The 115,191-nt window shown below is 44.2% G+C and overlaps 2 protein-coding genes across 3 annotated transcripts; one reads left to right on the plus strand and one right to left on the minus strand.

Annotated features, from left to right (window-relative positions):
* Window positions 1-6,124: 6,124 nt before the first annotated feature.
* Window positions 6,125-36,854, minus strand: DTL (denticleless E3 ubiquitin protein ligase homolog). The gene is made up of 15 exons (XM_081186008.1): window positions 36,592-36,854; window positions 34,362-34,487; window positions 33,807-33,905; window positions 33,330-33,391; window positions 32,331-32,451; window positions 31,182-31,247; window positions 30,868-30,983; window positions 29,413-29,486; window positions 28,643-28,746; window positions 27,801-27,905; window positions 24,506-24,618; window positions 15,975-16,064; window positions 14,126-14,261; window positions 8,125-8,921; window positions 6,125-6,724 (listed from the first exon to the last, which is right to left on the minus strand). The coding sequence occupies exons 1-15, from the start codon at window positions 36,635-36,637 to the stop codon at window positions 6,656-6,658; spliced, it is 2,124 nt and encodes a 707-aa protein (XP_081042134.1). The 5' UTR covers window positions 36,638-36,854; the 3' UTR covers window positions 6,125-6,655.
* Window positions 36,855-37,041: 187 nt separating this feature from the next.
* On the plus strand, window positions 37,042-85,203 carry INTS7 (integrator complex subunit 7). 2 transcript variants are annotated; one of them, XM_081185981.1, is made up of 20 exons: window positions 37,042-37,242; window positions 38,541-38,670; window positions 39,066-39,212; window positions 39,611-39,748; window positions 40,333-40,379; window positions 41,168-41,367; window positions 42,122-42,244; window positions 55,017-55,134; window positions 56,672-56,806; window positions 57,439-57,536; window positions 58,421-58,660; window positions 63,703-63,840; window positions 64,460-64,666; window positions 67,398-67,592; window positions 74,024-74,127; window positions 74,891-74,959; window positions 76,957-77,089; window positions 79,122-79,220; window positions 82,101-82,286; window positions 82,929-85,203. In XM_081185981.1, exons 1-20 carry the CDS (start codon window positions 37,152-37,154, stop codon window positions 83,220-83,222), a joined length of 2,892 nt encoding a protein of 963 aa, XP_081042107.1. In that variant the 5' UTR covers window positions 37,042-37,151; the 3' UTR covers window positions 83,223-85,203. The 2 variants fall into 2 exon arrangements, with proteins under 2 accessions (XP_081042107.1, XP_081042108.1); XM_081185982.1 differs by lacking the exons at window positions 79,122-79,220; window positions 82,101-82,286; window positions 82,929-85,203 and adding an exon at window positions 78,452-79,086 and having other exon boundaries at window positions 76,957-77,107.
* Window positions 85,204-115,191: the final 29,988 nt, after the last annotated feature.

Genomic DNA, 115,191 nt, shown 5'->3' on the forward strand with positions numbered 1-115,191 from the left:
CCAGGAATTTGGTTAATTCTCTTTGAAAGCCATCCAAGTTGGTGTCCATCATGAAGGATAAGCCTATAAATAAGTCAGGATGGCTATGATGTACCTCCACGGTTGGAGGCAGTATGCCTGGAAAAACCAGTTTCTGGGAATTACAAGACTCAGCTCCTGAACCAGTTGGGCCTTTGGCCTGAGGCAGCAGGTCTTCTGTTCTTCCTAGTCTATGTTTCCAAGCTGTTCCACATAGGAATGATTCCCCCCCCTCCAAGTGTTGGGTTTCCTCACCTATGTACGTCTTGGCTTCTTCAGGTCTCTCCGTGAAAAGATAGAAATACACACTCTCAATTTCAGGCCACGGTTACCATTCAGCTGTTTCTTTTGTGTTTTACATTTTGTCACGTCATTCTGATTCGTGAGCCTACAGCCTGGCAGTTATACAAATTCCAGCCAGGAAACTTCTCTGTTTAAGTGACGGGAGAGGAGAACGGATGTACCACCAAGCGCCAGCGCTTCAAATAAGCCAACAGGCCCTCCGTGATCCTGGAACCTGATATGCGAAAGCCTCACAATTCAACCGCTTATGTGTTTTGATTCCATTTTAAAAATATCCCTGGGCTGGATGCGTTTTGTCCCGTCCGTCCCCCCCCCCCCCCCGGGTCGCCTGAAGAAAGGAAACATTCCATTTTTAGCCAAGGTGCATGTTCTCCTAATAAGAAAAGCAGAACTGTAGAGATTGTGTAACATTTGTTCGAATGGGGTTGCCTGGCAACCAGCAGGAACTGCGCTGGAGAATGAGGCAGGCCTCAGATAAAGGAAAGCCTCTTAGGGGTGGGGGAGAGAAAGAGAACGAGAACCCTGGCCACAAAATGCATTCCTCATGCCCATGTATGAAACTTTCTGCCTGCTCTATAGTCTCTCATTGCGGTGGGCAGGAGCTGGGCTTCCTGCTGAAGCTGCCTGCTTATCAGAGTGTCATTTTATGGAATGCATATCCAACATTTCTCCAATGTAAATAGGGACGTCCCATTCCATGATAATTTTACTATTTATACCCCTCCACATCTTACTGGGTTGCCCTAGTCACTCTGGGCAGCTTCCAACATATATAAAAGCAAAATAAAACATTAAACATTTAAAAAAAACCCTTCCCTATACATCTGATTGCCTTCAGGTGGTTCGCAGGTTGGATAACTCCAACATTTCTCCATTGAAAATAGGGACATGCTAAGGAAAAGTGGGACATTCTGGGATCACATCAGAAACCGGGATGGCTTCCCCAAATTTGAGACATCCCTAGAACATAGGGACACTTGGAGGGTCTTGGAATGTAGCAATTATAATTTATTTAGGGGAAAGGTTTTGGGGTGGAGAGAGTCCAAGCTTCCTATGATTTTGTAGGAGTTCCAACCACAGAGGCTTCTTTTGAATGCATAAAGGTAAAGGTAAAGGTACCCCTGCCCGTACGGGCCAGTCGTGTCCGACTCGGGTTGCGTGCTCATCTCGCTCTAGAGGCCGTGAGCCGGCGCCATCCGAAGACACTTCCGGGTCACGTGGCCAGCGTGACGAAGCTGCAGCTGGCGAGCCAGCACCAGCGCAGCGCACGGAAACGCCGTTTACCTTCCCGCTATAAAGCGGTACCTATTTATCTACTTGCACTTAGGGGTGCTTTCGAACTGCTAGGTGGGCAGGAGCTGGGACCGAACGACGGGAGCATAGAATGCATAGAAAATGAATTAAAAAGTTGTGAAACTCTGGCTTAAGCAAATCAGATCTTCAGCCAGACCTGCTAAACAGATTGGGAAGAGAGCAGCAGAGTGCCTGAATAGCACCTCAGATTCTATCCCTGGTATCTCCAGTTAAAAGGATCAAGTCATGGGGTCAATGATACAATCCTGGCCTAGATGGACAAAATAGTTTGATCTGATGTGAGGCAGCACCCTGTCCTCAGAGATCCAGCAAGTCCTAAACTCATCAAAATGAAGTTTACTTTAACCGCAACACCACTCACCTTCTTAGAAAACATAGCTTTCAAAATAACGTATGTGGGTTTACATACCCCTTAAGAAACAGTCCTTTCCTTCAGAAAATTTAAGCTACAGGCCAAAAGCAAATGTCTACAGGGCGGGTGCCACTACCGAGAAGGCCCTCTGCCTGGTTCCCTGTAACTTTGCTTCTCGCAGTGAGGGAACCACCAGAAGGCCCTTGGAGCTAGACCTCAGTGTCTGGGCAGAACGATAGGGGTGGAGACGCTCCTTCAGATCAGGGTGCTGTGGGTGAGCAGTTTCTGAGTGCAGATAATTGGTCAATTGCTTGCTTTGGATAGGGTTTTTTCCCCCTTGAAGGCACAGGCTCATAGTCTAGGCAGTGCTCCTGGATCTACCTGTCACTAGAGAGACAGCTACAGCCATGTCTGGACCAGGATTTAACCTGACAACCGTTGTCCATCCAGGATGGATTGTCATAATGTAGAATTGCCCCTTAGGTTGGTCTGGAAGCTGTGGCTAGTGCAAAATGCAGCAGCTTGAGTGCTACCGTGCAGGCCATTGCCACACGTTGTTACACAACTGCTGAAAGAAATACACTGGCAGGGAATGGGCTGCACTGAAGATACCAAATTATACAAGGTATACAAAGCCCTACACACTTTGGGAGCAGGGTGCCTTATTCCTTGTTTACTCAACCAATCACAATGCTGTGAAGCAGAGGGCCTCTTGTAGACACTATCTGTACAAGGCAGGACTCAGGCCTTTAGTGTGGAAACAGCCCCTCTTTGGAACTTCCTCCCTTCATATATCAGATATGTTGTCTTTTTAGACTGACGAATGTCTTCGTTTTCCAACAAGGCTTTTAATTAGAGATCTTTATCCCAGTTTGTACTGGATTTGAAACTGTGTTTATTTATGGAATGTTTCAGTTTTGTCGGTGAAGTCATTTTTCATATTGCCGTTTTATTGTTAACCACTTTGAGATCTTTCATAGGAAGTGATTCATAAATGGAACTGAATAAAGGATATTTTTTCCACTGTTGATATGGCATTGGTGCTATTAATTCCAGTCAGGTGTTCTTTTGTTTCACATATCTAAGCACTACAGCAGTTATTTGAATATAAGCCCCCGTGATGTGCTTTGTTCCTGCGGTGATATTGAGGAAAAACTTGACTTTAGCATTGTGTCCTCAAACCTTGCCAATGAAACAATTAGCATTAGGTGCAGTGTGTATTATTCCCTAGTCCCTATTCTTTCCAAGGTTTAGGAGTTTAATCTCAGTGAACTTGTACAATTAAAAAAGGTGCTGAAAACCACACTTCTACCTAAATAACAGGGCTTAAATCACTGTTGATGACACTTCACTTGAGGGGGGGAAATAGGGCATGATGAACTCACCTACTTTTCTGCTGCCTCATTGTGAAAGAAGGCTTGCTTCCAGGTAAACACAGATAGGACCTGGCTGCAAAGCCCGAAACTATAAAAAGCACCTTGCAGTGAAACTGGATTATGAGAAGTTCCAGAGAAGTGTCTGCATTAAGTGTGCCACAGCAAATACAAGAAGCCCACAGCACCTGGGAAGGCTCTAATAACTGCAGCATAAATGTTCATATAGTAGAGCCTATTTCATCAAATACACGAAGTCATGTCTTAAGTGGGTAGGTACATATACTCCAGAGAAGAAAAACAAACTCAAAAAGGTCTAGCGATGCAAAGCAGGAATAGGTGTGTCACGGTACTAGGCAGTGTGCCAGTGAATCGAGGCTCTGATCACAGGATATTGTAAACAAACACTCTAAAGGCGGGCAAATTACTTTCTGCGGTGATCCAGCCATTTGCAGGATTTGCTGAGATCAAGCTTCACTTTGCTAAATAATCCTTTGCATTGCTTGACCCTTTGGACTCCCTTTGCTCAAATAATAATCTCCCCCTTTGTTACTCAGGTGCCTGCTCTGGCTGACATCCCAGAGCAAGAGCTCTGAGTGTATGCTAATGCTCAACTCGGCACTTGATCCGTTTGCTAGGTGCTGGCTTCCAGCACAAGCATGCGCCTCCATTTGGCCATGAAATTTCCAGCTCTGGCTGGTTCAACCAACTGCAGCCACTCTTGTACTCCATGCTCTGGGAACTTCCAGACTGGATGATTGCAACATGCTCGATGCAGAGCTGTCCTTGAAGACAACTCAAAAACATCAATTGGTTTAAAATGCAGTGGCCAGATTATTGGCTGGGTTCCAGAGCTCACATAACCTGTCTGAAAACAGGTTCAGGGTGCTCATGTTAGTGTTTAAAGCCCTAAATCACTCAGCTTTGACTCAGGCTCCAAATAGCTGAAATGCTGCCTCCTTCCTTACAGACATCCTTGGGTGTTAAGATCGGCAGAAGGGGCCCTCTTGGTTGTTCTACTGCCCTCAGAAGCGGAGGGTGTGGTGGCCTGGAAAAAGGCCTTCTCTGTGGCAGCTCCAAAGTTGCAGAATTTCTTCCCCACAGAGGTGTGTCTGGCACCTTCACAAAAACATTTCACTGAATGCTGAAGACATACCTCTTTAGCCTGGCATTTGACACACCGGCTCCCTCGACCAGTAAAGCGAGATGAGCGCTGCAACCCCAGAGTCATTCTTGACTGGACCTAACGGTCAGGGGTCCCTTTACCTTTTATATGAGTGTAAGACACCAGAGATTTGCGTAAGTTGTTTTAAACGGATTTTAACATTGTGTCTTAGTTGTTGTAACCTGTCTTGGGACCTAAGGGTGACAGGCAGGTTACTGATATTAATAGCAGCCCTGACAAAAATACAGTCTTCCTCAATTAGTATTGTCCCTACCAGTCAGTAGTTGTTTGTATCACTTAAGGATGGATTTACACTCAAGGCCTCTTCTAGTCTCGGCCATTTGATTTGTGTCTCAGCTCTCAGGTGCCTTCTCCTTTCAGAAGCCCAAGTTATTTTAAGTGCTTGTCCATGGAGGACCATGCTGTTCAGCCTTCATGGGATCTCTCTCCTAAGACAGAAAGCTCCAATGTCACTAGTTTCCCTCCCCTACCTGTTCCCTTGCCTCCTATCTGTTTTTTCCCTCGTACTAGCCAGAGATGCTTGAGAGAATATGAAGGCATGCATTGTCCCCTTAAATCAATTTTCTATTCTAGGAACTGTACTTGGAAGGTTCTGAAAAGAACCATTCAGTGATTAAGATTACCAACAAAGGCATACTTACCTTTGGCCACTCACAACTGACATTTTCCTGGATAAACCAGACTGATTTTCAGTGCGTGCAGTCTATGGCTTGTGTTCAGCCACTATAATAGCCTTGGTATCCAGTCTTAGTCCTTGACCCCTTGATCACAGTGAAAGCTTCTCCTTCTATTATCCTTGGAACAGGAGTTTCGATCCTTCTGTTTTTGTCATTTCTTCCCTTGGGTGGTTCAATTCCCTACCATTTACATTTGAACTTTTTCTGGAATACATAGGCCTCATTATTACAGCCTGGGAGATTCCTCCCACCAGTTCCCATTCCTTATACAGCAACAGTAATATTCCTTATCTCTACCTAGATTTGTCCCTATCATAGAAACTAGTAGAGTAGAAGATGCTAGGTCCAGGAAGGGTGGAGCATTGAAGGCTGTGCACACATTTTACTTGAACTAACCATTTTAATCTCTGCAACTATGTCGCTCTAGCAATTGAACTACACAACTATTTCGTTCTTTGACCCCAATTTGGACATCTGTAACAAATGAATTTCTCTTGCATCTAACTGGGACTCAGGGGTTTTTGCTAATTCATCCTAGTAACTTTCTTACAGGACATGACTCTGAGCTCAGGTTCCTGAAGTTATTTTTGAGATGTCCACTCCATGTATTTTGTAAATATCTGCTGTTGTGCAACCAAGCAATCTATAAATCTATAAATTTTGTTAAAATAAAATAAAAACAGAGGGCTGAGAAAAGAAGTGAGTCTTTCACATGTCAGGGTGTTAGGCTTTCTGCCTCACTTCTCTGAACTATGGTGACAATAATGCTGTCACTTAGGCATTCCTTCAAATGACGCTTCAAGGCATGGGTGAAGTATTTCCCCCAGTACTGTATTAAATGTTTTTTCCTCCTCCCATTCATATGAACTCCATTAGAAAAGAAGGAAAAAGTAGCCAAGGATGTTAAGAAACTCTGCATTCATATAAAACAAGTCACATTTACACTGTTGCAACAATGGAAGAATGAGCAGCACAAAATATAGATGTTTCTTTCAATGGGAGTCAGAGGCTCAGCTAAGTATCTAATTTTACTATTAAAGGCAGGGTGCTAATGTTGTACTTGAAACCTCCTTCCATTGAAAGCAGTATGCCAGACATGGCAAAACATATTTCCAACAAAGAAATACAAAGGATTTGAGAAAAAGGTTGGTAGAAACATTACAATTAAAAACACACACACCACAGTTTATATTTTAAAATCTATCTGTTCCCATACATTAATTGAGCAGATATCCCCCCTTAGCTGGTGGATTAACTAATTAAATGCAATAAATGGATAACAGGTTTTATAAATCTTTTTAAAAAATAAATCAGGAAGTTAATTTTATTAAGGTCCAAAGACAACAGTGTCTTTCAATGGGTGGCACAAATCCACTCACAGTAATATCAAGTATGCTACAACATTACAGAAAGTCTAGAAGAATGTTACTCGTCAGTTTTTCTGCAATTTTCGCTCAAAGTATGTGCAAATCTTCCTCATGGGAACCAAAGTAGCTACGCCCTGCGAGGGGAAAAGAAAGGCAGAGTTATGTATCAGGTCAGACACACTTATACACATTGGATATGTATTTATTTTTTTAAAAAAAATTATCCTCTCTAAAGCCATTCTAGACCAGAAATTTGAATCCTAATAATGAACTTCCTCAGGATCCTCATGTACCCAAAACAGCGCCATTAATGCTGAGGTATCAGCAGTCTCTGGGGAACCCCAGGTTTTGCAGAAGTACCAAAAGTACCAAGTACCAGAAGTACCAAGTACTTATTTTATAATACTTTTTCTCATTCCTCTCCCCACCACAAAGTTCTCAAACTGGCACAATGTGGTTGTCCCCCAAAGCAGACAACATAGCTGTGCATGGATGTGAACCCAGACGCTATCAAGCATCATGTCAAGTCTTACACCTTGAGAAGACAACAAACCGCAGAATGCAAGCCTTGCAGTCCATAAGTATCAAATTGATTCTGCTGAGCAAGGGCAGAACCCCCTCCTTCTTCTCTCAAGGAAAGGGCAGCCTTGAGTTACCCACTCATCATCTGAGTGAGGTAGTGTCATCCTCACTGCAACTCTCAGAGTGCAGGATCTGCACTATGAAGTACCACTGCCTTCCAGAAAACATAATCAGAGAAATTAAGCAAGGCAAAGTTAGCTACCCATGGAGCAAGAGAGCCCCAGTTCTGTCCTGGTCTCCAAAAAATGGCAAATACGTTTCCCATAACCCCAAAGCAAAGTGTCCTTCCTATCACGGAATGGAATGCAGCAGTCCTGTTATAAATGTTTCCATCCCCATTACACAGCTAAGCTCCACTTCCTTGTATCTATTGCTGCAGCTTTGCCTGCTGTGACAGAGCAGGAAAGGAAACTCAGATAACAATGGATGATTTGCTTCCCGGTGCTGTTTCCCGCTGTCAGCAACAACCCTCATCAAAGCCTTTAAAATGGGATTGAAGGGAAGGCAGAAAACGCTTAAAAATGCTCAAGCCACTCTGAGCAATAGAACAGGGTGGGGTAAACATTCACATAAATGGGCTGCCCTACTTCATCTGTGCCTGGCATGTCCTAGTAAAAGGTAAAGGGACCCCTGACTATTAGGTCCAGTCGTGACCGACTATGGGGTTGCGGCGCTCATCTCGCTTTATTGGCCGAGGGAGCCGGCGTACAGCTTCCGGGTCATGTGGCCAGCATGACTAAGCCGCTTCTGGCGAACCAAAGCAGTGCCAAAATTTTTTGAAAGGGGGAAACCTCCAAAAATAGAACACACATACATAAATTAAACATTGGGAGTGGCATGTAACAAGTGGAGTATCTGAGGGACTGCAGGGTCTCCTCAGGCACCACACACTGGGAACCCCAGAAATAAACTCAAACATCAAAGATGTTGTAGCCACGTTAAATGTACTTACAGGCCCTGGTGACACAATTCCTGTCCCAGATTCCTGTCGCCTCATGCTCAGATTCCGCAACGGCTGGGAGCTGCAGCCAGACCCATTTGGACAAGTAGGCTTGTTATTCCGTAGCTTGTCCCCTAAAGCAGACAGCCAGTTTCTTTTGTCTGGAGAACCGTTCTCCTTGTCAGCCATTTTCCCACAAGGGGCCTTGAGAGGAAGCGAAAGGTTTGAGAAGCTTGCAGGGGAACAAGGATTTCCAGGTGGGGAAGGCCCTTCCAGGCTTTCAGCGGCCTGAGCTTGACCACTGAGGGTCAGGCAGCCTTCCCCTTCTAAGTCTGCTTCCAAAGTGTCCTGCTGTGGCCTGGATTTTTTAGGCACGGGGTGAAGATCAGTCACGCAGTTGCAGGTTCTTAGGCACTTGGCAGGTCCTTCCTTGCTGGAGTCTAGCCTCCTCTTGGCTCGCACCTCAAGCCTCAGATGTGGCAATTCAGAAGTGGCGAGGACCTGAGAAATCTCTGCTGCGGCTTTCACATGGGAAGATACATTTGGAGTCTTGGTAACCCATTGCCGAATGGACATAACTGAAGGAGGAGGTGGCTTGGGCATTGTGTCTGTAGCGGTTTCCTTCTGCCTTGTTGGAGTGTAGGCCGATGCGGCTGGAGGTTTGACCGATGACGATGTTGGTGTGCTGGAGGGACGAGGAAGATCTCCGGTGTAAGCTGGAGCGCACGCTGCAGGCTGCGGCGAAGAAATAGGGGGGCTGCCCGTCAGAGAGGCTTTAGCAGGAGTCCCTTGGCTGCTGCTTTGAGTTCCTGAAGGTAAAACACAAAGCCCAGATGAGGACAAAGCATCCCAAGTGTGAAGAAAGCAAGGGCACAATCAGGACATACTAGCATTTCACATAGTCAAAGGGTCTCTCACTGCAAACTTCTGAGGATTGCAGCCTAAAATTATGGACGTGTGTGCAAGTAAAACAAACACTGAAGCAAGACTCATCTTCTTGAAGGATTCAAATACTTGTACGGCGCCCTGCCTCCCAGCTTATAGCTCTGAAGTGAGAGGGAAGAAGAGCTTGCTCTGTATTGCTGTCAGTTTAATAGTCTCTGCACAGCCGCAGCTTGTGCCAATCACGAGCTGGATGCACGTTTTATTCAAATAAAATAGTACCTGGTTAAGGCAACAGTGAATCGGAGTGCAAATAACTATTGTGTGCACATAGCACATGTTTGGTGTTCAAAAAGCCAAAGTATGTAGGAAGTCTGCCTATGTCTGCACGATCCTTGCACTTCCTTTCCCATTCCTGAGCTGAATAAAGAATAAGGTATCACATTTTTTTCCTAACAAGAGCCAACTTTTTGACTGTAAATATCCAGCACGGACATCACTTGCAGTTTTCAAGCTGGGAGATTTAACAACTACTTCAGTATCAATAGGAAGTTGTTTTATTAAAAAGTAGGTTTCCTAAGAGGACAATGATGTATGCGTGTGTACACGAGATACACACAGCACGAAAGAACTGGCACATACCCTCCTATTGTTCTGCAAGTTTCCTGCGAGTTTTGTTGGCAAAACAATCCCTTTCTTCCATTTCTCTGGGTTGAAAGAAGCCATTTGTGAAGGTGAAAAAATCAGCCCTCGGTCAAAAGCAGTATCTGGGATACCCTCTCTTGTGGGTCTGGCACAGTGGTTCTTGCATACCTTTTGGGTTTGTTAGGTTTTTTTTAGACAAACTCATGGGATTTGGGATAGAATTGAAAAACGTCTGGTCCCCAAGATCAAGATATTAGGTCTGGTGCCAATAATTTGCTACACAGCTACAGACCCATACAAAATTGCTTTAGTACATCAATTGGATCTTCGCGAATCGTAGTGGTTATTAATAGTTTGAGGTTCTAGCTCATTTACTTGTAAAACTAAGCTGAGCAGAAAGGCAAGGAGTGGAAAGCCTCTCAATTCAGACAGAAACAGCAGCAACTGCAATTGTTCAGGGCAAATCCCTACAAGCTCCCTGCTCTTTTGCACATGCCACACCTCCAACTTGCTATTCTGAACCTAGGGCATGCTAATGTCCTCTTTTATCCTCTCCACTAATGCCCCCTTTTTCTGCAAATACAAGTAAGGAAGAAGAACACTGTCCTGAATAATTTGCCACACTATTTCTATTTGCTCTGAATGGACTGTAGGGCAGGAAAAGTCAAGTCATAATTTAGTGGCCTGGACTGAATGCATATCCTTCCTGTTACCTCCACAGAGTAGGGATCTGTCTTGCAATCACCCTGTTAAGTGTCAAGCACACTGACAACAGTACAATAAATAGCATAAACCCATCTGGTAATTCTGTTCACAGTAGGATTTCTGGATTTGAGATTACAGTTTAGCAACTAAAATTGTATCTGCCACTGCAGTCCCATGGATGGGCAGGATACAACCCAAGGAGGTGCTTAGGGCTGCGGACAAAGCCCAGAAGTACTGATTTTACTCAGGAAACTTTTGGGGTGGGGATGGAGGTTGTATAAACCTTAGCTCTGAAACACTAGTTCAGCACTACATAACTAGAATTCCTCTTAATCCAAATATTTGTATGCCCTACCCAGAGGATTTAGATAAAGATGGTTTTATTATTATTTATACAAGCCAGGTTGAACCAGGAAACTCCATTTGTTTACATTCCTTGTGCTGCATTGTCCTAGAACAGTAATAGACACATGCACACCCCTTCCCAAACATAGCTTGGCCAGGTAAATGAGCTTTAAAGATAACTGTAAACATACAGCTGCTGCTGCTGCCACCATGATTGCATCTCACAGCTGCCCAGAATTTGATGGCTTCCAGATGTTGGACTCCAATTCCCATCAATCCCAGCCAGCATGGCCAACGATCAGGGGTGATGTGAGTTCAGCAACATCTGGAGGGGCACAGGTTCCCCACCACTGCTGTGAAGAATAGCACTGCCATGAAGAATAGGAGCTCTTTAACTTTTAACCATTTCATTAATCTTGTAAACCGGTGGTTCCCAATTAGCTAAGTACTGCAGATCCCCTGTTTTTTCAAAAGACAAGCCATGGACTTCTGAAAAAGTTGAGAGCCAGTGTGGTGTAGTGGTTAAGAGCAGTGGACTTGTAATCTGGTGAGCTGGGTTTGATTCCCCGCTCCTCCACATGCAGCTGCTGGGTGACCTTGGGCCAGTCACACTTCTCTGAAGCCTCTCAGCCCCACTCACCTCACAGAGTGTTTGTTGTGGGGGAGGAAGGGAAAGGAGAATGTTAGCTGCTTTGAGACTCCTTAGGGTAGTGATAAAGCGGGATATCAAATCCAAACTCTTCTTCTTCTTCTTCTTGATATCTCTGTGGTAGTTTTTGTTATGTGAATTGTGCTACCATACCCTCCAATGTGTTCCAGCACACAACTGGCCTGCACTCCTGCACGTGACCCACACAAGAGCACAGTCCCCCCAAATGGGATGTCTCGGACAGCTGGTGGTTATGTGCCACGGACCCCCTGGGAGGATTACACAGATCCCCAATTGGGAACCACTGCTGTAAGACATTTGCACCCCAGCAGGGCATCTTTCCCACAATTCGGCAATGCATGCATGCATGCTTATTTATTTATTTAACTTTACTTTTTCATTGGGAAAAAAAACCAAACACTACTTTTCCTTCAGAGCAGGTACCTCTTTCAGGATTTTTTAAATTTATGAGTTGCTAAGAGGACTCTAGCCAGCTCCTTCTGTTTCCTTTCTGTAGATATCATCAATCTTTTTAGCAACTGGGAAAACTACTCCAAAAGCTTTTATTTTTATATGGTGGAATAGAGGGAAAGAGCTCTCCCTGCTCTCTGGGAAAGAATATAACACAAAAGCAGCCCAGCTGGATTAGACAAAGTGTCCACCTAGCCTGGCATTATTTCCCTCAGAGATACAGGTCCAAAGAAGACTTCACAGGGCATGAGCATGAGGTCCCACCCCCCACATCCCTATGTTCCCAGCATCTGACATTCCGAGGTATACTGCTTCCAGACATCAGGCTCCATTAAGGCTTATGGTTAATAGCTATGACCAAAGCTCCTCTATGTATTACTCCAGCCCATTTTAAAGTCCTCTAATCTAGTGGCCATTATGTTTTGTGGCAGTGAATTACACATGGTAATCATGCATTTCTAGTCTCCTGAGCCTATAGCCCATCAATTTCATCAGCTGACCTTGGAGTTCTCGTTTTATGGAGGCAGAAACTTTTCTCCTTATTGACTCATTCCATTCCTCATTATCCACATGCAGCTTCTAGGTCGCCTCCCCCACTCCAAACCCTAGCTTTTCCTCAAAGAAAATGTGCCTCATCCCTTTGGCAATCTGGGCTGCCCCTTTTTCAGTGATATCCACAGAGCGAGCATGCATGTGATAGGTGCACTTCACTCTACAGTATGCAGTTGAATTTCTGGTATTTTTGTTTATTGACATCTATTATACAATTCTTATGGAATTAGGGTGTGTGGCTATCTTAGCCACAAGATGGCTGCTAAGTCACTCCTCGGGATGAAAAGCTCTCTAACTACACATTGGGAACAGAGAAAGAATGATCCGAACACCATGAAGAGATCAGCAGCACAGGATGCTGCAACTACATCTGAACTGAAGGAAGGAGAATGTCTTGGCACATCTCAAGAGACCTGAACTTTTGCTTTTGTTTCAGTTTACTAACTTTACTTTCTTTGCTTAAAATAGACTGTGTGTGAATGGACTGTATGCTTCTACCTGTAAGTGTATGGTTGCAAATGAGACTATGGAGAACATATTATGAGAGAGGCTTTATGCCTCAAGCAGAAAGACAGCCTGTTTCCCTATTACTGTGAAATCCCAGGGCAGGGAGCATGATCCAGAGTATTGTTGTTTTAAACTGTACCATAGGATCAGTCTATCACCAATAATAAATGTTGTGCTAGCAAGTGGTCTATGCCACTGTCTTATGCCTTAGTGCATAAGTGTGAATCAATCACAATCCACTGAAACAGTTTTACCACGTTGGTGGTTCTTTTTCTTCTTTGTTATTGAGTTGTGGGAAGAAAGGGATAGGGGGAAGAGTGTTTCCATGGGTATGCTTCAACAATTGTGAAGTGACAGATTACTGAATTTTCCACATGATCACAAAACAATAAAACTGTATTTTTTGGAGGAATATTAAATAATCTAGAACCAATTGTTTGTGGGATAACATGCTGAAGTTTATAATTAAAGGTTAAAACCATAGAGCAGTGATGGCCAAACTTGGCCCTCCAGCTGTTTTGCAACTACAATTCCCATCATCCCTAACCACTCGCCTTGTTAGCTAGGTGGGAAGGAAGGCTGCCTGATTATGACTGATGAGCTTCAGTAATTTTCAGTTGTCTCAAGTGGGCCCTGGGAGCACAATGTCTGAGAACCTCTGGACTACGCAATACAACCAATTGTAACTTTTCTTTATTTGCATAATTCACAGAGAATCCTTAAAAGATAGATAAGAAAATTTTTTCTTGATTTCAGGGCCAACATAATCAGCTCCAGGTGACCAGCTTACTGCATTAACTTGCAGAGCTGTTTGAATGCTTCCACTTCTTACAAATCTGTGGCAAGATTGGGTTTTACCATGCCTTTAAATGCTTTTTTAAGCTGGTAATCACCGAGCCACAATTTTGCCACATGTCTGCAATGCTTTTTGACATTCAACCTGTTACCTTGAATACACACGTTCATATTCTGTGGCAGCTGTATTCTGTCAGCTGCACATCAAACTGATAACCTGAATTAGGCTTATGTACTTTTAATTACTAGTCTTCCATGAGCTATGCAGTGGGGTGGAAAAAATCATCTTCCGGCTACACAGGTATCTCACACACTGACAAGACACCAGTTTCATATAGCTGTTGCGAAAACCGTTCTTGAACCTAATTTATGCTATGCCTCTGCTTTATTAAAGAAATTGCCCCGAAGCTACAAATCTACTGCACAGGAGAGAACATTTGTCAGCGTCTTGGAAGTTCTTACCTGTTCCACTTTGTTCTCCGACTTTCTTCTGGCAGGCCCAACCCACCAAGCTGCTTTTGTCTAGACAGTTCTCTTCTTTGGTTCCTCGCTTTAAGCGCCAAATCTTGATGGTGTTGTCATCTGAACATGTGGAAATCTGCAAAAGAGCACAGGGAGCCACCTGAGAAATGCCACACTTCACAAACAAGGGAAGATATTGACTCTCTAACAAACAGTGGAAGAGTGGCGAGTTTTGGGAATGGTAAATGTGTCAGAAAAGGGACTTGCAGCTATCCTGCTACATTGAGAACCTCAGGCTCTCTCTTTATTAGAATGTAATGCTATGTCATTTCAGATTAGAGCCTAGTAGAATTATGAGTCAGTAATTTTTTTTTAAAACCACCTGTCTTATTAAGTTTAAATCAATAGATTTCTATACCGCCTCTTAAATAAATTTCAGAGCTGTTTATGGAATTAAAATATAATAAAACATAGCAAGAGAAAAAAATGTATGAAATGGGCCTTTAGGCTATAACATCTGGTTCCAATAATTGCCAAATAGGTCTCTATGTGCTACCAAGATGAGATGCTGGCTGTAGTTTTTGCATTTTCTGCTGCTGCTTTTTATAGATTATGTTTTATGCTGTTGTTTCATTCTGTAAATCCATTTTTAAAAATGTTTTATTGTTTTAACAGTGATGTTGTTAGCTGTCTTTGACAATCTATTGGAATGGTGAGGTGTTCAGTTTTGAAACCTGTAACTTTGTAAATGATGAAATATTAAAAACCTTATTGGGGAAAGAATTTCGCAAAGAGGTACTAGCTCTTCAGTTGACAGGATTTTTTAATCCACTCTTGAGCTTACAAATCAAACACACACACAAAACGAACAAGGGAGATAGCCCCTGTCTTTAGGCTTACAATCTTGACAAGACACATCACAAGAGGAAAAGGGATTGGGAGAAATGAAGAACTAAGCAAAAACGTGTTCCATGTACAAGAACATGTGAGAATAAAAAAAGGGTTTGCCTGGTTCAAAGATAGCCTTGCCAGACAAGGCCTTAAAAATAAATAAAATTATTGTTATTAAAAAATTTCTTAGTTTACAAAACTATGTGCATTGTCTCTTTTTTCAAGTTGTGTTTTCTACAGATCAATTACATTTGTTGTGAGACATTAGTGTTGTATATAGTAGAAGGCTGGGGAAGAAAAGAGGGGGTTGGGATGGTAAAACTTATATTCTTTTACTTAGTGCATGCGTGAGATTTTATGTCAGAGTCACTTGGGTAGGTTCTCTTTCTATTTGTTTATTACATTTCCTTGGTAGTGAGAGGGATGGGGGAGCTGGGGTATGGTTGGTTGTCTTCAGTTGGTTGTAGTGAGATTTTTTTTTGCTTGTGTGTGTGTGGTGGTGGAGGAATTATTGGGTCAAGCTAGCCATATTGATTCATATGCTATTGGTGGGTTCTTGTTGTTGTCTTGTTGGGCTGTGTATGTGATAAAGGGGAGTTATACCAAAGTGAAGGCGTACTCTTCTATTTGTCCCCATGTCAGTTTCAGTCTATTGATTAGCTTTTCTAGTAAGGCACATAGTTTGATACCAGTGGCCCATGTATACTCCTGACAGGTCTTTCCAGTGGTCCTTCTGAGCTCCACAAATGGTGCTCTACAACTGAAAAAAAGGTCCTTTCATCTGCCTCATCTCACAGTGGGAGAGTCAGTTGTATAGCCAAGGGCGTAAGGCTATCTGGGCAGGAGAAGCTACTTTTGCTTTGAAGCAAATGAAAAGAAATTATATTTAGGCTTTTGTTAGTGGAGTTTCTTTCAGAAGGCAGGCATAAGGAGAGACTTTGAAAACGTGGAAGCAAACCTTAGTGAAGTCAGATGGACACCAGGCAACAGAGGTGACCTCCTGCAAGTGGCCAATGAGCATCATGGGAGGAAGTTGGGGCTCAGATACCTATAGAAAGGAAGAATTGCAGAGAAAGTCAGAAAAGCGAAGACACCGGAACATCAAAACATCTAAGTATCAGAAGGGCAAACTTCAGTCTGGGATATTTTCCAGCCTGGTGCTCTCTGAATGTTTTGTTCTACAACTTCCGTCAGCCACAGCCAGCACAGCTGGGGTTGATGGGAGTTGTAGTACAAAACATGTGGAGGGCGCCAAGTTAGAAAAATCTGCTCTGTAATCCACCATTACCAAACAGTGCTGCCTTTCAAACAGTGCAAGTTTAAAAGGAAGTTGAGAAACCAGCAGCATGCCGAGGAAATGTGTGTGTGTGTGTGCACACACACATACAAATTGTTAAAAGCCATCCAAATTCTGCACCTAAAGAAGCTGTACAAATCATGCAGATTTGCAAGGCCTCACTTATTTTGCTCAGTTTGCACCAATTGTCTCACTTGTAGCGAGGGGGAAAGAACGATGCAGGACACAACCTTCACTTCCCAACCACTGGAAATGTAACTCAGCTGCCACATCAGTTCCTGGCTTCAGAGATATCAGCAGCTGTTGGCTGCACACTTTCAAGCATATCTTATATAGTATCATAGAATTGTAGAGTTGGAAGGGGTCATGAGGGTCATCTAGTCCAACCCCGCCCTCCACAATGCAGGAATCTTTCATGCAATGTGGGGTTCGAACCCACAACCCTGGGATTAAGAGTCTCATGCTCTACCGACTGAGATATCTTGTCAGCCATAAATCCCATGAGCTTCTTTTAAAAATTATATATATTCCCCACCCCACCCCACAACCTGTTCAGTGTTTTAAGTAACATGATTTTAAAACAAACAAATAAGGTTGTCAGAAGTCTAAATTCTGCAGTCAGAACCACCATTCCTGCTTTTTCCTTCCCCATCTTACCCTAGGACTGATATAGGGAAACCTGTGGCTTCCCGGATGTTGTTGGACTATGACTCCCTTATCCCCAACCTTTGGCCATTCTGGCAGAGGGGCTGGAGGGAGTTGGAGTCTGACAACATCTGGAGTGCCATAACTTCCACATCCTAGCTCTAGAATCACAGCACACACAAACCTTGCCACATACAGAACAGGCATCATAAACCCAGCTCACCAGCGGCGCTTACAAAATCTCCATTTCTTAACACCTTAGAGTTACAGTGGTACCTCGCAAGACGAATGCCTCGCAAGACAAAGAACTCGCTAGATGAAAGGGTTTTTTGTTTTTTGAGCTGCTTCGCAAGACGATTCTCCCTATGGGCTTGCTTTGCAAGACGGAAACGTCTTGCAAGTTTGTTTCCTTTTTCTTAACACCGTTAATACAGTTGCGACTTGACTTCGAGGAGCAACTCATAGAACGTGGTGTGGTAGCCTTTTTTGAGGTTTTAAAAGACTTTGGTGATTTTTGAAGCTTTTCCAAAACTTTCCCGACACCGTGCTTCGCAAGACGAAAAAAATCGCAAGATGACAAAACTCGCGGAACGAATTAATTTCGTCTTGCGAGGCACCACTGTATATTTTGCAGACAGCCTTGGTATGAATGACGTCTTTCCAAAAAAGACAAGCATTTTTAACCCAGGAAAAGTAATAGGGAATAAATTTAAGTGTGCAGGTACGGAAAGCTAGAAATCCATACATATGTTGGACACATCCTGTATTACATCAGCCTGGGTTGGGAAATCTGCGGTCCTCCAAATATTGCTGGACTCCCAACTCTTATCAGCTCCAACCAACATGAGAAATGCTCAGGGATGATGGGGGAGTTGGAGGCCAGCAATATTTGAAGGACCACAGCTTCTCTGACGCTGGCATAAAGCCAAAACCCTGTACCCTGTCAAGAACCTGCAAAATTAACAGCTATGTATGAGTCACTTCAAGTGCAATCTTTTCCATTCTCAAATAATGCAAAATATTTTGGAAAAGTATGGGGTGGCAACAAAGATTATGAGACAGGTGGTGTGGGGAGCAGGGGAGAGTAGAAAGAAGTACTGATTTTTTTCAGTCACCCTTGCACAGCCTGCTGTAACTCCAAAAAGCTCAGAGCAGCTTACCTCTGGTTCCCTGGCAGGCTCATACCCAGAGAGCTTATGGGGACAGATCTGCTTAGCTTCAGCAGCGTAGCATGTGCCTTCAGACTATCCTCTGCCCCATGTAGGGCACAGCACAAAAATCCCCACCACCTCCCAAACACACACAACTTCAGCATTCCTGCTTTTCCCTTTGAGACTCCTTGGTTGATTTACCAGGACACTTTCAAATGCTTCTGCAAATCCACAAGGCAAAGCAATTTGCTCTGATGAATTAGGCTGAAATCCTTTGGAAGCCCGATTCTGTGTTAGATTCCCTGTTGCAGTGTGCAGACAGAACGTCCATATAGGAAGCTATCTGTAAATCAGAATTCTTTTCTTGAAAGGTCAAGGCAACACCCTTCTGCTTCTCATACAGAAACAACCGGTTCTGTTTGACTGTGATGCATTCAGAAACCTCAGTAGGCCTTGTTGCTAGATTTGCTTGCTGTGAGTCAAAGGCGACTATGGGGTGTGGCCTTTATCCACTTTCAGGGGGGCTGTGCGCCACAGCCTACCCGGGGCCTCTTCACTTGCCTGGTCCACCTCTTAGCTATGCCATGGCCTTTTGACAGGACTAATGTCATGACCAGCAGCTCCTTGCACACTGTGTGGCAGAGGAGCTTGTGTGTGTGTGTGTGTGTGTGTGAGAGAGAGAGAGAGAGAGAGAGAGAGAGAGAGAGAGAGAGAGAGATGGAAGGCTCAGATGGGAAAGGGCCAGAGGAGATGTTGAAGAGTATCAGAAAGCAAGATAAAAGGTTAGTGTGTTATTTATTATTATATAAATAAAAAAACTGGGGATATGAAGGAAGGAGATAGGAAATAGGAAAGCTATTAAAAGGAGGAAGACGTAAACTTAAAGAGGCAAGGGAGTATGGATAAAAAGAAACCAGAAACTGGAGAGAGCTCAGTATGAAAGGAGAATGGGAGAAGTTAGAGGGATAAAAGGCATATGGGGGTGTGAAGGGAAAAAATATAAAAGAATGTCTTCTCTGGCGCAGCAAATACCGCCTAAAATGGGATACCTAAGTTGTACTTGGGTTGAGGAAAGCCAAGCTTTGGAACTCCTTGCCACACGGTGGTGTTCTAGCTGTTTGCAAAGATGGTACTTTCCAGCTGGTTATGACGAACTCTGCCTCCATCCGCTGTCATTTTGTGACTGGCATGGACCCCTGGTCACTGTTTTGCGACTGGTGGGACTCAGTAATTTCCAGCTGCCTCAACTGGTCCCTGGGGAGTGGACAGTTTGAGGACCCCTGTTCTACGGTTTCTTTCTGGAGAGACACTAAGAGGGACAGAAGCCCTGGGATCTCCACTTTCTGGACCTTGCATGCCCACCCCATCCTGAAAGTGCCTTAGGTGTAAAAAAATATTTCAGTACAGTCCTCTATGCATAACTCCTCCTGGCTATCTGTACTGACCGAGGCAGAAAACCTCCTAGCCATGCCGCAGGTGAGGAAGCAATTGGGAGAAAATGCCACGCCACCTACTCTGACTCATTAGGCCGCTAATGAATAAGGAGTAACCTAAGCTAACCTCAAGCTGCAGCAGATTCTCAGATGCTCAATTCTATTTTTCAGCCACTCTCCTTCCCAAAGCTGTGAGTCACCGTCAGCAATGTGATATTTGACGAGGATTTGCACTGATGACTAAGCGAACTTTATTAAATTCTTCACCATGTGGGTAAATGAAGCTTTGCAAGGATGTATGAAAAGCAAAAAAAGGATGCTCTACTTTTCCTGATCTAGTTCCTCTTTATTGTTCTGGCAGCTTGAAAAGCTATCCATAAAGTTCTTAAGTAGAATAGTGAGGATTGGGGTTAAGTCAGGTGGTGCATTTTAAAGAGGTTTTTGCCCCCTCTGAGTTTAGGTCAGCTTCTTGCCTATATATATTTAGAAAATGCCCTGTTCAAAACCCATTCTCTTTGCCAAAGGAGGCAACAACATGGAAACCAGAGCCCTTTTAAGGAGAACAGCTAAAGCTAAAGCTCTTGGTAGAGAGAGTATCTGTGTTTACATTTAGCCATTTCCCCCTTCCACAGTGTGTAGCAATATCTCACAATCCCTTATTAATGAGAGCAGGCCGAAAAAAGACATACTTCTTGCTGGGTCTGGATTCAACATTCATAAGGAATAATAATAAAAAGGCCCTAAGCAGCTGGTCCCAGTCCTAGGGATTGCATTGAGAGGTAACTGACACCTTTGAGCACATCCTTCCTTGCAAATGCTCATCTTTAGAGCAATAATCAATGCACGATGGAGCAATAAATGGATAAGCCCAGCTTTGGCTTAGCTCTACTATAGTTGGAAAACACTACCCACCCCCTGCCATAAAGCTTGTGAAATTGCAACTACCCAGACTTTCTGTGGCCCATAAGTTCAAAACCTGTTTTATGATTTTGAATTCCCTGAATAGCCATTTTATTTGTTTTTAATATGCTTTTATACTCCTGTTTCATGCTGCACTTCTGTTTTGATGAAAATGGTTATTTTATGTTGCGCAGCGCCAAGAGATTTACAAAACTTTAAGCAGCTTATAAATGCTCTTAAACCAAATAAACAAACAGACAATCCCAAATGTCAGCCTACAATTCAAGCCTGGCACGCTGGCAAGACGCTCCTGTCCAGAACAGCCAATCTCTGCATGGAAACAAATCTGCACTAATGGCGGAGCCAATTCATGTGCAGAAAAGGCAGAGTGGTGGAAGACCCCACAGCAAATACCCAGGCCCTGCAATAGACCTGGATAGGGAACATGCAGCCCTCCAGATCTGGACTGCAATTGCTCCCATCTCTGGCCACTAGCTGATGGGAGTTGGAATTCAACTTCTGGAGGGCCAAAGGTCCTTGTCCCTCGTCTAAGACATGACCAATGCTTTCACCTCCAATGGCTGCCTTCTTCCCTACCAGCTCCTGATAAGCACTCAGGCTTCTTAGAATTAATCACATTTGAAGCTGCGCTGCATGTGGGGTGCCTATAGTGGCCCATAAGGACAACGGATATTCCACAGCCTCCTCTTGCCATAGTTTTCAGCCACAACAAGTTGCGTACACAACAAAAGAAACTACCAGGATACTTTTTGTGGAGTACTGCCTTGAGGTATCCCAATTGCTGAGGTAACAATAAATCTTGCTCTTTATTACTAATGCACCTCCTTTCCTTACAGCATATTGATTACACTGCTTCCAGAGAAGGTTATGGCGATGAGGGAACTTTACCTCAGGACACTAGGTTGGAACTGGAAGCAATGATTTAACTCCAGTGTGCTCAATGAAGTGACAGACGTCTTAATAAATTTCCCTCCTATTGGACGGTCAGGTTGCAGGACAAGGAGTTGGAGGGTTGGGCCAGGTAGCCATGTAATACAAGGAGGATGGCAGGAACGTCTCTTGAGAAGTTAAGCCCATGGGTTCAGCATGCAGTGCAGACAAAAAGTGAGGCAAGTTCACCCAGGGAGTGATGGTTATTATCTCCATGCAGTCTTACACCTGATAGGCCACAATGAAGAATGACTTGTTAGTGTCGCGACTGGCTACTTTGCTTGTGTGAACCGGCCTCAACTCCAAGACTTAGCTCAGAGAAATGGCCAATGGCTCAGTGGTAGAATGCATGTTTTGTGTGCGCAAGATGCCAGACCTAATTCCTAGACTGTTCAGGTAGGTTTGGGGGGAAATCCCTACCCTAAAGAGCCACTGCCAGCCTGTGTTGACAGCTAATGAATAATGGTTTTTCAGTACCTAACAAGCAAGGCAATGTATAGTACATAACTTAAGATTAACAGAACACAAAACTGTATCTGCAAGATAATAATCTAAATAAACATATACTTGAGGTAAAGTAAGGAGGAGGAACATAAGGGAAGGACAATTAAAGGACACCAGTTCAAATCTCAGTGGAACAGAGAAGACTGGTAGATAACGGAGTATTTCAACTTTCAAAAAGGCTTTGACAGAAGTCTCTCAACCAAAGGTTCCTAAGGAAACTCTGCAATCATGGGATAAAAGGATAAATCCTCTTATGGGCCAGAAACTGGATAAAAAGCAGGAAGTGGAGAACAGAAATAAATTGACAACTCTCACAACGGAGGGATGCAAGAAGGGAGATTCCCCCGAGGATCTCTGTTGGAACTGCTGCTTTTTATCTTGCCAAGAGAGAGAGAGAGAGAAAAAGTATGAGACAAGAGATCTATTGTTTGGTCCAGCTAAGGATCTGGAATCAGGAGGCATATAAAGAGGGATTAAAGAAGACAGACAGGAGCAACAGAGCACAAACATTTTTTATACAACAACAACAATGGAACTTTACAGTGAACTGAAGAGAAAGGGAGCCAGAGCAGAGAGAAGACAAGGAGAAAGGTGGTCACATTTATGAAAAGCTGCAGAGTGGGTCTCTTCCAACTCAGAAGCTGACAACTTAAGGGCTGGACAGATTGTGTATTGAAAATACAGAAGATATACATGTTTCTGCTGTTGCTTTGCAGCAAAAGGCTTGGCTCTCTTGGGGGGGGGGCATCTCTTGAGCTACCCGCCTTTCTGTAGTGCACTTGATCTCTGCATATGGCACAGCGACTTGGAATGCAGTGGGGAAAGGGAGGCATTGGAAGGCAGAGGATCATTCTTTGGGGCAAGGGGGTGGGGGGATATATAGCCTTCTGTTCTTTCCAATGCTATGATTTTGGCTTCTCTGCTCAAAATAAGGAAAGGAATCAGGTAGATGGCAGTATGGCGTGATTCAATTTCATTCTTTGTTCCCCTCTCAGGATCTGACGTGTTCCTGGTGTGGAACAGTGTGGTGGGAAGGAACTTGTATCCAGTTTTTGGTAGCTGAGAGATGAATGAATCCAAGCGCTAACATTCCAGAATTTAGGACAGAAGTTTTAAGAATCACACATGAGGAAAGACCGCCCATTACGCAGTTTAAAAGTGCAACCACAGATTTGTACCTGCTGTGTCCAAAGTCAACCCAAGTTGACAGGGGAAGAAGTGGTCCCTCTAGATTCTTATTCTGGACAGGGACAGCCTAATTTATGTTGTCTATGCTGTGGTAATCTCTGGGTTAGATTACTGCAATGTGTTCTACACAGGGCTGTCTCTGAAGACTGTTCTGAAACTTCAGCTAGTGAAGAATTTGGTGGCCAGGTTGCTCACCAGGGCAAGATGGTTTGAGCATATAACACTGATCCAATGGCACTGGCTGCCAATTAGCTTCTGGGCCCAATTCAAAGTGCTGGTATTCACCTGTAAAGCCTTAAACAGCTGAAGACTGCAATACCTCAAGGACCACCTCTTTCCATATGAATCTACCTGGACCCTGAGATCATCATCCTAGGCCCTTCTTTGTGTGCCTACTCCATGAGAGGTGCGGAAGGTGGCAACAAAAGAATAGGCCCTTTCTGCAGTGGCTTCCCACTTGTGGAATGCTCTACCCAGGGAAGTTTACCTGGCACCTTTATTATACACCTTTAGGCGCCTGGCAAAAATGTTCCTCTTTAACCAGAACTTTGGCTGATTGACATCCAATGCCCTTTTAAATGTGTTGTGGGAGTGGGAGGTGGTGGTTATTGGCTTGTTCTTGTTCTTATTTTTATTATGTTTTTTTTTTTTTTTACTTTGCAATTTTACGTTGTGAACTGCCCCGAGATATATGGACAAATTGCAGTATTGAATATATAATAAGTAAAATTTAGCAGAAGACATCTCTTACTGAGTTTGTTTTACACTGGATGGGGTGGACAAAAAAAAAAAGCCTACATAAATAAGTGCCCTTGGGTGGAGAAATAATAATACAAAAGCCGTTTGCATTCCTCCTCACATCATCTCAGTGTGCCAGCTAAGCTTCTCAGCTGCTAGCCGGTGCTTGGGAATTTTGCTGAAAGCTCTGGCTCAGCCACCCTAATAATGCAAAGGCCTTAACTCCCGAATACTAAGCAGCTAGGAAGGTGAAAGGTGGAGCAGGAGGAGAGGAAGAAGAGAGACAAACCTGACGAAAGAGCTTGTGAAGTGGGTAAAGTGCGGGGGGGGGGAAGAATCAAAACAATTAAACCATTAGACTCTGTTAAATATGAAGCAAGAACTTTCAGCTTGTCATAGCTGGCTGAGTAAACAGGACCAAAAGAGATTTTTTAAAGGCCTATTAAAACCAGATTAAGATCAGCAACTTGAAATAAGCAGGAGCCAGGAGCCACAAGAGAAAGTAGAAGCAGGAAGTTAGCTGTTTTCTATCAGCGCTTGCATTTGGGCTTGACAGTTGTATACTCTTGGCACAGTAATGCTAGGAGCAGACCTCACCCCCCCCCAAATGATCCTGTCTCTGCCTCCTCTCCGTGTTCACTGGGTGTGGAAGAGACCAGCCACAGGGGATGGGGCTGCTTACCTTCCAGATGTAGGCATTCTGGTCACTTGAGCCGCTAATCAAGAACTGGTCATCTGGGCTGATGCTGGATTTGACATAGAAACTGGAATTTTGATGCCCACTGAAAATGGACCCTGAGATTCAACAAAGAAAACCAAACTTTCAGGATTAGTCAGTAGTTATAGACGCACAGACCAAAAGTGCATCCATTTCCTGCCAGGTCACATACACTGAGGATTAGGGCCCCTTCCGCACTACACATATAAAGCAGTATCATACCACTTTTAAACAGTCATGGCTTCCACAGAAGAATCCTATACTGCCGTTTGTTAAGGTTGCCAAGAGTTTTTAGGAGACGCCTATTCCCCTCCCAAAGCTACAGTTGGAAGAGTGGTTTAACAACCGGTCCTGCTTCCCAGGGAACTCTGGGGAATTGTAGCCCTGGATCTGAAGCTCTAGCCATCCCTGACTATTGGCAGTGCTGGCTGGGGCTGATCTGGAGGCCACCAGGTTGGGGAGGCTGCTAGATCCTCTTATCCGCTGAAGAAACATCCCTTTGCAATAAAATATGAGAGGTCAAATAATACTCCCAGCAGTCTTTCGTCAACCCTTCATAATACTTTGCACCATTTAGTAAAATTTGAGCAACCGACTTCAGAAGCGAAAGTATTAGAAACTGGGCTTGTTTGGAAACAGATGCGCTCAGTTAAGCAACAAGTGAAATGGTTGGGAAACTTGCTTCACTTGACACAAAGCCTACATGGAAGAAGAGCAAAGTGGAAGTTCAGTCCAAAGCTTTTCAGAAGTCATCTTCAAGAGGCTTTCGTTTCAGGCTGGGAGGGCCTTGGCTTACGGAGGGCAGGGGTGGACACACAATTAAGGGAAAGCTCACACAGTCAACAGAAGCACACTCTGCCCCAAGGAAACACTGCCAGTGCCTTATTAACATTTCAGGGCAAAGGCAAGCAACCACCACAATGCAGTTCCTAACTTTAACCCACAATGACTAAATGTTATTGTATAATGGTAACTCAATGTTTGTGTATATATGCTGGATTCTGCCTGTAAGTTCAGGCATCTCATCTTATGGTCTACACGCTGATCAAACAGGAATCATGCTGTAAAGTGAACGTGTGTCTGCATGGCAAAAGGTGGGCAAGTTTCAGACTTGTCAGATCCACTTTGACTTTTATTAGCAACCCCCCCCCCAACTTCTACCTTCTACCAAGTAGAAGAGCCAGGTGCAACAACAACAAAAGTCGCAAGAATTTTAAAAAGAGTGCCTCTGAGCACATTCTGAGTTTAGGGATTTATTTCCAAAACTGAAACTTTCACACAAAAGTCCCCATTTTTAGGAGGCTTATTTAGGTGGAAAAGGTTGTTTCATTATTGCTACTACTGCTGAGCAATCAGGAGTCAGAAACCTGGGCCTGTCTGCAGCTCATGACTCAGAGATTGACCATTAGATCCTGATCTGCCTTCTGCTCAACCCTGCTGTACAGCCCAGGAGGCTCTTACTGTAGTCTGGCATTCCAAAACTGACAAGGATTTCACCAGCAGTTTATGATAAAACAAAATTATTTTGGCAAATGATTTATACCCTGCTTTTCAAAAGGTTCCTGGTTTGGCTGACGAAAAGATCGCAATAAAACAAATCTGACCCGCTCTTCCCTTCGCCCCAGTCAGTTACCCTATGTACTCCTTGCAGTGCAGTTTTGCTCTGCTTCTCGGTCTTCAAAGCCCCCAGTTATGGCAGCTTCCTTAAACCTCTTAGCATTCAGCACTTCTTGGATAGAGAATGAAGCTCCAGCATGTGTCAGGGAAGCTGCTCCTCTCTCACTTCCTGCCTCTGGTATCCTATTTCTCAAGGAGGATATGCACCAGCTTGGTGACACGGGTCAGTGGGCTATTTTTAAGGGCTCCGTAACAGCTCACCTGATCGATTACACCTTGGAACTAGTGCCCCAAATAGCTGTGACTCTTGGCATGTCAAGAACTGGAAGTGGCTGTCACTAATGGGGAGAGTTACGTGCAGATGCCAAGAGCTCTGGGTTGACTGTGAAGGGGGAAAGGGCGCATTCCTAGCCTTAGCACAGAACGTTACCGAGGCCTCTTTCAGTCCTGAAAGAGAAGCTCATTGCAGCACCCATCATATAGACGGCAATACCATAACCTGCAGCGATAACTGACTTCAGAACAGTGAAAGTGGTAGGAGTTTCTTTGGTATGTGGATTTGACATATTGGGCTATTTGCTTCCTAACATTAAGGGAATACATACACTTGCTACCTTTGCAGTCTCCTTCCTTTAAGTACACCCAGCTGCCAGCAGCCTCTATGTTTTTCTTATACTGCTACCTCCCACCCCAGTTCCCTGCCAAGAAATAAATAAATAAAAATCCAGGTGCCACTAGAACAATGTTATTACTACAGCCAGAAATGTATACGTTTGCACAACTGCTTAATTAAAAAAATCAAGTATTTGACTATAAATGCAAGGCTCGGGATAAGGTGTTTAAAATTGCCTTTGGCGAAGTCACCCAGCACACCCAAACAAGTTCATTGGACCTAGCCAATTTTTATTAAAATTGTACAAAATTAAATTACAGGATATAGTATGAGCTCAGATGCTTGGAATGTAGACAGACGTCCATGAAAAGTTTGTCTCAGACCACATTTCCTCCAAAAGGGGATGGGTGGAGAAGAAAGTTTAAGTAATTATGCTCTATAAACTCTATAGCGAAGAGACTTGAATTAGAGGAAGTACAAAAGGGAAAGCGAGCAGCACCTGCTCTTTTCCAGGCTTTCAGTATTTGCTGCTCTCTGGTGGCCTAAGAACAGATTTTGAAGAGAAGCCACTGGCTAAAGTGGCAGAGTGGGGGAAAAAACCAAGAACTACTTCTCTCCATTATAATAGGATATGGAACTGAACATGGTAACAATTCACAACTATATTTCATGGGTATTTATTTAATCACTTATAACCCATTACAAGCAGATCTTCTATGAATGTGTATAGGGTGCATTACAGTAATCAAGCAAATATTTAGATTTTATGAATACAGTGGCCCTACTTCTCGGTAAATGTAGGTGGAGATAACCGCATAGCTTTGCCAACCTAGTGCCCCCAGATGCGTTAGACTAAAATTCCCATTAGCCCCAGTCAGCAAGGAGCAAGGCTCACTGAACACTGCAGAGGTTCTTTTACAGGAAATACACATAGGATTTGACGATGTACACACACATGCCATATTCACCTAAGCTTCATGAGCACCTAGGTTTAAGGATAATCTAGTGTGCGATATTAATCATTCTTACCTGGAGTGGTCCTTGTAGTCGACATACTGAACATGTATATATTGTCATCAGTGCAATTAGCGAATAGGCTGGTACCACTCGAGTCCAAAACAAGACTAGAATAACCTAGACGAGAAAAAGCTCTATGTCAAATGTACGATAAACAAGTAGCTGCTTAAGAAATCTATAGAGGGAATAAATAGAAACTGCAGCAAAATGGTGCAGTGTGGAATGCTCCCATCTGGAGTCCCACCCAGATAGCTCTCACTTTTCCATTCTAGGGTCATAGCAATACTGCAAACTTCTACTCAGCAGGCTGATCATTACCAACCCACACAAGCCACCCACCAGCAGTTCCACCACCTTCTCTGGATTGAGTGCCAGTTGTTTAGCATTCATCCAGCACTTCTAAACTGAATTATGTGTTAAAGGAGTGGAGTTTGTTGATATCATGCTCCGTATTCCCAGATGACCCCACACAGAGCCTTCATGCTGATGTTGAAAAGCACGGGGCGGTGGCAGTATAGATGCTACAGGGCCAAGCAGCAGTCCCCAGGCACCATCTACTGGAATCAGTCCTCCAGTAGGAACAGAACCACCAAAGTTCTGTGCCCTTAAACCCTAATCCATAAAGCCTATCCAGAAGGACACCATGGTCAATAGTATTGAAGGCAACTAGAAGATCCAGGAAAATTAGGACCGCACTCCCCACTCTTCTCCTGGAAAAGTTCATCGAAGCTGAAGCCAGATGGACAGATCTACATAATGTATCTCACCGTAAAGTGAAAAAGTAAAGGAAGACCTGTTTTGTTTTTAAGGGACTCTGGTTCCCTTCAGTTCTTCAGCACAATGCTAAGACATACCAAGCTTACGAGTGCTGGTCCCAGGGTAGCTGAAAGACCTGGATGGCACTGGATCCTGTCGATACGTGGTGTAGTTCTTGCGCAGGTCCCATATCTTGATTACGCTAAAATTCAAGAGACAGGCCCTCTCAGAACTCCACAGTTCTTTCTCATTTGTAACACACATACCAAGGGGAATGGAATGTTGCGGGAGGGCGCGAGATTGGAGGCCATGCCTTTTCCTTCAGAGCCCTGTGTCAAGATAAGGCATTCCACGCTCCATTGCCTCTGCCTCCCCCACCAATGACTGCATGGGTGGATATTTGCTTAAAAATGTGACCAGCTTATATGGGCACTCACAACTGAATACGGCAATATGCTGATCCATAGTTTGCTTTATGTATGTATGTATGTATGTATGCACCCATTCCAGGACAAGGGTAAGAATCAGCTCAACTGTATGCATGTAACCAAGAGCCACCACCTATTTCCTCCCCATCTCCTTTTATCTCATTAGGTAATTTTTTTCTTTCCTGGAAAAAAAATTAACTTGTGGTAAAGTGTATCCCTGCAGGGAAATGAGGGAGTTTTTCCTGAGCGAACTCAAAATTGAGGACACATATAGCAAAGGAGCAGTGTTTATTCCAAATTAGCTTTCCATCTTTGCCCTTCACCTGTAAAATACAGGTATATTTCTTACTTGTTTTTTGTTGTTTTAGTACCAGATGGGCTTGATGTGGGACAGGAGCTAAGGAGGGTTTATTAAAGAATTGCCGCAATTGCTTCCTTACCCATCAACTGCCCCAGCTGAGATTAAGGTGTGTTCATCTTGAAGTAGCACCACTGTCACACTCTGCTGAAAATCCTAGGGAGAAGGAAGAAATTCTGTCTGAAAACCACAGAAAAGTTATGTGAGGTAGTTTCAGCCTTGATTTACCCTAAGCATTCCCTGTAAACAGCATCACTAAGCAGCTTCTCCCTGCTCCCCAATTGCTGCCCTAATATTAACAGAAGGTGGAAACCAAGGCGATGAAGTGGCATAGATGGAATATGAGTTCATGCCCTGAAGCCAGTGATATTCATACTTATTAACTGCAAGGACTAAGTTTAAGATCGGCTGCAGAGAAGCAAGAGAAAAGGGAAGGAAGGGTATTACATCATCTCGGCTGAAAAACCAGCTGCCTTTGGCACTCCTCAATTGCCACTTAGCAGCAGCCATTCCATCAGGGTAGCTGAACTGTTCCAACCTAGCTGGTTGTTATAAGAACTGTAAGAACCTTATTGCCCCTCTGCATTCCTTTTTCCTTATGCATCGTATCATTTTGACTGCAAGCCACAGGGCAGTGACTGTATTACTACTTTTTGCTGGAAGCGTTTTCTGCTAAAGAGCAACGGAAAGGTAAGGTAAAAGCAGAATGGAAATTAATGTGTGGCAATGGACTGCAGCTCAGTGGTAGAGAATTTGCTTTAAATGCAGACTGTTCACTCCCTGGAATCGCCAGTTACGAAGGACCAGATAGCTGGTGATGTAAAAGACCCCTTTCCAACTGGAGATTCTGGAGAGCAATGCCAGTCTGGACAAACAAGTAGTCTGACCTGGCATAATGCATGTTCCTAGTAGGCACCAAGCAAAAACATTCCTCTTCCCCCAGAGCTTTGGCTGATTAAACAACCTTTTAAAACTGTGTCTGGGGGGGGGGGTATTGTTTTGCTTGTTATTTCTGTTTCGATATTGTAAACCGCCCTGCGATTCCCAGATGAAGGGTGGCAAAGAAATTTACTAAATAAATAAATAGCAAAGGGGAGAGCGCTACAAATTCAAGATATACGTATGCATATGTATACAAGTGGTGTGTGATGCTGCCTGCGGGTGAATGTTCTGTAAGGTATACATGTGTGAGAAAGCACTAATACACATGGGAAAAATGAAAGGAGAAAAGTTTGTGCACCAGACTGTGTGGGCACTAATTTGGAGAAAAGCCTAACAGAATAGTCTGGTGAAAACAGTGGATTTTTGTTTTTTTATCTCTTGCTGGAAGCAAGGCTAGCTATTGATAGAGGCTCATGCGGACCTATTTCATTCAATTTGCTCACTCCTCGCCCCCACTCTCCAGTATTTACAATGCCCACAGTTTATTTTCAAGCCAAGGCAAAGCTCAACCTTATGCAGCAGAACATTCTATAAAGCTAGTCTCTTTTCTTTGTACAAGCGGGTGCTGAATGGCCTTCAGCTTCCAAATCCTTACCACTGAGGGAGCGAGTCCTCTCACATTCTGCTTTTTCTTCTTTAGTTTGGATGGAGTCTGCTTGTCTACTATGTTGTGGGCCCCACTTATTTGCTTCACCTGCCTGTAAAATCCATCTGAAAGGCAATTTCAAGAAACAATATTAAAAGGACCTCCGCTGCATGGCAGTTCCACACAGAGAATGAGCTCGTAAATAAACTAAATTGGAAGGCTACTATCACACCAGTACAAAGGGGGGAAAAGTCAGCAATCATTATGAATGCTGCACTCAGCCCATATTAAGTGAACAGCACTGGAATTATAATAGGCTGTACCTTTCTTACTGCACCGTGTGTCCCAAACCATGATGTTTCCATCCCTTCCTCCAGTACAGAACACAGCTGTGGAATATACAGTGCAAAATTTATCATTAATAATTATATTTCTATTCTGCCCTTCATTCAAGGATCACAGGGCAGCTGTACATATACAAAAATATGTAACATAGTAACAAGTAAAAAACAATATCTCCCTCCCGCTGTTTAAAAGACCATTGATTGAGAAGAGAAATAGAAGAGAAACATTTTTACCAGGCACCTAAAGTTATGTAACAAAGGCATCAGGCAAGGCTCCCTGGCTAGGGCATTCTAGAAGTGAGGAGCCACTGCAGAAAAGGCCCATTCTCGTGTTGCCACCCACCAGACCTCTCACAGGCATACAAAGATGAGCCTCAAATGATGATTGTGGGGTCCAGGTTGGTTAATATGGAGAGACACAGTCCTTGAGGTATGACAGTCCTGAGCCATTTAATACTCTCAGAGTACAAAATAGTACTCTCAGTTTGAAATACTGAAACATTTTTCATATGCAATCCTGCAATTTAATTTAAACTCGGTAATTATTTAGGAGGTATTCTGCATAACAATTTGAGGTTTAAGAAACTTGCTTTACGAGGAATCTCTAATTCTTTTAACATCAGGTTTTGGCTCTGGACTCTATGACATCTCTATTTTCTATCTGTTTCTTCACTGCACCAAGCACGGGGGAGTAGGAGTCCTGTTTAGATGGCTGAGAAAGACTCAAAAAAACACCTTGAGGAGCTAAGCTGGAATCACTGCCTTTTCACCCACCAAAGCTCTGAAAAGGACACAATATCACCACAGAAGCAAAGGCATCAAAGGCTGCCAACATACCTAGATGTACCAACATGAGACTTCTACCCCATTTATGCAGGACTAGCCACGATCTCATCTATTCAAAGGAAAGCCAAGGATTTCCAAACTTTCCTAGTAACACTGGAGCAGCTTTTTAAAAACCTGTGATAAATCTATAGAAAGACTGTAACACAGTGGCAGAAAGCAAGCTTCTCAGGCTCAAGAAGCAAGTCTCAGGCTCATTTCCTGGCATTTCCAGTTAACAGGGTCAATTAGCAGATGACCTCAAAAGTGGCGAGATATACTGAAATATAAAATAGGAATATTTACCTCTTTCAAATTTAGAGAAAGCAACCGACTTGAGGCTGCACTGGTGCCCTTTGCAGACTCCCAGTAGCTCACTAGTCCGTATATCCCAGACTTTTGCAGTTTGGTCTCCTGAAGCGGTAACCTTAAAAGATAAAGAAGTTAGCTAATCATTGTAGTTAAAAAAAGAAAGAAAGAAAAAGGCAGAGTCCTGTTGCCCTCCAAGACTATAGCTTGTATTGGCATGAGCTTTTGAAGGTAAACCGTGTTTCCTTTCAGCATAAAAGACACTCTTGACACTCTCAGTGCAAACCTATGGGTGTTTACTCCAGCAAGTTCAAAGGGACTTACTCCCAAGTCTGCATATGATTGCAGCCCTCGAAGGTGGTAGCAACAATATGACTCAGATATGAGGGTGGAAGTTTCAAAGGTAACTGAACCACAAATAACCAGGCCCCAATTTTGCAATTACTAGACCTAAGTTATGTAAATTTCAGTGATTCTACTCTGAATGGTACTGAATGCATTGTGTAAAACATACATACATTATAAGTTGTAAATTTTATATGCAGCTGCTGGGTCAAAGCATGGGATCTAAACCATTACTGTAAAGGCATTCTGTAAACAGAGAATCAATCATGAATTTTAGACAAACCGCAAGATACAGAATTGGGTTCATTTATGGATACTGCCCCTTTACAATTTTTTTAAGAATGGCTAACAAGGTCAGCAGATATCCAAAAGGTTAAAAATGCCCCCTACTAATGGCCACCCTCGGTACATTTCCATCTTTAAGAATCCACTTGTGGACAATTCTTTAATAGATAGGTTGTCTCCTTTGGCCTATGAAACAACAGAACACAATGATTTACCTGCATATCAGGTAAACCAACTTTTGAAAGTATGAGTGAAGTTACTGGGTCTACTAGTGATCTTATCATAGAAGAGACGGAAAGAACACTGGAATTTTTGACGGCACATACAAAGGGCCAAACAAGGAAGGGATAGTTTTAGCTTACTCACAATTTTTTGTTCTCCAGGCACCCAAGCAAGATCAAAAACAGCGTTTGAGTGAGCCTGCCACTCTGTTGGGAAAATAAAAGCCTGTGTTAGTTCCAAACAAACAGCTGTTGAAAAGCACTGAAACAACTACAATTTACAGTATTGTGTGCACATAAATTTCATACAAACACAACTTTCTCTGTGGTAGAGCGGTTAGCAGGAAGAAACCCCAAGCACAGAGCAATGCATATAAGGTATGAAGGAGGTGGCAAGGAAATAACCATCCTCTGAAGTTTTGACTTGCCATCAACCAAGTAAGAAAGCAGTAATGGAAGCAGACATAAGAATTAAAATGAAAGGTATGCCATGCTACTTTTTAAACACTGAAGTTCTTGTTCCCAATAACTGCCAATTATTTAATCAGTCAATACACTTTTTTTGTTTACTGCCTTTATCAACTAATTCAGCTCATAGTTCCCATCAAGGTTTCCCTTTTACCTCTAAAAATCCCCTTGTTACTTTTTTGTGTATGGGTGTCGTAGAGCCTAACAAATCCTTCTTCATTTGCAACGGCAAGTACATGCTGCACATCTGGAGCTGGAAAACAAAGCAGTATTTGTACGTTTGAAAACATTTTTAAAAGTGCTTTGGATAACACGCCACTAAAGATGCAATTTAACAGCACAAAATGTCAGGATAAAAATGTTAAGTAATCACAGAACTAAAGTAATGTATCACAGCCCTGTTATTTTATTATATGGCAACATAGACATATAAATAAGCAGTCATAAAGATTGGTGTGCATCTGTACTGGAATTGTTATAAACATGTTTTTATTGCTAGTTGTTTTACCACCTTGGGTTCATATGGGAGGTAGAATGGGATATAAGTTTAATAATAAAAAATAATAAATATAGCCCCTGCAGGTTTATATGAAAGGCCCAAACATTACAGTATAGCCTTTCTTCACAGAGGAGTTGCTCCAGGCCCTTGATCATTTCAGTTGCCCTTTTCTGCCACACTGCAATGTTTACAGATAAAATTCCCCCATACCTGTTGAAAAGGTGCAGCCAAAAGGAGGAACTGGCATTCCTGTTTCTCCATAAGACGCATGTTCATCTCCTTTAGTACACTGATAGCACTCCAAAAGGTGGTTTAAGGAAAACCTTGGTGGGAGACCTGGGGAAAAATGATTTTTGGAAAGATAAGCAGTGTTCGAAACTCAGATATACAAGGTAGGAGCCAAATGGCTCCTTAAACCAGGGTTACAGTCGCCAAAACGGAATGCCTGGTTACCATTTTTTGGGCTAGGTAGCTTGAAAATTGTATTTTTCAATACAATTTTTTGGTTCCTGAAATTAATTCTGATTGTGCAGATAAAATACAATGAATAGAATTCTACTGCAAAGAATTGAAAACAGTCAAGATCCAAGGATCCCCAGGCATGCATCCCCAGATGGAGGAGATATCAGATGACATCCTGGCACCCGGGCATCTTCACTTGGTTGCAAGGGGCCGATTGTTGCTGTTTAGTAGAGTCTGACTCTTCGTGACCCCATGGACCAAAGCACACCAGGCACTCCTGTCTTCCACTGCCTCCCAGTTCAGTCAAACTCATGTTAGTAGCTTGTTAGTAAGTGTCTGATAGCCATGTGCAAAATGCTTGATGATTTTGAATGCTGAAGCTAAGTACCAAAAACTCTGCAAACAAGTTTATAAAACTGCAGCTGACATTTATGCTGTCCTCAAATCTACTATTTCACTGGTTCTGAGCATCATTCAAATGGTCCATGGCACGTCCACGTTAAATAAGTGTATTGATTATTAATTATATTTTATTGCTTCTTTTATTATTTAGTATCTCCACTGACTGATTTCTGATACTGGACACTCCAAGATAGGTTAAACTGTTGTCTGGAATGAAATAGTGGAGGGGGAGGGGAGATGAGGAATCAAGAGCACTGGATGTTAAGAGCAGATTCCCCTGCTTAGTTTTGAAGCTCACTGGGTGATCTTGTGGCAAGGCTTGCCCTGCATGGCATAAAGTATAAGAGTCATTTGGAGAAAATGTGGAATTAAAAAAGGATACAACTTATTTATTAGATCGATACACTGCCCTTCATCCAAAGATCACAGGGTGGTTTACAGCATAAAAATACATGAAAACACATAAAATGAACAAACAAACAACAAGCACATTTAAAAGGCCACTGATTGTTTAATTAGCCAAAGGCCTAGGAGAAAAGGAATGTTTTTGCCTGGTGCCTAAAGAAATGTAGTGAAGGCACCAGGTGAGCGTCCCTGGGGAGAGCATTCCACAAATGAGGAGCCACCACATAAAAAGCCCGTTCTTGTGTTGCCACCCTCAGATCCTCTCGCAGAGGAGGCACCCGAATGATTGTAGGATCCTGGTCGGTTCATATGGAGAGGGGCAGTTCTGAGGCTTCAGAGATCAAACCCGCACCTTGAACTGGGCCCCAAAACTGGCAGCTAGTTGCTGTCGGCACAGGCTTGGTGTACAGTGGTACCTCGGGTTACAGACGCTTCAGGTTACAGACTCTGCTAACCCAGAAATAGTACCTCAGGTTAAGAGCTTCAGGATGAGAACAGAAATCGTGCGGCAGCGGGAGGCCCCATTAGCTAAAGTGGTACCTCAGGTTAAGAACAGTTTCAGGTTAAGAACGGACCTCCAGAATGAATTAAGTTCTTAACCTGAGGTACCACTGTAATTTGCTCCAGTTGTCTTGCCCTGGTGAGCAACCTGGTACAGTGGTACCTCGGGTTAAGTACTTAATTCGTTCTGGAGGTCCGTTCTTAACCTGAAACTGTTCTTAACCTGAGGCACCACTTTAGCTAATGGGGCCTCCTGCTGCTGCCGCCACACCACAGGAGCACGATTTCTGTTCTCATCCTGAAGCAAAGTTCTTAACCTGAAGCACTATTTCTGGGTTAGCGGAGTCTGTAACCTGGAGCGTCTGTAACCTGAAGCGTATGTAACCCGAGGTAATTTGGTCCAGTTGTCTTGCCCTGGTGAGCAACCTGGCCGTTGAATTCTGCACCAACTGACGTTTCCCAACCGTCTTCAAGAGGCAGCCCCAATTAAAAGGGGGGCTCAAGGCAGAAAGGGCCTGACCCGCTTTCTGCAAAGGGGAAGCGCGTGGTTTGGCCAAAATTAGGGTGAGGGGTGAAGAAAAGGGCTGCATCTCCCTCCCCGCCCCCCCCCCCGCCATGACTGGAGCGCTGGTGAAGCGTCGCAGAGGGAGACGTTGCCTCGGATACTCACCCTGCGGCCCAGCCTGGCAGCGGCGAACGAGAGAACGGCACAGCATGGTAACGACGGCCGCAGCGCACAATCCTGCCCTTTCCCCGCGCAACGACCACCGGGAGCAAATGAGCAGCCGGCCCCCTGCTTCGCGACGCTATCTCCCGCCAGCCCGAAGTACGCGCCAAAGTCGCCTCGCGCTAGCCATTGGATAGCGCAAAGGAATAGACCCCGCCTCCTCCCCCCCATTGGCTTCTCCTTTCCCACCGGCAAGGGTGAGGCCACGCCTCTCGCCAGCTATGGAATTGTAAGAGGCCCGTCCCTTCCATCAACACGCATGCGCGACAGCGTCCCGCAAACTCTCATGTTCATTCGACCGCAAAGGGAACGCGACTACGACACGCGTGCGCACTAGAATAGCGGAGGGGAGGTTCCACCGCGCAGGCGCAGCTGACAGCCCGGCGTCTGCACATGCGCAGTGAATGGCCGTTAAAGACTGGAAGGAGGGAAGATAAGCGCGTGTGCGCGTCTGTGTGGTGGATAAGTGCTCTCCTCCCCGCCCCCTCCGGGCCTTGGCTGCCATGGCCTCTGCTTCCAAATCCTTCCTCGCCGATGCCGGCTACGGGGAGCAGGAGTTGGACGCCAACTCCGCCCTCATGGAGCTGGATAAAGGTAAGTCGAGGAGCGGCGGCACAGCCGCCGAGCGAGATGTGCGCATGCGCCGATAGCGTCGCGAGGAAGTCCCGCCCCTTTTGATGGACGGTGGGGAGTTTGAAGGCGGGTTTAGGTTGTGTTTAGATGGTGTCGCAAGCCATGCATGGGGGTCTGTGAGACGATAAAAGCAACAGAGGGTTGTCGCTCTCCGTTTAACGGTGTCATCCTAGGCACGCCTGTGCAGAAGTGAGGCCCGTGGAATTCAGTGGGTCAGGCTAGGGATGTGTGAGATTGCAGCTTTGTATTGTGGCACCTTAAGCTATAACAGCAACAGTTTTATTATATCGTAATTTATGATAGCCCATTACGTGTGGTGCAGTCAGCCTTGGTACACTCCATGGCAAAATCTTACACAGAATTAGATGTGTAGCGGATGTTTAAGCGGGGTTGCTGCCCGCATGCTAACAATCAAGATTTCAGCCACTTAGCCATCTACAGATAAGGCACCCAAAACGTAATTATCCCAACTGAATCTTGTATTTCTTCATCCCGCCTAATGCAATGTGTCCACATGCCATGAACAATATGCCTGCTTCTTCCATTGCTGCAGAGCTCCATTTCACAGATAACACAGTCACCCAGTGGAATTTGTTGTTGTACTGTAACAGCTGTTATGTCTGCACAGGCAAATGGAATGATACCTTCCTCCCCTTCTCTGTTTTGCAGGTTTCCTAACACACACACACACACACCGAGCCAATATGGGGAGAGGCAAGGGATGGTGGTGGGGAAAGCCCTGTTGCTTAAGTGGAAACCCTTGCTCAGGGCTCCCACTGACAATGTTCATTCAGTGAATCCTCCCCCCCCCCCGCCCCCGCCAGCCAAAGTACTTCACATGGTAGATTGTTAAGCTACAGGATTCACATCCACACAGTATGTTTATGGCCATCATCTTAGATGGCTTTAGAAGCAGATTAGACAAACTTATGGAGGGTACAGTTTTCAGTGGCTACTAGGCTCTGTTAGGAGGAAGGGTAGGATATAAATAATTAAGAAGCCATTTTTAATACGTACTTCTTCAAGCTTATGAGGCAATTGTGGAACATGAGCTTGGAGAGCAATATTGTGCCTGTTTCTTGCTAGTAGGCTTCCAATAGGTACCATATCTGGTTGGCCACTGTGGGAACACGATGCTGGACCAGGTGGGTACTTTGGTTCAGTCTAGGAAAGCTGCTTTTATATTGCATGTCAGTTTGCTTCAGTTTTTAAAAGTCCAGAGTTTTTAACTGCTATGGTGGTATTCTTATTTGTCACAGGTCTCCGATCTGGCAAACTGGGGGAGCAGTGTGAAGCAGTTGTACGTTTTCCCAGACTCTTTCAGAAATACCCATTCCCAATTCTAATTAACTCAGCATTTTTAAAGCTAGCTGATGTTTTCAGAGTGGGGTAAGTAAAATTAGTTTGTTCCCGATTCTTAGTGTTCAAGGAATTGGTGTTTTCAATTCAAAGTTCTGGCGATGACTCTTTAAAGCCCTTTTATGGTTTGGTGCTAAAATACCTGAATTACCACTATCTCCCATATGAATGTTGCTTGCTCAGTTGCATGTCTCAAAGATGCCCATAGTGGATTTGGTGTTCTTTTTCCCATTCTTTTTGATCTTCTTTCTTTCTGCATGTTTTATTTTGCTGCTTCTGGGCCTTTATCACTGCCTTTAAATATTATGTTGTAAATATTTGATATTGTTACATGGTTTGTATTTATGAACTGCTAACTGCCTTAGACATTTCTAAGAAAGGAAGGGTACAAATGTTGTAGGTAAATAAAATTTGTTTTAAAACAGAAACAACTTCCTGCGGCTGTGTGTTCTGAAAGTTACTCAGCAGAGTGAAAAGCATTTGGAAAAAATCCTGAATGTGGATGAGTTTGTGAAAAGAGTTTTCTCGGTTATTCACAGCAATGATCCAGTTGCTCGAGCGATCACACTCAGGTATGCATGTTTAATGAGCAAGAACCTGCCCAAATGCTATATTCTTCAGAGTACTGTCAATGCAGTAAATGCAGGACCAATGTACATAGGAAGTTGCCTTATACCGAGTGAGGATATTGGTTTGTGTAGCCCAGTACTATTTATTCTGGCTGCTAAAATATCTTTAGGGGTTTTTTTCCATTTCTGCTAGGGAGTGAACTAGGAAGTTCCTTCACAGATGTGTTCTTTCACTGAGTTCTATCTGCCCAAGTCTCAAATTTATCTTGTTTGTCATGCATAGAATGGAATGTTCACATTTTCTTTCATCTTTACAAAACACTACCTGGATGACTGCAGATTTATCTTGTAGGCATCCTCCTCCTTTATAGCAGGTTCAGTCCCTCTGTTTTATTTTCCAGGATGTTAGGCAGTATGGCATCCATAATTCCAGAAAGGAAGAATGCACATCACAGTATTCGTCAGAGCTTGGACTCACATGACAATGTAGAGGTTGAAGCTGCTATCTTTGCTGCAGCTAATTTTTCTGCCCAGTCCAAGTAAGTGGAACATCTGGTGTAATTCCATCTTTCCTGAATGTTCAGGCAGTACTTTTCAACTGCATAATTCTTTGTCTGCATTATCTTAGTAATCCTTAACAACAGTCCTGTCAGGTAGGTCAGTATTATTTTCCCCATCTTGTAGATGGGAGGGCAGCCGAGTCTGCCTCAGATCACCAATTTAGTGATTTATACATTTTCATGGTTTTAAAAGATTTTTATTTCACTGTCAATCACCCTGAGAGCTAAGATGATGAAGAGGGGTATATATTAAGAAAATTAATAAATAGTGAGTTCAGGAAGGGGCCAAGATATAAACTAGGGGCCTCCTGGTTTGTAGCTCAGACTGCAATTCTGTGCACATGTAGCTGGAAGCAATCCCTACTGAACTCAGTATAACTTATTTGTGCTGTATAGGTTTGTGCTGTTAGCTTTTCAGCCATTGTGCAACTCTAGCTTTCACCTGCAACTTCTCTGTATGTGTACATTTCACATTCATTTTGCTTACCCAGATGTGGGAGTTTGTTTCTGTAGTTCAGTTTCTTTGACTGATTTATCTTGCTTCCCCTTCTTGTTCTTGATAGAGATTTTGCTGGAGGGATTTGTAACAAAATCAGTGAAATGATTCAAGGTATGTACATTTTATCCAACAAATAATGAAAAGCAATAAAAAGATTTTGATTTTGTTAAAGGTTATTGTATCTTAAGCAACTATTCTTTTGAACTAACCGTTCTTTTCTTTTAAAAAAGTGAATCTTTTTAGTTGTTGGAAGTTGCCCCTGCATTCAGTTGCCCCTGAATTTGATGCTCAATTTCAATACTTGGTGTTAAGAATGCTTTTCTGTCTTCTTTCCATAGGATTGGATTTTATTTTGATCTGTCATGCAGTGTTTTTAATGTTGTCTGTTGAAAGCGTAGTACATTATTTTAGAAGGTGGTGCTTTACAATAGAAACTTTCTTTGACATTTTCATTTATTTTTCAAATGTTGGTTATATGATGTGGGTAGCTATGTGGGAAAGCAGCAAGATGCTGAGCTGATTTGGACTTGAATACAACTAGCATTGGATATTGTCTTTTTAAAATTGACTAGATGAGTCTAGTATTTAATTTCACTCTTAAGTATTTGTATTATTTGTTAGTGCTATATGAAGTGATATCTGTGTCCATGGTGTGTGGTAGAGTGCCATAAGCAAAAAGGTCTGCACTTTGAGGAGCTTATAATCTAAATTTCAAATGGAGTAGAAGGGATTTTTTTTAAATAATAATAATAATAATCCAGCTTGCATGGTCCTTGTTCTGTGACTCTAGTACTGAAATTAGTCATATTATTTTTATTTGCCCCAGAGCTCTCAATGTTCACATTTTATCATAGGCACACCACATCACTCTGAAAGGTATTTTTCTTTTCATGTACTAGGTTTAGCCACTCCTGTAGACTTGAAGCTGAAGTTGATCCCCATCCTGCAGCATATGCATCATGATGCCAGCCTGGCCTCCAGTGCCCGCCAGTTACTCCAGCAGCTGGTGACATCCTACCCTTCTACCAAGATGGTCATTGTTACATTACACACCTTTACCTTACTCGCTGCCTCCTCTTTGGTTGACATTCCCAAGCAGGTAACAGCTACAATTCTTCTGAGTATTTTCTTTGAAGTGCTTAGTGTACTCAAGTAAAATTGTCATGGTTCAGTTGAAGGGATCGTATTCAGCAAGACTTCATAGGCTTCATCAGGCCTTTCCCAAATATTTCAAGCCTGTCTTGGAAGTCGTAAGAACTGGCAAATTGTGCTTTTTAATTTTTAGGGGGGGAATATATAAACTAAGATTTTTAGGTAACCCAAGGTCTGTACCACATTTTGTGTCCATACTTCATTTGTGCAAGATTGCAAAATATCCAGGTCCTGTCTGTTTAGATGGTATCATGGTGAGTTTACAGAGCCATCAAAAGCTGTATGTAATTAAGAATTTTGATTGCTTGTTGAAGTTTCTGAAAGCTTTAAGGTTATCTCCAAATGTGCCCATGACAGAAAGCTATTTGATCCAGCGGAGGCTTCTGTTGGTGAAAAAGTGGAGATGATTTTCATTTATTTGCCCTTCTTTCTTTTGCTCTTCCTTGCTCATGCAAGGCATTCTTTTGGAACAATATGTTGGTGGTGCAACGAACTGCAAGAGAGAGGGAGAATTTATGAAAAATCTCTTCCTTTCGGTTAATTGAAGCCTCTGCTGAATCAAGGAGCTTTCCATCAGTGGAGAGACTCAGAATCAACCCTTCATGTTCAAGCTTCTCTTTTTATTTTTTTGTACTCGCATGCATGTTGAAAAATACAAGAAAGTAGTCAAAAGTAGTTTAATCTAAATCTGTTTCTTACAGATACAGCTGTTATTGCAATACTTGAAGAATGACCCAAGAGAGGCTGTGAAGAGGCTTGCTATTCAAGATCTAAAGTTACTTGCAAATAAAACCCCACATACATGGAGCAGAGACAATATTCAGGTATTGTAAACACTATCATGCTTGGGTTTTTTTGGTTTTTTTAATTAATATTTTATTAAGTTTTATCAATAAAATAATTCAGAAAAAAGTACAAAACAGAAAAATAAAAAATCACAAAATACAAAAATACAAACATTAAACACAAAAAGGGGAAAAAAAGAAAAAAAGAAACACATAAAAACAAAACTCCCTCTTTTTTAATTTCTCATCTTTAGTTAACTTATTTTCCTGACTTCCTCACGCCTCCCTTTTTTGTATCCCTTTTTTAAAATTTGGTTCAGCAAATTCATATCCAATTTAGCTTATCTATTATCAATCCCATCTTACATTTTACCTTGTTGCTAGAACCCCTTCAGTTCATTTCAACGTCATCAGCATTCAAAAATTTTACAATGTTTCTGTAAATAAATTTTAAATTTCCTCCAGTCTTCTTCCACGAGCTCTTCTCCCTGGTCTCGAATTCTGCCAGTCATTTCCGCCATTTCCATGTAGTCTATTAGTTGCATTTGCCATTCTTCCAGGGTGTGTAGATCTTGTGTCTTCCAGTGCTTTGCAATGAAAATTCTTGCTGCTGCTGTAGCATACATAAAGAAAGTTCTATCCTTCTTTAACACCGATTGGCCAACTATGCCCAGGAGAAAAGCCTCTGGTTTCTTCAGAAAGGTATATTTAAATACCTTTTTCATTTCATTATAGATCATTTCCCAGAACACTATCATGCTTGTTTTGGAACTGAACCACTAGGCCTTCTTTCAGATAAGACCTGTCGAACTCTTTGTTGTTGACTTCCAAGTAGATTTGCTTAGCATCACACTCCAGATGTAGGTCTCTGTTCATCATTTTAGAGATGTAACTTTTTGTTTAAGAGCTGATTTACTCGCCATGTTTAATAAATAATAGAAAAAGCTTCTAACATTCTGCTTGGATAAACCTCCCATCACTGCTCCTATACCCTGTAGCATCTCTCATAAAGTGGTGACTCTTCATCACACTCCTCAGGCACTAAGGTAGAAAAGCTCTGTGCGAGGATTGAGGAACAAGGTGTTGAGGTTTCCAAATGTTGCTGGCCTATGGCTCTCGTCACCCCTGAACATGTTGAGTGGGACTGTTTTGAACCCAAAATAAAAAAAATTCCTTCCAGTAGCACTTTAGAGACCAACTAAGTTTGTTATTGGTATGAGCTTTTGTGTGCATGCACACTTCTTCAGTTTTGAATCCAGTAACATCTGGAGGGCCACATTCACCAAGATCACTTCACTAAGGTCATTTTTCAAGCATGTAATAGGCCAATCTTCCGTAACAGTAAATTGAGTTTATGTTACGCTCCAGTTTTTTTAAATGTATGGTTTTTATTGTATTGTATTTTGGTATTTGCTTCTCTGTCCGTTGCTTTGTGAGTCATTCAGAGAGTTCCTGTTATGTGGCAGTTAGATAAAAGGGCCCAATAAATATTAAATAAAAATAATCATTAGCAATTGGAAGGCAGTCTAGAGTAAGGCATCTACAGATCACCACCCACTTGCCACTCAGTCAGCTGTACCCTTATAGCAGATTAAAAACAGCCTTTTAGCCTTAGCCAGCCATAACTGGTTTCAGGAGTACAAGTGTTTCCAGAAATGCACTTTGGCTTTGGTGTTAATTTGTGTCCCGCCTTTTGATGGGAGTCCCCACAAGCAGCCCACGGCAGTAGTAAAATACAAGTGGAAGGTGTGTGCTTTGGTGTCTTTGCCCTGCTTCTATCCCTCTTTGTATGTAGATTACCCGTACATGCCAAAAATATGAACAAGGATGGTCAGATAGCAGTAACAGAAAGAGTAGAGAGATAGAAAAACCTGCTAGGATGGAACCTTTTGGAAAACCATTTCTTCCGGGAAAGGTTTACTTGGAAGAAATGAAATGAGAATTTGTGAGGATTCTGGTGATTGGTTGCTTGGACTATAGGGGACTCCAAGCTTGCTTTGTCTTAGGAATCCAGGGCTCCTTTGTATTGTGTGTGTGAGGCAGGGGGCAGAGGCTCAAATCTCCAGGCAATTCATTCTTGTTCAGTTTTGCATTCTTGCCTGCTCCCTCGATCCCTGCCTTCCTTGATACCTTGCCCTTCCTAGAGCTGGAACCTAGGACATCAGTGTATTTTCCTGGAGTATTGTTCTATAAAGATTACAGTGGTACCCCGCAAGACGAACGCCTCGCAAGACGGAAAACCCGCTAGACGAAAGGGTTTTCCGTTTTGGAGGCGCTTCGCAAAACGAATTTCCCTATGGGCTTCCTTCGCAAGACGAAAGCCCATAGGGAAATCTCCGGGACAGCGGGGAAGCGCAGCGCTTCTTCCCCACTGTCCTTGGACCTCCTCCGAAGGCTGGCGGTGGGGCGGAAAGCCCTTCTCCCCGCGCCAGCCTTTGGAAGGCTCCTCCGAAGGCTGGCGGTGGGGAGAAAAGCCCTTCTCCCCGCGCCAGCCTTCGGAAGGCTCCTCCGAAGGCTGGCGGTGGGGCGGAAAGCCCTTCTCCCCGCGCCAGCCTTTGGAAGCCTCCTCCGAAGGCTGGCGGTGGGGCGGAAAGCCCTTCTCCCCGCGCCAGCCTTCGGAAGGCTGCTCCGAAGGCTGGCGGTGGGGCGGAAAGCCCTTCTCCCCGCACCAGCCTTCGGAAGGCTCCTCCGAAGGCTGGCGGTGGGGCGGAAAGCCCTTCTCCCCGCGCCAGCCTTCGGAAGGCTGCTCCGAAGGCTGGCGGTGGGGCGGAAAGCCCTTCTCCCCGCGCCAGCCTTCGGAAGGCTCCTCCGAAGGCTGGCGGTGGGGCGGAAAGCCCTTCTCCCCGCGCCAGCCTTCGGAAGGCTGCTCCGAAGGCTGGCGGTGGGGCGGAAAGCCCTTCTCCCCGCGCCAGCCTTCGGAAGGCTCCTCCGAAGGCTGGCGGTGGGGCGGAAAGCCCTTCTCCCCGCGCCAGCCTTCGGAAGGCTCCTCCGAAGGCTGGCGGTGGGGAGAAAAGCCCTTCTCCCCGCGCCAGCCTTCGGAAGGCTGCTCCGAAGGCTGGCGGTGGGGCGGAAAGCCCTTCTCCCCGCGCCAGCCTTCGGAAGGCTCCTCCGAAGGCTGGCGGTGGGGCGGAAAGCCCTTCTCCCCGCGCCAGCCTTCGGAAGGCTCCTCCGAAGGCTGGCGGTGGGGCGGAAAGCCCTTCTCCCCGCGCCAGCCTTCGGAAGGCTCCTCCGAAGGCTGGCGGTGGGGAGAAAAGCCCTTCTCCCCACGCCAGCCTTCGGATGGCTGTCCTGAAGACTTGCGGTGGGAGGAGGGTTTTCCTTCCCACCGCCAACATTCAGTATGCTGTTCTGAATGTTGGCGGTGGGGAGGAAAAACCCTCCTCCCACCGCAAGCCCCGGGAACAGAGGAGAAGCGCTGCGCCCCTTCCCCTCTGTTCCCGTACCTGTCCTGAAGGCTTGCGGTGGGGAGAAAAGCCCTTCTCCGCACCGCCAGCCTGGCAAGCGGTTTCCATAGGAACGCATTAATTGATTTTCAATGCATTCCTATGGGAAACCGTGCTTCGCAAGACAAAAAACTCGCAAGAAGAAAAAACTTGCGGAACGAATTAATTTCGTCTTGCGAGGCACCACTGTACAAGTTTTCCTTGGGAGCACCAGCCTGTTTGTGTTGTTTTGAGAAAACCTTTGATTCTAGGGCTGGGGCCTGCCAGCAAGCCCTTGACAGAACTGAATTCTGCAAGATAGAGAAGTGCTTTAAAAATGCTTCCCTGGGGCAGTGTCAGAGCATTCTGATGCCTATTGCTCACACTGAGTCATTAAAACGTTATGTTCCTTAACATTTGCAGGGCTTGTACAGAAAGTGGGCAGGGCAATATGATTTGTGGTGTGTCTGCGCTTGGATTCCTATGTGTGGCTCTGGCTGCCTCGCCTCAAAAAGTTGTACAATTGGGAAAGGTTCAGAAAAGGACAACCAAGATGATCAGGAGGATAACTCCTTTCTTAGGAAAGGTTGCAGCATTTAGAGAAATGACATGATAGAACTTTGAGCATGGCATGGAGGAAGTGGGCAGAGAAAAGTTTTGCTCCTACAAGAAGTAGTGACAGCTTTAGACAAATTCATGGAGGACAAGACATGGAGGCAGTATGCTTCTGAATACCAGTTGTTGGGAGTTGCATGTGGGGAGAGGGCATTTGCAGTTGTGTCCTTCTTGCAGGCTTCTCATGTGTATCTGGTAGGCAACTGTGAAAATTATGGGGTGGGTGGGCCCTTGACCTGATCCAACAGAGCTCCTCTTCATTTAGGTGCAGATTTGCTTTGCCCAGTGGTCTCCCATACTATATTCCGGAGTTGCATCATAGTGCAATGCAGCCAGCCACCTTCTCTTCCCTGGACTTATGCATTCATGGGTGCATCGTTGAATTTGTCACAGGAAAGCAATTGAGCCATTTATTTTTCTCAGAATGGAATTTTCACCCTGCTCTTAACAAATTCACCTTGTCAGTTTCTGTGTAAGTTCTGGTTCCGCCTTTATTCTGATCAGATCTTTAATAAAGAGTTTTGAGGGATTGCCTAGTTAACAAATGTATCAATTTTTTTTTTCAAATGCAGCTTTTGATTAAATTTTTACTCCAGATCGACTTTTTCTTATTTGGTAAATTAATGAAAAAATGCAGCGAGCCATGCAAAAACATGTCAGCAGCTTCAGATGGCTTGACGCATCATAAATGATAGTGGGGCTTAGGCAATTTGAAGAGAGTTTAGTTGTTGTCCAAATTATCCTTTACGTGCAGCCAGCTAGAAGTGGCTGTTTCCCACTTACTTGTCTGTGAGCTGCCCCCACCCCACCCCCAAACTACCGTATTTTTCGCCCTATAGGACGAACTTTTTCACCTCCAAAAATGAAGGGGAAATGTGTGTGCGTCCTATGGGGTGAATGCAGGCTTTTGCTGAAGCATGGAGAGCGAGAGGGGTCGGTGCGCACCGACCCCTCTTTCTCTCCAGGCTTCAGGAAGCTATCCCCCCAGCCCGCAAGCTCCCAGAGCGATGCCAAAGCTGCGCGCAGCTTCGCCATCGCTCTGGGACCCGTTCTGGGGGCTGGAGTCGGGGGAAGCTCCAGCTTCCCCCGCCCACAGCCTTGCAAGCTCCCAGAGCGATGGCGAACGTGTGCGCACCTTCGCCATCGCTCTCCGACCCGTTCTGGGGGCGGGGGAAGCTCGGGCTACCCCCAGCCCCGCAAGCTCCGGGAGCGATGGCGAAGGTGCGCTCACCTTCGCCAGTGCTCTCCGACCCGCTCTGGGGGCTATTAGGATATTTCCGTTCCACCTTAAAAAGGGAGCAGGTTGTTGTGTCACAGCCTGCGTATTTCCTGTTCACAGGAGGTTTATGCTTTTGTACAGTGGTGCCTCGCAAGACGAAATTAATTCGTTCCGCAAGTCTCTTCGTCTTGCGTTTTTTTCGTCTTGCGATGCATGGTTTCCCATAGGAATGCATTGAAAATCAATTAATGCGTTCCTAGGGAAACCGCCTTCAGACCAGGTCCGGGGACAGTCTGTCCCCGGACCTCTTCTGAAGGCTGGGGGGGGGGGGACAAGGGCTTTTCTTCCCACCCCCAGCATTTTAAAAAACCCTGGGACAGCGGAGGACTTCTCCGCTGTGCGGGGCTATCTTAAAATGCTGGCGGGCGGCATTTTAAAATCGCCCCGGACAGCGGAGGACTTCTCCGCTGTCCGGGGCGATTTAAAAGCCCCTGGGAAGGCAGGCAGGGGGGACAAAGACTTTCGCCCCCTGCCCGCCTTCAGAAGGTGTCCCCGCCCCCCGCCCCACTTCGGAACAGCTTTCCGAAGTGGGGCGGATGGGACAGGTGTCCCCGCCCCCCCGCCCCACTTCGGAAAGCTGTTCCGAAGTGGGGCGGCGGCGGCAGGTGTCCCCGCCCCCCCGCCCCACTTCGGAACAGCTTTCCGAAGTGGGGCGGCGGCGGCAGGTGTCCCCGCCCCCCCCGCCCCACTTCGGAACAGCTTTCCGAAGTGGGGCGGATGGGACAGGTGTCCCCGCCCCCCCCGCCCCACTTCGGAAAGCTGTTCCGAAGTGGGGCGGCGGCGGCAGGTGTCCCCGCCCCCCCGCCCCACTTCGGAAAGCTGTTCCGAAGTGGGGCGGCGGCGGCAGGTGTCCCCGCCCCCCCGCCCCACTTCGGAACAGCTTTCCGAAGTAGGGCGGATGGGACAGGTGTCCCCGCCCCCCCGCCCCACTTCGGAAAACTGTTCCGAAGTGGGGCGGCGGCGGCAGGTGTCCCCGCCCCCCGCCCCACTTCGGAAAGCTGTTCCGAAGTGGGGCGGCGGCGGCAGGTGTCCCCGCCCCTCGCCCCACTTCGGAACAGCTTTCCGAAGTGGGGCGGATGGGACAGGTGTCCCCGCCCCCCCGCCCCACTTCGGAAAGCTGTTCCGAAGTGGGGCGGCGGCGGCAGGTGTCCCCGCCCCCCCGCCCCACTTCGGAAAGCTGTTCCGAAGTGGGGCGGCGGCGGCAGGTGTCCCCGCCCCCCCCCGCCCCACTTCGGAAAGCTGTTCCGAAGTGGGGCGGCGGCGGCAGGTGTCCCCGCCCCCCCGCCCCACTTCGGAAAGCTGTTCCGAAGTGGGGCGGCGGCGGCAGGTGTCCCCGCCCCCCCGCCCCACTTCGGAAAGCTGTTCCGAAGTGGGGCGGCGGCGGCAGGTGTCCCCGCCCCCACGCCCCACTTCTGAAAGCTGTTCCGAAGTGGGGCGGCGGCGGCAGGTGTCCCCGCCCCCCCGCCCCACTTCGGAAAGCGAAGTGCGCTGCTTTGCCCAGAGTGCTTTTAAACGCGGGCGGCTGGGAAGGAATCCCTTGGCCCCCCGCCGGACTTAAAAAGAGCTTCGGGAAGTCCCGCGGGGGGCCAAGGGATTCCCTCCCAGCCGCCCGCATTTAAAAGCACTCTGGGCAAAGCAGCGAAGTGCGCTGCTTTGCCCAGAGTGCTTTTAAACGCGGGCGGCTGGGAAGGAATCCCTTGGCCCCCCGCCGGACTTAAAAAGAGCTTCGGGAAGTCCCGCGGGGGGCCAAGGGATTCCCTCCCAGCCGCCCGCATTTAAAAGCACTCTGGGCAAAGCAGCGAAGTGCGCTGCTTTGCCCAGAGTGCTTTTAAAAGCGGGCGGCTGGGAAGGAATCCCTTGGCCCCCCGCCGGACTTAAAAAGAGCTTCGGGAAGTCCCGCGGGGGGCCAAGGGATTCCCTCCCAGCCGCCCGCATTTAAAAGCACTCCGGGGAAAGCAGCGAAGTGCGCTGCTTTCCCCGAGCGCTTCTAAATGCGCTGCGCTTCCCCGCTGTCCCAGAGATTTCCCTATGGGCTTTCGTCTTGCGAAGCAAGCCCATAGGGAAATTCGTTTTGCGAAGCGCCTCCAAAACGGAAAACCCTTTCGTCTAGCGGGTTTTCCGTCTTGCGAGGCGTTCGTCTTGCGGGGCACCACTGTATATGCTTTCGTTTTCTCTCTGTGCCTGAGACATCGAAGCAGGCAGTCATGTTTTTTTCTTTGTTCTGACCAACGCTGAATAAAGTTGTAAATATGCTCTCCTGAGTGCATCTTTCGCTGTGCAAACTCTGCTGATAGAGCGTGCACGAGCTCTGGAATGTGGGAGCTGTTTCTGAGGCTCGTGTCGCTAACGGGAGATCGATGGATCGTCCAGAGACGACGTGGGGGCTTCATGATGGCCTTTGTCTCCCTGGCAGTATCCCAACAGGGGCTGGGGGCGGGGTAAGCTCGGGCTTTCCCCAGCCCCGCAAGCCCCGGGAGCGATGGCGAAAGTGCACTCACCTTCGCCATCGCTTTTGGACCCTTTCTGGGGGCTGGGGGCGCGCCTGGGGGGGAAATAATTTTCCCCCCTTTATTTCCCCCCCTCCCCAAATCTAGGTGCGTCCTATTGGGCGAAAAATACGGTATCTGCTGAGCTGCTGTATTGTCACAGCATGTTCACAACTATTCAGGAAAAAGCTGTAGCTTTGGAGGCCGCCCAGCGCGGGGCTCTCGCCGTCTGCCTGCCTGGCTGCCTGCGAGCTCGGCGGGCAGCGCCTCCGTCCGCAGCGCCCGCCTCGCGGCTCTCATTCCCTGCCAAAGCTCACCCAGCCAAGCCGCGCTCTCCTTCCTGCCTCGCTTTGCTGCCTCCTCCCCCCCACCCCCAAAGCTTGGAGGTTCCCCAGCAAGGGGGAGGGAAAAAATTGAAACTTACACTTTCGTGCGTCCCTCCCGGCGTGACGCTGCGCGCTGACGTCACGGGGCTGTAATGGTGGTGTGCCTCGAGATTTTTTTCATCAAACAAGTGTGCCTTTGCCCAAAAAAGGTTGGGAAACACTGACCTAGGAAGCTGCCTTATGCTGAGTGAGGTCATTGGTCCATCCAGCTCAGTATTGTCCACACTGACTGACAGCAACACTCCAGGGTTTCAAGACAGGGGTCTCTCTTAGCTGTACTTGGAAATGCCAAGCATTGAACTTGTGACCTTCTGCAACCCAAGCAGATGTTGTACTACTGAGCTACCACCCTTCTCCTTCAGCTGGAGGCAAACCTTACACAGGACCCAAGGACAAGGACAGCTTTGTGGTGTTTGCATAAAAGGAATTTGGAAACTGAGGGGGTCACGGCTAGGGATCTGCACACCAATTTCAAGAGCTGGAGTGTGCGTTTGAACTAACCGCCCAAGTCTCTAGCTGTAGGCCTCTCATCTTGTAAACATTAGAGCATTTGTTGGGACAGACTACCTGTTTAGATGAGCCCTGTTTTCATTTTGTTCTATTCTTCCGTGGCTAATGATGTGAAACAAAGGTACATGTCAGCTGCAGTGTTCTTTAATATGGTTTTCTTCCTTTCAGCCATGCTCAGTGATGCGTTGAAACGTTCTAGCAAGAGGTGTTGTGATACAGACAGATGGTGGTATTTTAAATCTCTGCTATTTTCAGTCTAAAGTCAAAGGCTGGAGAGAGAAATAATTGGTGGTGCACCTTCTGCTGACAACCCTGTTTTGCTCTCCCTCACTCCTCACAGTATTGAATTCTGTCAGGTGCTCCTGCTCTGTTCTGCAGAACATTTTGATGGCTCCTGATCCCATGATCAGGACACTGTATACTGTAGTGTGACTTGGCTCTTGTTTCAGTTGTCATTGATCAGAAGTATTCTGCTAATACTGTTTTGCATGTAAGCCATACTAATTCTACTCAAGATCTGTCCAGAAGAACGAGGTGGGGAACAACGTCAAAACATGTGGGCTTTTAGCACTTTGTAGAAACTGTATTTGTTTGTTTAAATTTACATCTTGTTCCTTGGCCTCTGTGGTAACTTCTGTCTCTTACATCATGGATGTTGGCAATTTGGTTTTTAAAAAAGCAAAATAATACAGTGGTGCCTCGCAAGACGAAAATAATCCGTTCCGCGAGTCTCTTCGCCGAGCGGTTTTTTCGTCTTGCGAAGCAACCCTATTAGCGGATTAGCGCTATTAGCGGTTTAGCGGATTAGCGGCTATTAAAGGCTTAGCGGATTAGAAAAGGGGGGGGAAGCAAAAAAAAATCGGAACACTCGCAAGACGTTTTCGTCTTGCAAAGCAAGCCCATAGGGAAAATCGTCATGCGAAGCAGCTCAAAAACGGAAAACCCTTTCGTCTAGCGGGTTTTCCGTCTTGCGAGGCATTCGTCTTGCGGGGCACCACTGTATTAGAATTGGAGCTATCAGCATGCACAAGGGAAACTGTTTTAGCACTCTGGAACTTGACAAAGTGTTTTATATTATGGATGGATGTTTTGTATTTTATTAATACTATTGCCTAATACGAGTTTGTCCTGGCCTTCGAGTAGAACAATAAGCTTAAGAAAGGAACTGAGTGCAAATACTGGTGCAAGTCTTGGAAAGCTGGATTTTCATTTTATTTTGGTTAATATGAAGAGTTAACAAGGAAAGGGTCATGAGAAAATGAAAACATACGGTCTGAATATATGGGCTTTGACATGCTTTATTATTTGAATGTGCTGCTGAGTCCTGAATTTGAGCTAGGGTTCAAAGCTGAGCAAATATAACCAGCTCCCATAAATCTGGGAAGAAGGTAGGGCCTGGGCAATTTGGTTTTGTATCTGTGACACGGAAAGAGGGATTCCTGCCTTTGGTCACTATTCTGAAGATTACTAAAGATTTATATCACTCTTGCAAAATGTCAATAATGTGGTTTCCTGATAAAAAACTAGAGGAAGTGGTGGGAAAATGTGAAAGATGACTGCAAGTCTTTAACTTTCCTATAAGGTGTATTCTGACTGCTGAGATCAATGTAATATGGTACTGTATTACCTATTTTAGAAGACAATGGCAAACTGAGTGATTTATTTAGTTTTAAACACTCTAGGGGCACAATCAAATTTCATTTTCATTTTCTCTGTAATTTGTGGTTGTGCATGAAAGGAACTCTTTTTCTTTGTGCATGGAAGTTCCAAAAGGCTAGCACAAAATTGGGTGTTTCTTCTGTCCAGCGTGTTGTGATGAAAGGAACAAATGTAATTTCTTTAGAGAGTTCTGTTAAGCACTGGAGCATCATATAGCAATGGCAAGGAAATTCATCAGTGAATTGGAGGGGTTCTATTGATGGGTGTAACATACACAGTTCCATTTAAAACATAAACAAATCTGGTCTTTCCCCCTTGCCTTAGTTGGACATTCGACACTTTCTTTGTTTTCTGCATATTGAAAATCTGACTGTCTTCAGAATTCTATTTTGTTCTTAAAGCTTTTCTTATCACCCACGGAGGTGGGTGAAACTTTGAAATACACAGGCGCTATCAGCTGAAAAGCCAAAATTAGAACAGATTTGTCTGTGACTTCTTTTGGCCTGCATAGTTTCTTCTCCTTCCCCACACACCTGTCAGTTCCATTAATCTTGCCACTTCCTCCTCCTGCCCTATTTTTCCTTTCTTCCACATCCAATCTCTCCTCAAGCATCATTAATTCTGTAAAAATCCAAAAATGACAGCTAGAATAGATTATTCTAATCTGATGCCGAAAAAGATGCTTTGCATGCTTTATTCCATGCAGATGCTGTCTTATCTAGCTTCCCCCCCCCCTTTTGTACGGAGGGGAGAAGGTCCTTCCACCAGGTCTTGCATCACCTTTTATTAGGCCACTAATAAAAAGACCACTTTTCAGAACAAATAAACAAGTCAGCACTTAGTAAGGACTGTTGCTCTAAAAGGAAACTATTTTTTCTATGCCTATGAAAGTTTGCCAACAGGAAAATAACTTTTGTTGCATATCAGCAGCTGCTGCTGATACTAGTTAAGGGCAGATAGAGATGCTCTGTGCTTATTTTTGAGGCTTCTGTATTCCTTAGGTTGTGTGGGCTACCAAGACATGTCTGAGACTTGCTCCCTCCTTTCACTTTTTTACCCCTGAAGGTGTGTTGCTTAAGTGAGAAGCATTTTGCCTAGAAGAGGGCAGGGGCTATAAATGCATTCAGTTGTACCTGACCTTTAAATGATGATGCCATGTTAGTGAATGTTGTGCATAGGATTTTATTCTGTCTCCTGCAGCAGCACAAAGGAAGCTACCAGTGTACTTCACAGTGACATTTACTCTTTCCCAGTTGAGAGACATATCCTTGCATGGAATGACACTTCCTTTCCTGGTGTGAATGAATGGGAAATACCAGGCTGGTAATTCAGCTCAAAAATAATTGACTTAGTGAAGTGCATAGCACACTGATTCTCATGACCGACCACAGCTTCTCTGACTGATTTCATACTGGCATGTTCATCACCCATGGCTCCAGTAACAAATGTTGACTTGCATGTTTGAGGCAGCCATCACATGTGAGAAAGACCACAGGTAAAGCTTACCTGTCACCTCACATAACCTCAAACAGGACCTGGCATGGTGTAGTGACTAAGAGCTATTGAGCTGTGAGCCTGGAAGCCTGAAATTCAAGGGTGTTATTCAGCACACTCACTCCATCAGCTCAAGGACTTTCGGCTGCACAGTGGGACAACCTCACTCCAGGCACCCCGTAAATTTGTTCTGGGTTTCCCCCCAATCTTCAAGAGTGGATTTGGAGAGGGTGGAGGCACATGCAGAGAGAGGAGACGGTTCTGTTGCGCAAAAAGAAATCCCTGAGCTAATGGAATGTGGGATACCTCCCCAAATCCCATAGTGTAGAATTATAGAATTTAGAGCTGAAATGGCCCTTGGTGGTTATCCCTTACAAGAGAAGACATTGTTCCTGTGCCTAAATTGCTCCAGAAAATGAGAGCTGGCTACCTCCTGAGGTGGTCTTTCCCACTATCAAACAGCTCTTTGCATTAAGACGTGTTTTTCCCCTCTGATGTTTAGGTGAAATTATGTTTCTTGCCATTTCAAAACTCATTAGTTTAGGTCCTGCCCACTGGAGCAACAGAGAACAAATCTGCCTTCTCCTCATTGGGCAGCCTTAGGCAAGATGCTTTCTCTCTTTCTCAGCTCCACAACCTACAATATGCGGATAATGTTGAACAGCTTTATAGGGTTATTATAAAGACTGCTGAGATAATGTTTGTGAAGAATTTTGAATACCCAGGCCTTATACAATTGCCAAGTATTTACGGTTACTAATAATCCCCCCCCAATGGAGGTACTTTGCATCCTCAATCAGGAATCATCAAGTTATTATTATTTACTATTATATATTTTATTACATTTCTGTTATGTAAATGTTATGTATGCGTGTGAATAAAGCGTGATGAACACATGTTAATAATTTTTAATTCATTTTCCTTCCTTGTACTAAAATTGTTCTATCTCCTGGCTTTTAGGCACTATGTGAATGTGCTCTTCAAACTCCTTATGACAGTATGAAACTAGGCATGCTATCTGTACTTTCCACACTGTCGGGGACAATAGCCATCAAACAGTACTTCAGCATTGCTCCGGGTATGAATAGATTAGATCAGCCAAATTTTGGCACACTTTCAATTTTTCCCTGGTGTTGTTGCAGATATTAGTATAAGTGGTGCTTTTCAGTCTTTTGAACACTGTAAATAATGTTGAAAAGTGTGTTTCCTTGGAAGGCACTGCAGCAGTTCAAAAACTGCAGAGCTAATTTTAATCACATTGTAAGACTCTGATAATGACCGAAATTATAAACCAAGAAACTAGTCTTGTGCTACAGTTGCCTTCCACATTAGTATTCTCTGACACCCTTCTTCTCTGCATATGATCATTTTAAAACCTGCACTTCCCTAGCATGAATTAATATGTTAGACAATAAGATAGAATACATTATTTACCTTTTAGTTGCCTGGGTTGCTGTTTTCGCTACACACAGCATTGCATGAACTGATTGGTACATCTGATTTAAACCATCCTCTGCTCTCCAGCTATGTCTCAGGATGGTCTCTAAGTTAATCAGATTGTTGATGCATTCTGTGTTTGGAGTCCTGATTTGGTTTATGTGAAGGTCTATTGATTTTGGAGGAGTTTAAACCCACTTATCTTTGGTAGCTCTTTGAATCTGAATGAATGATTTGTTGTCTTCATATTCCGCTCCTTCTCCAATGAACTTGGAACAGTCTTTCAACCTTGAAACAAGCCCCCTGAAGCAAGGTAGACTGAGAAACGATGAGGATCCCAAAGCCACCCTGCAGACAATTTTTCTGCAAGGGTGTGGAGTATCTACCATTTCACTTTAAAATAAATATATGGAGGGGCTGATGGAATCTAGGGTATATTGTAGTGATTGGAACTTGAATAAATTTGAGATAAGATGGATGTGGATAGTGGCCATCTGGCTGTTCTGTGTTTTGGAAAAGCAGTATAGTTCTGTGCAGGTTCTACAATGTTGGCTTAAGAGCCAACATTATTTGTAGTCATCTTTGGGCCCTCCCTACTCCTGTGCATGCTGTTTCTGAAAAAAATGCTCACGATAAAGCAAAAACTCAGCTCTTGGGCCCCCAACCCCCCAGGACTTCTGTCATGAACAAATCACTTGGGTGGGAGGGACAGAGTCATATTTCATTGAGGCATTGAAGAAGCTGAAAAATGACAGCAGCATCCCCTTCCCAAAGCCTCTAGAGGTACTGAGAAATAAGGAAATTTAGAGAGGGACTTGTGCTGCTGCTTCCCTTTCTGGAAGCTTTGCAACTTGCTCAGACGGATGCACTACACCAGTCTTACTTCTTATTAGAAGACATCTGAAGGCAGGCCTGTATAGGGAGTTTTTAATGTTTGATGTCTTACTGTGTTTTAATTTGTTGGAAGCTACCCAGAGTGGCTGGGATAACCCAGTCTGATGGGTGGCGTTATTGTTATTAAAATAAATACCCCTTTATAGCTTAGTTGGAGCTTAGGCAATGCTTATAACCAGACCATCTTCCTATTTTTCCCTTGCTCTTAAACTGTGGAAAAGAAAATACTGCATGTAATGAACAAGGCTTTGCTGTTTAGAAGTACCCTACTATTTCTCCCTTAGGAGCAACAGCTACGACAACAAGATCATCCGATATAGTCAAACTAGCACAGGAATGCTGTTACCATAATAACCAGGGTATTGCGGCTCATGGAGTCCGAGTTCTGACAAACATAGCTGCTTCATGCCAGGAAAAAGGTAATTCTAAAAGGATGGGTGGGTGGGTGTCACAGTATATCTCCCCATGTTTGATGTAATGTGCTGTGTTTTCCTTTGGAAACAAGTTGAACTCATGTGGACGTCTATCTTTGATGCTAAACTAGAGAGCTCAAGTAATTGCTGTTTACTTTCACTATTTTTCCATAGCTTATGCAGTATTTTGTTGGAATGAGAGCTAAGCATGGTCATCCTAATGTAAATCAGTGCACTGCTCTTGAGTTGACTGGGTGTGAACTGCAGACATTCTGCTCATTTCTCTGCCAATGTAATAAAAGAGAAAATTTAAGATGGTGTTGCTGCCTTCCAGTTTATAGCCAAATCTAATGGTCATGTGGTTTGGTTTGTTTTTCATTTCACCATTTTCTCCTCCCTAACACTAAGAAATGCGTGCAAGCTAGAACTGACAGCATTTCCGTTCTTGGTGTTTTAAAATTGATGGAATTTATTTGAAACTCATTTGGCTGTGCTGTATTACTGCATCAAGGCATTTCTAGATCCCAGATTTCCAAATTATGTTAAAGGGGAAATGTTTTGTTCTCTTTCATGGCCATGAGGACCACAGTGGCTAGTATTAAAACAGTCAGGAATTAAAGTTTAAATCTTTGTCCTAGATCTTTTGCCGTTGGAGCAGGATGCTGTCTTTGGCCTCGAATCCCTCCTTGTTCTTTGTAGTCAAGACAGCAGTCCAGGTACTCAAGCGACCTTAAAGGTAAATAATAAATCCACCCCCACCAACCCAGTTGTCTTCCATATTAATCTATGTAAGAGCAATGCAGGTTGTTTTAGTGGGGCTGGCTAACTACTTAAAATAGAAATAAATGCCCAAGCACTACAGAAGGCACGCAGATCAAGGGCAGGACTCATTAAGTTAGCAAGTCCGGAGTAGCCCAACATTTGCCTCACTGTGCTCTTGTGAACTGGCCACCCCATATAACCAAAGAGTGAGGACTGACATGCAAATGAGTTAACGGCCTTTGTGGAGCAGGTAGTCAGGAAAAATACTTGGGATAGGTGAATATGTAGTTTGTCTCATTGTCGTTCCATACAATAAGTAGTCATATTATATGTGTTGACTGTATATTGCATGAGTCTCATCTTTGTAAAAACAGAACGGAGATGGGACTAGAGTGCTATCCTACGTTTAAACCACATAAACCACAGTTCGATCCTGGCTTCTTCCAATGAATCATAGTTTAAGCTAAACACAGTTTATCCTTTTTAGGCAGGATATAATCAGCCCAGCTTAGTTTTAAGTTTAGAAGCAGCTGATGATTCCCTAAGCTGGAAGGGTCTGCTGTACAGAAGCTTAAGGGCAGTATCCAACAAAACATTTCCATTAATGCAAGGACTTCTGGCTCTGCAGCGTAACTTCCATTCCCTCTCCTCTCTCTGTGCACTTCCTAAATCTGAATCCTCCCTGCATGTTCTTTAGTTTAGAGGGTTTTGTGGTTTGGCAGAATGCCTTTGTGTTTTTTGGTTTATCCTTTATTTTGCACCTTCATGGTTACATGAATGTTGTGACCAAAAACGAGTAGCATTTGATAGATTTGCGATGAATGTTAAACAAGCGTTTTTTGTTTTTCCCAAATGCAGATAGCACTCACTTGCATGGTGAAGCTGGCCAAGTGTCGCCCCCACCTGAGCCAGTCCATTGTGGAGTCCTTGTTGACACAGCTGCACAGCGCTCAAGATGCTGCCAGGATTCTCATGTGCCACTGCTTGGCAGCCATTGCCATGCAGTTACCGGTCTTGGGAGACGGAATGCTGGGGGACCTGATGGATCTCTATAAAGTGATTGGACGATCTGCATCTGATAAACAGCAAGAGCTTTTAGTAAGCAACATTGATTCCAGATATAGCAAACTGGTCCTGGGTACCATTGGATTGAATAACCATTTTGTAAACATGTAGTATTAGTCAACTTGCCTCATTGCAGGGAAAACCATGATGCAGTTACAACATTGCTGTGTCTTTTGCTTTCTCTTCTCATCATGGGGTTTCTTTCTCTTTTTTTGTATCCTTGTATCCTTTGCCATGTTTCTTCTGTCTCATTCTTTCACAGCGTTAGCATTCACGTTTAAAAGACTTGTTACTTCTCTTTTCATTTTTGGTTATCAAACCTGTTGTAATAATAGTAATAATGATAATATTTTTTTATTTATACCCCGCCCTCCCCAGCCAAGGCTGGGCTCAGGGCGGCTAACAAGCAATAATAAAAACAAGTTGAATGAATACAACTTTAAAACAAGATTAAAATGCAACATTAGTGTTGTAGAGAAATGCATAGTGGTTTTGGATAACAATTTTACACGAAAGGATTTCATTGCTTCTCGTTTCCTGCCTGTGGTACTGGAGGAATGTGTCTATGAACTTGTGAGAGAGTGAAAGCACATTATGACAAACCACTGGTCCAACAAGTTTGAAAGCATATATCTGGGCAGACCTATCCTTCATCTAACCTATGATTGCCACTAGTCATGATGCTTTCAAATAACCCCATAATTTTCAAAGCCAAAATGCTTCTGTCTAACAAATATGAGGGATTAGCATCAGAGCACTGTTTTAGAGAGAAGCTTGTTTGGCTACTAGATGAGGTGCTAGATAGACAGTTGGCTTTTTTAATTAAATAATGATGTCACTGGACACCTTGGATTTCATGAAGTCAATGTGATTACTGAAAGAGGTGTGTGCGTGTGTGTGTGTGTGTGTGTGTGTAGAGAGAGAGAGGAAGAGAGCATTTTTAATACTGTAAATGAAAAAAAAACCCCATTGAACTTGATGGTACAGAGGAGTGGCATGTTAAATTGTTTAACTTCTATTAAGTAAGCATCAAACAGATGTTTGTATTTTTCAGCCAGTAAAGGAAACTGAAAAGTCTGCATCCCAAACCTGAAACACATCCATTTAGGAGTATATCTGCAGTCTTATTAATCTTAATCCTCCTTCAGTCCAGTAGGTGGCACTTGTTTTACATGGGTGGTCAGCTTGGCCTGGAAATGACAGCACCACTGGAAAAAGTCTTACCCATTTCCACCATGGCTGTAGACAGGACAACTCAAAGTGGATTTGATGCATCCCATGTCTGCATGGTTTTTGTATTGCCCACCTTATCCAAGTGGCAGCCCTTGTGCACACCCCATTTGATTTGAATCTTGCCCAATCCACGGATAATGTGGGTTGGGGAGCGACTTTACTCAGCTGTGGAGGTGTTGAAGCGCATTATGTGGGTGCGGTTTTTTATACCGTATTTTTCGGACTATTGGACGCACCGGTCCATAGGACGCACCTAGATTGGGGGGGGGGGGGAAATAAAGGCAAAAAAAATTTATCCCCCCCCCCCCAGGCGCGGGGCTGGGGCGGGGAAGCCCGAGCTTCCCCCTCCCCCAGAACGGGACCCAGAGCCATGCTTTGGCATCGCTCTGGGAACTTGCGGGGCTGGGGGAGGAGGAAGCCTTCCGCCAACCTCCAAACCATGTCGGGAGACAGCGGGATGGCGCGCTGCGCCTCTCCCGCTGTCCCCCGAGCTTGTGGGGCTGGCGGTGGGGCTCTCCTGAAGCCGGGAGGTTGTGGGGATGGTGGGGGGGGAGAAGCAGGCTTGCTTCTCCCTCCCCCAGCCTCCCGATCAGGTCGGGGAAAAGCGGGATAGCGGAGCGCCGCCATCCCGCTTTTCCACGACCTGATCTGGAGGTTGTGGGGCTGGTGGGGGGGAGAAGCAGGCTTGCTTCTCCCTCCCCCAGCCTCCCGATCAGGTCGGGGAAAAGCGGGATAGCGGAGCGCCGCCATCCCGCTTTTCCCCGACCTGATCTGGAGGTTGTGGGGCTGGTGGGGGGGAGAAGCAGGCTTGCTTCTCCCCCCGCCAGCCTCCAGATCAGGTCGGGGAAAAGCGGGATAGCGGAGCGCCGCCATCCCGCTTTTCCCCGACCTGATCTGGAGGTTGTGGGGCTGGTGGGGGGGAGAAGCAGGCTTGCTTCTCCCCCCGCCAGCCTCCAGATCAGGTCGGGGAAAAGCGGGATAGCGGAGCGCCGCCATCCCGCTTTTCCACGACCTGATCTGGAGGTTGTGGGGCTGGTGGGGGGGAGAAGCAGGCTTGCTTCTCCCTCCCCCAGCCTCCCGATCAGGTCGGGGAAAAGCGGGATAGCGGAGCGCCGCCATCCCGCTTTTCCACGACCTGATCTGGAGGTTGTGGGGCTGGTGGGGGGGAGAAGCAGGCTTGCTTCTCCCTCCCCCAGCCTCCCGATCAGGTCGGGGAAAAGCGGGATAGCGGAGCGCCGCCATCCCGCTTTTCCACGACCTGATCTGGAGGTTGTGGGGCTGGTGGGGGGGAGAAGCAGGCTTGCTTCTCCCCCCGCCAGCCTCCCGATCAGGTCGGGGAAAAGCGGGATAGCGGAGCGCCGCCATCCCGCTTTTCCACGACCTGATCTGGAGGTTGTGGGGATGGTGGGGGGGAGAAGCAGGCTTGCTTCTCCCCCCGCCAGCCTCCAGATCAGGTCGGGGAATAGCGGGGTGGCGGCTCTGCGCCTCCCCGCTGTCCCCAGCTTTTGGGTGCAGGCTGCTGCCCGCAAGCCTTGCGAGCCCGCGGGACATCCCGCCGGGCTTGCAAGACTTGGGATAGCTTCCTGAAGCCTGGAGAGCGAGAGGGGTCGGTGCGCACGGACCCCTCTCGCTCTCCAGGCTTCAGCAAAAGCCTGCATTCGCACCATAGGACGCACACACATTTCCCCTTCATTTTTGGAGGGGAAAAAGTGCGTCCTATAGTGCGAAAAATACGGTACATGTGGTGATGTTTTGCTGGGTGCCATAATCACCCCTTCTACCGCTTCCGTTGGTAAGGCACTCTTTGGTGGGCTCAGGCAACACAAATGAACATATAATTAAACCTGCTTTGTGAAAGTCTTATGTATCAGAAAACATGTATCGAGAGAGAGAGAGAGAGGTGTTGCATGCACGTGAACAGATATTTGCGCACAGCAGAGCTCAGGTTTCTGAACCTCAGTGAGGGTGTGCAAGTATCAGTTGAGGGCAGCAGGCAACAGCTCAGCATTTGAACACATTGCCATCAAGTACCACCCACTAGTGTGGGCGGGAAACATTGAGACAGTTCAATCGAAAGTGCTTGTGTGTGAACAAACATGCACAAACTGCCTTGCCAATGCTAGCCAAGGCAGAGAGGAAGTTCCCTCAGCAATCTTGCTGATGCACAGGGAACAGGCTTTGGGAAGAACTCCTTGATCCCACACACTGCTGTGTGTGAAACTGATAAAGGTATTTCAGATATAATGGGCAGAGGGCTGAAACAGCCTGTTGTTTGCTATACGATATTTTCACGTAATTTTGTTCCAGTTATTTATTGTGACTGTGTTGTTGAATGTTTTTCCACTTCTTAATATCTTTGTAAGCCTCAGAAGCTTAACAAATGGGAAACTGTAGAAAAGGACCACCAAAATCAAGGGGTTAGAACACCTTCTGTACCAGAAAAGGCCTTTTTGTTTAGGAAAGAGCATGTCTAAAGGTTGGACATGGTAGAGACTCGTGAAATTATGTATGGTGTGGAGAAAGCAGGTTTTTTTGCCCTCTCATATAAGACTAGAAATTGGATCAGTCGGTGAAATTGATTAGCAGTAGATGCAGGACAGACGAGAAGAAGCACTTCAGACAGCACATAATTTATGGAATTGTGCTCATAAGATGTGAAGGTGACATTAGCTTAGATGGCTTTAAAGGGGGGATTAAGCAAATTCTCACATCAATCATTAGCCATGAGGCAATGCTGAATGCAAGTTGCAAAGCAGTAATGCAGAGCTGTTGTTTTAATGCCCTTCTGGTGATACCTGACTGATCACAGGTGCTGATTTGTAGTTTGATTTAGCAGGGCTTTTATGAGGGCATAAAGCCATTTCACTACCATTGGTTGTATCCAGCTAAGTTGTTCTCAGAGTAGACCAGTTGAAATCAGTGGCCTTAAGCTAGACCTACACATTAATTTCAGTGATCCAGTTGTATATAACCCCATGTTTACTTGCCAAAGCTTGCAATCCTTTTCAGACAGACCCACTTGCAAGCAATTTCCACTGAAATCCATGAGACTTTACTGGAGATAAATGTATCCAAGCTCAAGAGTGTTGGACTGAGTCCTAAGCTCTATTGGAACTGTGTTTGGTATTAGAGTGGTTAACCTTTCAAATAAAGTAACAGAGACTATTCAAATGTAGCACTAAACCGTGGTTTACAGAGTATGAACCTTGGACTCTGCCTTCCCCTTCTATATTCCTCCTGTTGTGGTCAGAGATTGAATAAAGTACTTACCACTCCTGGTTTAGCAGCAATGCTGTTTTGTCTAAACCTAGTAAACTATGGTTTGTGTAACCCGCCGTTTCCCCACAAACCAGATTGCATTGCAGTTTGATCCTAATTTGTCATTGTGATTCTGATTGGAAGGCAAATTTACTAGTTTTTTACTAGTAAATTTACTAGTGAACCAGGTACATAACTACAGTCGTACCTTGGATGTCAAACGGAATCTGTTCTGAAAATCTGTTTGACTTCCAAAATGTTCAGAAACCAAGGCACGGCTTCCGATTGGCTGCATGATTCCAAAGAACGTTCGTAAACTGGAACATTCACTTCTGGCTTTGCGGTGTTCAGGAGCCAAAATGTTTGACTCGCAAGGCGTTCAGGATCCAAGGTATGACTGTATTCATTGTGCAAGTGGGGTGTGTGTGTGTGTGTGTGTGTGTGTGTGTGTGTGTGTGTGTGGACGGACCTGATGAGACCAAAACTCATGCTGGTGATGGCAGACTATGATTCCACATTATTTGTGGCTAGGGACTGTGTGATCTATTTTTTCATTCAGCTTTGCGCTATTCCTTCCTTGTTAGGTATCTCTTGCTACTGTGATATTTGTTGCCAGCCAGAAGACTTTATCCTCTGAAGTGAAAACTGTTATCAAACAACAGCTTGAAAATGTCTCCAATGGATGGACAGCTTACAGGATAGCCAGACAAGCTTCCAGAATGGTATGTGTGATCCATAATTTATAATTCAGGTTTCCCCAATAAGCAGGGCTAATTGACTGAGTTGAAAGTAACTCTTTGTACTCCTTAAATTCCCCATGAAGACTGTAACCCTTTGGGGAGATAGCTGCCCCACCTACGTGATCCAAAGTGGCTGCATTCCCCTCCCCACGTACTAGGGTCTTTTTTAAAGAATAAGGAGTAGAGTTAAAATATGTGAAAGCATGCTAAATCAAAACAATTCTACCTGCCAGATTCCAGCTATTGATGGACCAATTCCCCTCAGCTAATTTTACAACAACAAAAAAGTCAGCTGATTTCATTGGAGGCATGGTAGGGTCTGGATACCATTTTGTAGAGTCCCATTTTGGCAGCTGTTAATTGGAGCACTCATCTTGAGCAGGGGCACTATTTTAGATTTCATTGGGAAAGACTTAAGGCCTTTCAGTGGGGAGAGCAAGATTCTCAGCAAGGTTCCACTTGTGGGATATATTAAAGCTTTAAATGGCAAGAACGACTTTGAAAGGTTTTTAACGATTTCATATTTTTCTGTTTTATTGTTTGGTTTAAGTGCAGAGTTTTGTTTTTGTTCTGTAAATCTCTCTCTTGTTGCCCCGCACAGGGTAACCATGGCATGGCCAGAGAGCTGTATCAAAGCTTGCTGACTCAGGTGGCTTCAGAACACTTCTACTTCTGGCTAAACAGCTTGAAGGAGTTCTCCCATGCAGAGCAGTGCCTGACAGGGCTGCAAAAGGATGATTATAGTTCAGCACTTTCCTGTATTGCTGAGTCACTGAAATCTTACCACAAAGGAATAGCATCCTTAACGGTCAGTGTGAATTCTCCCCCCCCCCCTTTACTTGTTGCAGACCTGTAGGTTAAAGCAATTGTCCTTTTTCACTGCCATTTCTAACTAGACTCTTCTTCAAATGTCTTGGAAGAACAAATGTTGTGCTTACACCTACTTTCTTAAGCAGCAGTAGCTTATTCCAGCAAGAACTTTAGCGTTTAAGATCTTCACCTTCTTTCTGTCTACATGGCCATCTGAGTGGATTGGTCGCTACTGAATTGGCATGTTGGCAGTGCAAGACTCCAGCAATAATTTCATCAGTAAGGTAGCTTACTCCTGTAATAATTAAACCAGTAAACTACTGCTGTTTGACAGAGTAGGTATGAACCCAGTGCTTTCATGCTCACATTAACATTTATCATCACATGAGTGCACAGGAGGCAGAGATTGAACAATAGCAGTCTTGGCTGCAGTATGAACGATCTCGGATTCCTTGTGCAATCAGCCAAGAGTCACCAGAGTTCTCTTCCGTAAAACAAAGACCTTTCCTCCCCTTTTGTTTACCTTCGGTTGCATTTGCCGGAATGGAACTGTGTTCTGCATTCTTGAAATGCTTAGCCAGGGAGAGGGACTTGCCCTGCTGCACTGGAAATATATTATGCAGTAGAGAAACAGCAACTAATTTGTATTTTGGTTACATGAACAACGACATCATTTGTGGATTATTTGCATTAATGTGTTGGAGGCTCGGCTTGACCTTATTATGGACCATGTTGCATAAGCTTATTCTGACATAAATAACCAATCCAAGAAATTCTGGATCTACCACTTAAAATGGGTGTGGGAAGCATGAGACGTGGCCAAGTAATGAATATGCATTCTTAAGCTTCTTCATTTTCAAAGCTTTGCTCAGTTCAGTATGTTGTTGTGGTTAGAACATTGGACTGAATTCAGGCAGGCAGAGATCAATCCAGCCTCACCCCAGAGGTCCAGAGGTGAATTTGACTTGGTCTCTCGCAGACCAAGAGGTCTACCTCGCAGGTTTGTAGTGAGGATAGGAATGGCCCTATATCCTCTGTCCTGATTTTTCATTGCCATGGCTATTCAAAGAGCCAGAAAAGCCATTTTCTCCTCAGGGAAGGGGGAGAGCCTGCCAAAAAGCACCTTGAGGGGGATACATGTGGTGAGACACAGCTTGTCCAAACTTAAATCTCAAAAATTACAGGATATAAATACATTGTCTTCAAAGTGAGTCCCTTGATGTGGTAGGAAGAAGACAGGCACAAGGCTTATTTAACTTGCCAGTGCTATTGAATTGCTGCAGTCCTGTGTTGCACAATGTGTGCGTGAACATTTCTGACTCCAGAAGAAGGCAATTTGTCAGCTCAGGCAAGCAGAAATAAGATAGAGCTTGGTTTATATGGAGCAGAAAATGTATTTAATTGCTTATTGTGACAAAAATAGTGCCCGTTTCAATAGAAGAACCACAGTATGAGAAAATTGATGTTTTAGGTTGCCTGTGCAATGTATGTGCCCTAGTTTGAGCCTTTTATTAACCTAGTAATTGTTTCTTATGAAGCTTTAAAAAGGCAGCTAAGCAGTTTGTTCATCTCTCTGGGCAAATACTGATTTGGTTGTTTCATGTGTCTTTTATTGTGCCCTTTGTATATGGAAATCACAGAGCTTTGTTTATTAGCTTGGACATCCGCAGAACTCTGACAAATATGTTAATTCAGAAAGTATTGCTGTTGAATGCATACAAGCTGTGTGTCTACATGCCATTTACAAATGTCCTCTTTGTGCATAAGCTCTGTGCTTTTCTTTCTCCTCTGTCTCCCTTTACCTCTTTGGCCCTTAACTTGGGTTCTCAAGCCAATCTAGGATCAGAATATCATCCTTCACAAAGGCTGGACAAATACATATCTTTATATCCTTCCTTAGAAATCTGCTGCTATTCTGGCTGCTCATTTTTAAAATTGGCACTGGAAAACACGGCTGCTTCTCCCTTTTCTTCAGCTCTGGCCACACATTATCCTAATGCTTGCAGGATGATGAGTTTTTGAAGGTGCCTAGTGCAGAGAGAAAGGAGGTATTGGAAATTAGGACCTTGCTCTACTTGGCGGAGACCTCTATTGGGGTGATTATGAGTTTGAGGGAGATGTGACGGGGTGGAGGGATGGGGTCATTGGTTCTAGCAGGGTTGCAGATAGCCCATCTCTGGACTCCCCAATCCTGGGTCTTTTGCATATGAAGCTTCTCATCTGCTGGACCTTCTGATTTAATTGTGGATGAGGGAACTGACCTGGCATGCATCTCCATGAGCTGGGTGAGCTAATTGGGTAGAGTGGATCTGAGGACTGACTTAGAAGGCCTGAGACACTGACAGGTTGGGGATTCTGCTGTTTTTTGCATCGGACTTGGTAATTCTTGCGGTACTTGTAAAAAACAAAGTAGATCTCACAGGCCTGAACTCTACCCACTCCTAATCTAAATTACGTTTCCTTATTAATCTAAATCTTGTAAAAGTCTATCCCCCTGCTCCAAGCAGCAGTAGCAACTTCTGAATATCTGTGGGAGCTGTCATCCATAAATTTCACCCATGGAATGTTCTTCTGAATACTAATACATAATCCCACAAATATCCCACATTATCTAAACAAAGTGTTCTTCTAGAGAAATGATTTCTAAAATTGAAAGGGCATTCTTCAGTGGCTTTTGGCTTAGGTCACCAGTCTCAAAGTTCTGACTCGGTGTTTTGTTTGTCTTTCAGGCTGCCAGCACACCCCTTAACCCTTTGAGCTTTCAGTGCGGGTTTGTCAAACTCCGGATTGACCTCCTTCAGGCTTTCTCTCAGCTCATCTGCACTTGTAATAGCCTGAAGACTAGTCCTCCACCTGCCATTGCCACAACCATTGTCATGACCTCAGGCAGTGACCTTCAGCGGTGTGGACGCATTTCCAACCAGGCATGTGCTCCAGTTTGTCCCTGTTATGAACGTGCAATTATATTTTTACTTGGCTTGGTGTGCTGAGATGAAAACAATGAACAGTGAACACTGACCAAAAAAGTGACCAGTAGCTGCAATTCAGCCGATCATTAAAGGATGAGGCTCCTTTTGCAATGGGCAGAAGCCACAGTGTTCTCCTATAAACATGTTGAAAAGGTACAGACCTTCTGCAGAAAGAATATTGTTTAGTGCCTGTCCCCAGGAGCTATGAGCTCCCATCATCCCCAACCACAGGTCACACTGGCAGGGAATTATGGGAGCTGGATCCAACAACATTTAGAGGCCTACATGTTCCCCATCTCTGATTTAGCATAGTAAGGTCTGTTTCATGATGCCCTGCTAAAGGTTCTACCTTATATGGAGGCCAGAAACATAGCTTTTTCCGTGAAAGGTACTCCCAGTGGAAGTACTTAGTCTCCCCACCTTGCTTGCCTTCTGGGGCATGTTAACACTTCCACTTCACAGAATTCATATGGCAGTTGATTTGTTAAGATGTTCCTGCCCTGCTTTAGTCTTGCTTGCACCAGAGTTAATCTCTTACAGTGAATGCTCCAATCTTGTCCCCTTTGCTCCTCCCTCCTAGTGCATGGAGGAAACTAAACAAAATCTCTGGCTTACAAGAATGCCAGAACTGGGGGTGGTGGTTTGTCTTAGTTCAACAAACCATGATAAGTAAGCCAAAAACAATCTTCAGTGTGCATAAGATCAGATATACATTGACCCAGTTCAGTCGTCACATCAAGCCATAGTTAGGGGTATTCACAATGACTCGTTATGTGGGCTATTTTGACCCATTCTCCAACATACAAACACACCCCTCATAAGGGAGGGGAAAATATATCAACTGTGGAGTTTATTTTCCCTCTATCAGCCCCCTTGACCTTCTGCCTGGGCTGGTATGAGGCTGGAAAGGTTTTGGATTCTCCCTACCCCACTGAATTGCTTTGTCCCATAAATGAGTACCCTGCATTTTGGCACACAAGGATCCTCCAAAATTGCCACAAAATACACTTTGAAAATTCATAAAGCAAACTAGAGCAAATTAATAATACTAAAAAAAAAAATCTAGTATCAGAGATTTCAACCTTCAGATTCCACAAGTCTGGCAGAGTGCCATGGTTTTCATTTGCCTCTTAAAAGCAAGAATTGATTTAGCCAGGCAGGTCTTACAGAAGAGAATATTCCACAATAGAAAAGGCCCTGCTCCTAATAGAGCCTAACCTAATTTAGATGGGCAGGGTGGGGGAAAGGCAGGAATCGGATTGTGAAACCAGGATCAGGGAGAAATCTGAAGAGCAAATTGGCAGGGAGGAGGGACTTGGATGGTGCAAGAAGTGAGGCAAAGGCAACTTTCAACAGGGCAAAGAGAGAACTGATACGTTTGAGGTGCAAGTTGTAATTGGATTCTGAGCAGCTTGCCAATAATCACCTGCTGGTTCTATATGTTAGGGGCTGCTAATGGGAGCCAAAGAAGGCAGGGAAGCTCAGCTGGCTTCAGGCGAACCTGCATCCCAAGACAGGATGGAGAGAAGGTACAGTCTTGCCAGTTGAGCCAGTGATATGAGGGCTCAGTGCAGGGGTTCTGTGGTGTATTTGTTTGACCTTTTCAGTTTATGACCTAATGGAAACAAATGAGAAAACTGAGCAAGGATATACAAAGAAATAAAAATATTAGTTCAGTTCAGTGCAATCTGTTCAGTTTCGGTTTCAGTTTCTGTTAATTGGTTCTCGTGAGAAACTTGCAGATTCTAGCTTCACCAATTAACTCCAGCTGGTGTCAATTTACTCTTGGCAGAAAGCCCAGGTCTGCTTGACCTAGAAACTACTCACTCTGATTGGTTAACGAGCAGCACTCAACTCTGTTATCTAGGGATTGCTAGCACAGTTTGGTGTGAGGTGTGTTAGGAGTTAGAAGTGCTGTGTATGGTTTTGAGAGAGAGAAAGAGGATTTATTTTGCTTTTATTTGTATGCAGAAACTCTGCTGGTTTTATTTTTCCTTTTAATAAATCCTGTAAATAGTTATTCTGAGTCTAGCTGACTAGTCATTACTGCCGCAACTAGCTTCTTCGCTGTGCAGGAAAACTCTGCTACGTTTGGGCTAAAGCCAGTAGGGCTATGCCTGACACTCCAAAGTTCCATGAGGTTATGGGCATTGTGCTGCCAGCCTGAGTTGCGGTGGTGTCAGCATCAACGGCGTTGGTTCCAGTAGTTCCAGAAGTTGTTGTTCTCTGGCTGGTTCCTGACCGTGGTGAGCTGGTGACGCAGCGGACACAAGGACAACAGCTGCAGCGTGTGAGTGCTGGGTGCTGTGGTTCCTGTTTTCTCTCTCAGTGGTCGTGAGTAGCTGGTTCCGGGTTCCAGGGACATCGCTCTCAAGATGGCCTCACAACCAGTTCAGATGGCTTTTGAGCGTCTGAATGACTCCAATTACTTGCTGTGGTCGGAACGCATGCAGGCAGTGCTGCAGAGGGATCGTCTCTGGCAAGTGGTGAGTAAGTTTCCTACGAAGCCTGATGATGAAGACCTCGATAAAGACCAAAGAGCAAGGGCCACAATTGTCTTGGGGCTGGAAGATTCCCAGTTGCCGTATGTGAGGGGAATCAAGACAGCTAGAGGTGTGTGGCAAGCACTTAAAGAACTCCATGTGCGTGAGACAGCGGTTTCCAAGCTGTTCATTCGCAAGGCATTGTACAAGGCAATGTTACAGCCTGGGGTTACAATGCAGGAACACCTACACAGTTTACAGTTAAAGTTTGTTGCGCTTCAGGAAAGAGACTGTGCGCTAGACCAGCAGGAGAAGGTGGCTATTATTTTGAGTTCTCTCCCGGAAAGCTGGGATAATTTAGTTTTGTCTCTAGAAGGCATGCAGGAGCATGATTTATCAGTCAGTTACGTTACTGGGCGTTTGATTGAAGAATGGCAGAAGAGGCAAGAAAGGTTGTTGGCTGCAGAGGCTTCTACTGGTGGACGGTTTGGAAGGAGTTCTCATGCCGTGCCGGAGGTGAAGCAAAAGCAGCGTACTGGTGAGGAGTCAGCGTTTGCTGTTAGGCGTTGTTTCCGATGTGGGTCTTCAGCGCATCTAAAACGACAATGTCCGGAGTTGGTCAAGTCTCAGTTGCCGGTGCAGGAGCAGAGACAAGATCAGCAGCAGCAGCAGCGGAAAAAGAACTTCTTCAAACGAAAACAGTCGGCTCAGCTGGTGACCGGCGAGGTCAAGATTGCTGATGAGAAACAAGCGGTCTGGGTGGTCGATTCGGGAGCGTCTCGCCACATCGTGAACTCAGATGAATTGTTTGTTTCCAAGAACTCAGCACAGCGCAGCCAGGTGGCTCTAGCAGACGGAAGTACTTCCGAAGTGATTTCGGGGGGTGCAGTTTTTGTTCCTTGTCTTCGTGAGTGCCTGCAAAATGTACTTTGTGTGCCTTCATTAAGGAGCAATCTGATGTCTGTAGATTGTTTGCTAAAAGCTGGATTTAAAGTGTATTTTGAAGGAGACAGTTGCATTATTAAGAAGGCTGGTGAGATTTTAGGCACTGCTAAGTCAGAGGGAGGCTTGTTTTGGCTTAAAGCAGGATCTCAAGTTGCAGCAGTAGTCAGTAAATCTCAGCCTGCAGTGAATAACAAAGCTATACATGACAACTGTGTGCACTTATTGCATAGGAAAATGGGGCATGCTTGCTGGAAAAGTGTACTAAAAATGTCTGAATTGGCTGATGGGGGTAATTTAAAGAGTTGTAACAAGTACCTTGATTGTAATGTGTGTAAAAAGGTTAAAACCCACAGAGTCTCTTACCCCAGAAGTGACAGAGTTAGTGAGTCACCGCTACAGCTGGTTCACATGGACGTAATTGGTCCATTTGCTGTAAGCAGGGGTGGATCGCGTTTTTCACTAACAATTGTGGATGACGCCACGCGTTATTCTTGGGTTTTTCCCATGAAAAATAAGGGTGACGTGTTCACTAAGTTTAAAGGCTGGGTGGCATCTGTGGAAAGATTTCTGTCCATTAAACTCAGAAGGATTCAGACAGACAGAGGTGGCGAATTTATGTCAAATGCCTTTAAAGATTGGTTACAAAAGCGTGGCATTGGGCATAGAAAAACGAACGTTTTTTCCCCAGAGGAGAATGGCGTTGCAGAGCGAAAAAACAGATCTTTACAAGATATGATGTTTGCCATGCTTGATGATGCTGATTTACCCATGTCTTATTGGGGGGAGAGCATGCTCACCGCGTGTTATCTCCAAAATAGGCTCTTTCATCAAACAATAGGTACAACCCCATACTTTAAATTGTTTCAGAAAAAACCTAAAATTGACCATTTGCATGTGTTTGGATCAAAAGCCTGGGTATTAATTCCGAAACAAATGAGGAAAAAGGGAGATCCTAAGACCAAACAGTTAGTGTTTGTGGGTTACCAGGAGCTGGGAAAAGGTTTCCGCTTTGCTGAAGGGACAAATGGCATTGTGATCTCCAGGAATGCCAGTTTTTGTGAACATAGTGGCTGGGAGAGACTACATGCCAATACTGAGGTTTGGTTTGAACCTTCCCAGGAGCTCCATGACTCTGAAAGTAGACACAGAGAATCAGAGTCTGAGGGGGAGGAAAGTTCAGATAAGAGCTCTCAAGAAAGTGGAGTTAGCCAAAGACCAGTTGCTAAGCAACAAAAGAGAGGTCATAGTTCTGAGGAGGAAAGTGGGTCAGAAGAAAAATTTTCTCCCAGAAGATCTAAAAGACAAAACAAAGGAGTGCCTCCGGTGCGTTTTTCTCCTGATACTGCAAATGTGTTTAGTGTAAGTGCAGAACCCAAGAGTTTTCAGGAGGTGTTAAAGTTACCAAAAGAGGAGGCAGAGCGCTGGAAACAGGCAATGGAGGAAGAGATGTCCTCTCTGAATGAGCATAAGGTTTTTACACCAGTGGCAGCGCCTGAGGGGGCAAAGATTGTAGGCTGCAGGTGGGTGTACAAAAGACTTAGGCCCGGTTAGGACATATCTAGGGTTGGAAGTGTGCTGGGCCCAAGATGGCAGCTGCCTAATTAGTCAGCAGAACAAAGTTAAACAACTACTGACTACATACAGGATGCAGGATTGCAAAGGGGCAGCGGTGCCTATGGATCCAGGTTTCATAAAAACACTTCATACAGATGAGAGTCCTGAATTTGAACACCCTGATGTATATCACTCTGTAATTGGAAGTTTATTGTATATAGCACAGTGGTCCAGACCTGATATTAGCTATGCAGTAGGCATATTAAGTAGATTGGTCTCAAAACCCACACTAAATGCCTGGAAAGGGGTAAAACAAGTTCTGAGGTATCTCAAACAGACAATTGGCTATATGTTACAATTAAATTCTTCAGAGGATGAAATGTTGTGTTGCTACTGTGATAGTGACTGGGGAAATTTGCCGGATAGAAAGTCTGTCACAGGACTAGTTATAATGGTCGGTGGAGCTTTAATCAGCTGGCGGTCACGCAAGCAAGACGTAGTAAGTGTGTCATCAACGGAATCAGAGTATGCCGCATTGAGTGAATTGTGCAACGAGGTGATTTATTTCAAGCATTTGATGGCAGATTTAAATGTAAATTGTGGAGAACCAGTACAAGTTTACATTGATAATCAAGCTTGTATAACCTTAAGTAAAACAGAGGGTTTCAAATCGCGTTCAAAACATATCTCTGTAAAATACCAAAATGTACGTTGCTGTGTACAAGACAATGTAATCACCTGTACTTATGTGTCAAGTGAAGAAAATGTAGCAGATGTGTTAACTAAACCATTGGCAAAGGTAAAGAACAAGCGAATGTGCAAGGGTTTAGGTTTGCTGCAAAAATAATCTCCTACATAGGTGTATTTGGAGTTAATTGTTCAGCAGAATCTGTGAGGGGGTGTTCAGTTTCGGTTTCAGTTTCTGTTAATTGGTTCTCGTGAGAAACTTGCAGATTCTAGCTTCACCAATTAACTCCAGCTGGTGTCAATTTACTCTTGGCAGAAAGCCCAGGTCTGCTTGACCTAGAAACTACTCACTCTGATTGGTTAACGAGCAGCACTCAACTCTGTTATCTAGGGATTGCTAGCACAGTTTGGTGTGAGGTGTGTTAGGAGTTAGAAGTGCTGTGTATGGTTTTGAGAGAGAGAAAGAGGATTTATTTTGCTTTTATTTGTATGCAGAAACTCTGCTGGTTTTATTTTTCCTTTTAATAAATCCTGTAAATAGTTATTCTGAGTCTAGCTGACTAGTCATTACTGCCGCAACTAGCTTCTTCGCTGTGCAGGAAAACTCTGCTACGTTTGGGCTAAAGCCAGTAGGGCTATGCCTGACACTCCAAAGTTCCATGACAATCAATCATGAGAAGTGCTTTGTTTTTGTCCCCACCCCTTTTGCTGCTGCAGATGAAACTCTCCATGGAAGAATTCAGGAACCTAGCTGCAAGATACGGAGATCTCTATCAATCATCCTTTGATGCAGACTCAGCAACTTTGAGGAATGTGGAGCTGTATCCTACTTTTCAAAGCACAGGACTTGGTTATTTTTCTCTAAGTATATGCCTTGTAAATATGACTCTTAAGAATTTATTACTGGAGCTTAGGACATGGGGCGAACATAACTTTCTTACAAATTCAGCATGCCAGTTTCCTTTTAAAGCCAACACCAAACACCAAAGTTTGTTAGCCAGAATTTAGCACTTGATATCATTGTGTCAGACTATTACCTAGCTATCAAACGTTATACCTAGAAGGCTGTTCTTCAGGGCCTTCTGGAAAACAATGCAATGTAGAGATTTGGCACAGGTTCAGTGGGAGGAAGCTTTGTAGCTATGATGCCACTATGGGCAAGGATCTCTCCCTCATGGTCACCCATCTTGCTGACCTGAGGGTTGGGCACAGAAAGTGAGCTTCCGAAACAGGGTGGTGTTCGCAGATTAGTATGGGTGCAGGCAAACCAATAAATAGCTTGGGTCCAAACGTTTCAAATCTCCCGTTCATGACCAAAATTGGGGGGCGGGGGCGGGGCATGAACCTGACGCCTCCCTAGGCACATTTGCATAGGGCTAAACTCTGGTTCAGCATTGTATCCAAACCAGGTATATGTGTGAAGTGGTCTGTAGAATCAAGTTGCTTAAATTAATGTTGTATTATGATCTCCCCAGAAATGAAGCCCATGCTGATTCTAGTAACTTACAGCCATTATTTTACTGAACCATGCAATATTAATTTGATTTTGCCAATTTCATTTGTTCATCTTTAACATCACATCAGACAGCAGCAAGGTTGCTTATTGATATCGCATGCAATCGAAGCCCTGATTTTAGATCCTGAATCTGCAAGGTAAATATGATGCAGGCAGGAAGTCCTGTTGCACAAGTGGAAATTATTGCGTTGTTTGAAGACGTATTACTGCCACTTTGGATACAACCCTTAGTGATTTTTTTCTCTAGGGATGAAAGCATTGCGGACATTGCACCCTGGTGAAATTGAGATTCTGTAGTTTAGTGCTTTTCAGTCTTCCTTCTAGGAAGGATTTTCACATTGACATCTGTGGAAACATTGCATGTCTGCCATGGAACCCCTAATGTTACAGAGGATGTTTTACAGTATTATAACAATAGTAATAATATTTATTTGCCACCTTTTCCCCAAGGCAGTTTACAGGTAAAACAGAGAAAGCAAAAAAGCATAGAAAAGAGAGTCATTAAATTACACATTCAGTTCCCTGGCTTGGGCCTTCTCATTGACCCATGTGAACTTAAAGCACAGACAAGAGCGTGCATCAGTGCATTGCAGTGAAAGATCACTATTGTTGCACAAGCCATCTTTTCTCACTGAGAAGCATTCGTTAAGCTTTAAGAGAACCCTGGCATTCTTAGAAATAGTTCAAGATGAGATGCCACAAGCTCTTGTTGAAGGTAAAAATAAAATAAATGACAAATACTTCTTCCTTGTATTGCTTGTATACCTGGCCCTAAATAAACTTTATTTGATGTAAGCACTAATAATTTCAATGGAACTAAATTCCAAATAAGTTTACTTAAAAAGCCAGGGCTTCCCCCCCCCCCAGTACCATTGGGCTCTCTTGAATAGTCCCTGTTTTCCTCCTTAGCTTTTGAAATCCCCTAAATTAACCAGATAATTAATCTCTGGTGTAATGCCATTGACTTTGATGAAGTTTCTCGAGGGACAAAAATAGCCATGTAAGCCTTCTTGGTGCTAGTAAAAGGTCTCCCTTTGGGCTGTCTCTGATTTCTGTTGATAGAACGTAAGTTGATCAGATCTCGTGAGACTGGAAATCGGAAAGAATTGCTCAGAAGTAGTAATGGCTCATTTAAACATGGGAATTACAGGACTGAACTGATGCCTAGTAGATCTTAATCCACATAGACAGTACACACTTTTTAAAACAATGGCCCGATTCAGATGTTGTGCACAGCTTTTGGCTCCTGCAATTTTCACTTTCCTCTTCACTGCTCCTGAACAGAAATGATTGGAAGCTGTCAATTCTGTTTTCTATTAGCCGCAGTTTATCATTACATCCAAACCTGAAACGTTACCCAAGCAAAAAGGTTTTCAAGCCCTGCACTGCACTTTGACGTCCTGACGATCGGGGCTTCCGAGCGCAGCATCACCTGGCGATAGTGATGCCAGGCGATTGGCAGGCAGCATCTTCACCCACATGTCAGATTTGGTCCAGAGGAGAAGGAAAAGAAGGATCCAGCCCACTGACCAGAAAAGGTTCCCGCCCCTGATGCAGAAAGTTATAAGTTGATTGGCAGAACATCTAAATCATGCTTGCCAAGCACAACAACCACATCATCGTTTTGGTGAACCAGTGCAGAGAATGCATTGCATGGAGGTGGCTTCCATGTGTCACTTCAGGCTGCTTCAGCAAAATCGAGCCGTCTGCCTTTTCAGTTCAGGGGACACTTCCTGTGTATTCAATTCGGCGCTGAATGCACAAGCAACTGTTTTGCAGGAGTGTCACAAATTTATTCCAAGATTTTTTATTTTTTTAAATTGAGTAAGGAAGAAATGTTTAAGTGAATTGGAAATGTTCAGATTAAGCGTGAAATGCCTATAAAGATGGGGAGGGTATCCATGGAGTACAGCATTTACAAGGACAAAGGAACCTGTCAGAGAGGCTGTGCTATTTCCAGGAAATTATTTGTTTCCCCATGAATGGTTAAGTATATATAGACAAGATGATGATTTTATAGAATCGTTATCTCACCTTCCTATCCAGCCTAGAGTCCCAAAGCATTGTGTAAAAATACCCAAGACACTTTGGAAAGGCACACATTGAGCATCACCAGAGTGAATTTCTTTTCTAGTTTACAGGAATATGGCTCTGCTGGAGTGGCACATGCCACAAGTGAATATGAAAGGAGAATGATGTCTGTGTTCAGTCATGTGCTGGAAGAAGTGGAATCACTGAACAGAAAATATGCACCTGTGTCTTACATGGCAAGTAATAGCCACTTTGTCATAGAGACTTTTAAAATAGTAGTTCTTTACATTCCTTTGAAACAAGAAGTCAAAAGATAGATGACCCCAGGTTTTGTATTGGTCACAAATAGCATATAACCAGAGAGGTGGAATAAAATTGGTTTCTACCATAGAGCAACATTGGAGATTCATTTTATGCCTTAGAGGGTATAATTTTTAATGACTCACAGTGCCAGATTTGTATTTCTGAGGAGACGTGTATAGGATTGTACTGTTCAGTGGTCAAGGTGGAAGTGACAAGTCAAGACTCGGCTTCAATCTGTAATTTATTAACTAAAGATATAGGAATGGTGGAAGCAGCATTGATATTTTGGTATAATGAATTAACCAATACAAACATAAGTATAATCCAGAGATTATCATGCATATTAAAAAGCTTAAGAAACGTGCAGAAAAGTAAAAATTGTTTGTAATAAGTCTTGACTCATTCTCAAAATTTTTGACCAGCTATAGCAAAATTTGTCATGTTTTTTAATGAGTAGTATGTTTCTTTATCCACAGCTGTTTAGATTTTGGCCCTTTCCCCTCTCCTAAACTTTAGAATGGAAAGCTTCAACTTGAAAAGCATTATATACATCTTTGGTATACATCAGTAGCAACAGATGGAAATATTTGTAATTTGAAATAAAGGGATGAAGCTTGTAGTGACATGCGGAGCTACATCATTGTTCTTTGGACTTATAATTTTACTCAGTTTTCTAGGAGCTGTGTTATTTAATACCTTTCTGATTCTGACGCTGTGGTGGCTGTCATGCAGAAAGTTCATTTGTGGAACATCCTAGAGGCCACCTGCCATTGCTCCACCTTGGCTTCATTCATTGAAGCTAATTGTGTTTCAGTACAACTTTTCACTGGTGTAGAGTTTCTCTTATCGGGTCAGGTCATCTGAGAACACAAGCGCTAGGTGATGTAACTCCAAACACAAGGCGGAGAACAGTTCTAAATGAGCTTAATCTATCGACTAGAACCAGGGTTTCAGATACTGACTTTAGGATATCTCTGATCTCTTTGAGAGCAAGCAATCTGCTATCCTTCCATGCGTGTTGAGCATTATATTATATATGGACATGCATTTTTATATGAATAAAAATGTACGCAGAGTCCTGTACGAAAACAAAAGTAATTATTCAAATAGCAGCAGCAGGGGGCCGCTATTGCCCTAATTTCTTGCTTGTGGGTTTCCCAGAATCATCTCACTGGCCACTGTGAGAAGTGAGATATTGAACTAGATAGAGCTTTGGCCTGATCCAGCAGGACTCTTCATATGTTAATTTCTCGCTGGCCATATTTTTGCTCTCGTTTTATTGCAGAAAGCACTAGACTAGAGAACAAGCCGTTTTTCATAAGACTTCAGAATTTCCCCATATTTAATCTTCAGATCCATTCATGGCTTGTCTTTCTTTGTTGTAGGGACTCCCCACTGCTACTTAGTTTCTCTCAAGCCAGTACTGCCTTGCCCTTCCTTGCCCCGTTTGGCTGCATTCTTCCTCCTAGTGGCCTCTGGTCTCCAGGAAGCCCCTGCCTTGAGATCTAATGTGCTAGGCTGCATTGGCCGCCATTTTTTCTTTCCATATATCCTTGATCAAATGATGCACTTAGGAATAGAGGATGTTGGGGAAAACAACAACTTTCCCCCAAATTCCTTTAGAGCTGCTACAGAGCTATTTTCGGAGCTATTCAATGCCTCTCTTGTCCTGATACAGAAAGGAAACTGGATTTGTTTCCACCATCTCTGTAGGCTATTCCAGCCTGGTGCCCATCAGACGTTTTGGACCACAACTCTCATCAGGTCATAGAAGCTGTAGTCTAAAACACCTGGAGCCCCCCAGGCTGGTGAGGGCTGCGCTCGTCCATATTCTTGATGATGCATTGTCTTGGCTTCCTAATAAGTGCTAGTGACTGCAACGCTAATGCACAAAGTACATTCTGTTTCCGATCCCTGCTGTAAAAAGGATTAGTTCTGATCTGGCTTGGCATTGTTTTGTTCCAGCACACGGCTTGTCTATGCAATGCAGTCATTGCCTTGCTGAAAGTTCCCTTGTCATTCCAGAGGTATTTTTTCCAGAAGCTGCAGTCGACTAGCATTAAGGTAAGCTGACGGTGTCACCGAATTTTAACTGCAGTTAATGCAGAGAAATGTCTACAATCCCTTCGCTGTCAGGAAGAGGAAGGGGAAGGAGGATTGCTGCTGATCCAGATCCCTACGTCTGCTTTGATTCTTTAATTATTGCTATTTTTCAGTGGGAGATTCCGTTCAGATCGCTCACTGCATTCTGTTTGGCCCTGGTTCTTCTATAAACAGGAGAGAGAATGGGAGCCCTTAGTGATTGTATGGCACCCAATGCATCAGTTATTTTTTCCAGAGCTTTTATTATGTGTTTGTTTATTTAAACAATGCCTACAAGCAACTCCCCATTTACACACAATCTATTTGCATGAGTGTCCTTCTGGCTCACAAGAAGACCCTCCCCAGAGCCTGAAGAGGACAGAGGCACAGCGGGGCATTCTTGAGGCTTCCCGCCTAACAGCTTCCCCATGCATCAGCTGAGCAGCCTCAGCAAAGCCCCTCTGCCCGTCCGGCTCACAGAGGTCTGTAACATAACCCTGTGTAAATGGAGAGTCGCATAGGGCCTTCTCGGTAGTGGCACCTGCCCTGTGGAACACCCTCCCATCAGATGTCAAGGAGATAAATAACTCTCTGACTTTTAGAAGACATCTGAAGGCAGCCTTGTTTAGGGAAGTTTTTAATGTTTGATCTTTTATTGTGTTTTTAATATTCTGTTGGGAGCTGCCCAGAGTGGCTGGGGAAACCCAACCAGATGGGCGGGGTATAAATAAGTTGTTGTTGTTGTTGTATAAATAAGTTGTTGTTTGACAGCCCTTGAGCTGTCCTGGACATATGTTGTTCAGGGCCATGTCAATTAAGAAAATACTCTAGAACCTGGCCCATTAGTATATGGGCAGCCAGTGCAAGCTTTTGACCACCAGGGTTACAGGCTAGTGATTGTCCCCATCGACAATCTAGCTGCAGCATTTTGCACCAGCCGGAGTCTCCAGACAAGGGCCAAATATGGTCCGGCATAGAGCGTGTTGCAGTCATCAGACCTGTAGGTCACCATGGATAGTTGATGTATCTACTGCATCTGGTAAAAGGTAAAAGATAACAATGGCTTCAGCAGCGGCCCCATTCTCTGAACCTGTTCTTTCAGAGGGAGCGCAGCCCCATACATGTAACATCTGCATTTATCTTCCTCTTTTTATTTTACATCCCCACTGTCTAATTTATCTGAAGGAAATAGAATGATCTTTGTCATATCTTTCAAAATCTTGTGGCCTGTTATTTCCCTGCTTCGTTTCAATGGTTCATTTTATTGACCATTCATTTGGTGTAATATGGCTTCTGATGCTGTTATGCCATTAAGTTCACATCCTGTTTATAAAATGATCAAGCTCCTGAAGGAATATACAAATATTCAGTATGGCTGAAGCATACGTTTAATCAATATTGACCACCCAGACACAATGCCGTTTAAAGAAAATTTAGCCTCCTCTCCTGATTATCCAAAGCGGTGTACATGTTTTAAAGAGGTCAACACATACACGTCCTCCCCACATGTGGAATAGATATTTTACTCATGTGGTACCTTCGTTACAGGGACAGCACATATTCCACACATAATAACTCTTAGTTACTGTGTTAGCTTTTGCAGTAAGGAAAGACCATAGCCCAGTGGTAGAGCACATGATTTGCATGCAGAAAGTAACGCTGCCAGAGATCTAAAGAACTGCTGCCCGTCAGAGTAGGCAAAACAGAGTTAAGATGGGGACATGGTCTTGCATGTGAGTAAGGCAGCTTTGTATGCCCTGACTACTGGTTCATGTAATTTCATTTTCTAAGGCTTGTACCCTGGCATCTGGAATCATAACTTTTGAGATTTTTAGGCCAGTGGCAAGTTACAGATACTTCAATTAAGTAAATAATAGTAAAAACAGTGGTGAGATAAAGTTTGTAATTACAATATCAAGCAACAAACAAATTTGCCACAAAGTTTTATACACACACACACACACACACACACACAGAGAGAGAGAGAGAGAGAGAGAGAGAGAGAGAGAGAGAGAGATATCCAGGATTGCTCCCCAAAGAGCACATACTTTGCCAGAAAAGAAGGTCTTTGTTAGCTTTCTGAAACTCACCAAGAAGCCTGCTAGAAGGGATCTCCGCAGCAGCAGCACGGGTACATCTGCTAAGGTTTCTCTTTACAGCAGACTCATGGAACTTCCTTCAGGACTCCTTCGGCTAATCAGTTGCCTGTGTCAATAGCAGTCGACTTAATGTCTATTTGGAGTCGTTTAGAGTATGTGTACTTAAGATTGTCAGAGTCAAAAGCTAAGGGCTCTTAACAAGCAAAAAAGCTTACTTGAAAGATTATCAAATGTTGCAAAATCCATGCCCCAGAGCATAAGTTGTCTCTCTGGTTGGGGTAACAGGGCTGTTTAGAATATAAAAACACAAAAATACATAACAAACAAAAACAATACCCTTCTCACAGTTCAAAAGACCATAGATTGTTTAATTAGCCAAAGGCTGATTTCCTACTTGGTTTCAAACACAGTTTTTAGGCCATCATCCAGCCTTCCAGCTGCTGCCCAAAGTGCAGAGAAAGCTTTACGGCTTGATTGCACTGAAATATTAAAGCTGCCCTAATATGGAGGTATTAAGGACAGCATCTTCATTGTGTAAAATAACGTTCTAACAGAAAAGTTAGCTGCAATTCAGTTTAGAGAAAATGCATTTCAAGTTTGGAGCGCTTGAAGACGTGTATTTTTTTTCTGACAGTGCACTACTCATGCAATGAATGCACTGATCATAAATTGTGTTGATTATATCTTGAGCATTGTAATATCCCTCGCCATCTTCCATGTGGTTCTTATTTCAGTTGCTTTTTTTATTTTATCTGTACTTCAGCTTGCCCTGTCACCATCCCCACGTAACCCTGCTGAGCCCATTGTCGTTCAGAATAACCAGCAAATGGCATTGAAGGTAGAAGGAGTGGTTCAGCACGGCTCCAAACCAGGCCTTTTCCGCAAGATTCAGTCGATCTGTCTAAATGTATCTTCCACACTGCAGACCAAATCTGGGCAAGAGTACAAGGTATGGAGTTGTATACTGTCAACATTTTACAGTGTCTGAAACCTATGAAGAATTTAAATGGAAATACCATTTTCTGCTGTTGGGTGGCGAGGATTTTAATCTCAGCGGGGGAGGGGTGTGCGGGTGTGTAGGCATTTCTGGCAGGTTCTTTGAAGACGAAACCTGTAAGTAAGAGCTTGTGGTGGTGGTGTGTTCATATCCCGATGGGAAAAAGTCTGCGCCTTGTGTATATGCGTCTCGGTGGAAAGGGGAAGGTGGAACAGATAATCCTTTTCCACACTTGCTGTCTTGGCAGTAGCACTGAAAAGTCCTAACATTACAATCGACTAAGAACACACAGCTGTCTGGCAGCAGGAAGCAAATCTGCTCAAGTAAGAGAATGCTGATCACTTGGGATGGCTAATCACTTAGAGGTTCCCAAGCCCTGCTATGAACAGCTGAGCGGTTTGCAATAGCTTTAGCAGAGAGCGCTAAATGGCTTCTTACGTTTTGCTTAGACATGCTGAACAAAAGCAAAGGACAACAGTTCTGATATTGTCCTCCGTGAGCCAAACCTTTGCTTATATGGCAGAATTGAAACATTGAACACCCCCTTAGAGAAGCTGTGGAAAATGCCATTCCTACTACTGTTTTCTTTCCCAGATGCCCATTGACAGCCTGACAAATGAGATGGAGCAGATGGTTGAGCCTCACAACGATTACTTCAGCACACAGTTCCTCTTGAACTTTATTATTGTTGGCACCCACAGCATCACAGTGGAGTCTTCTGTTAGAGATCTCAATGGTATCATATGGAAGACGGGGCCCAAAACCACTCTGTTGATTAAGTCTCTTGAAGATCCTTACTCCCAGCAAATTCGACTTCAGCAACAGCAAGGACAGCAGCCACCGCAACAGCCGCAGCCACAGCAACGAACTGCCTATTCCCGTTTTTAGCACTGTTCTTATCATTCATCAGCCCAAGTGAAAGGCATTCCATTTTATGTGGACGTTGTCATTTCCCCCATATGTTTCCCATGATGCTGTCCTTCCTTCCTTCCTTCCTTCCTTCCTTCCTTCCTTCCTTCCTTCCTTCCTTCCTTCCTTCCTTCCTTCCTTGGCAACTGCAATGATCACACCTATAAAATGCAGCTCGGTCACTGAAACCCAACTCTCTTGAGGCACTCCATATAACAAGCTGGTTGAATGAAGTGGCTCTGCTCATAGTTCCAGCTGTTTCCACCATGCCACTGAAATTGCTCTAGCAGTGGAGTGCAGAAATTTGCTAAAGCAGAACAAAGCCTTGGGTATGTACTTTAAAGCCTTTTTTCAGGTTCTTATGGCCCTGTTCATGTGATGTGGGTCACTAAGGGCCTGAGGGGGCTAAATCCATGTTTTTATGGCTTCATCACATACCCAGCTCTTCTCGCCATCATTCAGCACAGATTTTAGGATGGTGTGATGAACTGAAATCTGGCCCCATTACATGATCCATCCATTCACTGTTTTATTGTGCTTTCTGTGTGCCTTGTAGCTTGCATTCCACCACACACAATAGAAAGGCCACTTTAAAGCCTCAGATAAGAATGGGCCAAGTTGGTTTCCCTTTGCATCGTTGTTGATGGCTTCCAATTGGAAGATAGTGAGCAGTGAAAGGTCTGCAAGAATTTCCTGGGTTGCATTCCAACATATTGGCTGTTTGAGTAATCCAGTTGCCACTTCCTGAGGAGCATGACTTTCGATTCTACATTTAGTCTTTCAAATTGCATTGGGTTTTTATGTATGCAAAACTGTGTTCCTCTGTTTTATTCAGTACATCTACAAATGCAAACAGTTTCAACAAACGTCCAGACATTCTGGGTGGTTAAATGTAAATAATCATTTTGAATGCTGCTAAGTTAGAACGAGGTTTGGATATCATTCCAAATATCGGGGTGGTGTTCTTTAATGCCTCTGAATCTTGCAGCTGCTCATATTTGTTGCTTCTCTATATAATAATGCTTGAGCTATGCCATTGTGGGGAAAGGGAGATTGTCTTGCTTTATAGGAAAAGGCATTTCAGATTGATTGGGATCCTTGCCCCGCCCCCCAACACAAAGTCCCCCAGAAAGAAATATATTCATCTTTGAAAGGTTAGAAAGTTGAAAGATCAGAAAGGGTTGTGTTATAACTGTTCTTCTTTTAACAACAATATGAAGGAAATGCGCATTGAAGCTACGTGAGTAATAGGGTTTTGTTTTTCTTTTTTGGAAGAGGCAACTCATTCTAAAGCAAAATGCTGCTTGAAGTGCAACACATGACCAGGCCCTGTACCCTATAACCTAAAGAGGGTATATTTTGTATGGTATTATGAGTTACTTCAAGAGAGCAAGGAGACAAGTAATGATCTTGGAGCCTGCTCCACATGGACTCTTGCCCCTACCACCTCCAGGCCAGCTATCCAGTGAGAAGAATCCTGTTATTTTTTAAAAAGCAAACATACGTTATAAAGTACTTTAATTTTACCAGTAAGGCTTGGAAGCATTTGGTATCCTGAAAGGCAGGATGAAAATAATTCTAATACTAATAATTCCCTGCTTTATTCTGTACCAGAGTTGTGAATGGAGAGCCTTCTTCCATTAAATACTCTTATGGTTGGTGGAGTGCATGCCATAGCTGTGCAGGAAGAAATTGACCTTGCATTCTCTTACTGAACTTGCAATGTGTCCATTCCTCTTGCTTTCAGATGTGAGAAGTTCACTCAGCTCTTGATGATACAGGTATGGAGGTTGAGGGTTTCTTTCATTGTAAATACTGGGGGGTGGGTTTGGAGGTTACTTGCAACATGCTCCTTTTTTTGAAACTACTCAGATGTAGTTTCTTACTTCATCTTACATCAAGCAAATGCCTCCTTGTTATGTATAGAATATCCTAATAAACCATTTGTTTCCCATTTGAATCTGATCAGCAAAACCAGAACTTCTTGTGGGGAAAAAAGACATTGGCATTCTTTAAACTCCAATACTTGATTCACTGGCTGCCTTGGGTTTCAAAGTGTCTCTCCAATTTAACAAAGAAACATTTCACCTCTTCTGTCCCCAGCATGTTGATTTTGCAAATTATGAATAATCTCCAGTGTTAGAAACTCAGATATATAAACTAGGTGCCAAATGGCTCCTTAAATCAGGGTTACAATTGCTGAAACAGAATGCCTAGTTTCCATTTTGGGGCCAGACGACTTGAAAGTAATATTTTTCAATATGGCTTTTTTGGGTCCTGAAATTCATTCTGAATGTTCAGATAAAAGATAATGGATAGAATTCTACAGAATGGGGTATTAGCGTGTGAAAAGAGTGCAGATCCAATGATCCCCAGGCATGCACCTCCAGATGGTGGACATGTCAGCCGCCAATCCTGGCACCCGGGCATCTTCACTTGATCGCAAGTGGCCGATAGCCAGCCAAATGCGCCTGGCGAATTTCTAACACTGCCTCTGACAGCAAGCAGTGGGAAATGTGCTGCTTGACATACGTAGGTAGGTGGAGCTTCGTGTTGATCAGCTGGCTAGCTTCACAGTTTGTTCCCCATTTTTATCTTTTAGCCACCTTCGTCTAGCACTGACTTAGATGAAGTCAAACCTATGTAAACCCAATCCAAAGGCTTTTCACCCAAGTTACATAGAGGTCACTGGAGCTAGGTGTGCATACCATCGGCTGACCATGGGGAATCCCTGAATATTTCCACCTTGTGCTGAAAAATCCAATTTCTGATTGAATAAGCTATTTCCCTTCAGGACTCCTCTTTCCCTAAATTTACTTAATTGAAAAAGGAGTTCTGTGCCTATAGATACTGGACTTGTTTAGAAGCCACTTACCCCACTGCTGGAATACTAAGCATCCCTTTGTTTCTACATGAGACTGCTAGGGGTGATTTGGAGTTGGATATCTTCAACATGCTGATGACACTTAGCTGTCTCTCCTTTCCACCGACTCTAGGAGGTCTTGGAAGTCTTTAATTGGTCTGAAATCAGTAATGGAATCAATGTGGGCTAGCAAAATTTTGGTTTAATCCTGACAACTCTGGGAATTGTAGCTCTGTGAGGGGTACAGGGATTGCCTAACAACTCTTAGCACCCATAACAAATTACAATCCGCAGGAATCTTTGGGGAAACCCATGACTGTTTAAATTGGCATAATTCTGCTTTATGGTGTAGTATATGGTACCCAGTTGAAATGGTAGGTGAATGGTTTTGCATAATGTCTAATTTTGCTCAAGAAGAAAACTTGTCCGTTGTGTTAATAGCCATATATGACAATCCAATTCATGCTCATTTATGACCATGGAAAGCAGAAAAGGAAAGTGTGATACCAGGAGCAAGAAGAAGGAGCTGAAACATGGTTAGAAAATACTCTGATGTCGGTTGGCCTTTAGGGACATTGGTGAAATAAACCTGGGAAGTAGGGGGAGCAGAGATGAAGCTAGAATTTCTGCATGCCAGCATGGAGGTAAATTCTATAAGTTGGAACCATTGGAGGAAGAAAGATATGGAGTGGTAAGCTTTTTTTAAAAAAATGTGTAATCCATTATGATGATTAGGCAGTTCCCACATACAGAATCATACAGATTTTCATGTTGGTTCCTTCCTCCGGTGCATCAGAAATAGCCGTAGCTGGAGATGGGATTTCAAACAGGATGGACTGGCTGAAAGGCAATAGAATTCAAAGCAGGGAAGAAATTCAATATTTTTTCCTCATTTTTGTGTAGCTGCACTTTTAAGAAAGATACCTAATTCAGGGTTTTATGGGCCTTATGTATGAAGTTCTGAGGCTGATGAAAACGGAGCCATGACCAACATCAGCATCTGGAGTCCTTGGAGTCATGGCCCCAGCCTCAAGCTTGAGCCAGATATCCTGGTCAGAGGCAGCAATACTTCTGCATACAGCTGCCTCCACTGAAAAGCATAGTGATCTGGGTCATAGGAAATTTCTTGCCTGAGTGTTTTATCTGCAGTTATGACCCACACATTATGATCAGGGATGGGGAATCTCTTTCACCCCACAATCTGTGTTCCTTTGTGGGTAACCTTCTAGGGACGAGACTTTAGGTAAGCACATACGTGATCATGAATTCAAGCATTGTATGCAAGTTAGGACTTCTTTTCCTTGACCAAATTCTGTTGTATTTATTTCATTTGTTCTCTCAGGAATGGTCAGGTCTGGGGGAAGCTATTGCACATCGGCTGTGCTGGATTTTAAGGACCTACTGGAAATGTTTCTTTGCTTCATATTTCAAGCACCTTGAAGAACTGTTTGTCTTGCATAAAATCAGAATTTTACAGAATCTTAGAATTGTGATTTTATTATATAATGCATTTTGAAGGTTATCTTCACAACATGGAAACGAGGTTGCATATTAAAAGAGGCTTGCAAAAATATTTCCCAGTAAGCAGCCATTCAGAATGCAAATGCTGATTGTCCAAAAGACGAACACATAAAAGGGAACATTCGGCATAGAGCAGCTTTCCATTTGCATAGAGAAAAAGGCAAATTATATATAGCCTACTCTGAATCTCTTATATCAGTGCTAGAGATTCTCTTCTTCGAGATTACTAATGCCACCACTTCTGTAGATCATCTCATGAGAATATATATCATTTCAGTAATTTTCACAATAGCTCTATAATGTTGGTGAATGTTACCTCCATCTTCCCAGTGGGGTAGGGGCAAGACTGAGAATATATTGCCTGTAATTGTCTAGCAAGTTTGTGGTAAAGGAGAAACTCTGAAAGATTTCCTGTTCATACCCATAGCCACCATATGCTATAACAGCTTTACAATAGATCATGGATGGGAGTGGACCAAGGGTGGGAAATAAGTGTCCCTCCAGTATCGTGATGCTATAAGTATTGCGATGCGATCTGTCCACCGGGAAAAAATAACTTTTTATTGTCAAAAGTACACTTACAAGTTAGGAGAAGGCATGTCCATCAGTCCTACGTCTCTCAGCTACTCCTAGGTGATCCAGCAGCAATGGAGAATGAAAATACTAACAAGGTGTGCACCCAATGTGGCAGTTGCCACAACAGAGAGGTCCCAACCTTGGCTTTTGGATCTCCCCTACCCAAGCTGTGTGCAAGCAAGAGAAGACTCTGTCTGCATGTCACCTCCTGCTCCTCCCACTTCAGTCCTCTCCTGGTCCTGGGAGACAGAGGATTAGGAGGAGGTGTGGAAGCCCTTGACTCGCCACCAAAAAATATATTCTTGCTCATAAATATATTATTATACACTGTAATAGGAACCAATAAAAGTACAGGGGAACCTTGGTAGTCAAATGCCTTAGTTGTCGAACAAATCTGCTCCTGAACGTCGCAAACCCAGAAGTGAGTGTTCCGATTTGTGGACGTTTTTCGGAAGCCGAACATCGAACGCGGCTTCCGCTTGAGTGCAAGAAGCTCCTGCAGCCAATCGGAAGCCACGCCTTGGTTTTCAAACCGTTTCAGGAGTTGAACAGACTCCCAGAACGGATTCAATTCGAGAACCAAGGTACAACTGTAACTGCTAAAAGGAACTGAAGTTTACCCTGTGTTTCCTAATGCACTTAAATTACAGCATTCTTACAAAAAAAAATGCTGCAAAAATGAGGCCTACTGAAAAATGAATAAGAGGGTGGTATTGCTGTTCTCAAGGTCATCCCAAGGTTTGCAGAAGACAACCCCCCCCCCACATGGATTTCACATTTATGCAGTGTGCCTGAAGAAAGCTGAGCAGTGGAACTCCTTAACATGAGGAAAATGCTGCGGCAAAGAATCTAGCAATTTCCAAAAATGCTTTAGATATTGGTAGAAAAATTATGTTGGTAATTACTGGCCGATTGCTGAATTCTGCCTCCATCTGCCACCCTTTTGTGACTGGTGGGCCTCAGCAATAATCTCAAGTGGGACTGAAAATCTGACACCTCTGCCATACAGGAAAGACTTATTAATGAGAAATCAGCAAAGCCTGGATTCCTGCACTAATAAATTTCTCTCCCCGCCCTCCAATGGATAACCATGCATACATTTGCTAAATTTTCCTAATTTATTTCTGGTAGCAGAATCTGTGTGTTTGCATAATATGAAATCCTCGTACATCAGCCAAGGAGGCAAGAGCCAGGAAGATGGAAAGCCAGTTCTCAAGGTGGTAAGAAGGTTGCTCAGTCTGGAAAAGCTACCCTCCAAACTTCACACTGTTGCCTGACTTGGGAAGGAGCAGGCTTGATGCTTGGTGAGTTATTTTATAGCTCGGGGGGGGGGGTCATTAGGGGCAGATTGTTGACCCCACCCATCAGTGTCCCATGACTTTCTCCCATGTTAATGAGGGCCATTCCCACCCCCCAAATGAGGAGACATTCATAAGGAAAATATTGAGTAACCTGACACTCATAGTTTGAAATCCCCTCAATTCTGGGCAATGTGTTTTGGACCTTGCAGGCAGCCCATCGGTTGTGATGACAATCTTGCCTCTCTAAATGAAACCAGTTTCCCAACATTCTGCCACAACTATAGCGCAGAGATCGCCAAAGGGTTGTCCTCTTGATGTTGGGCGCCAACTCCCATCAGCCTCAACCAGAATGGCCTGTGGTCAGGGCAGATGGAAGTTGTAGTTGAACAGCACAAAGCACGCAGTGTGTTGTGTCTCATTACTTATGACATTTATTTGTCGCTTACAAAAACATCTCAAAGCTGCTTACAATTATAAAAGCAGACGGGATACAGTGGTACCTCGGGTTAAGAACTTAATTCGTTCTGGAGGTCTGTTCTTAACCTGAAGCACCACTTCAGCTAATGGGGCCTCCCACTGCTGCCGCCGCATAATTTCTGTTCTCATCCTGAAGCAAAGTTCTTAACCCAAGGTACTATTTCTGGGTTAGCGGAGTCTGTAACCTGAAGCGTCTGTAACCCGAGGTACCGCTGTACAAAGATTAAAAAATATCACAAAGTTAAAAGGAGCATTCATTGCCTAAATGTGCCCATCCTTCAAAAACATAAAAATAACAAATCTTTCCCCATCCTACCATTATGGACTTGGGTATATCATACCTTATGACCCCCAATTAAAAGCCAAATTCTAGGGTGAGCAGGAATGACTTTTCCTGGCTAAGAAGTTGTTCCTATGATGGCACCAGGCAACTTTATCTGAGGAGAGCAAGCCGCAATTGGGGAGCCACCACTGAAAAGGCCCATTCTTGTGTTGCCACCCGCCAAATCTCTCTCAGAGGTGGGACAAGAAGCAGGGCCTCAGGTGATGAACGTAGTCTGGCATAAGCAAGATATGGAACCGGTGCCAGGGTTACACCAGGCAGGGGCAGACACAATCCTTGGTGGATCCCCTTCTAAAATATTGTCTGTTGGTGAAAGCAAGATTGGAGGGAGAGGAGAACCTCAATAGAGAGGCAGCGCACACAGGGGGCTGGGTCTTTCCTTGGACAAAGAGTCCATAGTTCAGTGGTAGAGAACATGGTTTGCATGCAGAAGGACCCTAGTTATATTATTTAGTAATATTATTTAGTAATTTAGTAATATTATTTAGTAATATTATTTAGTAGTAGTATTATTTATTAAATCTATATACCGCCCTATACCCACAGGTCTCAAGGCCGTTTACAGAATAAAATCAAAATATAAAACTATAAATTCCATATTCAAAATAAAAACAACAACCAAATAACACTCCTGTCAGGGAACTGACATCAGAGCGAAAGGAGAAGGAGAGGCTCCCCGATTCTGCAGGAGAAGGTACCAGCACCAGGGGGAGACGCAGCTTGGTAGAGGGGGAAGGAAATCGGCGTAACACCAGGGATCCAGGAGGGCAAATGGGGGAAGCGGAGGGAGAGCTCCGGGATTCTTCCCTGGACATCAGTGAGGAGAGCACTGGTCCTCCACTACCCACGCCCTCCCTGCGCAGAAGACTCCCGCGCAGTGAGAGGCGGAGACGACTGGGAGTCAAACAGCTTTTATGCTGGAAAAGGTTTAAGAAACGCCCACAGACAGATTCTGCTAGCGACTGAGGCAGCCACGAAGTGAAGGGCTGTGCAGTCAGGATGGTTTAACCCAGGCAATTAAGCTCCCTAACAGAGACAGTTTACACACGAGTAACTCAAACCCATTACAACTCCCCTCAAAAAAATAAAATAAAAAAAAATTAAAAGGGCATAGGATGTTGAATCAAATCAACCAAAGGCCTGGTTAAAAAGGAATGTTTTGGCCCAACGTATAAAGGTGTATAATGAAGGCACCAGTCGAACTTCCCTGAGGAAAGCATTCCACAGACGGGGAGCCACTGCAGAGAAGGCCCGCTCTCGTATTGTGGTCCTGAGTCATTTAATGTACGTAGCTGGTAATGAGGCCGACAAAATAGTCAGGGCCGGCACAAGCCATTTTGCTGCATGAGGCAAAGCATCAAATGGCATCCCTCAAGTCATAGTACCCAAGATCAACCAAGATATTTTGACATCTGGGGCAGGACATCCCACAAACGGTTCTTTCCCCTTCTAGGCAGCAGACGTACAGTGGTACCTCGGGTTACATACGCTTCAGGTTACATACTCCGCTAACCCAGAAATAGTGCTTCAGGTTAAGAACTTTGTTTTAGGATAAGAACAGAAATCAGGGTTCGGCGGCGCGGCGGCAGCAGGAGACCCCCATTAGGTAAAGTGGTGCTTCAGGTTAAGAACAGTTTCAGGTTAAGAATGGACCTCCGGAACGAATTAAGTACTTAACCCGAGGTACCACTGTACATTAAATGATAATAATTTGCTGCCCTTTCATGAGGCTTAAATCAGTTGCCCGAGGCAGCCATGTCCTAATAGGACCAGTCCTGCTAGATTTCTACATTGTTTGAACCAACTTTTTATTTTGGGCCATATGGGGAAAGTCCCAGACTCGATCTCCAGTATCTGTAGTTAGAAAAAGGATCAGGTGATGGGAAAGGCCTCTCTTGCCTGAGACCCTGGAAAGCAGGTCTAAATCTGTGGTAGCAGTGCTCCTCCAAGGCACCTTCCTCTCTCTAGTCCTTTTGCCTGTCAGAATGAGCGTTGGCTTTTCAACACTGCAGGTCAGAAACCTATTCCATCAGAGGATGCCGTGGTTTTGGTGTTGCTGCCTCTGCCAAGTCCCAAATGACTTCCTTGTGGCGTGTCACGGTGGCTTCTTGATCCTAGTTAGTGCCATTATGTCTCCACCTCTGAAGAAGGATGCCAACTGTCATTCTAAATTTATTTTGCTTTGAGTGCTTGTTATCACTGGCATATTTCCTCGTGCATTCTGCTAGCTGCATTTCCCAAGAGGAGACACTGAAATTGCACCTTGTTTAGGAACCAGCAAATTCCTGTAATTGGGGTTTTTTTTATAATTTGCCATTTTTAAAAATAAATAAGTTTCAGAGCTTCCATGACTTGGAGGGTGATGGAGGCACTGTTTAGCATGATCGTTTCCACTCTCCATGCTTACATGTAGGTTAAACACATAGGCAGAGGGCCCCAATAGGGTTTCTGATGTATATTGATTGCTTTAAAATACTGCTTTTTAGCACCATATTTTGGATCATACAGTTTTATTGGTTTTTAAAAATCATATACTGTACATTTCCCAGAGAATGTTGGTTATTGGATAACTAAAAATGCAGTGAATTAGATAGATTTACATTTATCTGTAAATATTAGTATTAATCATTTATTTATTTCATAAAATGTATACATCACTTGATTGTTAAAAAAACAACAACACTCAAAAGACAAAACAGTGAAATGAAAAGAAATCTCAAGTATACTTTAAAACACAAAAAGTTAAAATACTAAAACAGATTAAAATCACCTCAACTTTCTGATTTTCATGTATTTAATCAAATATTGTTTATTTTCTTTTTTTCTTTTTTTCTTAATATGTTATTAGGTTTTATCAATAAAGTAATTCAGAAAAAAGTACAAAAACAGAAAAATACAAAATCACAAAATACAAAAATACAGACATTAAACACAAGAGGAAAAAGAAAAAAGGAAAAAAAGAAAACACATAAAAACAAAACTCCCTCTTTTTTAAATTCTCATCTTTAGTTAACTTATTCTCCTGACTTCCTCACGCCTCCCTTTTTTGTATCCCTTTTTTGAAATTTGGTTCAGCAAATTCATGTCCAATTTAACTTATCTATTATCAATCCCATCTTACATTTTACCTTGTTGCTAGAACCCCTTCAGTTCATTTCAACATCATCAGCATTCAAAAATTTTACAATGTTTCTGTAAATAAATTTTAAATTTCCTCCAATCTTCCTCCACGAGCTCTTCTCCCCGGTCTCGGATTCTGCCAGTCAAAATATTGTTTATTTTCTTTCTTGGGCAGGGACTTTGGCTGTTCTGGGGTGGGAAGGAGAAGTTAAGTCTCCAGGCTGATTCAGTTAAATCATCAACTTATATAAGCACAATAAAAATACATACATACCGGCACTCAGTTTGATTGCAGAGTACAGTACAGGGAATAATCATGTTTGGAAATGCATTTTCTTACCACAGTGCCACCGAGTGCCCTTCCTACAGCCTCTGCTCAGGTCAAATGTAGGCCTAAAACATGTCCCTACGTATGTCAACCGCTACAAACAATTTCCTGTGCGAAAAACTGATTTAATTTGCAAGGATGGGTTTGTCTGAGCTTAATGCCAGTCACTACCAAGCTGAACTTGATTTAACCAGCAGCTGGCTATCGGTGCAGGAGCACTGGAAATTCAGTTTGCACAGTTCAAGTCGCAGCTTTTTGAAGAATGGAAAATGTTGCCTCCTGAATTTAAGCGTATTAAATTTATGGAGACGTGCATCCGCCTTAATCCCATGGCTGGCCGTTGTAATTGCCATGTGATGGTGAAGCTGGCCTGTCCTTGTACCGTTCCTGCAGCTGCCTCTGTCCATTTTGCCTGCCGCAAGACTTGCGTATCGGGCAAGCCTGCTCTCTGTGACCTTTCCCCTCCCTTTTAGTACTTCTGATCAACATCATCTATAAATGCAAAAGTGCTTCAAAGAGAATCTGGCTACTTTAATAGGTTTGCACCCTAATTTTGTTCCAGTCTAACTTGCATTCAGTCCAAATGTTAATTGCATTCACACAGTGGGAATAACCTCCAGCTTAGCCCTGAGCATAACTGACATACAGGTCTCTTTGTGTGCTGTTAGTTGGTGATCCAAATCAAGGTCAGCACAGGCCATGCCAAAGCCAAAGTCAGGCCAACACACTTGCAGCCATTGGATCCCAGTCGAAGTTAGATTTTGCTCAGTAGCAACCTGGGTAAACGGAGGAAAGCTTACAGTCCAAGAAAACCCACAGACAATTGCATGTGACTGAAACAAATTACTCCGTTAATATTTATTTATTTTTAATAAAAAATATATACAGTTTAAATATATTGCAGTGGTTTAGGTTAAAAAAAAAGTAAAGGTCCCCTGGACGGTTAAGTCCAGTCAAAGGCAACTAGGGGTTTGTGGCGCTCATCTCGCTTTCAGGCCAAGGGAGCCAGTGTTTGTCCACAGAGAGCTTTTCCGGGTTATGCAGCCAGCATGACTAAACCGCTTCTGGCACAATGGGACACCATGACAAGTGCCAGAGCACACAAACGCCGTTTATCTTCCCACGACAGCGGTACCTATTTATCTACTTGCTAGGTTGGCAGGAGCAGGGACAGAACAAAGGGAGCTCACCCCGTCAAAGGGATTCGAACCACCAACCTTCCGACTGGAAGCCCAAGAGGCTCAGTGGTTTAGAGCACAGCGCCACCCGTGTCCCAACAATAGAACAACAACAACAACAACAACAATAATAATAATAATAGAAAAGCATAAAGGATATACAAAGCTTAATAGATATGGAAAATGACACTGATGTGAAATAGAATTGTGAATGATACAGAATGCGTACAGAAAATGGAAAATATAATATATAAAATGCTATACAAAATCAGGTAGATTATTAGTTATTGGATATGATTTGCATAAGGTTTACCAAATGGCAAGCATTGACAAAGCAATCAATCAAAATGAATCAGGTCGTGTATCCACAGAGGAGGAGGAATGACTGCTGGAAGGAGCACAGAGAGAAGAAATGCCATGGTGCGTCTGCAGCAGCACAAGCGGACACTTTCATCCTCCCCAGATGCCACAAAACATGTCTCTTCCATATCATTCTTTACAGCCACAGCAGGCTCTATAACTCTCCAATGGCTTGACTTCACCCCCAAAGACGCACTCCTCCATTGTCTCCCGAGTTACCAGATACAAGACTCTTAATCTCAGGGTCGTGGGTTTGAGCACCACCTTGGGCAAAAGATTCCTGCCTGGCAAGATGTTGGACTAGATGACCCTTGTGGTCCCTTACAATTCTAGGATTCTAGAGAAGATGGACCTCCTCAAGAAAAGACCGAAAGCAATCTCTAAGCACAGACCTATAGCAGAAACGTTTAAAAGAGACTACAATCTGTGGTGGCTGGCTCATTCTACATTTTTGGTCATCTATTTTTTAGTAAGTCATTACTAACCTTGGGGCAAGATGAAACCCCAATGGGCAGAGAAATAATTGTACCTGGAAATTGACCTAACTGAATACGTTTGAGCCTCTAGGCAAGGAAATCCAGCCCTTTTCTCTGCAAAAGGTTCATGTGTGTACTTGTTAGCTGGTATGTTCAATCTTCTTGGCAAATGATCTGTCAAACTCAACAGCAAGAACAGATGCAATGGAATGGGATCGGTGTCATATTTCTAGATAAGAGATAAATTTCCCTTTGCAGTGTTCAGATAGACAAATGATACGCCATGTTCCTGTGTTTTTCGCCACGGTGGCAATAATGGCTCGATGCATTCTGAAACCGGGCTTCTTTGTTTCACTTCAAAATTCCTCAAAACCAAGTACATAATTTATGCCCCAAGGATGGAGCAGGCTGGGCTTTGAGTCGTGACTCATTTGTACCACGTTGCAATATTAAAGCCTGCGAGAGACATCAATGACAAACCTGGTGTGCAGGTTACAGGAACCTGAGACACTCAGTAGCAGTATGGTCACAGAATCAGTGCATCCTGAAACAAGATAGGAAACTGTATACAGCAATCAAATAACAGCAACACAATCTGAGCGCAAGCAGGCGACCGTTCTGTTGAACATCCAACTATCCTGGCATTTCCTGGTAGGACAGGGCATGTCTCCTGTCTGAAAACTTGAGAGCCGTTGGTTCACATGTCATGGTAAGCCAAACTATGACTCAGCATGAACGAGCAAGAGTGCTGGCGCAGAACTGCTATGTTATTCCGCTGCTGCTGGGCTACAAGAAACTAAGCAATGGTTTCATGACAATAAAGATATTATTATTATTATTATTATTATTATTATTATTATTATTATTATTATTATTATTAGGGTTTGTCGCATTCCAAACAATAAGCTGTAATCAAGGTTAGTTATTGGTTTATCACTTATGGTTTGTTTGGGAGAAGACAAACCATGATCCTGGGTTGAATCTAACACTACTGGTCTTGTCTGTTCAATCCGTAGCAGTCTATCTTTCCATGCAGGGGAAATCCGTAACTCACCAAGGGTTTGAGATACATCAGCTAAAAGCCGTTTCCAAGGGTGTGGCTTCTGTTGCATGCTGACAGCTTCTAGGAGCCACAGGGTGAGAGCTGAGTGCAGGATGAGGACCAAAGGCAGACAAACTACCCCATGCATGACTTGTCCCCCCGCCAGTGGTAATACCTCTCCCCAGCACCCGACTTGTAGATCAGGAACTGGTTAAGTAACAGAAAGTGGACAGTAGGAATATATGGACAATTCTCCCAGTGGAGGGATGTAGAGAATGGAGTCCTCTATTAGGACTGGGCTTATTAACATTTTCACAAATGAGTTCCCACTCTAGCTCATTCATGAGCCAGTTAACAAGCACAGTCAGGGGAACAGTGATGGCAGCCAAGTTGACAGATGGTACTAAATTGTACACCTCTGGTCACCTCATGTCCTGAACTGGCAGGAGTATGGGGAGGAGGAAGGGGCTTCCGGGAGGGTGTAGACAGCACTGGGGCACACCAGGGCAAGCAAGGGATGGGGAAGGAGATGTTGGTGTAGGAAGCACTTAAAGGGGGACCGAGGAGGACGAGGGGATGGGGGTCGATGCGCAGGAGCCAGAGGGGCCCCTGTCTCCAGATATGTGCAGGCTCTGATGCACAGGGAACAGCGGGTGGAGCGCTCCAAGAGCAGAGTCAGGCAAGGGCCCACAGTCCAGCTTACTGTTGAGAATTTCCATTCCACCTTAAGGAGCAGACATGTGGAACTGTTACGTCTCATATGTCTGTTTACATTCCAGCACAGCTTGCTGGGAACTTCTGCTGTGTGTATAGTTTTTGCTTTTCCCGGTCTTTCTGAGAAGACAAAGAGAGAGAGAGAGAGAGGACATGTTTCTTTGTCTTGATTTATGATTAATAAATCTGTAGTTGTAGGATGCTTTCACAAGCCTCACACCTATTCTGTGTGTGCAGTTCAATCTGCTGATAGTGTGCCCTGGCTTTGAAGCCCGGGTTGCTGATTTACGTCAGAGCAGAGGCCGATGGGTCTTCGCAGCGGGACAGCTGGAAGGAGACGGCCCAGCTGGGGCTAGCCAGCTGGCCTCCCGGCCCTCTGCATGTCGACACATACCAGTGGGCCAGGTGGGGCTCACTAGCTCTGGGAGGAGGTAAGTGATTCCCCAGTTGGAGTAGGCTGGGAGCAGGTGAGGGTCACATGGCTCCTCAAGCCCAGGCATAGTATAAAAGGGCAGCAAAGCTGAGGTGCTGTCCCTGCTCAACTGCACCTTGACTTGGGTGCTCCTGGACCTCCACGGGACTGTATTTTGGGCTTGACGCTGGACTGTATCCTGACTTCAGACTTGGATTGGCCCTGAACCTTGTTTCCTGACCTTCAGCCTTTGGATTTCGGACTTTGCCGGTGCTGATCAACCCTTGGCTTTTGAACTTGTGTTTGGCACACTTGAGTGGCTGACAGGTAGGCCAGGGGATCAGGACACCAAACCTCAAAAAGGATAGAGTTGGGAAAGGTTTCTAAAAAGGCAACCCAAATGATGAAGAGGATGGAGCAGCTCCCTATGAGGATAGGGTACAAAATTTGGGCTTTTGGGTTTAGAGAAAAGGCGAGTCAGAGTTGATATGATAGAAGCGTGTAAAACTATATGAGACATGGAGAAAGTGAATGGACACAGGTTTTCCTTCCCTCTCTTATAGTGCTAGAACTCATGGGCATCTCATGAAGCCAACTGTTGGATGGTTCAGTGCAGACAATAGAAAATACTTCTTCACATAGTGCATAAACTGAGGAACTTGCTCTTGCAGGAGGATGTGAGGGTCCCCAACTTTAAAAGAGAACTAGACTGTCAGGCCGAATGCTTCTGGATAGTAGTTGCTGGAAACTGTGATAAGGGAGCTTGTAGGCTTCCTCTAAGTCTCTGGTTGGCCACTGGGTTGCTCCAGCAGATTCTTCTTAAGCCTCTTATAATGGGGAGAGTGGAGTGCCTGGACTAATAGCTTATTTTCATTTTGGACTTGCCCATGCAAATGAAAGGAGAGGATACAGGTCAGTGACCTTGCGCGCATTAGCTTGCATGCAAAAGGTCTCGGGTTCAATGCCTGTCGTCTTCACTTAGGGCTGAGAAAGACTCCTGTCCTAGCTGGAGAGCAGCTGCCAGATAGTGTAGACACTATTAAGCTAGCTAGATCACTTGTGTATGGCAGATTCCTATACTCCTGTTACCAAATCAAACATCCCTTGTATTGGAGCAGCAGCAGCAGCAGTATGTCTTAATTGGGTCTTTAGGCAGGAATTGCGTTTCCTGTGGGTGCAGCAGTGTTACACTGGTGGTTCCTTGGAAACGCATGAGGTGTAATTGGCAGGTGTGTCTCCAAGTGTGAGAGCCCCGGTTACCATTTGATTTCCCCCAAATAACAATTCTTGCCCTGAGCAGCTTACAATACACATTTCAACATGGGGTGGAGGAGGAAAGGAAATGACAAGGACAACAAGGGATGGATGTGAGAAAAGGACACATCCCATATTGATAATTGCTCTTTTCCAGCTGTTCTGTATCATTTATTTTTCTATCCTGCAGGATGGCTGAGACTTAGAGTCAGCCTCTGTGGATCAGAGTGCACTCCGTCGTTTAAACTTCCAGCAGCAAGTGCCGCAACTGAAGGCATCACAACTTGTTGCCTCATCATTTTCCAATGAAGCTATTTGTTTCAAAAAGGAAGCGACTCAAAGCTGCGTGACCCTATAGGACAGGGGTGTGGAAGATCCTTCTTACAGCCCACATGCTGGTGACGGGAAGGGCAAACAGACCAGGGTGACGATTTCCTCTGTACAGTAATCTCTGCTGCACCCACACAAAAGTCTTGAGGTTTCTACACCCACACACTTGCAAACAACACTTCTCTATTCAGGCAAGCGAGAGATGTGATCACTGTTCTTCAAAGACTCCAGCCAGCCAAAAACAACTGAGAGAGCAGGAGCAAGGACTGGTTAGAGGGGCCTGGAGGATGACATTCACGCCTCAGGGCTGACCTTCTTCACCCCTGCACTATATTCGGTCTGAGCATAGCCAAAAGGTTTTGGGCAGTACAGTGGTGCCTCGCAAGACGAAAAGAATCCGTTCTGTGATTCTCTTCGTCTAGCGGTTTTTTCATCTTGCGAAGCAAGCCCATTGAAGGATTAGCGCTATTAGCGGCTTTTAGCGGCTTATCTGCTGATCGGATCAGCTGATAAGCGGCTTAGCGGCTTAAAAAAAGGGGAAGGAAAGGGAAAAAAACCAGCAGGAACTCGCAAGACATTTTCGTCTTGCGAAGCAAGCCCATAGGAAATTCGTTTTGCGAAGCACCTTCAAAACGGAAAACTCTTTCGTCTAGCGAGTTTTCCGTCTTGCAAGGCATTCGTATTGCGGGGCACCACTGTATTCTACTAATTCCTCCTCCAAGCACAAGGATTACCACGAATATAGTGGAATGCCCTGCATGCTCTGTACCTTCCAGGGGTACCAGGGGAAGCCCTAGAACAGATTTAAGGGGTGCGCAGGGGAAAAAGAGGGGGGAGTCCCATTGCACTAGCCGTAATCCTTGCACTGATGGGACCCCGACGTGGTGCTACGTTGAATGCAACCCTTTGATTCTGAAGCCACCTGAACAAAATGAAACAAGCCTACAGGGCATGAAGGCAATGCCCATTCCCGAGTTTTGATAAGCCTTGCACCTGGCATTAAGAGATACACTGTCCCCAATACTGGAGGCTCAATTGGCCAAGCGGAGACCTTTCTGCCCTGGTCCCTTTTTTCCTCTTCTCAATCTTCTACACTTTAGACTCTGAAGGCCGGCTCTACCATTAGGAAGTGAAGTGGCAGCCCTAAGCGGCCATTTTGGGGTTTCTTGAAAGGCTGGAAAGTGCTAGTTATTTAATGCATTATTATTTAATGCATTGCTATTGCATTTTTAGCACAAGGAAAGGTGAAGGACACTTGTGAGACTTTCTGCTTCAAGTGTCAAAGTAACTTTAACCTGGATTTTTCTTTAAAATCTGCTTGTTTGTTTTTAGAAGCCTGTTGCCAGATTATCTCAACGACTAGTTTACAGTATTAAGCTCTAATCTGGAAGCAGCCTTGGTCATTGTTTTAATTATTTGTTTTCAATTTTTGTTGTTGTTTTATACCTCATTAGCCACCCGAGCAACCTGTTTTGGAGGAGAAAAGCAGGATGCAAACAAATCCTAGTGTACCATTTGCGAGCATCCCATATTATGTATGATGTGTGGAAACAAGGCTGTGGTTCATCGAGCTTTCCAGATGAACAGATTAGAATTTCTTCCAAGTATGCCAAACTAAATCTGTATGCAGTATTTTCAGAAGCCCAGTTGCTGGGTGAGGCCTTTGTGATTTATAATAATTGCAAATAATTGTAGCATCGTGGCATAGCTATTTCCTAGATGCTGACACCACTCCTCTCCCAGAGAACCTGCTAGAGAGGAGAAATCAGCAGTGTTGCTTTTGAACAAAATGCTTCCTCTGTTTGCTGCAGTTCAGAGCCGGCAGTGAGGTGACCACCTTAAGCAGTACAGTAGATGCTGACGTGTGGAGAGCCACAGCTAAATGTGAAATGGCAAGGGGAAAGTTGCTAGGTTATAACCCAGAGATGCACTGAAGGCCTTGATAAAGTGGGAAAGTCAACACGGTGTTATTGGGCCTTGTACGATCACTTAAAAAAAGCAACAACAGGTGGATCAGGGCCTCAGTAGCATCTAAGTGTTAAAGTGCCCTCTCCCCACACTATGACCTTGAGCCAACTCCTCCCCCCCACTACAATCACAACATACAAGGCTAATTTGATACCAATGACATCATGTCTAGTTTGGTCTTTTCAGGAGTGGCCCCCTCTATGGAATGCTCTCTGCAGGGAGGCTTGCTGGCACTGATCTATTTTTGGCACCAGGCAAAGGCATTTCTCTTCTCCCAGGCATTTATCTGGTACCCCGAAGACTGTGATGGTTAGACCTATGTTAGTGGATGTAGGGACTGCTTATATCAGGCATGTCCAAAATCCATTTCGGGGGCCTAATCTGGCCCACCGGTTGGTTTAATCCGGCCCCTGCAGCAGTTTATTTCCTGGTCGGCCCTCACAGCCCATCACTTCATCAAATCTGGCCCTCTTTGAAAAAAGTTTGGACACCACTGGTTTATATGGTTTGGTTACCTTCTATTGTGCGTCCTTTTAAATCACTGTGCTTTTAAAGGTTGCATACTGTATTTTTACTATTATTTGTAAGTCACCTTGAGACGCTTGTGACAAGAAACTACAAAGCCTCATAAATAATAAACATGGTGCTAAATGTGTCATTAGAAACTAGAAGCACTTCCGGACACAAGGCTTAATATTACAAATGGGTCATTCACATATTGCAAGTGGGTCATTGGCTCTTTTAAAAAAATAATTTAAAAAACCTTTTTGGATTTCAGTGCATAGCTGTCAACGTTTTCCTTTTTTTAAGGGAAATTCCCTTATTCCGAATAGGATTCCTCACAAGAAAAGGGAAAAGTTGACAGCTATGTTTCAGTGGCATAGCATGAGGGGGCACAGGGGTGCTTGCCCCGGGCGCAACATTGTTAGGGGCACAAAATTTCAACACTCTGGTGCCGCCTCAGTACAGCTGTGTGCTTCCGTCGCTGAGCTCCAATGAAAACAGCTTTTACATGTGAAACAGGAAGTGGCCTCCCCAGACAACAGGACAACTCTTTGCTTTTCTCTGTGTCTGCGATCTGCTGGGTGATGCGGACGCCATTAGGCAATTGAATGCACATGTGTACTCCATCCATTTCCATCCCTCCCACCCCGTCCACCCTCTGTGTGGCCCTGGGCACAGGCAACCCAGACTATGCCACTGCTGGAAAGAGTAGATCTGGACTGAAGGGGGTGGGGATACAGGCTGTCATTTTGATGACAATATCATTTCTTTTCACTCTGGCATTTGCATTTGTTGATGCAAAAAACAACAACCTGGCATGTCTGAGCAGCATCGATCCCACAATAAATACAGTGGTACCTCGGGTTAAATACTTAATTCGTTCCAGAGGTCTGTTCTTAACCTGAAACTGTCCTTAACCTGAAGCACCACTTTAGCTAATGGGGCCTCCCGCTGCCGCTGCGCCGCCAGAGCACAATTTCTGTTCTCATCCTGAAGCAAAGTTCTTAACCTGAGGTACTATTTCTGGGTTAGCGGAGTCTGTAACCTGAAGCGTATGTAACCCGAGGTACCACTGTACTGCCTGGAATTGTCCTATGTTAAGTGGTGGTATTTTAAAGCCAGCTGGGGTGGGGTTAATCAGGACAGCAGCTGTAGCACCCTGCTTGTGGTTAACGCTTAGCTGGAATGAAATATTCAACGCAGCAATAGAGAAATTAAAATAATTATTTATTTGTCAGACAAATAAATGAGAGGCACAGTGGTATATGGTTACCAAGCTCTGGCCTGGCCTCCTGCCATTATGGCCAGCACTTATATTCCCTTAATCCAGCCCCCTTTGCTCCTCCTTTGGCTGCCTCTGTCCAATCAGCCTGGTTGGATTTCCTATTGGCTGATTGCTATAACCAATCCTAAAAGATACACCCATATCCTCCTGTCCTTATATGGAACACAAAGAGCTATATATTGTTACATCTATAAATGACAAATAAGTAGTAATATATCTTACATGTGTCTCAACAAGGAATCTTAATTACCAGCTCACCTCTTGCCCTCCTTGCCCTATTGCCTTCTAAAACAAATGGTTAATCTTAAATTTTTATCTTAAACATATGTCAAGGATCTTGAGTTTCACATCAACATTGAAAGATCTCCTTCATTTGAAGGTTTCTAAACAAATGTCTGACAGCTTATATATCAGGACAGCTTGGATGGCGTCTTCCTGTCTGGCAGGGGGGCTAGGTTGGTGGCTGACTTAATTACAACTCTTACAACTATATGAAATAAGAATCTAGCATTTGTTAAATCCTTTGCATAATTACATCTATGCCAATACACTTAATACACAACACAGGTAGCCTCTTAAAAGGAATAAGGCCCTTTGTAAAGTAGAAAAGGGACTCAGTAAAAAAAGGAACACAGTAAAAAACCGCTTTAAAAGAAGCCTCTTCAGTTTACACCCCCCCCTTCTCCAGCCAGTTGCTTTTCCCATTAGCTCTTCCCAACATTTATTGCCCTCTAACTTTCTCAGTTTAAGAAAGAAACAGCTTTAAAAAGAGACTTCCCAAAAATGCTTTCTTTCTACCAGCTAGATGCTTCTCCATTTGGTCTTTAACCTTAGAAAGAAGATCTAGCTCATTTTACTGGGAGGCACATTGGTATTATTTTACTATTTACTCATTCCTAATTATATTTATCTCTGCCTTTGTTATCTTCTGTAACATGTAGGGTCAGTGTCCTTACTCAGTCTGTAATTCCAGCTTTTACGACTTTGAGAATTGTTTTCTGCTATAAATCAAGGGGGCCCCCTTGTCTAGGAGGAAAACATTGCCAGTGTTTTCTTAAGCAGCTGGTCTGCCTGGCATGAAACTTTTGAAAATCTTTAAGCTCTCTCTTTAATATACAAGTCCTGATCAAACATTAATAAAATGCAGGCTTATGCCTGATGCCTCACAGCATGCACAGATACAAGATTTGATTCTTGCTTTCCCAGTTGTGCCCACCAATAATTGCCCCATGCACTGATGTTTGCCTAAGAAATAAATATCCCATTTTTGCCCATGGGAGCTTTGCCCTCTAAGGCTGACAGCAGCACATGGGAAATTTTAATCAGGATTGAGGCAGAGAATGGAATGGTTAAATCTCCCCACTCTTGTGGTCCCAATGAAAATTCCTCCCCCCATCTCCAATGCCTATTATTACATTTTAAAAACCTAATTTAGTTTCTAATGATCCATTTAGCATCACATGTAGTTCGGCTCTCTGAGTGCGCACACACTAATGGCTTAAAATGCAGCAAGGTTGTTTTCCACCGTTTTCAAGCCACATTTGCACAGTGTTGTGCACATCAGTGAGGGAGCAGGGATGTACTCGCCCGATGTGCATGATCTTTCTTGTTTCCCTGCCCCTGCAACTTCCCTAGAATTCCAATTAACAAAGCTTTTGTCTGTGCATGCACACCCATCTACACATGTGCAGTGACTGTCTCAAATATATGCACCAGGCTTAAGCACAAAGTGAATGCAGCTTAGGTTTTCTAGCTGGATTTAAGCTGGTTTGAGGGAGGCAGACGGCTTCAAAAACTAGCCATGGGAGCACCCTGCATGCAGAGTAAGCTGAAGCCAGGCAAAACCTTATCATTCTGAAGGGAAGCCCTGATGACAAATGCCTTTCAAAATGTTATTCAGAAATCAGATACGCATTATCCAGTCCCCATCAGCAAGCTACGTTGTGGTGTATTCTGGTATTAAATCAGACCATTCACAGACTGTCTTGGGCACCGTGCTGCTGAGAACGAATCACTTGGGGTAGTGGCTCTGTGCCAGCAAGTGGAACAACCGATGATATCACCTTCTCCAAAGTTCTGAATGTGGGCCAAGACCCAACACCTGGAATGCTGCCATTCCAACTTCCCACACCGGAGATTAGCAAAGTCGATGGCTGTTTACAGAGACCTAGAAGGAGTGTGGGCAACGCCAAGATTTGCAAGAAGCCATTCATGAAAATGTCAAGAGATGGTTGTCAGCATTCTGTAGTAAAATGAAGCTGTCCATGCTTCATTTTTCAGTTGGAACTTGCTGGAACTCAGTTCCAGCACTTCTCAGATGGGTGCCATTGCCATTATAAGTGAACAAGGGAACTGTTTGTGGTGAGTTCTGGCACCTCTTTTTCTAGAAAAATAGCACTGCATGGAACCCTCAGAGTGTTCTGCTGTACAGTGGTACCTCGGGTTAGGTACTTAATTCGTTCCGGAGGTCCATTCTTAACCTGAAACTGTTCTTAACCTGAAGCACCACTTTAGCTAATGGGGCCTCTTGCTGCTGCTGCGCCGCTGGAGCACGATTTCTGTCCTTATCCTGCAGCAAAGTTCTTAACCTGAAGCACTATTTCTAGGTTAGTGGAGTTTGTAACCTGAAGCGTATGTAACCTGAAGTGTATGTAACCCAAGGTACCACTGTACTACAATAATAAGGCAAATGTTTATGAGATTCCCAGGATAATGATTATTTAGTGGACCCTCAGGCCATGATTACATTATTTTATTAGGGAACAGAGACTGAACTCAAGGCCTCTCCTCCTAAGACTGGGATGGGGGGATCTGTGATCATCTGGATGACCTTGGACTATGGCTCCCAACACCTCTGACTGCTGGCCATGCTGCCTGGGGCTAATGGGAGTTGTAGTCCAATGTTATCTGTATGGACACAGATGCCCACTGCTGTCTTAGAAAGTGTTGTGAAAGTTTGACAGGTCAGTCCCAATGTGCGGTACAGAAATGCCTAGAATGGGACACCAATGCCCCCAGAATTAAAATGTTGTGTTAGCTAGACTTGAACAGTGTTGTGTTCAGAGGGATTATTGGAAGTATGAATCCGGATGTACGTTTAGCTTAATGAATTAAGGCTGCAATCCTGTGTACACTTATCTGAAACTAAGTCCCACTGAACGCAAAGGGACTTAGACCTACTTCTGAGTAGATATGTATAGGATTGCAGTGTAAGGGTTTTTAAGTTTTGTAATTGCTGGCTTTTAAATACTGTGACCTTTGATCTTTTTACCAGTGGAACTTCAAATCATTTTTAGCATTGTTAATTATCGTTGCATATTGATTTGTTGTAAGCTGCTTTGGGAGCCTTGTCTGTACTGTAATACTGAGATCCGCTAGCATGTGAACAAATAACAAACTGAAAAATTGTGCCAAGGTTAATATTTTAATAACTTAAAATAACATCAGCAAATAATTAACTCACTTGCGATGAGTCCTGCTGACCCATTTTACCTCAAACTTAACAGGCCACTACCGTTCAGCAGATAAGTAGAAACTAGATTAGTCATAAAGCAGTTTTGTCCATGGGAGTTCCACAACATGTGGGTGAGTTTTGGATCTAATCTGCATGCAGATGAACTACTTCAGTTCTTCTTCCTCAAGCTCTTTTCTCTCTCTCCTTTTTAAAATAGATTAGCAAGCTGGAACTTGTCCTTCAGCAGCTGTACAATTAACTTGCAGTAAACACAGCTGATAATTGCTTAGTACTTGTATCTTGGTGCCTGCACACAATTCATTGCGTCCTGAATGCTCAGTGTCAACTTTGATTTAAAAAAAAAAACCCTCATTGATAATCAGCCAGAGACTTCCCTATCATAATCAGTGAGTTTGAATACACATACCTGCTGAGTGTTGATGACCTTCTAATTGTGGATCAATCCATGTACTCATGTGCTTACAGATATATATATATATATATATATATATATATATATATTTGCTTTCGTAGATTTTCACGGGTACAGGAATGCAGGTTTTGGTGTCTTCGGGTGTCTTCCCGTGTAAGAGTTGGGGTGTCTAGGCGACGTTTCGACGAGGTCTCACTCGTCATCTTCAGGCTGGTGCTTTCGGCTTCTTGTTACTAGAACAGAGCAGGATCTCAGTGTTTGAGTTCCTATAAATACTGTTGAGGGGGTGTGGTGTATAGCCTCCAACGTTCTGGGCAGAGAGGGAGTTCCCAGGTTAGTGTGCCTTTTCTTCTTTTGTTCCTTAATTACTTGAGGGATATCTTGAGTGATTTCTTGAGTGATATTCTGAGTACCACTTAGGAGGGTCATTAGGTGTGGATTAGTTGCTAAAGCTTTCGTGTCTTGACCTCTTGAGCTTGTGAAAAGTTTTTCTGAGAAGATGGCTGTACTGCACTTAGTTGTGCTCTGGCTTGGTTTCGTGTATAGGGGCGAGCTGTGGTTTTGTGCCCTGTGCCAGCCAGATCTGTGTAGGGATTGCAGGGGGGTGCAGCATCCGGAGGTGCCACTATGGTTTGGCTACTGGATGGTGTCTGTACTTTATCTGTGGAGAGGGTCTGGGTTTGGGTCTGGTGTGGTTGATTGGAGATGGCGTTCTGTGTGTCTCTGGTTCTGGTGTCGGTTTTTGTGGGGAGGGCTAATTTCCAGATGTCTGGCAGGCGGGACGTGTCGTCACGCTTGTTCATGTTGTGAGGGTGTTTCTCTATCTCGATGGCTTCCATGATTATTCTCTTGTGGTGATGTTCCATGTTAAAGAGCAATTTGGAATCTGCAAAATTAATTTCGCCATCTCCAATCAACCACACCAGACCCAAACCCAGACCCTCTCCACAGATAAAGTACAGACACCATCCAGTAGCCAAACCATAGTGGCACCTCCGGATGCTGCACCCCCCTGCAATCCCTACACAGATCTGGCTGGCACAGGGCACAAAACCACAGCTCGCCCCTATACACGAAACCAAGCCAGAGCACAACTAAGTGCAGTACAGCCATCTTCTCAGAAAAACTTTTCACAAGCTCAAGAGGTCAAGACACGAAAGCTTTAGCAACTAATCCACACCTAATGACCCTCCTAAGTGGTACTCAGAATATCACTCAAGAAATCACTCAAGATATCCCTCAAGTAATTAAGGAACAAAAGAAGAAAAGGCACACTAACCTGGGAACTCCCTCTCTGCCCAGAACGTTGGAGGCTATACACCACACCCCCTCAACAGTATTTATAGGAACTCAAACACTGAGATCCTGCTCTGTTCTAGTAACAAGAAGCCGAAAGCACCAGCCTGAAGATGACGAGTGAGACCTCGTCGAAACGTCGCCTAGACACCCCAACTCTTACACGGGAAGACACCCGAAGACACCAAAACCTGCATATATATATATATATATATATATATATATATATATATATATATATATTTGCTTTCGTAGATTTTCACGGGTACAGGAATGTAGGTTTTGGTGTCTTCGGGTGTCTTCCCGTGTAAGAGTTGGGGTGTCTAGGCGACGTTTCGACGAGGTCCTAAGATGACGAGTGAGACCTCGTCGAAACGTCGCCTAGACACCCCAACTCTTACACGGGAAGACACCCGAAGACACCAAAACCTATATATATATATATATATATATATATATATATATATATATATATATATATATATGTCTCATATTCTCATCTTTATATTTTCTCTCACACCACCCCTGCGAGGCAGGTCACCAAGAGACAAGCTATGTTACCCAAAACATGGAGCAGCTGATGAAAACAAGCCTCATGTCAAGTTCCCCTCTTCTGTCCAACAGGATGTTGTAATTAAACTCAAGACATACCATTGCCAGATGATGTGCTCTCCTGCCTCCCCAACTCAAGTTGATGACATGAAGTGATGCCATGATGGAGGGATGCTATGCATTCATTAATGAAATACCCCATCCTTCCCAACATGCCCTCTTGGGTGTTAAGATCAGCAGAGGGAGCCCTCTTAGTAGTTCTCCTGCCCTCAGAGGTTCAGGGTGCTGGCATGGTGCTGGAGATGGCATTCTCTGTGGCAGCTCCTAGGCTGTGGAATTCCCTCCTCACAGAGGCGAGTCTGTCATTTTCAGTACAGTGGTACCTCGGGTTACAGACGCTTCAGGTTACAGACACTTCAGGTTACAAACTCCACTAACCCAGAAATAGTACCTCGGGTTAAGAACTTTGCTTCAGGATGAGGACAGAAATCGCACAGTGGTGGCGCGGTGGCAGCGGGAGGCCCCATCAGCTAAAGTGGTACCTCAGGTTAAGAACAGTTTCAGGTTAAGAACGGACCTCCAGAACGAATTAAGTTCTTAACCTGAGGTACCACTGTATATAGTTTCCACTATATGCTGAAGACCCACCTCTTTATCCAGGGCTTTTGAAACTCAAGACATGCGTTTTCAGTGCCTGCTCCATTCCTGTGACGGCAATTTGTTTTACACTGTTTTTAACACTGAATTTTAACTTCTTGTAACCCGCCTGATGGGGGAAGGGCAGGTAACGAATTAAATAAATAAGAACAAGAACAAGAACAGCTTGGGGAGCAGAATGCAAAAAAGGGCCCAGGAACCAGGGGCATCTCTGAAAAACCGAACTTCGACAAAGGGGCATGTCTGGAAACTGGACTGCGGCAATGGTTGGGAAGCCGGGTTTCCCTTCCTGTCTGGGGCCTGGAAATTTCGCCAGCTCTTCAGTTCTGCACTTCTCCTTATGGCCATGCAGCTGATGTGTGCAGTTGACTGCTGCCTCTCTGGCACATGTTGGCTGTATGCTTAGAAATGTGCATTAGGAGAAGGGCTGCAGCTCAGTGGTTGAGAACATGCTTTGCATGCAAAAGGTTCTAGGTTCAATCCAAGGTCTCCTGGTAGTTTCATGGCCCTCAGACATTCATGGGCTGGCAGCCTGGGAGAGGGCGTTTTTTCTGGCAGCCCTTCAATGTACATCTGGCACCTTCATTATTGAAGATGCACCTCTTTCCCTGGCTTTTGACACATGGGAAATATAGGTAGAGAGAGAGAAAGACAGGAGGACAGACTCTGTTCTTTTGACTGTAATTTTAACTGATTTTAATCATCTATTTTCAAATTGCTGTAAGCTACCCTGTGATATTACGGTGAGGAGCAGGTAAAAAAGTAACTTAAAAATAAACAGTAATGGTTTCTGCATGTTATATGGGAGAGAAAAGGGAACTTGGTAAGTGTTGCGGGTAACGTTTGCTTCTCATTTGCAGGTAGGGAAAGAAAGCATGACATGTTCCCCCACCATAGGGACAACCCCTCCCCTAGCACCCCATACACATGTAACTGTATTCTTGTAATATTTGGTTTGTCTGTTTTTGCTTCAGTTTTTTGTTCACTACTTGGAGATACTTTTAATATATTGAGTGGTATAGAAATTTTATAATCAAACTAATTAGTCTGGAGAAGACTTGGGAAGGTGGGGGGCAGCGATAGTATCCTTCAAATACGTTGGGCTGTCACACAGAATAGGGCAAAGATTTGTCTCCTGCTACCCTAGAGGACAGGATTTGATTTATTGGGCTTAAATTACAGAAGGGAAGATCGTAGTTCAACTTTAGGAAAAAGACCTTGATTATGGCTGCCTAATCTCTGGCCCTCCAGAAGTTGTTGGACTCCAACTCACATCTGCCCTAGCCAGCAGGGACTACGGTCAGGGACGATGACAACATCCAAAGGACCACAGATTTGTCATCCCTGTTTGCCGAACAGAAGCTGAGCATCTGTTGTGGATGCTTGTTGGTTGTACTACTAAATGGTGCACTCGTGCCACTTCCAACACTATGATCTTCAGACTAATCTCTTAAAAAAATGGTTGCACTCTCTCTCTCTCTCTTAAAAAATTTCTGTAACTCCACAGTAAATAGCTAGGTATTGCAAGTTAAGTTTCTTTCATCACTGCCACAGCGGTATTCAGTATTGCTGTGATGGGACAGCTTGGTCTTTTATTATAATCAAGTGTTCTACCTAAGGTTTTGGCAAGCACTATGTGCTAATGAGCAGACTTCAATATCATGTCTGTTTTAAAGCATCTGTAACATGACCATCTGGATTGGATAGTGCTGCAGCCTTTGTAAGCATGTGGTAAACAGAGCATGACAAAATGCGCAATTGTTAAGTTTTGACGCCATTTAATTGGGCATATTTAATGTTTGTTAATAATTTATGTCTTTTCCGTGTTTATATGTTTCTGGAGATTATTCACTATGCAATTTAAACTCCTGGTATATATCACCTTTTGAAACTTCTTGGATAAATGATAGGTTAAAAAAAAAGTCAATTTGCAAATAAAAATGTTTTGCTTTGTTTTAAATAAGATAAATTTAATATCCCCAAAGACCTAAATAATTCAACAACCACTACTAGTACGTGAAAAATGTGACACAAGATACAGTGGATGCTTTTTGAAAATGATGGGTGTCTTCACCTGCTCCGGCTGTTCTGACACAGGAAGAGGAAAAACGTTTTGAAGGGTGCTTTATTACTTCACAAACAAAGTCTTTGTGTAGTTTACACTGGCATCTGTCAACTGCTCTGATTTTGTATGAAGAGTTGTATGTCAATGGAAAAAGACAATCAGCAGTTCACTGCTTCTACAGCTTGCTAGATCCTGAAATACAGTGGTGCCTCGCAAGACGAAATTAATTCATTCCGCGACTTTTTTCATCTAGCGAATTTTTTGGAAAAGCTTCAAAAATCACCAAAAACCTCAAAAAAGGCTACCACACCGCGTTCTATGAGTTGCTCCTCGAAGTCAAGTCGCAACTGTATTAACGGTGTTAAGAAAAAGGAAACAAACTTGCAAAAAACGCAGTACGTTTTCGTCTTGTAAAGCAAGCCCATGGGGAAATTCGTCTTGCGAAGCAGCTCAAAAACCGCAAAACCCTTTCGTCTAGCTAGTTTTTCGTCTTGCGAGGCATTCGTCTTGCGGGGCACCACTGTAAGTGTTTTTATCTGGGTATACTGTATCAGCAGCCTCCAGCCAGCTCCCCAAAGTAGCCGTATTACAGTGCACTGTCTAATAATGAGACTTCCTGTCAGGTAACTGCGTGCAGAATTGCAGCCTAAGGTACACACCTGGAAGAAAGCCCCAGTGAACAGACATGTACAGTGCAGTGTCTCAAAGCACAGGCAACAGGGGAGTCTCATGTTGTACCTTTAACAAATGAAAAGTATCATGTAGTTCTGCAGCCAAGATCCTACCTCATGAATCACTGTGCACAATGCTAGCCACATGGATTACTTTTCACAGCTGGCAGTCAAGTGACTCACAGTTGGGACACCGATACAGAACAGCTCTAAAGCTTCAGTTCTATTACACTAACCTTGAATTCAATGGGAATTATTTCTGAGCGAAGTGGCATGCATAGGCTAGTGCTGTGAGTTTGGGAGGGTCAAAATAGCCCTATTATGGTAGTAGGCGGGAAATGGTATGCATTCAGCTGTGTCATTGTTGAGGAGTGCATTAACACCGTCCATGCCTGTGGCTTCATAGACATAATGCTGCTGTTTCTTTTCTGTGACAGGAGCAGAAGATGTTACTATATATGGAGGCAGACCATTGGACCAGCTCTGAGGGCCTTCTGGCGGTTCCCTCACTGCGAGTAGTGAAATTACAGCAAGCCAGACACGGGGACTTCTTGGTGGTGGCTCCTGCCTTGTAGAACATCCTCCTGGCAGATGTTAAGGAAATGAACCACTATCTGACTTTTAGAATACATCTGAAGGCAGCCCTGCATAAAGAAGTTTTTTTAATTTCAATGTTTTATTGTGCTTTTATATCTGTCGGAAGCCACCCAGAGTGGCTGGGGCAACCCAGTCAGATGGGCGGGATATTATTATCATTATTCAAGCTCAGTATTGGCAGCAGCTCTCCAAGGTGTCAAATGGGAGTCTTTCCCACCCCTGGAAGTGCCAGGGATTCAGCTGCTTGCATGTAAAGCATGTCCTATGCTAATGAGCTGTAGCCCTTCCCCAGATTACGGTGGTTCAAGATGAGAAGACCACCTCAAGAAATTCATGTTTCAGATGCAATTTGCATCAGAGTATTAGTTGTTGAGGGAACAACAGTGGGAGAATGTGATTGCCTTCATGTCCCCCTTGTGGATTTCATTCTGGGCCTTTAGCAGTGTGGCAGCCATTTTGTTTTCTTCTTTCATTGTACAGTGGTGCCTCGCAAGACGAAATTAATTCGTTCCGCGAGTCTTTTCGTCTTGCAATGTTTTTCGTCTTGCGAAGCACGGTCCGTCGCAACTGCGCCTCTTCAAGCGGCTTTAAGAAAAAAGCGAACAAACTCGCAAGACGAAGCAAGGCTATAGGGAAATTCGTCTAGCGAAGCAACGCAAAAACCGAAAAACCCTTTCGTCTAGCGAGTTTTTCGTCTCGTGAGGCATTCGTCTTGCGGGGCACCACTGTACAGATAGATTTTTAAAACACTTCTTTCTCTTTTCCACTGCCAGATCTTTATGTTAATTGCTCTGCAAAGCAGTGTTCTTGGCCAATTTCAGTGCCTGAGGAGGAGAGTTCACGTCTCAGACTGGCATGACAACCAACATTTCTTCCCAAGACTACATGGAATTGAAATGTAAATTCTTATCTAATATTTAGGGTTACCATGTGTCCTCTTTTTCAGAGGTAAAATTTGAGACAAATTGCATCTATTTGCTTTGAATGGCCATCATAGCGTCCTCTTTTTTGCTCTTCAAAATATGGCAACCCTAATCGGAGGCATTCCCTAAAACAAAATGCACATATGCAAGATCAGTTAAACATAGATTGTTAAGTGTTCCTTCTATTTCTCATGAGCGCTGTTGCTTATGTGACCAAACACCACAGTTCACAAACTAGACAGAGATATCAGCGTATTAGGTGAAACCTCCTAGGTTTGCAGAGGTACAAAAAAAAACCCTAAGTGAGATCTCAAGCACTCGGTGTCAAGGAAATATTTTGACGGGGTGGGGGGGAATCGAAAACTGGGTGGGAAGGGGAATAGAGTACTGTGGAGGCATTGCTGTATCAATAATCAATGTGCTTGTTGTTGTTGTTTAGTCGTTTAGTCGTGTCCGACTCTTCGTGACCCCAGAAACCTACAATCTTGGCTGTAAGTCCTGGAAGAACTGTTTCCTGTCTTACAGGCCTTTTCCCACCTGGCTTGGGAGAGCTGGGCCCTGACTCCAGCTACAAAAACTGAGGCTACTGGGCTGGGATATTGGGGGGGGGGGTTGGATGTTGTTGCTGCTGCTGTTATTGATATTAATTTTTGTACCTTTATTTTATAATTTATTTTTATGAGGAAATTGTTTCAATTTACTTGTGTACTTTCTTGATGTTTTCATATAATCACAAAACTGTCCAGTTGGAAGGGACACTTGAGGGTCCAAACCCCTGCAATGCAGAAATCTTTTATTGCTTATTGCTGTGCCTGCTTCTTGGGAGAAAAGCAATGACAAACCTAGACAGCATCCTAAAAAGCAGAGACATCACCTTGCGGACAAAGGTCCATATAGTTAAAGCTACGGTTTTCCCAGTAGTGATGTATGGATGTGAAAGCTGGACCATAAAAGAATTGATGCTTTTGAATTATGGTGCTGGAGGAGACTCTTGAAGGGCCATGGACTGCAAGATCAAACGTATCCATTCTTAAGGAGATCAGCCCTGAGTGCTCACTGGAAGGATAGATCCTGAAGCTGGGGCTCCAATACTTTGGCCACCTCATGAGAAGAGAAGACTCTCTGGAAAAGACCCTGATGTTGGGAAAGATGGAGGGCACAAGGAGAAGGGGACGACAGAGGATGAGATGGTTGGACAGTGTTCTCAAAGCTACCAACATGAGTTTGACCAAACTAGGGGGGGCTGTG

This window comes from Podarcis bocagei (genome assembly GCF_964188305.1).
Source record: "Podarcis bocagei genome assembly, chromosome: 3".
In the NCBI taxonomy this organism is placed as follows: Eukaryota; Metazoa; Chordata; class Lepidosauria; order Squamata; family Lacertidae; genus Podarcis; species Podarcis bocagei.

Excerpts from the sequence above, each read along its gene's own strand:
- DTL (XM_081186008.1), bottom strand. The coding sequence starts at position 36,637 with ATGCTGTGCCGTTCTCTCGTTCGCCGCTGCCAGGCTGGGCCGCAGG. Across the intron at positions 32,452-33,329 it reads TGCCTGGAGAACAAAAAATT|GTTACCGCTTCAGGAGACCA; the intron begins GTGAGTAAGCTA and ends TTATCTTTTAAG. Across the intron at positions 8,922-14,125 it reads CGGAGAACAAAGTGGAACAG|GAACTCAAAGCAGCAGCCAA; the intron begins GTAAGAACTTCC and ends TTTTACCTTCAG.
- INTS7 (XM_081185981.1), top strand. The coding sequence starts at position 37,152 with ATGGCCTCTGCTTCCAAATCCTTCCTCGCCGATGCCGGCTACGGGGAG. Across the intron at positions 55,135-56,671 it reads GTACTTCAGCATTGCTCCGG|GAGCAACAGCTACGACAACA; the intron begins GTATGAATAGAT and ends TTTCTCCCTTAG. Across the intron at positions 79,221-82,100 it reads TGCAGTCGACTAGCATTAAG|CTTGCCCTGTCACCATCCCC; the intron begins GTAAGCTGACGG and ends TCTGTACTTCAG.